Genomic DNA, 110,674 nt, shown 5'->3' with positions numbered 1-110,674 from the left:
CAAAACTTTGCCCTATTTGTAAGAGTTAAAGTGCACGTTGCATGTTCTGGATGTCATCATAGCTTTTGATTGACAAAACCTATCTTTCTACTGCCAGAGGTTGCATATTGATGCTGTATTTGCATTTGTGATATTCTACAAAAAATACTTATTCATATTCTTTTTATTATGTCACCATGTCTAACATGACCCATCATATTTTGCCAATAGGTAGAAAAAATGTGCAGTGCTATATTTTGTGGACCATGACTACCTTTTTTTAGTATTATGGGTCGTAATCTGTATTATAGTTGCTATTGAACAAAGTATTTTCTATCATGTGGGATGAATACTATAGCACTATTTAACTGAGCATTTTTAATAAATGGATGGTAGAGTCTCATCAATTTAAGTTCTAAAAAAATCTCTGGAATTCAATTTCATCCCAGATTTCCATCATATAATCTCTGCACTGCTACTGGGCTTCATGTTTACTAGGCATATATTGGAAGGACAACAAAACAATTCTGACTGAGGCCTAATGAGCACTGTCTGGCAGGAAAAGGCATTATACAAAGTATAAATCTCAGGCTTATTCTACTTATGACTTCCTGAGTTCGAAGAATTGCCTTTGTAAAGCAAACTGCGAAAGTTAGGGAAGGTCGTAAAAGCTATGTGATGTTGATGCTCATAAAATATAAACCCAGATTATCCATGGCACTAAGCAACAACAATTTTCATTGAAATCAATACTGGCCTGAAAATCAGGCCAATATTTCATGAATTAGAAATTTGAAGAGAATGGCCTGTAATGAAACATCAGGTGACCTTGTGAGAAGACACACAGGTCAAAGTAAAAGAATCCCTTAAGAGGTCCTTAAAATGTGACATCTTAGTTTGCAATAAATTCTGTTAGACTGTCACGCTTTATATGGGTGTGTGCATTGCATTTGCAAATAGCAAACCTACAGTGCAGGCCCTGACTGCTGTCACAACATCATTACCAACCACTGATGAAGATTACATCACATTTATGCCATACAACAAGATTCCAGGCAGGCAGCAGATACTGCTATTGCACTCTTTCCTTGTGTGTGTAAATGTAACAAACATAACCTGGTTATAACACAATTTATGGTCACCTCTAGTACCTTGGTTTACTTTCTGTTGAGGCAGGTAACCCAGGTCAGAGAAATTTACCAATTCTTTTAACCCAGTCAAAGCATTTCTAAGTTTCAGTAGAATTTTGATAAACGTCCCACATTGGTTTTCATCTCAGCAGTCTTGGTTACTTTCTGATTGGGGTTCTGGGCGGGGTTCAGGACAGCATGTCACGTAGGACCCAGTTGCCTTTGCAATCTGGGAAGTCTGTGAAGATGAGCTGAGTATTCCAATGTCCCGTGTTGAATTCTTGATACTTAGCCTGACGTCTCCTCCTTGGTTGGCTGTGCTGCACCATTGTCTGTCCTTAAGAATAATGCATCAAGCTATTAATCCTTCATATATTAATGGCTCTTATTATACAGTATAACTTGTTTTCTCTTGATAAACACTAGTTGAGAACTAAATGTTATATACTTATGAATAGTATTATGCCATTTTACAGAAGCAGGTACAGAGAAGTGAAGTAACACAGGCAATATTATTTTATTTGTTATTATTAGACTCCCCATAGCATGCCACTTATATCACAGCAATAAGTTGTTTTCTTGCTCTGAAAACCTTACTATCTTCTTACAACATGTCACAAGAGGCAAGATTATAATAAGCTTTAAAAAAAAAAAAAAGCAGGGTAAAGTCTTAGAATTGTATGAACTCACGATTTGCACAACTCCTGCGTATTTCCCCAACATTGCCTTTGTAATTCAGTAGCAGAACTTTGTAAACAGCATATTCAAAGCATATCACTGTATACAATGAACACAAAAATGCTTGATCCTTCTTAGATATGAACCTTATTTGTTATTTACACATGGATAAGATGCATGTAAGCTATTTCTGTTCTGTTACCCTCTGCGGAGACCAAAGAGACATAGTCCCCCTTGGTTGCATTAAAGCCTCAAAGTGACAAATAAAATAGCTCTTTCAACTATGCAGGCATAACTGCATCCAGCCTTGTGCCTTTGCCTTCAAAGGGAACAGTTGCTAGAGCAGTTCTTAAAAACTAGCATATAATATCCTCTACTGCATTTGTGCACAGCTGCATAAGCCTTGATGTCCACACAGAATGAAGAAGTGGTGATAAAGGCACCTTTCCTGTTACGGCTATTTGGGCCAGCAGGATGCCTAGTGTGTAAATAAAGAAAGGGTTTATACATGGCATAGATATTTAGTCCTTTGGAACTTAGATATATTTTTTTTTTCTGTGTTTACTCTAAAGTTTATTTAGTTACCTAAGGAATTTTAGAGGTTGAAAAAACATGTACCTCAGGATGGTATGTAAGTAGATGGATAGGCAGCAGCTGGTTGGGAATTTTGAGGATCTGCATTTTTGCAGTTAGATGTATGGGTGCAGTTTGGTGGCTTTTAGTGTTTAAATCCTTTAGTTTATCCAGTCCAAAGTCTGTTAGCAATAAACAGTACTTGACTCCAAACTTGACACTTCCCTTAATCACTAGAGGAATATACATCCGTTTGTGTCTGCCTGGGTTACTGTAAAGTTGGATCTGCTTGCTTTACGTATTTACTTGTGATCATGGATACAAGTGGCCACATGAATTACAGTTAAACAAAGAGTCAGACCCTGCTGATATTTCTACCCTTTGCAGGAAGGACTGGGACCTGATGCACAATGCAAATCCATAGCTCTAGTGGCAGGTCTCTGAGACACTGTAAGTGCTCTATCAAAAAGTTTTCACTTAGAACTGGCGACAAAGACACGCTCATGGAAGTACAAATTCTAAAGGTAATTGTGTTTCCATTTAAGACACTGGTGTTTGGAAAGTTGTATACTTAAGATCATAAATCAGATAATCTTTTATGTTTCTGTTTAGCAGAGTATTCTTATGATAGCTTGACACACATCTTAGTTAATGAAAAGTTGGAATTATAACAAGTGCAGGAAACAGGCAGAATTACTCAAGGCTAATTGGATGAAATTGATCCTAAATACAAAAACACTACAAAGCTTAAGCAGTATTTAAGCCCTCAAATACTACAACACAGTTTTGGTATAAAACAAGCTGATGAGGAGGAGTTACTGCATTTTGTACTACTCAGCATCACATGGTTGTATCAGCTCTGGTTTCAGCTACAGTAGCAAATTTCAAGCTGCATATAACATAAAAATGAGAGTCCTCTTGTTCTGTGTTTCTAACAGACTCCATGTCCAGTCTAGAAATGACATTGCATACAAACAAATCAAGAGAAACAACTTCTCATCGTACTGTAGCAAGTAACAAAGAAAAAAGAAAGCAGAAGTCCATTTGAAAGAAGCAAAAATGTCTTGTCAGATAATTGAGGAAGATCCAAAAGGTAATTGCACCTGAACTCTCTTGCTGAGATATACAGGTTCTGCCCAGAATTAGAAGGGTGGCTGCATCAAAACAGCTTCTGCCTTAAGACTCTGCACACAAGAATTCAAGTCCAAACTTGAAGTTTTGCCACCCATTTCTGTGCACCCAGCTCATGGCAAGGAACTCCCATTTCTGCCAGCTGAGGATATGATCTCATACTTGTTGATAGCTCTTGCTACCTTATAGCATAAGGTTTTGCTCTTGTCTTCAGATACTCTGTCCATCATCCATATTGCCTGTCAGACCACAACATGGAAAGAATTTTTTCCTCACCTAACTACTTACCAATTTGTTTAACCAGAGAGCTTCCAGCTAAGGGATTTCTAGCTGTCTGCATAACTATGCATTGGATAGCTTCAACTCAATGCAAACCCACGGATTACAATGAGTAACAACTGCTTATCATAGCATAAGTCAAGTTGGAAATTACCTCAGGTGGTCACCTAGTCCACTCTTCTGCTAAGGTTAGTTTAACAACTCAGGACAGAATATGCTTCCATATTTCTTTAGCATTGACCTGGTTGGTCTCCTTTTTACACTTGCTGCCTTTTTAAAAATCTGTTCCTCAGTACAGGCTTCTTGGACATACCTACTTCTTGGTTTCTCAGTAGTCACTGAGCAATATATCTGGCTCCGGAGGTTAAAATGAATTTATGGTTTGTAGGTTTTGTAGACAAAGACTAAAAATACTACAGATGTGAAAAAGTATGACCCTCACTTTAATAGAGCAATTGACAATACTACCTATTGACATGTAGCTTGGCTTTGACATGACCTGGATTCCACTTGTGTATTTTCGTTGACCTTCTACTGATCAGTTGGAATTTCAGCTCCATCTCTGTTGCTGATGCCAGCAAGTGGAACTGGTATCTGGCATCTGGTTTTATTTTAACAGGAAATTGAAAGCCTCCATGCATATGCTTGTTTCTTTGGGAGCATACCCACTCTGAAAAGACATGGTTTCTACAAACGTGTTTTCATGCCCTTTCTGACCTTCTGAATGAGATACTTTGCAATTAAAATACCAAGGAGCGGCTGAAGCAGAAGTGACATCTTGCTACCAAGACCTGGAACAACTCCAGTAATCCAGCTGCCTTGTACCATCATGGCATGCAGTTTTAGCATCACAGAGCTTTGTGACTGACAGCAGCAGGAATTGCAAAGTCAACCAGACTTGTTTCCATGTAGATCTACAACTGTTTTTCATTTGCTTAAAAATAGAGCTCAGCATCATCTCAATGTGTTTTAAGAATTTAATCTATTGAGTAACCTTTTCATTTGCCACCATCCCTCAATAAGTAACTGTCTTCTTTACATATCAGGGTCATTGTTCCATGTCCCTACTTGCAGAGGCAATGGCTATTCCCAAGCTTATATGACACAGAGGGAAGTTTGAAACAAACATCCAGTTGTTTGATGTGAACTAGATCTGCTGAAAGATTACTGTTACTTAATGGGCTGTGACAGTTGGTAAAGCACAAAAATTTATATATTTGCATACCTCTGTTCCACTGGTGTGTCAGCCGTGCATAAAAACCTTACTAATACTGAAAAACTGAGAGAGTCTTCTCCAATGCAACTTTTGGCAGCCTGCAGTGCTGAAACTGGAAGTCTGGTTTCTACCGCAGCCATGGTAGAGATGTGAGCTTAGCTGATGAACCCCATGTCCATCTATGTGCAGCCACAGCTTAGTTACTGATCAGTTAGAGCAGCCACATGTACATCAGCCCGGTCTCCTCAATGTCTGTACCATCTCAATGACATGAACAACTTGTGTACCATAGGAGCTACTGTATACATTTACAACCTTCCCTTGCCTATTCTTCCAAAAATCAGGCAGTAAGGGGTTCCTGTTCACATTCCAGCTATGGCATCACCAGTTGTTTTTTATACCTACAGGTAATAATTGGTGTGTGGTGTCAGTGCACCCCTTTGAAATGTTTTCTACTAGCTAGATAGAATTATGTCTGCAGTTCAACATCAGTGAGCCCTTAGAGATTTCAGTCTGCATGGTAGATAAAGGCAAATTATCATATTCTTCCATTGATGCAGTTACTGAATTATGCTGGCAGCTCAGAATCAATGACTTCACTTCTTTTTTGAAGTTGCTATTTAGGAAACCGTAGATAACAGGGTTGACACAGGTGGAAGCCATAGCTACCAGGTGGCACAATGAGAAGATCAGATTGTGGTGACAAGGCGAAATGATTTTGTAATTCCAGTCCACAATGGTGTTGAAAACATGCAGTGGTAGCCAGCAAACAGCAAAAGCAGCAACCATGGATGCTAATAAAATATTTATCCTTCTCAGCTGGACTGCTCGGTTGCCATATTCGCTCTTCTCAAACATGTCCTTTCTCTTCTGTAGACGTAAGTAGATACGCAGGTAGCAAAGTATAATGAAGAACAGTGGGATGCAATATTGCAAGAGCAGTAAAGTGGTGGTGTAGATAAGTCTGTGTTGCTCAGAAGGCCACGAGTCGATGCATATGACCTTGTCAGTGGAAAAATTCATGATGTGTGAGAGCTGCTCATACAAATCATTAGACAAGATGGATGTGGTCAAAAAGGGCAGGGACATGAGACATGCTAAAGTCCAAACTACTCCAATTCCTAGATAGGCTTGGGAGATACTTGGCCTCCAGCCAGTCGGGTTTATGATGAGCTGGTGTCTTTCCAGAGCAATAAGGACAAGGGAAAGAATTGACACTGTCACAGATGTGCACTGAGTGAAAGAGGTCATTTTGCACATGACTTCCCCAAATATCCAGTAGTCCATCATGGTGTAAACAACAGTGAAAGGCAGACAGACAAGACACATAAACAAGTCTGAAATTATTAAGTTGGAAATTAGGATGTTGGTGACATTGGCCTTTTCCTTCTGCCTGGCAATGACAGCAATCAGACAGATGTTTCCCACAATGCCTAGGACAGTCTCCAAGCTGTAAGAGGTGGCCAGAAAGACAGTAAGGTCAGTGATGTTCCTGCATTGATTAGAAATATGCATGGGGAAGCTTCGGTTTGAGCTCCAGTTCTTACTGTTCAGGAAAGGAAAACCATCATTAACAGCCCTTGTCTTATTCATCCTGAAACCCAAAATATTTATCCAAAAAGGTGATAGTCAAACAGAATCTGGGTCTTCTGGAGCCAGCCTAAAAAAGGTTTTATCTGTTCTGTTTGGCTGTGGAAGATCTGGGTATATCTGCAAAGGAAAGGAAAAAAGATTGCTTATTTATGCTACAAGAAATTATTCAAAAGTGTAGGGAGGGCAGCGAGACAGGGAAGCAAATGCCAAAGATTCTGTGTATATTCTGCAGCTCCCTTTTATATAGTTGATTAGGTCATAAAATGTAACCCTTTACTAAGTCATGGTATGGAAGTTTGTGCACCTCTATTGAATGACTGTCTTTAATTGTGTGTAATTCTGGTTTTACAAGTAATTGTGGGTAATTCTGGTTTTACAAGGTTCTGATCCAAAACTGAGCAGAAAACACATTGTGGGGTTGCATTTACCTTCAATTGAGCTAAACATCAATGTGAAAAGTAAGGCATATTAGGTGCATAAAGCCAACACTAAAATACCTTATGTGAGTTAATCTGTGAAATGCATGTGTGATTGCAGCCAGAACGCACATTTGCTTGAGACAATCACCATGCAAAAATTCAGGCTCATATCCTCAGGAGGGATAACATGGGACAACTTTGGAAAAGTCTAAAATAATTCAAAATCATTTCAACATTTTTCAGCTTCTACACAGCTGTGATGATAGGTCATGGGAACTGTAGTCCAAATTCCCTGCTTCCCCGTCTTGGATGAACTCTTGTGCCCATGAGGCATTGATGTCTCCCTCTGGGTGGCCAATGTGGCCATCACAGGTTTTATCAGAAATATAGTCCAGTCTCCTGATTTTGGCTTTAAGAGTGAGTGATTTTGTCAACCTCTCTTAATTCCTTATGAGAAACTTCTTATTGATTCTCCCTCAGCATAATTTTGCTTTTTTTTAACCAAGAGAATTCAACCGTTGTAATAGTATGTGCTATCTCCTGGATACTGTTTCTTCACAGTAGAAGGTCTGCTTCTTAACCACTGCTGCAAGCCCTGAGCTGGGATTTTCTATGGGGTCTTAGGGAGCTGAACCCATGGAGTTAATTGGGGCTGCACACTTCTGGAAATCTCAGCCATAGGACTGCCTGGACTCTACCAGACGGCTCCTGGGAGGCTGTTGTCATCTGCCATAGCAGACCCTGCTTTACAATCCTGGCTCTGGAGTCCAAATCTTTTATGTTCAGGAATCAAAGAAAAAAATCTGACTCTGCTGGGAGTTCTCCTCAGGCCAGAGGCAGTTACATGCTGTACAAAGGCCTGTAAAGTGAAAAGTAAATAAATACTCCGGGAAAGACACTATTTACCCATTGCATGACCCTTTCCTCAGCAATAAAATGCCACTCAAACAAGTTTGTGGGGTTGTGAAAAACTTTTGTGCTTCAGAAAAACAAGTGGTCAAGATATGAATACATAAATAAAATGGTATAGTAAGCTTATTACTTTGAGTAGCATTTCCTGCTGAGCAACTGCATGCATAAAGGTAACCAGTACTGCACAAAAAAGTGTCCACCATGACACATTTTTTTGTTTGCCTTGTCTTTCTCCTTAGGAATTGTATTGTATGCTTCTCGAGATGTTGCCTCTCAGGAACTAACAAAAGCAATAGTGTACAGTAAATAAAAAGGTGTTTTGGGATTGTTGTTCTGCTCGATTATAAAAAATTAGTACAGTCAATTATTTTGTTGCTTTGCTAGATCTGTTGATTTATCTATCTGTATCTATCTATATCCATCTGTCAACTATCTGTACCTATTGTCTGAGACAATTAAGACAGTCACACGAGTAAAAAATAGTAACCTTTTCTTCCTCATGTTCTCTCATTTCCTCAGTAGTTTAAATCTTCACTAAAGAGGGCAAAGGAAATTTTCCAAATTGTGGACATAGGTATGACTGTTTCTGTTCACTTACTTTTGTGTTGTTATTCTGTGTGAACAGATTGATTTATTTTCTGGAACTAAAATAAGAGGCAATGTGATGTATGGATTGCACAGTCACATATGGGGAGGGTTGGTGCAGGGAAGAGTCTCTTTCAGCATGAACATGGATATGGAATGAAAAACTATCAACCACCCCCTTAGCTTTAAATGGTTGCTGCCCAGTGGAGATACTGCACATGAAACAGAGCAAAGGGATCAGCAGCCTGCAATATTATATGGTACCAGGCAAAGGAGCTCAGTCTTGGCATTTGGACAGGAGAAACAGACTCTGTTGTAAATGAACACATGAGCTTTATACTACAGTCCCAGCCTAGTGTCCTTAGCCACGGTATCCTCAACAACAAACACATGGTTCTCTTTTCTTGCTTGAAAAATGTGTGCTGAGTTATTACAAACATCTGTGCCCCACAGAGTAAGCCCTCTCAAGGGTCGCAGACACTTTTGGATGTGCTGAGGCATCAGTGTGGAAAATTAATAATGATGTTGAAGCAAAAAAAGAAAGTAGTGGAGCCACCTGAAAAGCAGAAGCCAGATCCCACAGATTTAAGAGGCACACTTCCAAGAGGAATGCCAAGGGCAAAGTATGGCAGTGCATTTGTCGCAGATGGCAAACATGGTGGGGACAGAGAGCATCTCTGAAGGCTCTGCAATGCACTTTGTTGGGTTAGGAGCTCTCTCTCTTTTAACACCTTGCATTCCGTGGTGTCTCCCACAAGGTGACTGTCAAGCACTTCCTGGGCATTCATTCTCCTGGTACTGCCCAGAGGTAAATAAGGAATTGTCACCCTCTTATCACAGGTAAGGGGACTGAGAGAGGGAGGTGAAATATGAGTTGTTCCGTGTCTCAAGGGAACTTGTGGTGCACTATGCAGTACTTAAAACTGCCTGCCAACCTGATACTTGGGAAAACGCAGAGCCTAGATCACCTAGGTCCATAGCTTTCCTTATCTCTTATTCCAGCAACCATACTGTAAAAAGCAGTTCTTAGAAAAATAGAAAAATAAATGTTGCAGTGACCTTACGCTTACATATCCTATTATGGTATCCTTGGATGGCAGATTCTCAAGGTCAGTCACTGCCAAATGCTGTGTTATCTCAAAGCGTTTGACTGCCATTCAGTTTGGTCTAAATTAAGAGCCAGTAATTCTCTGTTTAGACATTTGAATCAAATGTTAGCTAATATACTGAATCACCAATGCAGTGGGAAAAAGGATGCTAGCCCCCTCACTGTATCAAAAGTTTGTCAGTTACCCAGTAAAATATAGCGAAAACTTTATGGGCTAAAAAAACCAACTTTTGTCTCAGAAAATGAAGCAATACTTACTTGGCTTATAGGAGTAAGAAGCATGCCTCCTAAATCAGTTTGCAGAGGGAGTGGGGGGAAAAGTTGGGTTGTTTTTGTTTGCTTGTTTGTTTTTAAAGAGGAAAGAGTAATCCTGTTCAGAACCCTTAATGAACTTCAGGAAAGAGGTCAGTAACAAGGCTAACATGCTCAAAAAGCAAGGGTTTTCTTCTCTAGTTGATGCAGCGTGAGATAGTTTCTCTAAAAAATGAGTGTCACAAAAGTCTGCAGCATATTAACAGGATACAGAAGGAAAAAGAGAAGGAGCTTTAAATTGAATCTTAGTGTAAGTTAAATTCCCCACTTACGTCTTTTATAGACATTCATCACTGCTGTCTGTGTTGGAAGCAAGGAAGAAGAGCAGGTAAGGTCTGAAGGGTTTGTCTTGCTGAAAAACATGACCTTCTAAACTAACAAATGACACTCAGGTTGTCTCAAAAAAAGGAAACCAACTATCACTAGTCAGCTTGAAAGCCTTGCCCTGGAGGGCTACCCTGTGTTTCCTCGAAAAGTTCCTCAAAGGAAAGGGAATTCTGCAGAGATGGGTCAGGGAGGAAAATGAAACCTTCAGTGGGTTCCAAGGAGACTGCTAGACAATAAGTGGCCCCAAGCAGTTAATGCATGACTGCTCTTTTGAGAGACCTCTGGGTTTGAAGACATCCCATGAAAACCGCTATAAAAACTGTATTCCTGGAGGCAGGATAAAGCAAGGGACTGCTACTGATGCTGTGCTCTATGTGCTAACCGGAGAAGGTGGGTCATTCTTGCAAAGCTGATCATGATCATCCCCTCCCTGTAATCAAAAAACAGTCTCCATATTTGTGATGGAAAGTGTGGATCCATTTCCACATCAGACATAAGCTGACGAAAAAAATGTCTGCAATGTTTGGCTTCATTATCTGGTACTCAGAAGCAGTTGCTTATCTAGCTCAGAACGTAACCGTTTGCTCAAGCCATGTTTGCTGCTTTCAGTCCATGAGTCTTCCTGAGAGAAGCAATTCCTAAAGACATGAAGTGATTGTATTATTTAAAGAGTAAATTATCTGGAGCAGAGCAGCTGTTGTCTGCCTCTTATAAACTAGAAACAAATGAGCAGTGGGAAGGTTTAACAGAACTCTGAAATTCATATTGCAGATATTAATTGAGGTGGTAGTGACTGACTAACAGTGGTATCCCCTTTTTGTTGGCAGTGACGTTATCTCAGTTTAACCTTACATCTTGGAGAAAGGTTGAAAATCAGTTGGTTATCTTTACAGGTTCCCAGGAAGGCAGCACTTAACTAGAAGAGGAAACCTGCCACTGAGTATGCACAGACACCCCACAGCAATGTTAAATCCATAAAGGATTTGGTGCAATTAAATTTAATGGTGGACTCTTCATCTTTGTTTTACTCTGTGTTGCAAAAATATTGTGAGCAACTATCTTAGGTCATTGAAAAAGTTATATATGTTAAAATTTTCTAAAACCTGTATAATTAGGGTATAGCAAAAGTTGTGTGTATTAATATGTTACAAGTCTATAACATTGGGAGATAGTATAAATTCCCAGGAAAGTGGATATTTTTCCCCCCTCTCACATCTGTTTTCAGAAGGAAACCTTTTAGGGGGTATGAACTTATATTACGAGTTAACCTTCTCTGATCCTGCAGAAATCAGGGAAGTTTTACAAAAGCACCTACTCTAGCTTTTTATTTTCTGGTTAAATTCATAACAACCTTACCAAAGACACGGAGCCAGCTCGCAAAGGTAAAATGTGACTAGCAGGTCAGTGGACTGGAGAATGGTAGTTAACCCCTGATTCCTTAAGAGTAAAGGCCACTGTGACTTGTCCTGTACCCAAGAGAAAAAAAATGATATTTTTATAACCCTTCTTGCTATATTATTACCATTATATTAATGTTTATTATAGTGGTATTAAAAAACTAATTAAGAATAGGTCCTTTTGTGCTTGGTGCTGTACAGGTCTAGAGGAGCACACAAGTCTCTCTCTTGACAGAGATGGACAAGAGCTTAAAAAGCATACAAAGAGAACAAAGTATTTATTACTGTTTTTCCTTGCCTCGTGACTGGATTCAGAGCATGTTGATTATACTGGACTTTGGATCAGGTTCACTTAATATTTCTGCCCTTGTTTCTGTATTGTTCTAAAACCATAAAGAAATCTACAACACTTTCGTGGAACTGAAGGACGGTGCAAGAACTCTTTGCTTTTAGGGATCCAATATGCACAAAGCCTTTCAATCCATGGCTTCTCTTGAATTTAAATTTCACATCCGTGTCAATATCAATGGATCGATTTTAGAATTTAAATGCTAATTGAATGCTTTTCATTATCTCCTGTTCACCCTAATAGTTAAATTAATGAAGAATCATATCTGAACTTTGTAATCCATATTCTCATATTCTTGTAAAACTTGTTTCTTTAAATTATATTAATGTAGCAACTACTCAGTAACTCTCCCTTAGAAGTTTCTGATATACAACTCTCGCCTTGCATTTAAGGTTAAATTTCAGGTGAATCCTTACTTAACATTTTCTGATTAGAAATCAGTCATTATTCAAACCACAGGAAGATTTGAACAGAAAGGGAATTAGCAATGATGGCATCAGCTGTCAGTCACTCAAGTGAAAGTTGAATAAATTTTTACAATCAAAAGTAATAACTTTAATTAAGAGATCTGAGCTCTTATCAGTCTGTAATAGATAATTTAGAAAATTCTTACCTGTTACTGTTTGAGAAAATTACTGCTGTTGCTGTACATTTCTGTCTTGGAAGAACGAAGGAATGTTGTAGCAGCAAAGTAAGGTCTTCTGTGTCCTAGTGATCCAGAAGAGAAGTTCTTCTCACTGTTTCTGTAGGTAAGTCGGATGTCATCTCTCTCCCTCTCTGTCCCCCCCGCCTTCCCTCCCTTCAGCTTAGCCAATGAATTCTGCTTTATGGTTATGGTCTGACTTTGAAGTTCTGGCTCCCTCTGCTGTTATATAAATATAGAAATTCTATAGATACTGGAGAGGAATAGCAACTTCAGGAAAGAGCTACGAAGCTATATGAAGCACGGCATGCACCCATGCTGCATGCAAGTCTGTGCTTGTATGGAAGCACACTGAAGCAAAGGGACAAAACACATGAACAGAGCCTAACCCTGTTCTCCTTGCTGGGGCAAGATTTCTGTAGGGCTCAAAGGGAATTTTGCCTCATACATATGAAAATGTTGCCAGTATCAGCTTTCTCAATTTTTCCATTCCATCACAGACTGATATTGAAATTTTATTTTAGAAGGATCCAGGCTGCAAATTCTTAAATTGTGAAAGGGGAAGAGGTACACTGTTACTCACTCAAAGAACTCAGAAAAGAAGGATTTGCAGAAGTGCCAGTTTTCATTGATTTTTCCCAGGTCTTTCTCATGAGAAACCAAGGCAGAAATCAGAGTTGCAAATTTTCCCCTTGCATTGGGAAAATACACAAACAGGGCTATGTCCGAATAACCTAATTTCGGTTTCTACTTAAAGTGGGTTTTAAGCTGTGGTCAACTACTTAACTAGTCCAGTGGCTAATGCTATTCTGGGGCCCTTCTAAAGGTGTGATAAGTAGTTGTAGCAAATACGTGTTTTCATTTGTAGGCATGTAGTATGTCAACAGAAATTAAACATTTCAATATCAAAATAAGTACAAGCTCTTATCAACTAAACTAACTGTGAAAATAGTTTTTCATTTGTACTGTATTCTTTGTTTCATTTTTACTGGTACCAGCTATTACAGGTGTGCCCATCTACTTCAAGTGCTTCGCTGACATCTTTCATCATTAGAGAAATAATCAAAGCAGAAGCAGGAATATTTAAGGTTTTTCTAGGGTATTTTGGCATTTCTCATGTCTTATGATGCTGAGAAACATAAAACTGGAATCTATGTAATGAACGGTGTAAGCTGGAGAGTTGTCCATAGTTACTGATTCTTTCTTCAGGGCATCCCTGAGTTGCTTCTTATTTTGTATTACTTATTTTTCCCAGCCTTCTTTTCAGGAGCTTTATTTACAAGCTAGTTTGAACCAACACCCCATATCCCAGCATTTCCCTTTTACCCAGACACCTCAGAAGGAGATGGCCTTTCTGACCTGGTTAGGGAAGGGGACATGAAGTCTGTGCTCCAGCTGCGAAGGCATCAGCCCACACAGATCTTGAGCCTCTTGCCAGCTCCTTAGGAAGTAGAAGCTTCCTATCTTACTGGAACCAGAAAAGATGAAATGATTTATTTAGCTGGCCTGTTCACTTCTGTTTCTTCCTTAATTTATTTATCATATGTTTATTTGTTCTGCTGTTCAAAGCATTAAAGAAAGGGGAGGAAAAACACCAGGAAACAGACAGTCCTTTTACTGGGGAATATGTTTTATTTGTGAAGCTGTTCTTCTCGTCCCTCTCAGCTTGCAGCATTCCTCAGCCAGCCTTAGCTCCGCACCTTCCAAACATTTAAAGATATGCTGTGTCACTTTTATTGTCTCAATTCAAACCTTCAGGCAGAGCCTGCGAACTAGCAAATTAGCATCTGGTCTCTTCTTAAAGTCAACTGAGAACAGCTGCAGCCCTGTTTCTGAAAGACTGCTCAGGGCTCTGCTGCCCAGGGATCAGGAAATGACCTAACCACCAATATTTTGCTATGGCATCTGGGACTTTCGTCTTGACAGATTTTTAGGATGAACTGCTCTATCAAGGTTCTGGCCATTTTTCGATGAGGTGAATGAGGCTGCATTAGAATCCTGTTACATGCATATTCTTTCCACATCATGTCCAAACTGCAGGGTGAAAATGCTCACTATTAATAAGCTAATGTGGGAGCAGCACTTGGGTCATTCCAACCCTGCACTAGTTCGTGTAGCTGGGACTTACATGCGCACAGCAGCCACTGAGTGTAAGCCAAGAGATGTGGTGGGGCTGGGGCTGCCATGCAGTAGCTGTCCGGACTGCAGCATAGAGGGGGCAATACTGGAGCTAGCTTGGAGTGAGAACAACAGCAGCAAGATAAAGATGCAGATGCCTGTTTCCTCATTCAGGTGGGTCTTGTAGGCTTGGTTCAGCACCTTGCTGAAAGGGATGCTGGTACCTGAGCTGGCTGGTTTGAATCTGGCCATGTTTAATTTCACTATACAATGGGGACTATTGAACATGTATCTGTGGAGTCTCTGTGAGAATCCTGACCCATTAAAGCTTTTGCAAAATGCACAAGCTGTACTTGTATGAGGGTGCATAAGGGTGGAAATTCCTCTATATGCAGGACACTTGCTGCTGGGAAGCGACATGGAAGTACTGTAGTGCCAGCTATTGCTAGTCATGTGCTGGTCAGACTGGCTGTTTCTGTTCATATCAGTAGGTTTGCAGGACCAGCCCCTGTTTGCTGTTTATAGGGAATGGAGTAAAGAAACTGTAGCTGGCATGGGGCTCTCCTACTACCCACAGAGCAGTGAGAAGGCTTGCTCCCATTCTCTGTCCACAGCTCATGCTCCTGTTACAGGAAGGCACTGGAGAACTGTCCAATTTTGTCTGCAGTTTATTACATAAGACAGTGGACTCTATGGAAACAGCCTGTTTCAAGGGGGTACAGATGCATGGGGAAATAGTCCTCTCTGCGCTGGCCAAATAACTCCTTTCTGCAAGTGGTTATGGTGACAGCAAGGCCTCTACCAAGAAACATTCATTGGGTGCAATTAAGCATTTCCTTGGGAGTGACAGGATTGTCACAGCAGTGGGATTCCAACTGCACTCTGGATGCTTTGATGGTCTCCTCCAGTGCTCTTGTGTCAGATCTTCAGCCATATCAGCCTTCACTGATATATGAAGCTCTGTCTCTTTCTTTCCTCTGAGCATGGAATTTCAGAGGCCAATTCTCCTACAGTACATTTAGCAAATCTAATTGTGGTCCAGCATCTGGAGTCCTGCTCTCTCTGGCAGTGTTAAACAGCGGGCAGTGTCCACAAAGAATAGTACTAGGTACTCGATGACAAAAGCATACAGAGAAAATGTAACATGGAACAGTACATAGTCCATGTGTATGTTAAGCTTAGCGGGTCTACATGGTATCCTTGTAGGTATATTGCACAGTTTGCTTTGGCTTTGTTTTGTCAGAATCTCTACCTCTCTCTGAAGCTGAATGGATACTTCAACCATTTTCAGCCTTCTCCAATTTGTTCGTATCCCTCCTTCCATGGGGGGGAGCTAGTGAAACCGATATATCTTCCCAGGGTTTTTTTTTTAACTGCTTAAATGATGTTCAAGCCTTCAGGAAAGCCCTGTTACTCCGGGCCCCCTAGGCAGGCCCTTATAAATGCATCTAGTATATAGGAAGCTGATAGCACGATCCCTTATATATATATATGCATATGCTCCTTATACATATATTTATATACATATATAGCTGGGTGAAATCCTCTTGTCCACCCTCAGCAGGTAGAAAAGTGAGTGCCCATCCAGTGTCTCCTACTGGCAGGTTGGAAGGGCCATAGCCAGCTCCAGAGATGTCCACTCCATTACTCCCAAGAAGGCACAGGGGGATATCATCAAAGGTAGCTGCTACTAAGCAGTTCTAACCAATCCTGAGGACCAAAGATTTAAGAAGATACAACTGCATTTCTCATTTTACCTGCTTCCTGGAATCACCTTAATGACTTTCTGGTACTACCTGGAGCCATGGATAGGTTTTCTTCTAACCATTAGTAAGCTGTTTTCCTTAGTATGTGCAGGTTTTCGACTCGTATACTCTCAGCACTGCACTTTAAAATAGAACATGTGACTGGTTTTCCACAACAGATATTAAAAAGACATTTTTTCCATCAGCTGAAATGTTTCATTGTAATACACTTCAGCAAGGTAGAGGAAAGGCAGATGAAGAAAACACCTATGATGTCAGTGTTGAATAAACTGAACACACTCAAATGATTTATCTGGACCTTTTAAGCTGTACAGCGCTCTTGTTATAATTGCTCTTAATATTGTCTAAATATGTTTTATAGGATATTTCTCATACAAAGCACTTTCATGGACTTTGTACCAGGCACAGTGTAGTGCCTGAAGTCTGCTGGCTAAACATGTTTTATAGTCTAGGTTTTCTGTACAAACAGCTTTCATGGGGTTGTTTGTCAGTGGACTTTGATCCAAACAAGATTATTGCAGGAAATTCTACCCCGGTATGGAAGGCTACAGAGCTATTTATATGGCATTTCTTTGCAGTAGGTTGGACTCTCAGGCATGGGCTTGCTTTTTTTGCAATATACCAGTCATCTCCTGGAGTATATGTTCCTTATGCATCTGCACTAATGTATTGACCTACACAAGGCACCAGGGTGGGGGGAGGCTTTCAAAGGGCTGTTTTCTGCTTTGTTTCATCCTGTTCTTCTAGTATACATGTCCTTGGGGGGATGTCAATGAGTGTAATAGCATAATGAATCCGTTTGGCAACAATTTATATAATACCTGTTACTCTAAGAGCTAGATTATTTCCAAATCAGTAATTAGATTTACAAACCTTTACAGACACCATTAATTCTTCTGTTTTCAACAAGACCAATCAGTGACTACTTAGAAGGAAAAGCAGTGATTTGATGTATGTGAAAATTTATTTAAATCTGGATCCCAACAGGAAAAAAGTCACAAAGTTTTCTGTGGTAAAGCTTGGTTACAAATATGTATGTTATAAGACAAACCCCCTAGTGTCAGAAATGAGACAGATGTGGCACAATTAGAGCTGTAAAAGGCATGAGGCGAACCCATTCCTCCTGAAACCATGGTGCTTTGCTGCTTTCCTCTAAAGGAGAGATCCAGAGCATGTTCAACTTCTAGGGCAGGTGCAGAGGAGGAGAAACACATCGTGTGGTCTTAACCAACTCCATTGTAGACTTTGCAGCTTATGTCAGGATTAGTCTTCTTCACCACTCGGATGGAACAGCTTTTCTTGTGGAATAGGCCAACACAGTTCACCTTGTCATAGTTCTTGGGGATTAAAACCCTGTCATTGAGAAAGGCAAAGAGAAAATCAGCAGCCAAGGCACGGATTGAGATAAGGATGCTTACTGAGCAACAGTCATCCTGGAGCAAGCTACCTCATGGATCGATTTGGTTCATGGATTCCATTAATACAAGCGCTATGGATTATCATAGGAGGAATACAGAGTCCTGATCATGCCTGTTAACAGATGAAGTGATTTCCCAATGTTTGTTCTGGTTTAAATGCAGTTCTCACTGGCCATTCAGTTAGGGATTGGTATAAATTCCAGCACAGAGACAAAATGGGAATTAATTCTGTCTTCCCCATTTAAACTAAGACTTTCTTGACACGAACCATTTTAAGCGTGCTGAATTACCCCAGCATGAGTACCTCCCAGCTGACCCTCTTCTCAACACAGGCCAACTCCCTCCCTCCTCTGGCTGAGCACAGCCAGGAATATTCCCCACCAAGGGATCCCTGGGTTGTATCCTTCCTCACAGACCCTTTAGGGGACTCTGCCTCCCTCACCTCAAGAAGAAATTTCCCAGCCTTCTGGGAAGATAATCATTCACACCATTATATTCAGGAAGACACAACTCCCCTTGATGTGTCACCTGCCATCCATGAAGCAGGAACACACAACAAGATTTAGAAAGCAAATTATCAGAGCGGGGCATGTGTCCTGTTTTGATAAGCAGGAAGGGTGGGCTCTTGGCAGTATGGGAAGGATGTGGAGCAGCTCTGGCCTGATTAGATGCTTGCAGGCAGGCCACTGGTCTGATGCAGACCTGCAGAAGCCCACATGTATGTGTGTTGTGGGGTGTTTAGGTATCTAGTGACAAGCCACTGAACAGAAGGAGAAAGAAAACTGAGGTTAAAGGGAATCATACACCCAGTTAGTGTCAGAATCAAAAGCACGACTAGGTGATGAGGAAGAGCTGTGTGCTTGAAAGACCCTAATTGTGTTTCATTTTGTTTCTTCCCAAAGAAGTCTAGGTGATTACCAGATTATTCTGCTTGGTCATGATTAGAGCTAACTGGGAAACAGGAAGAGGAATTTTGCTCATGCGAGTATGAAACTCCAAGGCACGCTTTCAATTAGGTTTTTTAAGTCTGAACATTTCAACGAGTTCCTGAATAAGCAAACAATAATTTGGGGGAACTTACAAGCTGCAGCAAATCATTGCAGTCATCTTACACTTGCATTGGTAACAATCTTCAGTCTTCCACACCGCACCAAAAACATAGAGGTTTCTGTTTGAAAGGCACCCTGCATGCACACACCAGAAAACGATAGTCAGTAGACCAGTATGAACATGTATCAACAGACATAGAGTACAGTCTTATGTTTGTGGGCTAGCAATCAAAGCACTGATTTCCATTGAGTCACACCAGGGAAGAATCTGACCTAGTGCTCTGCAGAAAGGATACCATGTCTTTGCTCCTGAAGTGTGCTTGAGTGGATGATAAGGCATGATAAAGTCGTAGCAACCACATGCCAGAGAAGTACTATTCTGCTATTGCAATGGACCTGAGAAATGCCTTAGTTTATGGCTATGGTAGGATCTTTCTGCCCTTTCTCATATGCAACATACAGGTCTAAACTTTAATTTCTCCTCCTTCCCTTTTCCCCAGTTCTTATTAAACTTCAACTTGCTCTGCTAAAGTGAATTTAAACACCAGTTGTGTTGTCTTTGCTTTGATTTTAGTGTCAGGAATCCCACTCAGGTTAGTCAATGCTCCTTAAAAGTATGTTTTTTGCCACATGGGCAAGGACTTCAGCTATACATCAGCCCAGAGGGTAACTGTTGAACAGGATAGCGTCTCTCTCTGTGTGTCCAGAGATGCCTCCAGGTGGGTTGATTCCTGAGTATGCAGCTGTTTGGATCATTCCTCAACAAAGAATGTGTTATACTATTCCAACATTTCCAAGAAAATAAGGCTTTGAATCTCTGAATTAATGCTTCAGGGACGTCTATGTATTTGGCATTCTTACCATATTTGCTGGCTGGTCTAAAGTAACAGCGAGCATCACACAGAGTCCTTGAGAAGAGAAGGATCAAGCAAAAGATCAGCAAGAATTTCTAGAAAAGAAACAAGAATCTTTCTTTAAAATTAGATGTTTTTTTCAAAGGTCTACAGACTAATTTGCACAGAATTGAGGATGAGTCCTACTACTCCCAATAAACTCAGATTAAAAACCACTACCAGTGTACATACACACACACACAATACAAGCTGCTGACTTACCATACTTGCATGGGCTGCTCACACTTCATAATGAGGAGTAGTGTGTATTTATATACAGTCAGCAAACAATGGTCAGCACAAAGGAAGGTGATGTAAATGTGAGCACCCCAGGTGCCAACGGACACTCTAACCTGTTCCGATCACCGATCAGAAGATGGCACCTCAAAAAGTCTTACAAAGGCTTGTTTTGTGCACTGACGTACATTGGCATCTTGGTCTCCATTGTGCTGGTGCAAATCTGAAAAAACTCCAGTAGATACACCAGTTACTCCACATCAGCATTTGTGTCAGTGGAAGAGCCTGACCCCCAGAAAGCTGCACCTCCAGAACTGGCAGGCCATCAAGGAACAGTGGGGAAAGGGCACATGCTAGGCCAGGCAGCAGGGCACTATTGTTCCGCTGACCTGCTGCAAGGAGATCGCCCCCAGGTATGGAACAGGCCATTCATACAGTGCAGTGGTGTGGAGAGTCCACTGTTCTCAGACTGATTTATTATAATTTCAATTATTTTATATGAGACACATTATTTTGTCCATAGGGGTAGGGACCTGCAGGGACTAGCTGTAGTTTTGTATCTCTCAGTTGCTGAAGCAAAGCCAGGCCTAGGGGATAGAGGCAGATCACCATGACCAGATAGCACCTTTTTGGCAGCAAAAGTGAGATGAGCTGTGCATTGTCTCAGTCCAGAAGTGAAAGTAACAGGATGATTGTCACTCATGGCTCTCTTCCCTACAGCAACAACAGTGATGCTAAGGATCGGGGGAGGCAAAGAAAGCAAAAGTTCCGGTTTTCTTTCACCATATGCATGCCTGCCTCTAATGCAGCTGGAATCGGACACAAACAGCAGGGTTGTTTCTGCAACACTAAAATGAGGACATTTCTTTCAATACACATCTTGCCGTAGGTGTCTAGGTCTTCATGCAATTAGACTGTTGCAAACACCGTATGTGAGGCTGCATCTCAAAACCAGCCAGGAAAACTAGCACAGATCCCTGTGGCTGCATCAGGGGCTGTAGGGATCCAATGATTTACTGAATTGAAGCATAGGCATAACAAGTTTTAAAAGTAACCAGAGGATTCCCAGCATAATGAGTTGTATTAATTCCATTGATTTGGCTCTTTCAGCACAACTGGGTTTAATTAGACACCTGGACTGGTATGGCTGAACTCGTTAGCTTCACCTGATTGACTGATTGACAAATAGCTGGAGGAAGCAAAGCTGCACTGGAAGTGATTTCTGGATAAAAGGGGCAGTAGCAGAATCAGTGTGGTCTCTTGAGGGATCTGGAGTAAAGGGGCAGTTGTGAAGGAAGTGGCTGCTGTTTGTTGTGACAAGATTTGTTTTATGTAAGTTCCTTTTGTTTATTTGTTTGTGTGTACTTAGTGAGAAGCTTTAGAGCTTCTATTGTAGTTTGCTTTTAACTTTGCAGTGCAGCCATCAAGTTTTGTGTTAACCTTGTGATTTTGGTAGATTATGCTCTCTGTGTGTGGTTCTGCTGCAGGAAACAGTTGTGGTATCTAATGAAGTGCCTTGAGGAAAAAATTTGGTAATGCTTAAATGAATGAGCTTCTATCTGAAGGGAATAATTTGCTCAAAATGACTTTGTTAGCTATGAGAAGCAATAATGTGAAAATGTAACATATCTTGTATGCTACTAATCCTTTAAGTATGTGATATAAAATTTTTTTTTTAATTGAAACTATTTGATTAGGGTCTAGTGTAATTAGGGGCCAGACCTGCTTCTGGCCTGTCCCTGCTATAACTCTTGACAAATCTTGTGCTGTTTGAGGAGGGGTAAATATGGTGTATAATATCTCTAATAAGAGTATAGTTGCAAGGAAATGTAACAAGCAACTTCTGACTTGAAGGTCATGGTGGATTTTAAATTACTCTCTTAAGATGATTAATCTACTTAATTAGTTAATAATCCTTTCTTCCTTGGAGAGAAATTACTATATTAATAACTTTCTTGTAATTCTTGCTGTTTCTTAGGTAGACAAATGTATAAAATAGGAAATGGAAATGTTATGTGATCAAGGCTATTGCTGCCTGAAATGCCTGGTAGCTCTACCTCCTTAATGTGAGGTACATACTAAAGCATGCTGTGTGCATTTTTTTCCTTGGGGGGAAAAAAAGGCAGCTTAAAGCATCTTGAATTGCAGACTTGAGAATGAAGAAACCAAATGCTTATGAAAGCCTGTAATATTGAGTGACTTGTCTATGGGATCTGTAGCAGTGCAGAGGCTGAACCTGTCTCCTACTGACCTGCTTTGACCTTTCCTCTTGAGACAAACAAGGTTTTCCAGGTCAAATGGGTAACAACGGAGTAAAGAGGATTCTCTGTTGTGCAGATGTAAATGAAGTTACCTTCTGGAGCTGCAGTGTTAAGCAAGTGTTCTCTGGGGATTCCTCTGTTAAGGGAAGGTTAAGTTGTCCTAGCCTAGTTTGCCTAGCTGATGGCTGTAATGGTGAGAAGGTTGATTACCTCTAAGACATGGAGACCATGACAGCTTGGTGCTTTCCCTCTATACCTTCTCCCTTGGGGTCTGTTGTGCTGGAAGGGCTTGCAGCCCAGCTCTAGACATACTGACTTAAGTAAAACAACTTCCTTCACTGGCTGTGGGGGTATGGCAGCAGTTAATGCATGGCTCTCCTCAGCTCACGGTCTGCGAAGCAATGAGAAGAACATCCAGCACTGCCTTTGCCTGTTTATCTAGCTCCTGTGTCTGTCAGGGAAGTTGCCAAACTAAACTGGTCAAATAATGTAGTGGCTTGACTAAAATAGGGACTCTGTGCCAAGCTGAGGAGGCAATTCTGCCCTGGGAAACTTTTGCCAATTAGAAGGATTTTGAGTTTTCTGAGGAGACGCCTGGAGTTGGAGAGTCTGGGCTGTGGTCCTTCCTCAAACCAGAGGGGTGCCTGGATGGTGGCTCCAGGTCACCAAGGCTCTGACTAGGGTATCAATTCCATAATTTGATTAAAACTTGCTCACATTGAAAATGTCTCTTCAGTACCCTTTAGCGGTTTTAGACATGGTCTGCTGGTTGTCTGTTGCTTCACCTTGTGTTTCCTGATTCAAAACTACATCAATATACTGCTCAATTACTAAACACTACGGTGGGCTTCAAAATTGAATTAAAACTGACCTGACTTCAAAGTGGTTCTTTAAAAATCTCTTTAAAAAAGAGAGGCTAGGAAGGGAAACTGATGTTCCTTCTGGCTCTGACAATTGATTGCCTCCCTTTTTAGCTGAACTTATGGGAGTGAGCCTTTAGGTAGGACCCTTAGCTGCATTCATGTGTGTGTAACTCTTGGGAAATCAAATGGACTTCATGAAATTTGATATTTTCCCCAAAAGCACCATCTGTGTGACCTGGCCCTTCTCAATGAGAGTATAGTTTGCTACTTATTAGAGATGCAGCAGCATCTGTGTGGCCACCACTTGTGGTGGGTACTACTGTCTTCCCTCTGCAGGAAGGATTCAAGATTGACTTCCTTATGCTTTTAGATTATGCAAATGCACCCTGCCCACATCCTCTCCCTCATGTAAATTTTAAAAAGACATTTCTCTAACTCCCCCTTCCTCTCCCCACTGGTCTGGGGCAGATGGCAGTTGGGTCTTTTAATGTGTGGGGTTTTGTTTATTTTAAACTTGAAGTAGTTCAAGTTGTTTAGCCTATGTGCATGCTCCCCTTTGTCCAGCTTGGCTGTGTCTCTGAATGTGCTCTGTTTGAAGCAAAAATTGAGTTCTCTAACTGCTGGTCATGCAGAAGGCCTGACTTTCTTTAAACTGTTCAGTAAAATGACATAACACAAATGTAGTGCAACACCTCCATTACCTTGAAGAGAGGTAAATGTTGCTTTTTCCTTCCCTCAGTACTAGGATTGTGGAGGGGGTAGTTTTGGTCTCAATCCACAAATTTACTTAGATCCCAGGGTCCCACTTGCCTTCAGCAGGAATTAGCCCTTCCATAAGCCTTGAGTCTGAGTCCAGAGCAGCTCCCTGTCATCTTGTCATGAGTGCAGTATAGCCGACATCTCTGCTCCTTTCTTCCCCTCTCCTGGAGAACGTACTGCACAGCAGAGGGAACTCCAGCTGGAGCAGGCACACATGCATGTCTGAGCTGGCATGACATGAAGAGACAGTTAATGGCCATACTTAGATGACAGTGCCCCTGGGTCACTACTCAGGGATGGATGGACTGGGCTTTCCAGGCTGAAATAGCAGTGTCTGTCCTCCTGTTAGACAGGGGAAAAAATACTGGAAGAACAGAATTATTGCATCTATTACTATCTTTGGTGTAATCTAGCTTGAATGACCATACAAGGGATTAACTCTAGCCTAGGCTTGTCATGGAAAGCTTGCATTTGCCAGTGATATCAAAGTGCAAATGGCAAAGAAAAACAAGGTTAAATATTTTTCCCCTCTGTCTGACCTAGTGAGTGAGAGTGCTGCGTTCTTTCAGCAGTGCAGGCCTGCAGGCAGCTGACCACTGCCACTGCTTGCCTTCATCCAGAGGAGTGTCTTGCTCCACTTCTTGAGGGGGTTCCAACTGGGGGGTGTGGGGAGCAGTAACTGCTCATGAATGTCTTTGGGATGAGAGGGGCAAGGTCCAGACAAGAGCAGCCCAAATTCCTGAAGTGCAGCTATTCTTCCAGGAGGCTGGGTGTCTGTGAGTGCGGAAAGAACCAGCCCCCTGCTGGCCCTGAACTTTTCTGTGGGAACCAGTAATGGCAGCTCTGGGAAGGTGTTCTTGACTCTCTTGAGCATTTCAGAGCTGAAGTGAGCCTTTAGCCTCTTGGGTGTGACTTGTTCTGCATGTTATGAGCAACTACACTGGCACTACCATAAAGTACTCCTAAAGTGGCTGGGCTTTGAAAAGCTCCCTTTTAAGCTAATGCTACCAGCCCTAATTTCCCCTCCCACTCTGTTCCTGTGTGAGTGTCTTCCACCCTAGCCAGACTCCAATGGAGAAGAGTTACTCCTAAGCTGAGTTTCTATCATCAGCATTGGTGCTAGACAATAAGCTATTTTGACAACTAACTTAGTGAAACTGGAGTAGAAGCCTAAAATATGCTAAAATATCTTTAACACTGTCCATTAGTTTGGCAACTCTCAACACTTTGTATTAACTTTCCTGTCTTTACTGAACATGTGAAGGAGCCAGGGAAGTTCTTGTCCCTTGCCTGACTAGAAACCAACAAAGCCCAACCACTTTGTGTGCTGCATTCTCCTGTGTTCCATCCTTTCTCTGCTGAGTGTGGACAGATTTGCATGCTTGGCTCCTGGGATCTTGGGTAGATGTATGTGGCCCAAAGCAAACTGGGGATGAAACTCTTTCAGGCAAGAAGCTAAAGTAACACAAATGCTCATTAACAGTGTTAAAAGCTCTGCTAGATGATATCTAGCTAGGAAGACAAAAGTATTAAGTACTTAATAGCTCTGCTTGTGTAGATCATGATGATCTTAGTCTGTCCAGCAGAGCAGCTCCCTGTAGGTATTTTTTCCCCCTCCTTGTCCCCATTGGATCCATTCATCTAATGACAGTTCTGTCTGGACTTCAGCTATTCCTGAAAGTACAGGTTTCTCACTAAGGGGACTGGAATCTGTTCCCCAGTGATAGAGAACTGCAGGAAGTCCTAGGGTAGTGATGGATGTCTACATGATTCACCATCACAAGACAACAATCTTCCCTGAGGCCAAAGAGATGACAACTGTGTATGAGTTGAAAAAGGTGGTGGAGGGAATACTGAAGAGGCCAGTGGGAGGAGCAGCAGCTGTACAAAGATGACCAGCTGCTGGATGATAAGACCTTGCTAGACTGTGGCTTAAGCAGCCAAAGCTGCCATCCTCATGTTCCTGCTATAGTGGGCTTGGCTTTATTCAGACTTGGCAATGGAATCTTTGAACCATTGTGTATTGATGCCTTCTCAAGCACCCCTGAGCTACCTGCTGTTATGAAGTCACAGGAGTCTGGTAGCAGCTCTATTGAGCAAGCCTTGTGCTAAAACCAGCATCTCCTGTTTTGCCTCTTGCAGACAGGGTGCTGGTCTTGTCTATGTATCCTGCATCCATCCACACCCTTCCAAATGTGTCTATCTGACCAATAAAGCATTGCAATTCAATTACGTGACGTCAGTGTTCTGTAGCATCCAGGCAGCCAACAGAACTGTTTCCTGGGATCCTTCTCTTGAATTGGTGCTAGAGAAGGGTGGCAGCAGCTACATGTGTGCTTCCTGAATTGTGAAGGGCATGTTCCACCACTTGTGTTTCTTCCAGCCAATGCCTGTGGCCTTATCAGCTGTGAGCTGCTGGATTTTTTTGGGGAAGAAGTGTTGCACAGTCTAACTTGGCATACAAACATTTGTTTCTCTGTCTTCATCTTGACTTCTGACAGTAGTGTCTTTGAGGAGTTTGGCTGTAAATCTTGGGGGACAGGGGTGCAGAAGGAACTTGTAGTCCTGCATGTAGCAAAATCTTTAGGAAGACTATAACCTTAAGATCTGAGCAGAGGTAAGGTTAGCAAATAAAGCTTATTACCTCCAAAGTTAAGGGACGCTGCACTAATACAATGCACAGCAATGAATTCCTAGAGTTGACATGAGGTATGGTTACTGGCATGGACTGTTGAAAACCTCTGTCAACTGCGCAAAGACTTCCTTCAAAGTATTAGGAGTTTACTTTCTGGCATCTGCCTTCTCCATTCTTGAAAGGCAAGAAAAATGCAGTGGAAAAGGGCAGTATAGCCAGGAACTGATATCATAAAACTGCAGTTTGAGAGGTCTGTAAGAAAAGTTGGTTACCATAGGCATGAGATCAGTCCTATCAATGCTTCTACTGTTAAGAAAGCTTATGAAGTTGCTTCTCTTCCCAAACAGAATTCACCTCAGCACTACTTTTTTTTTCTATGAACCAGATTCTCTATTTCAGAATTAGACTTTCCTTTTCATTCCTTATGATGATTTCACAAGCCATCACATCTGACTCAACTCACTCTGTGTTGCAAGGGGCAAACTCCTGTTTTTGCTCTGTTAACAATCAGAGGTGCTAATGCATATATTTCCTCAATGGAACTCTGAAGTAGTGTTATTAATTTTTTTATTCTCCTGTATCAAAGGACATAGACTGGCCTGCCTGAATTACCAAGTTCAAAAACACTCTTAAAACTACTCAGTCCTGTCCATGATATCTCCTTGGAGGTTTCTCTCTGTACTGATAGACTAGACACTTCTAAAATGCCACTTACATTCTTAAACCTCACTGGAGCAAAGAGAAAGGGAGCTCAAGTCTGCCAGCTGAATCGGAATCTAGGTTTTGTGTTCTCTGTAGCTCTGACTTGTCCATACTCTCCTTCCAGCACAGGAGCACTGTGTCAGAACTAGGATACTGTCTAGTGACTGTAGTGAATTTCTAGGTGACAAAAAAGAACGATACAAACAAACCTCAGCAACAACAGAAAAAGAAAGTTTCAGAGCTGTCATATGTGTAGATAAATAAGCTGTACTAATGTACAGCTGTACCTAGAGAAATCTGCTCAATCAAGCTCCTGACACTTCCCACTAGGCTTGCTGAAAAACTTAGGTCCTCTCTGAAATTCTTGACTGGCAGTGAGCACCAAACAAAGAATACTGGCATGCCACTCTCTTTCTGATACAACTTTGGTCATTCTAACTTTCAAACTCCTTCTTACTGAAAAAGAAGAGTCCCCCTTCAGAAGAGATACTTGGAAGAAAGTGAAGGGAGATGTTAATGAGGAATAACAGCTGCTCAACAGAAGTTATATCCTAAAAACATAGGCCTGAGGCCAGCCATGTAGCCAAACAAGATACTGAACTTCTGGGTGTTATGCTCACAAATGTCTCTGCCAGGATTCATAATAATGTTAGAGTTGATGTCTTATCTAATCCATTTGTATAATTTTCTGTTAATATTAAAGAACAATACTCTATGCTTTGAATGTACCTGTTCAACAGTCTGCCTAACACACTCAAATACTACAAATAGGAACAAACAACTGAGCTAGAAAAGAGACTTTTTGTTAAATAATCCAGCCTATGACTTCAGGAGTCTAAAGAATTTTGAGTGAATACTGCACCAAGCCAGATCCCAGGTTACTTATCCTTGATCATCACCTTTGGTGCACAGGACAGCATCCCTTTGTCCAGAAGCAGGGCAAGAGCAGGAGAGCACCCCAATAAAATAAGACCTTGCAGGCACCAGGAAGCTTCCTCCCTGTACAGGACCTGGGGAGACTAAGGGATAGTGCTCTTAAGAGAGATTAAGCAAGTCCCAAAATAGGAACTGAAAAGTGGAGGCAAAGTGCCCCAGGGAGCTGTTGTACTCTAATGAGACTGTAACTTGGCTCAGTATAGCATGTTAGGGAAGCTACATGGTACCAAGCTGGTATTTCAGCCCAGTCCAGCTACCATGGGTTTGAGTGACTTCTGTGTTATACAGCTTAGGGAATGAATTCTTTCATATTCTCTGAGCCACTGTAGTCAGCTGTTAAACAAAACTGCTTGTTTCTGTCTCTACAGATTTTCCCCATCTTTGGCAGGCCAAGGCAGCAATGGGAGAAACCTCTGGAATTACAGTGGAGAAAATACTGGGATATTTTGAAGAAGGCTATCATCTCATGGTGGCAAAGGACTGCAGTTTATCAGTGCTCCATAATAGAGATCTACTTGAAGTATTGACTATGCAAAAGCACTGAAGCCCTGGAGAAGTGTAAAAAGCATGGGTCAGTGGTTGAGACTTACATGCTGAAAGAAATGAAATGTGAAAACATAATTTTTGGGGGTGGGGTGAAGTGTTAAAGTAACCTGATCTTGCTGAGTATTTTAGATCAGTCATATGACTTGTGTGTTCTGGAGTTTCATGCCAATACCTATGAAAGCCAATCAGTTTACCCTAAAATAAACCACAGCTTGGCCCGGGGAAACATGCACACAACAATAGACCTGAACAGAAACATTCAGGCTTTCAAAAGGTGCCAAGGCAAACTTTCCTGCATACCAACAGATGACTTTAAGAGCAAAGTGAACAAGCTAAACTGTCATGAACTGAATTTATCTAAGTTTTAAAAAAACTGGCATGAAGCAGAATGTGAGCTTCAAATCTCTAGCTTCTTTGGTATGCATAATGTAAATGATATGCACTTTCCTTGTTTATGATTAAGTTGGATTTTATTTTTAAGATTGGGGCAAAAATCTTAATGGAAACAAAACATAAATGGGTACTAAACCATTAAGTTTTAGGTGATAAACACTGTTTGATAGGAAAACTTCCATCAGATTTGACATGTGTGTTCTGGTGTTTGGTTTAAAAGACTTGGTAGTTGGTAGGCTAAGCACTAGATTTAATTTTTTAGGGCAAGAATGCCTTTCCAGTACTCAAGACTTGCCTTGAAAAGAATTACTGGGAGCAGAGGGCTCAGGGCCAGCTATCCAAAACTGCCTCTCTTTCTAGTAGGGCTAGTGGGAGAGCTGTGTGCTACCAGGTGGAGAGGGAAACTGGGGGGAAGAGAGCACACAACCTCTTCTGCTCTGCCTGGGCTGTGTTGCCTCCCAAGTTCTGCAGTCTCTTAAACCTTTAACATGTCAAGATAATTGAGGAAACTCTTATGTGAATGTTTTCTTTCCACTATGTGGAGCTAGTGGTGTTATGATCTAAGGCTTTGAGGGTGGGGGGATGTATTCTTTGTATGGGACTGTAGCTGTGTGGTGAAATAGTGAAATGCCAAGACAAAACATCACTTGGCAAAAGTGGGAAGAGCAAAGCAGAGCTTAGTATGCTCTGTCTCTTTCTTCATTTTGAAGGTTTTGTCATCCTCCCACAGCTAGACTCCTTGCTACAGAAGGGAGCCAAGTTGCTGCTGTGCTTCTGGTGTTCCAAAACTGGATGTGACAGGTAACATCATCTGTTTCCATGTTGAAACTTGGAGCTGACAAGAGAAGAGCAGACTGCTCCCTGGAGGATTTTTGGATTAGACATGAAATGAATCTTTCCTACTTCTGCATAGCAGACAGGGTAGATTCACATATTGTAACAAGACTTGGCAGATGGTAGAGAAAGGTGCTTGGGTGGATTTAAAGTGTGGTTAAATAGGTAGTAGGTAAAAATGTAGCAGTACCAGTAAGGCTGGCTTTTTTGGAATTTTGGTGCATAGGTCTCCTCAGCCTTAAAAAGGAAAGTAAATCTTTGGTCACCACCTACTTAAGACTTGGTGTTCTCTGTGGACATGCCTTATAACTGAACCTGGAAGCCAACTGCAGACAGACATCCATAGACTGGTTTGAGTTGGAAGGGACCTTTGAAGATACCTGGTTCTGCTCCCCCTGCAATGGGCAGGTACATCTTCCACTAGATCAGGTTGCTCAAAGCCCTGTCCAACCTGACCTTGAACTCTTCCAGGGATGGGCATCTACAACTTCACTGGGCAACCTGTTCCAGTGTCTCACCACCCTCATAGTAAAAATTTCTTCCTTGTATCTAATCTGAATGTACCCTCTTTTAGTTTAAAACCTTTACCCCTTGTCCTACCACTACAGGCCCTGGTAAAAAGTCTCTCTCCATCCATGCTGCTACCCTTCCTGTGTCACATCCTCTGGTGCAAACTAGAAATATCAACCCTACAATTCCCATGTACTATGGTATAGTAGTTTCTCAAAGTATTTCCAAGTCCTCTAGCCTCATTCCTGAAGTGCTGGAGTCTGTGCTAGGCATCGTGTCACTAGAAGATGCCTTCAAATATGCTTTCTCTTAGCATAGGCATGCAAAGGGAGGTAAATGGGCTCATGGCCTCACTGCTAATGGGGACAGTGTCTCCCAAGCAATGTCGCTCAATGTGGGTAGATAGTTTTGTGAATGGTAAGTCTTGAGCTGTCCAAGCAGGTGAGAGTGGGGAGCAGAAATAGAAGCAGCAAGTTAGTATTTCTGTTTGCAGTCACGCTGTCAGCCAGTTTTCCCAAGAAACACATGTGCTTTGTGGTAGGTGAATTGTGATTGTATGTGCAAGTATGTGGATGCAGTTCCAAAATGGTTCTAACCCAACTTCTGCATCCTTGGCAGGTGCTGAAGGGGCTGGTCATCCAGAACAATGAGTTGAACCAGAACACTGGAAAACAAAATTTTGGTGCTAGAATAAGGAAGGTGGTAGGTAGAGGCAAGTAGGAAACTAACAGCCTGCACATGCACTGGATTAAACCAATTAGGGAGCTGGAGTCTGAGGTAAAGGCAGCTTATTACTGTGGAAATAAATGTAGTAAGAAGATGGGCTCCTCTTTGTGGGTGGGGTGCAAATTGCATCTGCTGCTGGGATGGCAATAACATGGAGAAAAATCTCTCCTTTATGCTGTATAAAAAAAGGCTGAAGACTATTACACAAGCTTCAAAACTGTCTGTCCACACTCCATTCCACTATAACAAATCAGGATGGCCTCACAAATGCCCATCTCCTCTTGGCAGGCCAACTTTTTTGCACTTTGTTGGATATTGGGACAGGCTGTGAATCTGAATGTTCTACCAGCTGTAAACAGCAAGATTCATGTCTGAGAACATGAATCCTGTCTGTACACAGATGGCACCTGTAAGATACAGGATAGAATAATGGCTTGGTTTTTTTAAACTTCCTCTCATGGCCTCGATGCTTGGGTAGAGTCCATCTGAAATGACTCAGGAGTTATAATGCTCCCAGCCTTTGGACAATTTTCAGACATTATGTAATGGGATGCCTCATCTGCTTCTACTCTGTCTGAGAGTACTCAAACTGGCAAACTTAAGCACGCTGTGAGGAGCTCAGGGCAAATGGATTTCAGTGGATTTTGTTCTGTTGCAGAGATCTGATTGCGATCTGCAGCAGAACAGAAAACTGGTGCCCACAGAACAACGGGAGAAAAAGAAATTAGCAGACTTCAGTGATGCAGAAAAGGAATTAACTGAGGAGGGGAGGAAGATGGCAGGAAGGAAAAAAATGGCCGCTTCCTTTGGAAGACTGCACAGAACTTGACCTCTTGTATACAGAGACCATAAATGCAAAGCTCAACTTCAGTCAAATGCAGGTCACAATTCCAGACTCATCAACACTTTCAATTTAGGCTATGGTACTGCAGAAAAGGAATAATTCAGGGGTTCAGAAGCAGGTGTGTCTACTGAACTAAGAATATCTCTGCAAATACTGAGAAAGTTTATACCACTGCCTTCAGAAATGTTATCAGAGCACATTGCTTTTTGGTTCCTGTTATATTCTTAGTCTTTGTATTCTCTACTTGTAGTCTTCCTGAATATAATTATGAAGTCTGGATCTTGTTTTTGACTGGTTCTATTAAATAGTTCCTTATCACTAAGGGACACCTGATCAAGACGGATACTAATTGTGTGCCTAAATAGTTGGGTACAAAGCTTGTTCCACAATGTGCTATAATTGACTATCTGCGTAAATACACCACAAGCAGGTCCCGTATCTTCCAGATATGGGTAGATGTTAGAAAAACCTAATTCAGCAGTCAGTTTTGGGTGAGTTTGGAGGTAAACTACAAAATAAATGGGTGTTGTAACAGACAGATTGTCAAGCTAGCTCTGGTAAGTATGTGATCAAAATCCCACTGTCTAAAGATAATAAGGGAAGAGGTATCCTCTGTTCTCAAACTAAGGTATTTTGGGTGTTAAGCTCTGAACTTCTACATACAGCATCTTCCTGGGCTTCACGAACATTGGTTCAGTTACAACTCAATCCTGTGCATGCTCCTGGGCAGCCTGTTGACACCTGTGTCTTGTCTGATGTGGAGCACAAGACCTCAACTGGTGTTGCACATTTTTTTGGTAGCCTAGAAAGGAGAAAGTGGGACAGATGCAGCTCAGATCATCTTACCCTCTTACCTCTTTCCCAGTAGGTGTAATGGTTACTGCTTTTGATGTGCCTTATGGGCTTTGTGACACTTTTAGTCTATTTGCACAGTGATGTTAGCAGCTTTGGCTTCTAAACTGTTGTATGAAGTACTTTACTGTGGGCCCTCTTCCAGGAGGGCATGTGGCAGGTAATTTAAAAGAAGTGTAACCAACAGGGTTGCCTTCCTGGGGAAGGAGAAAGGGAAGCAGAGGTGGAATAAATCACTGGGGCATAATTCCTAGGGTTCTGTGTTGCTTACCAGAGCACATGTGGTCAAGGCTGACCTAAACTGAGGTTTGCCTTGCCCCTGCAGACAGCAGGACAGGACCCTGCTGACAAGGTGTGTGCTTGATCCATAATTTGAAATTAGGAACTACGGAAGCTCTGACATGCTCTTTCTGTTACAGGGAAATAAACATGGAGACATAGGATGCTCAGTCACTTGTGGAAAGAGGCAACTGAACAAATGTACCCATAAAGATTATGAAGGAGCACCCCAAGGGAGAGCTTATACCAGCACGTGTATCCTGCTCAGTTATTGTTTGTGGATTTGCCAAGCTGCTTCCCTGTTTGAGCCCAGTCCAGATCAGTCTCTCCATCCAGCCACAATCCTGTCCATTGGCCAATTTAATAACTTGAATTTCTTAAGGGTTAATCTGAATAAAACTACCTGAAAGGAGGTTGTAGCAAGGTGGATGTCAGTCTCTTCTCCCAGGTAACTAGTGATAGGACAAGAGGAAATGGCCTCAAGTTGCACCAGGGAAGGTTTAAATTGGATATTAGGAAAAATTCTGTCACTGAAAGGGTTGTCAAGCCTTGGAACAGGCTGCCCAGGGAAATGGTTGAGTCAAATGGTTGAGTCCCTGGAGGTATGTAAAAGACATGTAGATGTGGTGCTTTGGGACATGGTTTAGTGGTGGACTTGGCAGTGCTAGGTTAATGGTTGGACCTGATGATCTTAAAGGTCTTTTCCAACCCATATGATTCTATGAATAAATGACCTTCCCTTTTACCCAAACCCCAGGTTGAGGAACGGTTCTGCTGTGCTGTGGGTGCAATGGAAGTATAGTGCTGGGTTAGACTGGGTAGCTGGTGGCTCTTGCATTCCATAGGTTGGGCAAGCTCCAGGGAACCATATAGGATAGAAGATCATCATACAAGACATCATCCTAGAGAAGAGAGTGTTCAGAAAGTTTTTAAAGCTGCTTTTCACTTCTTTTCCATGGCTTTTTGGAAAGTTAATTCTTTAGGCTTCCATCCTCAAAGAAGAAAAGTCACATGAATTTCTGATGCTTCATCAGGTTTTATTTTAGCTTTAAGATACAGCTGTGCACAGATAACAGAATATACTCCCTGGCACTGAAGTGTGACTGGAGAAGAATTAAAATTAGCAGCTACTAAGAATACTTAATGTTAGCTTTAATTTCTGCTCTCAAGGAAGGAACAAGTCAGTTCTTTCTTCATGGGGAAGCAGAAGGCAGAAAAACCAAGGGAGTCTTTTGTGAGTAGATGTTCGATTTTATGTGTTAGGCTTTGAGTAGATTTCACTCAACAGATGCATTTCTCAGTGTTTTTGAATTTGAGAAAGAACCCGTAAAACAAAAAAAGGAAATATGCTCCAAATCACCAAACCTTCTCTGTTAGCCCACCCATCCCTGGACTTGACAAGCTTTTGAGTAATCAGCTTTCTCCACTACTTCATAAGTGCAGGTCTCCTTGTTGAAAATGCTTACACACTCCTCTTCATTGTAGCCAACTGGTCTTGTGTAGCTGTCATTGGGAAAAGAAAGACAAAGAGGTGATGAGACCAACAATTAAACAGCTTCCATTTCAGATGGTATCTACACTTTCAATATGAAGAGGCTATGTTGAGGTGTTCAGGAGCAGAAAAGAGAGCTCACAACAAAGCTCCTAGCTCAAAAGTTACTTAGCCTGCTGCTTAAGCAGGATTAGGGGAAAGTTGTTGTTTACTGATCTGACTTAAACACAACAAACATCCCTTGGGTGTATTTGCTACTCAAACATCATTGATTTTTCTTTTCAGCCACAATATGGAACAAGAATTTCATGAGTGGTTGGGTGTCACTACAGTAAAAGTTACAGGCATGCCAGTGTATCTTTAGCTGCTTCTCAGAGTAGAGGGGCAATGAGTGGCTTTGGGAAGATCTGGATTAGGAGCAGTAGAAAATTCTTAAGTAACTATGTGTTCTCTCTTGAATCAGTATCTTGCCTGAAGTTTTATCCCCAAGAAGAATTAAGTCCTTTTTTAAAATCAAGAATCTTTTTTTAAACATGAGCTATATTTGTCAGAGGAACTTCTTGCATGCTCAGTGATGATGGTGTTGGGTTAATGCATAATTTTGTGATATAAAATGAGTGAGAGAAGGGTCATGGTCATTTCTCAGGGACCCCTGTGTGAAGGGAAGTGCTCTGTACTGTATCATGGCAGTGGAGAAAAACCCCCACTGCTCCTCTGAACTCACCTGGAGCAGCAGCTGATTCCACTTACACTACAGGTGCAATTATTGCAGTTACTCATCCAGCTGGAACCAAATTCACGCAGCTCTCCATCTGCGTCACGGCAGCCTGAAAATGTAGTGTGCAAGCAGCCTTCAGTGTCAGACCTATTGTACAAACAATGCTATTGTTTGTACAAAATGGGTGGGACCTTTGAGGGCTTTTTGCATTAACGTCCCTATCTGGCAGACACTGAGGGTCCCCAATGGAGCAGGACTGCTACTATTCTAACACATGGAGAAGGGTATCTTCCATCCCTCTGTTTCCTGTGGTTCTTAACAGCATTGGATTTCCTGGAGTAGCTCATCTTTAAGTACAGGAATCAGAGCACCCAGCAGAAAGACAACCAGACACAGACCTGGTCAGAATTAAGATAAGGCTTTGACTTCCCCCCTCATCAACACCAACTACTGTTGACTCATTTAGAGCAAGACTACATCTGCCTGGAAAACTTTTCCCAATCCTCAGCTGCAGTAAGAAAGCACATATAGGATACAAAGTTCCTGTCCAACAGTCATGGAATTGCAGACGACACCAAGCTGAGTGGTGTGGTTGATATGCCTGAGGGACAGGATGCCATCCAGAGGGACCTGGACAAGCTCGAGAATTGGGCCTGTGTGAACCTCATGAGGTTCAACAAGGCCAAATCCAGGGTCCTGCACCTGGGTCGGGGCAAGCCCCAGTATCAATACATGCCGGGGGGTGAAGGGATTGAGAGCAGCCCTGTGGAGAAGGACTTTGGGGTACTGGTGGATGAAAAGCTGGACATGAGCCAGCAATGTGTGCCAACTGGATAGCCAGAAAGCCAACCGTATCCTGGGCTGCATCAAAAGAAGTGTGGCCAGCAGGTTGAGGGAGGTGATTCTGCCCCTCTGCTCTGGTGAGACCCCAACTGGAGTACTGTGTCCAGCTCTGGAGTCCTCAGCACAGGAAAGACATGGACCTGTTGGAGCGGGTCCAGAGGGTGGTCACAAAAATTACCAGAGGGATGGAACACCTCCCCTATGAAGAAAGGCTGAGAGAGTTGGGGTTGTTCAGCCTGGAGAAGAGAAGGCTCTGGGGAGACCTTATTGCAGCATTTCAGTACTTAAAAGGGGCTTATAAGAAAGATGGCGACAAACTTTTTAGCAGGCCCTGTTGCAATAGGACAAGGGGTAATGGTTTTAAACTAAAAGAGGGTAGATCTCGACTAGATATAAGGAAGAAATTTTTTACAATGAGTATGGTGAAACACCGGAACAGGTTGCCCAGAGAGGAGGTAGATGCCCCATCCCTGGAAACATTCAAGGTCAGGCTGGGCGGAGCTCTGAGCAACCTGATCTAGTTGAAGATGTCCCTGCTCACTGCAGGGAAGGGTTGGACTAGATGACCTTTAAAGGTCCCTTCCAACCCAAACTATTCTATGAATAGACTTCCTAAATGAGTGATCTGGAAAGCAGGATTTTATGAGGACAGGACAAGACAGAGTGGAGGATTTGGGGGTTCTAGGTTGTGTCTTTGCCTGTAAATATGTTCTTTCTTTTGTAATGTTAACTCATTTTTCTAGTAAGAGCTCTAGAAAAAGCTCTATTTTGGGACACTTGGTTTATTTTGCATACTGGCTCACATTGGCTCTTCTTGTGTCCAAATAATTGCGTGTTTCTTTTGAGCACTTGTTTTCCTGCAGCTCCACTCATCTGCAGACTGATAGACTAGCTGTGTTCAGGAAGAGTAGTCCCAGACTCAAGGGGAGCAGCCATTCTGTGCTTAAGAACTTTCCTTGGGATAGGGAAGCAACTAGTGAGTAGACTGGCCAACATGCTGAACACTTGCTAGCCTGTTTCCTGCTTTATACTGACCACACACACACATAGAGAAAAGTCCTTCTCCTCCCTTCTCTGTATTTCTAAATATGCTGCCATAGTGAAAGCATAAATTATTAATTTATAAATCTGTATGAAGTAAGTCCATGTTATTTCTCTGGACAAAATTAATTTGTAACTTGGCCTGTGTGATGCTCATCAGATAGAGTCTTTTTTTTTTAATAACATATTATAAATTCCCTGCTCTCCATACTGCATTTTGCCCCCCATTTCCTAGTGGTTTCTCTCCCCTGTTTCCACTTATTTCTAAACTGTGATAAATTGCACTCAATGGACAAAACAAATCAGGCAGTGGTTGTGGTGATGTCTGTCAAGCTGAGGACAGTTGACTTCTTACCTGCAATCTCGCTACCAGGCATGCTTGACTCCAATGGCTGAAAGAAGCACTGAGCATTGGACAGTGTCACGCTAATGGCAAGAACAAGAAGGCAGGCCAAGATAGTTTTCTGAACAAGAGAGCAGAAATAATATGAATGTTTAAGTAACTATTAAGATGTCTTAATGAGAAATACTACCATTAGAAATAGGAAAATACACTGCGGTTTCAAATCAAAATCCATTGTCTTTTGCAGTTTAGACACTATAACACACAGTCAGGAATACCGAGCCATTTAGAAGGAGCAGAGGCAGAGCATCATTTGAGAGGCGAAAAGAACGTCTGTCTTTCCAAGCTGTTAAAATCAAGTGTTGCCTAATACAGGACTGAGACTCAGATACTCTTTGTGAAAAGAGTGTGTTTTATCCTTTTTTTCCCCTCCCCATTAATTTTTATTGTAATTATGTTCTCCATAGGATTGGTCACCAACTGTCTCTGCCAGTAACCTCACTCATAGTTGTAAAAATTTATTCACTGGAGTCTGAAGAACCCACTGGGTGTTTCACCCTAATATTGAAGAGGAACAAGCTGAAGAACTTTAGCGGAAGTTGAGCCCTCAAGATTTGAGCCTGCTTTGAGCAGGTGGTTGGACCAAATGAGCTGCAGGTATCCCTTCCAACCTAGATAATTCTATATTTTATGACCTTTGTCAGCTACTTTTTCTGAAAGTTCAGCTTCAACTCCTCAGTGGGTCCCTTATCCTTCAATATTAGTTTGAAATGTTTGAAGGGCTTTCATTAGGGATATGAAGGAAAGAAGTGCAAGAACTCTAGGGTGGAATTAGCTGTAATGAATTTAAAATCTTGGTAAGAGAGGAAAGGTAGACCAGAATAAACAATGACATATACACACATTAATATTGTATTTATATGTGGGTGTTTTGGATAGAGTAGAACTGGTGACTTATAAAAAGTCATATCTGAGAGATGGGAGGAGGGAAGAACTAGCATTTAATTTTGCAGAGGAGACGTTAAAACCCACAGAACTGCAATAGAGCTGCAAATGAGTAAAAATCAAGATAACGTTTTTGGGTGTAACTAAATGTTCAGACGTTATCTAGACTTTTCACAAAAATGAAGGCCAGTTCTAGGTTGAGACACAACAGAGCTGCTTTTTGCCAGAAGAGAGATTATCTCCCAAGATTACAGGTAAGTTAAAACAGGTTATAATAAAAAGCGTTAACTGGAGTCCTATTAGACATCTCCTACCATATACATGTTGATATCTTCTACCCAAGGTTCTTACCTGCCTGTGCCTATCTGTCTGACTTTAGCTCTCAAAACACAGAATTTCTACTTTCTCCAAATTGCTTAGATCTGAGTACTGAGATAAATCCAACAGAACTTCCTTTAAAATCTATAGCAAAATGCCATGGTCTTTTACAGTATAAGATGTAAGGACTCACCATTCTTGCAGAATTATAAGGCTTCCAGTAAGGAGACGACCTGTAAGAAGCTCATCTTCTCAGAGAACTTATAGAGAGGGAATTTATGATATCAGTCCTTGAGCAAACTGAACATGCATGAATAACGCCAATGAGGTTTCTGCAAAATGACCTCATGGGGTGGACATTATTAAAATAAGCCAATTATATACAGGAAGGTTTGGTTTTGAAAGGCACTGAAGAAATAGGTGTGGCTTTTGTGCCACACTAGGTCTGGAAGGCAGTTATGGGACGTACTTCAAAAGGAATTTCAAGCCTGGAAGGAATATTTAGCACTTGCCCTGAGAAACCCATTAGAGACATCGTGGTTGTCACTCACAACAAAATTTGGATGCCTAGTTTGAACAGTCTAGGTTTTAAAAGAGAGGAACTTTGAACAATCATTCAGTTTTCTTGTTCATCAGCTGAAGATGGAAGAAGGCTCTTGTGGAAAAGGAGTGGTGGTTGGAAGGGTTATATGTAAAGCAGGGTTTCTGTGGAGAGTGGCTGGCATCTGGAGGCCCTTAGGAAAAGGTCCTAGATAACCATTTTCTTCCTTCTTCAGTTTTCCATCATGTAGAAGATCCATATGCTCAGGTCCTCTGTGAGTGGGGTGGAAAAATAGGCATTGTATATTTTCTTCCTTCATCCTTGTAGCCAGGGAAAAATGGTCCCTTTTCTGCAGAGGCTGTACATGTCAGGGGCAGACTTGCTTTCCAAATGCTTAGGACAGTAATTTGATAGCAAAGGAGTCAAGTACAGTCCCCTTTTGCTTAGCTTTGGTCTAGTTGATTCAAATATTGCAAACTGTGTAGCCCTGGTAATAAGGGGAAGATTTCTTCCCCTACCAGGGCTACACAGTTTGCAATACTTGAACTAACTACTCTGGCTGCCTTATTGTGTTGCCTTATTGTGTGGGTTTGAGAGTTGAGGTTGAACTCCAAGCTGGGGTGGCTATTCCACGTCTTCTACCCAAACTCTAGAGTTGAGATCTAGCTCAGGAAGTCCATGTGAGAAAGCCAGCATTATTGTAATGCCTGTCACAGCAAGACCACCACTCACAGGGACAGCCTTAGCTGGCTTTCAACTCCGTAGGCTAGGTAGATCGGTTTTTCTTCAGTTACCAGATCTTTCTTTGGGATGGCAGAAAAGAGCTGAAGTGCTTGCAGGTATTCATAGGTTTGATTAAAGCTGCCCACAGTCATTATCATTAATAAGTTAGGTTTGGCAATGCTGATGTAGGCACTGCCCTGAAACAGGAGATGACTAACACCACAGCTACATGGCTCATGCCCCTGATTCCTAATCACTGGTAAAACAACAAAACATGTCAGCCCATGAGCACAGGCACTGGGAATTTCTTTACTGACATCAACGGAGTCCAAATGTCCCCTTTGGATCTCTCATAAATGTGTATTAAGCCAATTGAACAGCATCATTGTGGTTTGGGATACTGTCAGTGTTTCAGAGGAGGTATTTCAGAGCATGTGCATTTTTCTATTAAAAAGAGAAAAAAGGCTCAGTAGATAAAGTAATACACCCTGATCCTAGACCAAAGCTGCCTTTTGTGTTGGTTGGAGTGAAGATGGAGAGAGTTAACACTCTCCCTTCTGATGTCCTGTTCCTATGCTGCCTGACCTAATTGATTTACACCTGTGGGATGGCTAAGTATGGGCCCTAGCTTTGTATGCTTGCTCTTTGTAACCTTTATGGGCTGAGAAGTAACTATTTCACCTTGGCTGAAAATACTGTGGGAAGTAGCAGAGAGTCCTATTCAAGATATTGGCTCTCCATGTCCTCAAAGGTAATATGGAGAAAGTATTCCATGACAGTTTGGAAGAAAAGGACAATCAAATTACATTGTCTTAATTCTGTTAATATTACTGAGCCATTTAATTTTTCTTGCACGTTGTGGAGTTTACATGCAATATTTTTCTTGACAGGTATCCTGCAGCAGTTTTTTTATGTGAACAAAAGTCACCAGACACATAGCAATTTGTGATGCTGGTGTACTGGTGTGAGACTTACGGAATCTGTTACAGCCAAAACCCAGTCAACTTGCTGGTTTGGTGCCAAGTGACAGAGAATGTGTTTGTTACTCAACTCCAAAGAACAAAAATCCAACCAATGTGCATGCATGTTCTCTCTCAACTTTTCAGACAAGCAGTGACTGCCCAGCTGTTCCCATTGCAGGACCTTCCCTGTTTTCTAGGTGCAAGCTATGCCAGGTACGGAGAGAAGTTCTTGCAAGCACCTTTCTTTGGAACGCAGCAGGGAGCAACCTGGCTAAGCCTGGGCAATGTCTAGGGACAGTGAAGAAGCTCTTTGTGTGATCTGTGAACTCAGGGGACCCTAACAACATGCTGCGGTGCTGAAACCACTCAGAACAGCAAACTCTATGTAGATAATCCATTCATGTATTGATTACGGAGGTAATTTGTGTCCCATATTATGCTGCTTTTCTTCACGTTGTTCATGTACAGGATAACAGGTGCCTTGCTTGTGTGGGGAACAGGTATCTCCAACACATTGCTCTGTTGAAATCTCATGTTGTCTTCCCAATGGGTTTATTTCTTACTAAAAACATTCTAAGAATATCAGTGCTCTGCCCAGTTCTGTGCCCTCTTTCCACTCATGCTGATGAACAGAGTATCCTGTTTCTTCCTAAAGCAGGGAAAAATCTTGGGGACTTTCTTGAAGATTTACCTCACTATTTTACTTAGTCATTCTTCAGCTAGGATTTCTGGTTACCTCTCACTGACCACAGAAATAATGAGTAATGCAAGAGTATCAGCCTTGTTTTTTCTGTATCTTTCAGTGCTAGGCAATTAACAGAGAGAAATACAGCATGATTTCGGAGCAGTAATGTTATTAAAAAACCCCAACAAACTAGCTAATACCTACGAAAAGCATTACTCCATAAACAAATACAAGCTAGAAGAGATGCACTAGAATGAAAGCAGTCCAGGAACCTTGTTTCTTAATCCAGCATCTCTGTACTACTCTCATTCTTGAGAGGGATCTGCTTTCTGTAGGAGAGAATAGGTGCAGGACTTCTTATGGAAGATAAGTTCACATATCCAGGCATTAAAACCAGTAGGTTGACTGATACTGCCATTAAGAGGGGGAAAGCAAGAGGAAGCATGAGGCATATCAGCTCACAGATCATAAGTAAACACAACTTTACAAATAAATTTGTCTTGACCTTAAATGGACAATGCTATGTATAATGTACATTGGTTTTGCAAATGTGGCAGACTGTTTAACAACTGTATGTGAGAATGGACAAGTGTTTTAAGGAAAAGCACAAGCAAACAGCACTGAAATATACAGTGCGCTGTTGACACAATGTCGTGGATGGAGTGAGCGTGCACTTCACTCGTAAGAGAGAAGTAAAAATATACTTTATTGATACAGAATAGGGAGTTAACAAAGTTCAATGCGACAGTGTTTTAACAAGATTCGATGGCGAGGTACACTTGATTATTTACTGCATAGAGGACAGGGTCAGACAAAACTGTCAGGGAGACCCTCCCGTTGAGTCATGAGGTTCGGAAGGATCCCCTTGCTTTCTAAACTCCTTCTCAGAGAGGAGTCTAGGTGCGGCTAGATCCAGTCCTAGTCCCAGACTTGGTCAACGGTTTATATCTAAAGGATTATATATGCGCAATCAATCCTTTATATCACTTAGCTAAGATTTCAAAGTTTAGCATGCTATTAGTCACTTAGATCTGTTGCGGCAAGGAATCTCTCAACCTCGAGGAGTAACCTTGAGAGGCGTCCCTGCTCAAGGGGAGATCCTGGCGTGCAGCCCGCTGCCGTGCAGGAGAGCTCAAAGGGCTCTCGGGCTGCTCACTATTTATGGGGATAAGATGATTGACCCATAGTCATATTTGCATGCCGACCACAGGTTTTAATTTCTTCGGTGGGCGCATTGCACAATAGCCCTAGGCTATTGTGTTGTTATCTGTCTCCTGAATTCACTTTGAGCTGATGCAGCCATCGTGACCAGATGCATCCATTACAATCACCGCTGGTGGTTATCACCTAAGCAGGGTTACAGGAGATAAAGGTCGGGGGCAGGGGAAGCACACCGTCACACTCCACCCCGTGACTATAGTCAATTCATCTTATTCTCACAGAGTGGTGGTACGGTCACCTCTTGCCTCTGTGCCATAAATAGTATATTGATAATTTATGCACTTATAGATCCACAGTAAGTAGACAGTGAAGCACTGCTATTTGTTATGCGTTAATTTGTATGTTTTGGGTGGTTGAAGTTGGGTTATTTGTTTTATCATGTGCCAAACCTTTATATACAATATAATTATAAGCAATAGACACACTAATGTTAGAGTTAGTAAAATAACAACTGGGTGAAGCATAAGATTAAACACTCCCGTTGCTGTCGGTGACCATCCAAGAAGAGTCTCCCACCAATGGTGTTCTCCATCCTTCTTTACTCTTTCCAAGACATGGTGTATCTCTTCTGCATCATGATGAACGGTGATCAGAGTTTTGTGTCCAATTGTTTCGTATGCGTTCTAGCAGTTGACACAGGTCATCGTGTTGTAGTAGTTTCTTCACCAATGTAAGATTCATTCCAATGGGGGTAGGCAATAAATCTCGACTCAATGTATAGTTAGATTGTAACAATTGATAAGACGTAACAGGAGCTGAATAATTGAAGTCACATCCCACAATTTTTGTAAAGTTACAAACACAAATATTTGAGCGATTGCTTGTATCTACAGTAATGTTATCTACAAATATAAAATCACAAAGGGTTCTCATACAAACACATACAAGTACAGTTTCAGGGGCTTCATCAGATATGACAAACATTTTGTTCAGTGTCAAGACAGATGTCTTGGGCTTTGAGGGTGTTACTCTCACAAATAAATCCTTGTTGTTCCTGTACAACGCATGCATTAACATCAACAGTTTGCCATTTGTTTCCATTTTGGTGGGCCCATACTCTATGTTCTAATGGATAGAGTACAGTTCCATTGTGATTTAATCCCAACACAATGATTGGGTATATGGTGTATACCAAAGCATTGTGTATTGTTAAGACAAAAGCTGTGGCCTTATTGCTAATGGGGTCATAAATGAAATTGACTAAATACCACCAGGACTGGAATTCTTTCTCAAATTTAGTTGCATTATCCCAAATTACCTTTCGAATTTCAGTGGGTAAGGTGCCCTCTTCACCTTCTCTTATAATTGCTGCTACCATAGATTGCATCCACAGTTGAGCTTGGATACAACTAAGAGCTAGAGAACCATTGGTTTGGGCTACACCAAGTGCATCCACAATCAGTTGGTGGTCCCTTTCATTAATTCTTTTCCACTGAGGTAATATATCAGATAAGAGCCATTGGTTAGTTCCCAATGCTAATAGAGAAGACTGTAATGGGTGTTCTAATTTGTTTAAATCACTTCTTGTTGTGCTCAGTTTGTTCACGAGTACTTCGGCATCGATACTATTTAAGACTCCCAATCCTGTCCCTATTATACCGGTCACATCTCTCCTTGTTCGTCTTGGAGAGGTGAGGGTTCACCCATGTAACCATGCTAACCATCCTGCATAGGACATACCTAGGAATGGTGAACAGGTCGGTTTGATTGCAGACATATTAATTTGCATCAGTAGTTCTACTCGTTTAAGAGACCATGATGGATTAAATAACACTTGTTGTTGGCCTGTATTTTTGATCACATATGGTCCAACTTCAGAAACCTGTGGGGATAGAATTGTCTCATCCTTTACAGTCAGGGCGGATGTTGTGCTAGGCTTAATAATGTCTATTTTAAATTTAAAGGATAATCCCACACGATGGTGAGCCCAGAGGCAGACTACAAAAACAGGTTGTACTAAGGTAAAATTGTACCAACAGTCCAGTTTTTCAAAGGCGCAAAGTTTCGTATCTTTGGCTATTGGCCTTGATGTAATGTTGTACACAGAAATCTGAGATGCCTTCTCATGGGTAGACCCATTGATCATCCGGCATCTTATTTTAATTTCTTTCCCTGCTGTTCCTCGGAGCTGGGGAACTTTATCATCAGCTTCATCTTTATCCCAGCTCCATTCATTTTCTAAGTATGTTTCAGTTCCGTGCATGACCACGGTGGAAAGCTTTAAATCCCCCTTACTAGAGTGTATTCCCATACTTCCAGTGTACTTAACACGAGCTTGGGACCATGGCCATTCTAGGGTTCTTTGACCACATGCTAAGAAGAGCAGCATTGTTAGGGTTTGGAATAGTAACATGAACACAGCATTTCCATCTGCCATCTTGTGGGGTGCTGTAAGAGAAAATAGAGACTTGTTTCGGTGGGGAGAGTCCGAACAGGTTACCCCATTAAGAAGAAGGAAAAATCCATCGTGAACTAATTCTGTGTTTTGCACCACTGCTATCAGTAGCTTCCCAGGCAAGTGGGCCACGAGGTTTAGTTAAAGTCATAGGCACAGTACCGATAGATGGTAAATTGACCATCACAGGCTGTCCTGGCTGTAATGTCATTGGATATTCTCTTTTCCTAGTAGGTGGAGCGCTAAGCTCAGTTTTTACAAAGAATGCTCGGCTTACAGGGCTTCCAGTAGGCCCATACCGATTGTTTAATTGATGGAGTACTTTGGGAAGTCTCGTATCCCATTGAGCTTCCTGTGGTTTGAGACTCCTTTTCAACAAGCCATTAGCTCTTTCTACCATCCCATTTGATTGAGGGTAGTATGGGGTGTGGAAAACCCATCTAATTCCCTCTTGTTTTGCCCAATCTTGCACTTCCTTACAAGAAAAGTGTGAGCCATTATCACTCTGGATAACATCAGGAGTAGGTAGATTTGAGAACCAAAATGATAGCCCTCGCACTGTATTTCGCCCATCGGCTTTCCGACATTTAGTCGCCATAAGCAAGCCGGAGACTACTTCCACTCCTGTAAGGATGTATCGATATCCTGCAGAGGATTTGAATGGTCCGATATAATCAATTTGCCATGTAGACCATAAAGTTTTCCCTTCATTAATATGTAAAGGTGGTGCTTTAGCAGGATGATCTGCTTGTAATTTCAGTCTACACTGAGGACATTCTGTAAGAATAGTTTCACAAGTTTTTCTATTTATAGGCCAGCCTTTACTCTGTGCAGCAAAGTAAAGTGCTTCTTTACCTGTGTGGCCTAGGTTTTGATGTAACCATTCTCCCAGTCGATACCACTCAGGATTTAAGGCGATTTTCCTAATTTTAGTTAGCTCATCTACCTTTTGATTCCACTTTGTGGCTGGTTGATTATCTTTAGCATGAGCTTTTACCCATCCCATCTTGAAAGGTGTTTTCCTGGCTATATCTAGTAATAATTGCCAATCTTTGTTTCTCCAAACTGGGGATCTATTTACTTCCCAATTCAAGGTTTCCCATTCACAGAGCCACTGTGTGGCACCGGCCCACACAGCATAGGAGTCTACATATATGATTTTTGCTCCATTCTGTGCTGCCAAAACAACTGCTCTTATTTCTCCTACTTGTGCACTGCCTTCACCTTCTTCTACTACTTGTTTGCCGGTGGTAATGTCTAATGCAACAGCCTTATATTGCCATTTACCATTTACCCTTTTTGCTGAAGCATCTGTAAACCAAATGTTTTCTGTTGGTGTACCCTCAGTGAGGGGTGGTGCCACCAGAATGGGTGAAGGTTTAAAAGATTGTTGTAATGCTAAAGGGTCTGTGTTTATGGGCATCTGCAATTTGGAAAGCTTAGTGTGTCCTTCAGTTAGTTGCATATTTTCTGCAACTCCTGTTAGGTAGGCATACCATTTTCGGACAGTGGGTTTTTGTGCAACTCCTTCTGGGGGAGCAGTCCCCTTTAGGATTGCTTCTAGTAAATTAAATGGTCCTCTAGTTTGCACAGGTTGTCCCTGATGTATTTTCTCAACTTGTTTAACTGCTCGGACTAAAGATAAAAGTCCCTTTTCCCATTCAGAGTATCGTTGTTCTGTTTCTTTAAATGCGGTTGAGCTAAACAATAAAGGTCTTTTTGTCCCATCGGGCCCAGTTTGGAACAGGTTACAGTAAGCAGCATGTTCGGTGAAACCCCATTCGGCTATAATAGGGTCGCGGGGGTGCACTGGTCCCAGTGACTGATATGTTTTTAACTCTTCAGTTAGAGTTTTGACTGCCTCTTTATGTTCTAATTTCCACTCCCAGGGTTTGCCTTTCCGTAAGAGTGAGTATAAGGGACGGGAAATGATAGAAAATCCAGGCACATGTTTCCTCCAATATCCTAAAGTTCCCATTAATTGTTGTAACTCCTTCCTTGATTGGGGCATTTGCAGCTCTTCAATTTTTCTTAAGGTATCTGGAGGAATCACTGCACTGCCTGCTATCCACCAAGTACCTAAAAATTTTACTTCTTTGCTTGGTCCCTGACATTTTCCAGGTGGAATCTCAATTTCTGCTTTATTTAGTGCTTGCCATACTGCTGCTGCCGCTTCCCCAACCTTTTCAGGGGAAGTTCCTCCAATCAGAATATCATCTATATATTGGTACAGTTTCACTTCTTGGGGGCGTAAGACTGTCTGTAAAAGTTCAGCAAGCGCAGCATGAGCAATCGTGGGTGAATGTTTATACCCCTGTGGGAGTCTGTTAAAGGTGTATTGTATTCCCTCCCAAGTGAAAGCAAACTTCTCTTTATCCTCCTCCTTTAAGGGAACCATAAAGAACATATCTTTTACATCTAGGGCTGCCATCCATGGGTGTGCAGCTGCTTGCAAAGTAGCTGTTAAGTTGGCAATGTTTGGCACAGCAGCTGTGAGCGGGGCTGTACTGGCGTTCAGGCGCCGATAATCGACTGTTAAACGCCACCTCCCGTCTGGTTTCCGGACGGGCCAGACAGGTGAGTTATATGGGGAGTGCGTTCTGGAGATAATTTGTCGTTTCTCCAAATCAGCTATGACTTCAGAAATTCCATTTCGTGCCGCAGCAGACATGGGGTATTGCGGTACGTTAGTGATTTTTGACTCGGGGAGCGCAGGGGCTGCGCGCAGTGCCCGCACTGCAGCCTCCCGCCTTCTGCTGGGGTCGGGATCGATGTTCGAGCCGAAGGACCACACGCTGCCGTTCGGCAGGCGCCAGGTTCGTCCGTTTAAAACATCGAAACCTAAAATATTTTCATGGTGAGCTTTAATTGCAAAGCGAGTACTCGACATGCGCTTCTCGCCCGGGAGCCATAAATTGACCTTGGCAGTTTGGCACTGAACACTCGCTCCGTTCACGCCGGTAATTTTAACTCTTTGCCGTCTGGGTCGTACACCCAGCTTCTCGGCATCTTGTTGTGTTAATAGTGAAATTTGTGCTCCCGTATCTATTAAAAACTTTACCAATTGTCTTTGAGGACCAACTGGAATTAAAATGTATGGGCCGTTATCACTCATCCACTGATAAGCCTCCACTTTCCGGACAGGCAGGCCCAATTGCCTTCCGGACACTACTCGTTTTTGACTTCATGCCCTGCAATTCCTCCCTAAGGGGGAGGAAGGGGTTGTCTCCCCTTCTGGGGTGTGGCGCAGGAGGAGTTGAGATACGCTCCTTCCTTTCACCGTTATCTCGTTTTTGAAATGCTTCAATTAGACTCAAAATTATGCCAGTAGGTTGACCTTGAATCGCAGCTCTGGGAATGCCTAAAGCTAATGCATTCCTCCACAACTCATTCCTCTGTTCTTGAGATTCCGTTTGGGGGTTTTTAAATTTGTTTCCCTTCGATCTAGTTTCTGTTCCCCGTTTTATGGGTCTTACTTTGTGATCTCCTCCCCGGGGCTTCAGGTTTTGTTTTTCAGCTGGTGCATCGTCCCAGCCCATCTCACGGCTGTAGTTCACAATGCCGTGCATCAGTTCTGCCCAGGTAGGGAGCTGCTTGTGGGCATTTTGAGCGTTCTCACCTAGTCCCTCATTGTGCTCTGTGTCTTTCTTGATCTCATCTCGTTTTGCAACTAAATGGGATTTAAGAATTGCCGGGGCTCCTCTAATCAGTGGTTTTAACATTGCGAAATCTACTGTAGCAGACAGTGGGACATCATGGGACCCTCGTTTGTGCATGGCTTGTATACAGGCGGCTTTTGTGATGGCTGTAGAGAGCTCACTTAAAGATTGAATGGGAATTATGGAAGGTTCACCTCGCTCCATGCTGTCTATTCCTCCAGCCCAATAAGCTACTCGGCTGGTGATAGAATGAGGTGTATTTGTCGGGTCAGGTCCTAAATTTAAGAAAAATCCCGGACCCCAATAGCCACTTGCTTCATCCTCAGTCAACATTATTCGGTCACCGCCACTGAGGCATACTCGCCACAAGTATTCCGTTTCAGTTTCACCTGGTTTTCTGCTATATCTCTCTTGCAAATTTGTCAATTGCAACGGATCCCAGGGGATGGTTCGCGTAGTATGTCGCGGATGACCACCCCGAGGACCCACAGTTCTTTCTGTTTTAACAATGGGTCTGGCTTCATACTCAGGAGGATTTGTGGGGAACAAAGGGTCGTCATCTTCTGGCTCGCTGTCATCGGGATCACCCCAGATGTCTCCATCCCAGTCTTCAGGGGATACTATTAGTTTCCTAATCTGTACGATGTCGGGGGGGCGGGGAGCCTGTATAAGCATCATCTCGACCTTTTCTCCCAACTTTTGTCTTTTTTCCTTTTCCTCCTGTAACTGTTTCTGGAGTTGTTCAATTTTAAAAGATAGTAACAACTCAGTTGCCTTTCTACTTTCTATTTCCTTCTCTAGGTCCTGCTCCTTTTTATTTCTGTTGTCTCTTTCCTGATGTGCAGCTTCTAAACAGGTACCTAGCATCTTGCAGATAATTCCTTTCCCTTTTCCATCTTTTGTGTGGCCTCTAGTTACTTTTAGGTGTTCTTCAATGGCTTCCCAATTATGCCAATTGTCACGAGTCCATTCTGCTGAGAATTTGGGACTCGGATTCACTCCATGCCTCCGTAAATAATCAGTGATACTACTTGCCATCCTGCCGACTACGCCAATTTGTCGTGGATGGAGTGAGCGTGCACTTCACTCGTAAGAGAGAAGTAAAAATATAGTTTATTGATACAGAATAGGGAGTTAACAAAGTTCAATGCGACAGTGTTTTAACAAGATTCGATGGCGAGGCACACTTGATTATTTACTGCATAGAGGACAGGGTCAGACAAAACTGTCAGGGAGACCCTCCCGTTGAGTCATGAGGTTCGGAAGGATCCCCTTGCTTTCTAAACTCCTTCTCAGAGAGGAGTCTAGGTGCAGCTGGATCCAGTCCTAGTCCCAGACTTGGTCAACGGTTTATATCTAAAGGATTATATATGCGCAATCAATCCTTTATATCACTTAGCTAAGATTTCAAAGTTTAGCATGCTATTAGTCACTTACCGAGGATCTGTTGCGGCAAGGAATCTCTCAACCTCGAGGAGTAACCTTGAGAGGCGTCCCTGCTCAAGGGGAGATCCTGGCGTGCAGCCCGCTGCCGTGCAGGAGAGCTCAAAGGGCTCTCGGGCTGCTCACTATTTATGGGGATAAGATGATTGACCCATAGTCATATTTGCATGCCGACCACAGGTTTTAATTTCTTCGGTGGGCGCATTGCACAATAGCCCTAGGCTATTGTGTTGTTATCTGTCTCCTGAATTCACTTTGAGCTGATGCAGCCATCGTGACCAGATGCATCCATTACAATCACCGCTGGTGGTTATCACCTAAGCAGGGTTACAGGAGATAAAGGTCGGGGGTAGGGGAAGCACACCGTCACACACAAACATATTGTAAATGTGGTAGAAGGAAGTTTTATCTCAGTGGGAACATTTTTGTTAACTTCAAGGCTCATATACCTGTACCTCAAAGCCCATGCCCTCAGATCTCTCCTGGTATAAGGATTAACAAAGCATTGTATTAATCTTACAGGCAAGGGGCACAGATGCTGTGAGTGACTTGTTCCAGGTAGCATGAGCCTCTAGGTCAGTTCTCTCTGTTTCCTGGGCCTGGTAAACTCACCAGAATTAATTTTCTTGCTTCTGCGGTGCCAGCTCTTGTTTGTGCTGGGCTGTTCAGATTCTGTTTCAAGTACATGTGGTGGAGGAGGTGCCCTTGCAGTGGAAGATGGGCTTCCCCACCCACGCATAACTTCTGGAAGGATGTGCTAATCATTGATCAAATGTGCTGTTTCTTCCCAGTCTCATAACCTTAATGAATATATTAAGCATGAGATCCAAAGCCTGTGCTAGATTTCTTGTTTGTCACTCATGCTTTTACTGGTGCTGCCAGCAAATCAGAAATCTTGCACTGAGAAAATCATCTTCATCTGTAATAAAATTGGCACCTAGATTCTAATAAAACACTTGGGACTCTAGGAGGTAATGAGGCTCCTAATTATAAATAAATAAAGGTCCAAATAAGGTAATAAGTAGAATGAAATTCTATTTAATTTAAAAGTGAACTAAGTATCTGTGAATCACTTGAAATGTGAAGTCTTACTGAGGAACTACCCACATTAAGAACATGAATGTGACTTTATGAGATAAACTAATTTTCCTAAGTTTCAGAAGAAAAATGTAGTCTTAATTTGTAAGACTATGGTAGGGCAAAACTTGGAATACTGAAATCACTCCAGTATCACATGGCACGGTTCCAGACTACAACAAACTGGGTGTTAATCCTGACATGTGCAGTTCTCAGTGGTTTGAATTAAAAAATAATCCATGAGGAGCCTGCAAGTCACTTTTGTTAGCAGTAAAAATGTTTATGTTTAAAACTGGAATTTTAAAAAAATATGAAGACTGATTTTTCTCAAGAAACAGTTCTGTGAGCTATTTAGGTAGGAAGTCTTTGGATCTCCATGCTCAAAATATTACTTTCCCTGCTGTGCAGCTGTTTGTTCTGTAAGTGAGAACATTCCTTCAGGTACCAGTTGAGACTGTGTCCTGTGTAATTTTGACATGAGCTGGCAGAAAAGGGGAAATTTCAAAACTGTTCCTCTCCTGCAGGATATAAAAACTCTTTGGAGAAAACTTACTTTAAGGCCTTAAGCAACATGAGAACATTTATTTCCACATGCTGCTGTTTAGGGGAATTTTGAGGAATGACATGATTAAATCAGTGAAGGAAAGTCAGATTTTAAAAAGGCATATGCAAACGTTTATACTAGAAAAAGCTGAACTGACTCCAATGCTGGCCCCTCATATTTTTTCAGCTTTGCAGGAAGCAATTGTACAGAAACACGGAGTTACTGACTGATATCCAGCCTGTGGTGTGGAGAACTTTAAAAGGCTAAGAATGTAATACCAGTGTTTGCAAAATGCTTGGATTTTTTTCCCCAAAAGGAGGTAGCTTAAGTGAAGCCATAAGAAAGTTTAAAACAATGTTCATAAGCAAATTAGCAAAAACAAATCCAGAGAAAACATACCATGTTAAATCCTTTTGATTTTACTGATGGCTCACAGAGCTTGAGATGGGTCGTCTTGAGAAGCAAGTACCCCTGCTGAATAAATACAGGCTGACAATTGATTTTGGGCCAAGTGAGGATCCCTACCCTAAGAATGCTCAGCTGTGTGTAACCTTACACTTTTACAAGACAACAGACTTGTCGTGATTATGGAGCATCATTAAACAGTCCACGTGCCCTGGAAGGTGTGTTTCTTCTCAAACCATACAACAGTTAACTGCAGATTGTTTTGGGTTTTTAATACTCAATTCTGGAGCAAAGAGACCATGTAGAAACAGCATTTTACAGGGTACTGTTGCCTGGTCTCCTATATGTGGGCAGATTTAGGATACTACCAGTTGATAAGTGGGAGATTCAGTTTTGAAGCCCATCACTGGCTGGACTTCTCTCCCCAGGGAATGTGGGAAAATTTTATACTGAAGAGACATAAGGCATCTGCATGGCACGTGGGAGTGGTGAGGTGAATGCGTTCCTCTTTCAAAGAAGATGATATTGCCTGGTATTATGTAAAAAGAACCATCATTATGAAGTGTTTCTGGATGTTTCATCTAGATTTATTGTATTCAGAAAAGCTCAGTGATACCAATGCAAGCAATGACAGAAATGAGACATTTTATCTGATTATGCATTTTGCACACTGAATTCGAACAATTAGGAGATTAAAAGGGAGGTGCTGAAGTCCTCTCTCTTACAAGATCTCCCATGTCTTCAAGTTTCTCTGTGATGGTAAAGCATCTGTAGGAAGGGGAGGAATTCCACAGGGCAGAGAGGTTCAGAGCAGGTGGGTTCTTAGCCCACACGAGAAGAGACGAAGCACTCCTTTGAGGGGTCACTCTTCTGCACCACATCATAGTTGCAGCTTTTCTTGTTGAAAACTACTTTACATTTATCTTTGTCATAACCAACAGGAGTATGAAAGCTGTCATTGGCAAAGAGAAAGCAAAGGTTAGACTGAGCAATAAAAGATTCAATACTTCAGTGGTTCAGTGATTATAGCTTGAAGTAGTGCTGAGTGAGGTACCTCTGAAACTATGGCTAAGGGCAGCCTAGCTAGCTTGAGTGCCACACAACTACAGCTTCCAGGGCCTCAAATGATGCCTTCGTGCACTGCGCTGTGTAGATGCACCAGTATGCTCAGCACTAGTATAGGGATTTCTAGCACAGCACTCTACAGTGTGACATAAGCATGGTCTCGGCATGTTTTATGTCTTTTCCATTAATTTTTCATTATTGCCAGTTTGCTTAGAATATGCTCAACGTTTCCTGACAGATTGAGTGTCACCTGAGCAAAGGTGATGATCGTAATCAAGCCACTTGGCCCATTGAGAAGGTTGGATAAGCGGAAAGGAGAGTGTTGTAGATAGATACTTCAGAGCAGAGCCTTGTCACTCTAGGGTCAGTGTGTTCACTGAAGAAAAGCATCTCTGGAAATGGATTCAGATCATCATAAGAAGAGGAGCTTCACTTAAGTCCCTTGTGGAATGAATTCCTTCCTACCCCCACTTTCCCTGCTAAGGAAAGACTTAACTGCAGTGTAAGAGGGGTTCACAAGCTGCTCAAAATTAAAGGCAAACACCAACTGGATGTGTCTGGAAGGGCCTGTGTCCACGCCCAGTCAGCAGAAATTGAGCTAAAGTAAACACAGCCAAGGATCCAAATGATCAAGAGCTATACGTGGCTTGCCCTAGCTCTGTGACAAGGGTGAGGAAAGGCTCTCTTGTACCCTTAGAAACTCATTTACTCCCAGCAAAGGGAAAGCTGTGGTCTTCCTATGGGCAATGATGCTACCAAGAAGTTCAAACTTACAGGGAGCAGCAACGCATTGCATCTTGGCTGCAGCTGCACCTGAAGCAATTATCTGTCCTCGCGATCTCTCCAAAGGGGTATAGTTTTCCATCCAAGATACAGCCTGCATAAGACAGCAGCAAAAGAAAATATGTTCTTTAAGCCTCCACATAAAGGCTGAAAAGTTTAAAAGTGATTGCAAGTTTTCTGAAAATGTTTTTCTTGGCAATAGTAAAGTAGAAGTCACTTTGTTCTCCAGGTTATTACTTAGACTATTTTGAGAGCCTGAGCTTGTTTTTTCTTCACTTGTTAGAGACAGTTTCAGTGTGACAGATCTGGGGTGGAAGTGAGCAACCAAACAGCCAGGTCTGCCACCTGGCACCACACTTTATTCAGAACTACTCTCAAGTCCAGCATCAGCTCCATGTGCTGGAATAGCAATAGCAACCCACCACCAAGAGCAATAATATTGCTGCAACCATACCCAGTCCAGCGGAAGAATTTGTTTTTCCCTACTTTTGGAAACTTGGTGCTGGAACCTCCTATTCATGTCTTTCTGACATCTCCCCCCTCCCTTGTATTTTGAGCCCTTCCTGGCAGCTCCACATAGAGCCAAGCTGCCACAGGACAATCAAGTGAGAGGACCTTCCCTGTTCTTACCTTTGTCGGCCTCCCCTGGCTTGTTCATTTTAGAAAAGCAGTATGCATCACCCAGGTTCACTATGATGCTCATTGCAACAAGGAAAGCCAGAAACCTCTTCTGTAAAAGACACACAGAGCCCATGGCATGAATTTAATCCCACTTTGATTATGTTTGTTTTCAAAAGCGAATTTACTGAACCTTAAGCAAAAATTAGAAATAACCTTATGTGTACATGAAAATCTTGGAAAAGGGCACTCCAGATATTTCACTGCATTTATGACTTTTTCCTTTAGGTGGGAAGAGACAAAATGATATGACATAAATGTGTCAGCAGCATCACTCCCTGCCAAAGTCCAATCTCTAGAAATCACAAAAAGCTTCAATAGTATTATACACTTGAAATCCCTGTCAGACTCTTATTAGTGCTTTATTTATTGCCTTTGAGTCAGATTTAGCTATTTCTCCAGGAAATCACTGTATAGCATCCCATTGCTTCACTTTTGGGTACAGCAATTTCTCCAAATTTGGCAGTGGAGTGGAGATCTCAGACCTAATTATATTCCAGTAAGTTTTTTGAAATAGGTGGCTGGGTAGAGAAGAGAGACACAAATCAGTGTCTCAGGGCAAATTTCCAGTGCTGTATAATCTGCTTAGCAGCATGAGCCATCTTGTCAAACCATGCACACACAGGTCTTGAGATGTCACAGTACACCCTTCCTTTTGTCTAGTGGTGGCAACAGCTAAACATCTGTAAGAGCTCTTCAGAGATGTCTGCTGGGACCTGCTGAACAACCAGGACTTTTTTGAAAAACCCTGCATAACGTTGTAATGGTGGTTATACTGGGGTAGAGGGACTGGAGAAGCGTGAGAGACCACACGGTTATTTTGATGGGTTGCTCAAGCTGGATAACTTGAGACAAAAGTTTAGGAATGGCCAGAGGCTGAGAAGCAGTGGAGGAAGTTATTTTTCTTGATAGCACTTGCAGATTAACATGAAAGGATAGTAAAATGAGTAGATCTTTCCAAGTTACTGTTCTGAACTCCAGAGTCTGTTGCTACTTGAAACTTCGGTTTAAAGTAGCAGTGAGTGGCTTTGTTTTTAGGCAGATCTGCTGTCTACCTTGGGTTACTTGAATCATGAATGTCAAAAGACACAGAAAGGTCCTGAACCTTAGGCAGATGGTGAGCTGCACTTGTTTTGGCTGGGATAGAGGTAATTTTCTTCATAGTAGCTAGTATGGGGCTATGGTTTGGATTTGTGCTGAAAACAGTGTTGATAACATAGGGATGTTTTTGTTATTGCTGAGCAGCGCTCACACAGAGTCAAGGCCTTTTCTGCTTCTCACCCCACCCCACCAGCGAGTAGGCTGGGGCTGCACAAGGAGTTGGGAGGGGACACAGCTGGGACAGCTGACCCCAACTGACCAAAGGGCTATTCCATACCATATGGTGTCATGCTCAGCATATAAAGCTGGGGGAAGAAGAAGGAAGCGGGGGATGTTTGGAGTGATGGTGTTCGTCTTCCCAAGTAACCATTACATGTGATGGAGCCCTGCTTTCCTGGAGATGGCTGAACACCCGCCTGCCGATGGGAAGGAGTGAATGAATTCCTTGTTTTGCTTTGCTTGTGTGCACAGCATTTCCTTAACCTATTAAACTGTCTTTATCTCAAGCCATGAGTTTTCTCAATCTCTTCTGATTCTCTCCCGCATCCCACTGTGAGGGGAGTGAGCGAACGGCTCTGTGGTGTTTAGCTGCCTGCCGGGTTAAACCGTGACATGAACCAAGGGGAATCTCCTCTGTCTGCTGTGGAAAACGCTGTTTTAATCCTTGATGTGCTGCTTTCTTACAGGGCTGAGGGACATTTATGGTATAGTGAAAGGGAGGAGGAGGGTCTACAGAGTAGTGGAGTAGTCTGGGAAGGGTGTAACAATTTCCGTAGTGTTCTGTGATTTGGAGTTCCTGAGGCTTTGGGGTAGAATAGTTGCCATGCTGAGGACCATAGCCAGAATGAGAAGTGAAGAAGAAAGAGTGAAACTCTCATACTGTGCTATTCTGTGGTGCCTGGCCAAAGGAAAATTGTCTAAGCAACTTCTGTTCCGTGAAGTTGTAGGATATAACGTTGCAGCTGGTCTCTGCTGAGGCTCTACGTGCATTTGGCATGGATCTGTGGGGCTATCTATGCTGTGCAGCTTCCCGGGGCTTTGTGAGCTCAGGGAATCATGGCTTTCTACAGAGGATCTCAACATGCTTGGGATGCTGTTTGCTGTATATTAGTCATCCACCTTGAGTCTGGTGGTGGCTTTCCTCCAAACTGGTTCAGGTGTTTGCAACAGCAGGGGCCAGTTCTACCAGAGGTCTTACTGCTGTAACCCATGTCTTTATAGAAAAGACTAAAATCCTTCTTTTGCTGTGCTGGGCTGTCTTCTGTGAGTGTTTTACCCTTTGTTTGCTACAACATTTGTCCTTATCTCGCTATGCCTAGAAATGCCAGTCAGATGAACTTGGGCATGCTCCTCTCTCTAAAGCCCAAAGTTCTGGACCTTCCACTGAATCTAAACAGAAGCAGAAGGGGAAGTCTGTGGTGTCTAATTGCTGTCTGAGCTGGCCTTATGCTGTAAAAACCAAAGCATACATCAGCTAAGCAACAGATAGTTAACAGTAAAGGGCCCACATGTAAGTAGGCTGAGCACAGAGGGTATCAAACAGGTACGAAAGCACTGGCAGGAACAGTATCCTTTATGAGAAATGGCAGAGATTATTACTGTTACACTGATGCCAAGGGTTCTTAGTTAAACATCAGAGTTGTGTTGTTCTTGGGGTTTTTTTTGGCTTGTTCACTCTCTTAAAAAGAGGATGCCACCAGCCATCTTGCAGAACAGAATATTCCAAACTGGATTTAATGGCCTTTGAAAGTGGGTGGATTCATGTGGAATGAGATACCAGACCATTTTGTTCAACTAAGTCTTGTCTGAGTATAGACAAGCCCTCAGGAAAGCTTAGGCAGAGAAACAAGTACATGATAATTTCTCCCTTTATTTATGAATCTACATATATTACAGAAACTACTGCCTCTTCTGTAAAACTTATGCCATTCCTGAGATTCTCATCAAAGGTAGTAATTGATGTCTGTGCCTTTGGGGATTATGTGAGCATAAATTAGAGGAAAACTGGGCCATAGGGCTTTGTCTATCTATTTAGCATTACCTAACTGTTGATCCAGATTCTGCAAACACATTTGGAGGCTTGAAGAGCTGAAACAGGACACAACTTGATAGATCAAAAGAGAAATGCAGAAAAAATGCATGGTGTATTACACTTTTAATTTTAAAGGGACTATTTTTTAAACTGTATTTCACATCTATAGGTTTTGAAAGCACTGTCCTAAATGTTTACAAAATTCTGAATATTTTCACAAACATTTCTGAGAAAAGAATAACAGCAAGTAAAAGACCAAGACATATATGTGTACAGTTTCTTGCAAAGAATTACAAAACAAAGAACAAAATTCACAGTAATCTTCACAAAGGCATCTTACTTTCTTTGCATCTTGCAGTTTTTTTAATAGACTATATCCACATTTTAAAATGTGTAACAAAGTGATTCTCTTAAATATCCTTCTTTTGCAGTTTTAAAGCAAATAGCTATCTGTATCCTCATTTTAAAAAACATCTAAACCTTTGACTTACCATTGTGGAATACCTGGCTTCTAAAGAGCTCCAAGTCTCTGGAAGAACTCTGCAAGTGCTTTATGTGGAATCTGAGAGCAAATATTTTATGGTGCCTTCATGTTGAGCAATTCAAGTCTAGGAAAAAAAGCTTACTCAACTCAAATGCAGTTATGTTGAAATTTCTGAAGAAATCACTGAAATTTCACCAGCTGGCGATGAGAAAATGTTTGATTCTGTAGGGCACTGACCTGGGTAAAAGGTTGAACCTGGAACTTTTTAGTCCTTGGAAGCATTGTGATTAGAAGAAACACCTTTCTGATGAAATACAAGTATCGATAGCTAAGCTGTAGGGAGTATTTTATTATTAGGCGATTTTTAACTGAGGCTGGAATGCATGCTGACCATTTCTGCTATCAGTGGACCGGAATATGCTTAGAGTAGGGAACGAGGTATTAATAGCTTAGGGAGCTTTTGCCAGATCTTTTATGCTGGACCTTTTATTGCCAGATCTTTTATCTTTTATGCTGCAGATGTTTAGTTCTGCAGAGTGCACTGATAACAGATAGATAACAGAAGGTTCTTGGCCATTACTGGTATTAAAACCCTTAACATTCAGATCCTAGTCAAAGCTGGATCACGTTACAACATTTCTCTTTCTCCTCAACTAAAATAAGGATTTCCTCTCAAATCAAAAGCCTGCTGTTGCTCCTATGGGACTGTTCAGACTTTGACCTGAATAACTGTGATAGAGTATATGATCACTTTTATATGTGCAAAATACTTTCACAAGCAGTAATAAATTTCAGAGTGCCAATCAAATACTTTGCTTTCTCTTGCTCCTGCAACCTCTTTTTAGAATGAAGTAACAGACTGTGGCCCTACCTATGTTTCAAAAAGAAAGTTTATTACAGATGCTGGCAAGCAATTTGAAACTCACCCTGTGGGAGATTTATCACCAGCTACAGGAAATTTGGCATCTGATTTTACGATTACATTTAGAAACCTTGGACAAATAAATCCACTAAAATTTGGCTGTACTACAAGCTAAATAATTTTGGGCTTATTTTTTTTTAGAGTAAATTAAACACAGAACACAGAGTTGTAAATACTTTGGAATGGTGGGATGGTGGCAACAAAAGTTGTCATTCGTTTCCTCCTATGCAGTATGTATTTCTGAGTACTAATAATAATTAATTTGGGTTTTGGATGTATTCAATCCAAAGAATTCAGCAGGAGCAAAAAAAATTTAAGTACATCACATGACATAATTCCATGACCTTCTTGGAGGAAATGCTGAAGTTGAAGTCTGTGCAGGTTTGATAATCCTTTAGTAAGAAACACATAATTCATGCAAAGTTACAAAGCATTCAGTTTTACAGACTATACACCTCACTTTTTTTTTGTTCTGATATAATCAGTACATTTTGTAAAACTTGCATTTCATGAAAATCATGTTTGTCATTGAGAAAATTCAATAAATTTCCTTTTTCATCCTTTGCTTCCAGCGTACTAGATAATAGTACTTTATCATGTGATCGTGGCCCTTAGTGATCGTGCCCCTGTACTCAGCACTGGTGAGGCCGCACCTCGAATACTGTGTTCAGTTTTGGGCCCCTCACTACAAGAGAGACATTGAGGTGCTGGAGCGTGTCCAGAGAAGGGCAACAAAGCTGGGGAAGGGTCTGGAGCACAAGTCTGATGAGGAGCAGCTGAGGGAACTGGGGTTGTTTAGCCTGGAGAAAAGGAGGCTCAGGGGAGACCTTATTGCTCTCTACAGCTACCTGAAAGGAGGGTGTAGAGAGGTGGGGGTCGATCTCTTCTCCCAGGTAACAAGTGATAGGACGAGAGGAAATGGCCTCAAGTTGCACCAGGGGAGGTTTAGTCTGGATATTAGGAAATTTTACTTCACTGAAAGGGTTATCAATCATTGGAACAGGCTGCCCAGGGAAGTGGTTGAGTCGCCATCCCTGGAAGTATTTAAAAGACGTTTGGATGAGGTGCTTAGGGACATGGTATAGTGGCGGTCTTGGTAGTGTTAGGTTTACAGTTGGACTCGATGATCTTAAAGGTCTTTTCCAACCTATATGATTCTGTGATTCTGTGATCATCAAAATCTTCCTCTTGTCTGCTTACAGAGTGTCAAGTCAGCTTATAACTTCTCTCAGGTGAGTACAGTGGTTTTGGTCTTCAGTTGCGTAGCACAGATTTCCTTTCATTCTTGTAACCCATTTCTGAACAGTCTCCAATCTGACAGTATCTAATTTCAAATCTGAGTATAGAACAAGGTATGAAAGCTTGTAAGTGTTGTGGAAATGACCCTAGATACTATGAAGGACATAATGTCTTTCCTGTATATACATCCAGAGATCACATCTGCTGTCTTAAGCACCATTTTGTTCTAGATACAAAACATTTGCTCTCCATCCCTAAATTCTTCTCAGGGGCACTGTTGTTAATATAGATTTTATGTTTTACAGAGTTTTTAAAAATTCTTATTCCTACAAACTTAAAAAAAATCTCTAAAGCATGGATTAAGTAGGCACAGTTTATTTCACCATCAAGACAACCCAATGTAGTCATTATTTGTCACATTAAGCATTGTTTGCAAACTCTATCAGCAATTATTTTGTATTTTCTCCCAGATCACTTGATATAAGGGCTTCATACAAGTGTAGAGAAACTATAGACAATGTGCACCAACCTATGGCTTGCACCAGTTTTACAGCTTTCCCTTTCCTTCACCTACTATGTCCAGGCTTTGCTATCCCCAGGTCACCCTGGGCTTGACAGGAAATTTTATGCCAGTCCTTTTGTGGTTTTTGATAGAGAGCTCAAAGCAAGACTGTTTTTGCTTTCAAAGCACTTGTTAGGCAGAGCACCTTATTCTTCTGCCAATGAGTTCTTAATAAAGATGCCGGAGCCCTGCCAGCTGCGCTGCTGATTGTCTGCTGGTAGGCTGACGCTCCTCTGAGCGCCTTTGAACCTCCTGCCTCAGGATATGCAGATCTGGCTTTAAAAGAATTTAGTCTCTTCCTTAAGTCTTGGATCTGGCTACATCTCCAGTGAATTGCTTTTTTAATACACTGTTTTCAAGAATGATTGCTTGCATAGCATGGCACTAATTTGCTTTTCACCAGTTGTCATACAGCATGAAGAGAGACAAAGCTGCCTGACAAGCCTTCCTGTGAAAGTGTATCATCCTTGTGATCAGCCCAGCCATTTCTGATCATTTGCAATATTCCTATGAAGTTGATAGCTGGGTTATGAAAACACACAGCGTTGAAGGTCTGCCTTTTCTGAATGCAAGACTACTAAAAAGCAGGAAACATTTTTAAGGCTTTGTTGGTAAGACAGCTGCTAAGGATTTCATACTTGGACCTTTCCTAGTTTCCCAGCTGAATGCTGCTAAACATGTCTGGTCTCTTTCAGCTTCTTAGGAAGCATTTTCTCTGAAGTGTTGACACCTGGAGAAATCTCTGAAAAGGTTATCCTATCCAGCTATTATGGTATTATTTTTGCAGTGGTTAGAAGTACTTTTCTAGGACCTTGTAAAAGGCAGGTTAATTTGGGGTGTTGGAAAGGAAAGTGATGCCATTTACCCTTGTTCTGTCCCCACAATCCTGCTTCATGACCACTGGCAATTTGCAGCTCAACATAATCTACTGTTACCAGGCCGTCTGTTGAGTGTGTTTTTAGAGCTGGAGAGAGAAAGAAAAGCCTCATTCCTCTGGTTTCGCTTCCAGGCTATTTCAAAGTCTTCTAGTTAAATTGATGTAAAACCTAGCGGATGCTCTTCCTTTATTTTAAGCGTAGTAAACTTTATGTCAATTCAAACCTAGCAATACATTTAAGTAGTAGTTTGGTAATAGTAGTTTAAGTAAATTCCCTCTCAGCTGAAGATAAACTGCTAGAGAGATTCATTTTAAGTGTAACTAAATGTTTTTGCACTGGCTTAAATAAACTAATTTAAATTAATTACTGTTAAGGAACTCTGGAGTATAAGCAAGACTTTAGAATAATGTTCTTGGAGAGAAACACCATATTATAACCTCCTAGACTAGATTTGCCACTGTTGTGGTCAGGAGAGGCCACTTCTGTGTATCAGGATTGATGTATACTCTGCAGCAGCAGTCCATCAGCAGCAATTAAAGTCAGGATCCTTTAATAGCTTTAGAGGCAATGTTGCTCTAATGGGAATGAATTCTCTGAGCATGAATAAGTATACACAGGACTCAGCAAGAATTCCTTAGTACACCTCTAGAACTGCCCTGCAGCTTTATTCCCTTTGTAGCTGCCTTCAGCTATTCATCTCAGTATGTATAATTCTGATGTATCCAGTTTCACATAAAAAGGAATATGCTTTTCCTTCCTTTTTAAATGTAAGGTTCATGTTCAGCCACACCAAAGTTCAACCACAGCAAGCTGAGTGGTGTGGTTGATACTCTAGAGGGAAGGGATGCCATCCAGAGGGACCTTCACAGGCTAGAGAGGTGGGCCCATGTGAACGTCATGAAGTTCAACAAGGCCAAGTGTAAGGTCCTACACCTGGATTGTGGCAATCCCAAACATGGATACAGGCTGGGCAATGATTTGATTGAGAGCAGCCCTGTGGAGAAGGACTTGGGGGTATTTGCAGATGAAAAATGGAATATGAGCCAACCCAGAAAGCCAATCGCACCCTTGGGCTGCATCAAAAAAAATGTGGCCAGCAGGTTGAGAGAGGTGATTCTCCTCCTCTACTCTGTTCTGGTGAGACTCCACCTGGAGTACTGTGTTCAGCTCTGGGGCTCCCAGCATAAGAAAGACATGGACCTGCTTGAGCAGGTCCAGAGGAGGGCCATGAAGATGACCAGTGGGCTGGAGCACCTCCCCTATGAGGACAAGCTGACAGAGTTGGGGTTGTTTAGCCTAGAGAAGAGAAGGCTCCATGGAGACCTTATAGCAGCCTTCCAGTACCTGAAGGGGGCCTACAGGAAAGATGGGGAGGGACTCTTTATCAGCGAGTGTAGTGATAGGATGGGGGGTAACGCTTCTAAACTGAGAGAGGGTAGATTTAGATTAGATATTAGGAAGAAATTATTCACTATGAGGGTGGTGAGCCACTGGAACAGGTTGCCCAGTGAAGTTGTGGATGCCCCCTCCCTGGAAATGTTCAAGGCCAGGTTGGACAGGGCTTTGAGCAACCTGGTCTAGTGGAAGGTATCCCTGCCCAGGGCAGTGAGGCTTGGAACTAGATGATCTTTAAGGTCCTTTCCAAACCAAACCATTCTATGTTCTTACCTTCCATTGAAAAAGCTTTCCCTTTCAGATCCTGCACAGCCAGGGGGCAGATGTCCTTGTGGCAGGTTAATACTCGATGAGAGAACAAGTATTTTGCAAAGTTCACTGCTGATTCCACAGAACATACATATATCATGCAGATAAATATTTGCACATGTCACACATAACTAAAGCTCATATACGTTGGAAATATAATTTTTAGCTTAAATAGGTTCAAAGCCTACTGAGAAAAGCTGGAAAACTCCCATTAACTTCTGCAGCCTTCAGATTAGATCTTAGGGTTTGGATCAAGCAAAGCACTTAGCTTTATCCTTAGCTTTAGCCATGTGGGTAGTTCCATTGTCTCCAGTGGAGTCACTGCCTGTTCTCAAGAACACGCTTGGTGAAAGGCTTTGCTGTATCTAACCTGGAACATAAGTTCACTGTCATCCTGGCTCTGTGTTGCTTTATCAACTATGTTATATCAACTGATATGAGAAGTTTAATTTCTTGACCTGTTTACAAAAGTGGAAGGGTATCATTATTTTGCTAGTCCTGTGAGTTTCATGTTTCAAAGTTTTGCTAAAGACTGAAGTAGAAAACTATCAGACTGTGACTCAGGAGCTTTTTTATTTTTTCGTTCTGATACTGACTTGATGCATGACTTCAGGTGGCTCCCTTAAGTGTGTCAGAGATTTCAAGTTTCAGAGCTTATTACCTGATTGTAGAGGACTGCAGACCCCAGTGATAGAACCCAGAAGTCACCTTCCCCCGTTCCTCACACACTAAGCATTCCCACCCCACACCAAGGGAACTCCAAGGTAATGGCTGTCCTCCAAGACCAAGATTTTACCATAACAGATGAACTTTTGGCATCAAAGAAGGATCAAACCCATGTGGGGGAAACCATGAGCCAACGAAGTCATGTGTGTCCAAGTCCAGGTTCCTTTAGAGGATTAGCAGTTCTGCTCTGGATCTTTTTTCCTCCTTTAGGATTTCTAGTTACCTGAACTGAGTTTATCTTCCCGGTTATTTTTTTCCTGCTTGCACAATTCATTACAGAAAGTCATTTGACTCAGTACATGGCAGCAAGGTCTTTTAGGTGACGTGGGTAATCATAGTCTGCTTATTTCTGACACACAGGTTACAATTAATAATTTTAAAGGAAAGCTGATTTTGAATTCCCTGAAATGAATAAATACACTGGTAGGCACGTGGTGTGTTCTGTCATTGCATTAACCAGCAATTAATCCCAAGCAGGAGGGGAAGTACCTCTGGGGGCTTCAGGCTCCTGTGCTGGTCCAGTGACAGCACACGTGTACTTATTTCTAGCTATAGGCACTCCTTCCTACACTGTGTGCCAGAGACTGAGGCATCTTCAAGCCCTGACTTCACTTGTCACCCCCAAGTCCTTTTGCAGCCTCAAATAATGCAGGTGCTGGAACTAGCTCTTGGAGGCTGGGGAGTTCTGGTAATTGCAGGGCTTGGACAACCACATCTCTCCGTATCTGTACCAAGCCATAAACACAACCTGTGCATGAGAACAAGGAGTGGCAGGGAAAATTAAGAACAATGCACAAACTGTGTTGGGATTCGTTCTTGTGTGATACAGAAGCTTATCTTTTAATTGTAACTTGACTTTTTTTTGTTTGCATCCTGTTCTGAAGTTATAAAAACATATTTACTTTCTGTTAGCTATTGGGAAAGCTGCCTGTGGTATTCTCTTTCATTTTTTACCTTGTAAATATTTGTGAGTTTAACCAAGTGCTGTGTGTGTTTAAGCTTTTGTTAGCACTTCCAGTGTAAAGCAACAGAAAGCAGTACTTCTGCCAAAGTTTTTACCCACAGGAAAAAAAAATTACCCAGGCTAGCTATATGGTATATGATTACCCAGATTATCAAGAAGAGATAATTATATTTAAATTTATATTGAATGTCATGTCAAGACTCTAAGTCTTTGCCCACTGTCAGCTATAATTTCTTCACAGACAAATGCTAATAGGAATTTAGTAGCCACATCACACAGTTTAAAAAAAAAAGAGAAAAATCAGATCCCCCTAATCCCCCTAATAATCCTGTATGAATAAAGAATATTTCTTGTTATTTCATAATCTGTGTATGTGTGTTAGAAATCATTCCGTCTTTAATAGAGTTGCATATGGCCTAGGAGTGAATGGGTATAGCAAACACAATACGTCCCTTAAAGCTGGTCATGTTGTTTATAGGATATTTTCTGGACAAAACAATCTACTGCTTGGTTTGAGAGTAGTCAGGATCCACTCCAAATGAAAATGTTTGCTCACAGCTCTGCAGAATTTGTGAAGAGACAGTAAGCTGTGGTCATACATAACAAGTGCGCAATACTGGCCTCCAAATTACTTTCAAGGTTGCATCATCTTACCTTTAGCCTTCTGCCTTTAGCATTCTGCAGCTGCCAAAAGTTCTGTGCAGTCCCATGGGCCTGTGGAAATTATTGTGGGTACCCACTGGGGACCAGGTCCATGGGAAGGAATAGGTGTCAGCTTGTGGATTTCCTCCTTTGCTTTGCAATTGCTTCTTGTGCTGACATTCACAGTTATTTCTTTGTGGACATAAAGAACAAGCTTTGAGGCTAACACAACCTATGCTTAAACTGGTGGATTAAGGAATCCTAGTGTGCTCTTTGGTCTGGATAACTCCAACTGTTTGTAGTACTCCTCCCACCACTTTTTGTCCCCATTCCATGCCTTGGTTTCACAGGAAGGAAGCTTAGGGATCTAAGCCAGGAGAAAGGCATCCAGATTGCTATAGCGCAGAATTCCAAAGAGTGCCAGGATCAGCCCCCACTGCTCAATTCAAACTCTGCTAATTTCATTACTACATTGAGGAGGCAAACTACAGACACATATTTATGTCTGTATCCCCAGCTGTTGTGGTTTAACCCCAGCCAGCAACTACACACCACACAGCTGCTTGCTCACTCCCCTCACAGTGGGATGGGGGAGAGAATCAGAAGAGTAAAAATGAGAAAACTCATGGGTTGAGATAAAGACAGTTTAATAGGTTAAGGAAAAGCCATGCACACAAGCAACGCAAAACAAGGAATTCATTCACTCCTTCCCATCGGCAGGCGGGTGTTCAGCCATCTCCAGGAAAGCAGGGCTCCATCACATGTAATGGTTACTTGGGAAGACGAACACCATCACTCCAAACATCCCCCGCTTCCTTCTTCTTCCCCCAGCTTTATATGCTGAGCATGACACCATATGGTATGGAATAGCCCTTTGGTCAGTTGGGGTCAGCTGTCCCAGCTGTGTCCCCTCCCAACTCCTTGTGCAGCCCCAGCCTACTCGCTGGTGGGGTGGGGTGAGAAGCAGAAAAGGCCTTGACTCTGTGTGAGCGCTGCTCAGCAATAACAAAAACATCCCTATGTTATCAACACTGTTTTCAGCACAAATCCAAACCATAGCCCCATACTAGCTACTATGAAGAAAATTAACTATCCCAGCCAAAACCAGCACACCAACTCAGTTGGGAAATCCCAGAGCCAGCTGTAATTTCAGGCGTATCCTCGATGCCAAGTCTGTATGTAAGCGAGCTTTCACACTAGAGCAACAAACTTTCATCACTATTCTCCTAGTTGTAAGTGTTGTCTTATCATAACTAAGCAGATGATTTATGGTCTGGCAGCAGTTTGGGGTAGAAAATTTTTAGACAAGGCTAACAAGCAATTTCAGGATAGGCAGTGGCTTTTTCCACCATGGAGCAACAGTGCAGAAAATAGACTGAAGTAGGACCAGGAAGAGATCCATAAAGGTTTGTTTCCTCTTGCACCATGCCTACATAACTATAGCATCCCATTATGCTGTGCTAGTTCTTCTCCAGAAACTGGAGGGCAGAAGAGAGCAACAATTGCAGTATGTGCTAAGTTTCTTAAATCTGTCTTGTGTATATTTTCCTCAAACCCTTTGTGTCCTGTACTCTGGCCCACCTCTGCAATCCACAGGGGCCTCCCAATAACCTCCTGACTGCCTGACCTCACCTTAAGCACTTTCACTGCAGCCTTCCAGGGCCCCATCAAAAGATCTTTGGCTCATTTCACACTGCTGCAAATGCACAAGGCTGAGCAGTTGCATGGGACTGGCAGAATTACAAGGAACACCAGCCTGCGGTAACTTCTGTCCTTGTGGCCATGCAGGAAAGAACTTGTCCCCCAGACTGATTCCAGAAGCACTCTGTCCTGCTCTGGAAGGTCCTAGGGAATATGAGCTGCGCAGACACAGATCTCAGGGCCACATACAAGTAGCAAGCGATGCCACAGAGCTAAGGCATGCCTGTAAGCATCGATATCAGAGAGCTCAGCTCTATGCTGTCTTACATGTTCTGTTTCTTAGTATGCAAATTAGACCCTGATGACATGTGTGATTTTTGATACCTTTACATTGCATATTCATTTGGAAAGTTCTGAGGGGAACAGCAAGTGATTTTCCTTCTTGCCATCTTCTCTCTAACCTTTAACAGGAACCTGTCTAAATTCCTCTCTAAAAGGAATTTTAGGACTGAAATGCTTTTTGGGACCCTGACAGTAATGTTTAGGTTGGGACTTCTAGAAAGCAGATTTTTATTGTGCCATTCGTAGCCCTCTTTGCTCAGAGACTGGTGCATGTATCACAAATAAACAATTTCGCCTAAGGGGACATTCAGGTTCCATGTTGCTGTCTTTTTTTTTTTTTTTTTTTAATGGAAACTAATCTGCAAGACCCCCCAGACCTGAAGCTGCCTGATGGTAAGACCCTATGTTTTTCAGCATCAGTACACATAGAGCATATAGACCTCATGTTTTGTAACGCACAAAGTTCTGTGCCAGTAGAACTTTGCATTATCAACAAAAGATATATTGGATTATATTCCACATATTGGTGAATACGAAAAGTAACAAAAGGCAATTTTTTCTGGTTTTTGCAATGTTGCAGAGGAAGGAACTATGGCAAAACACTAAAAGCCTTGGAGAATAATTAATTAATCCCATCTGTGTGTTTTTTAACAATCTTGCTCAAGACGTTGTGAAACTAGCCTAGGCTAATATTTTTCTACTTGTACTTTGTTAGTTTGTGCTTTATTATCAGTATATTAAAATTATTTCAATTCTACTAGGGTTGAAGGTCTGAGCCAGGTCAGTAATGGTATCTTGTTATAGAATTACAGGAAAATAGAATCGAAAGGAATACGATGATACTTTGCCTTTAGAAGTTCCTATGGCCCTAATCTAGCAATATCCTTCAAGTATCTGGATGTAGCCATTAAAATAAATATATGAGAACTTGGAGATCTTGGGCGTTTTTTCTTATTTAGACTAAGAACCCAAGTAAGAAGCAAACCACCCAGTGCCTTGGTTCTTCACGAGGTTTTCTGTGGTATCAGTGTAGCCAAGTGCAATAAATAAATAAACTCCATGTGCTAATATCAAGGGTTGATCTAAATCGACCATTTCCAGTTTTAGTTACCTGCTGGAAGAACAGATGAGTTTATTGTCATTTCCTTTCTTGTGAATTCACTTGTAATAAATAACATATGAAATACAGTGGTATGACAAGGTTTTGTAATCCATTGGAAAAAAATGACTTAGTGAGAAAGTGGGAAGTTAGAGTGGGTGTTTGACCTGTAAAGGCCCAGGGATAGTTGGCTGTGAATCCCAGTTTGGCAATTTGCACCGTATATATATCTGAATGAAATAAATTATATATTATTATTTATTATCGTATATTATTTAAATGAAAGGAGATTTTACCCGACTTGTAAGGTAAGTCTTACTAAACTTTTCCTTACTAAACTGTTGTGAGGAAAATAGGAGGAAGGGGTCCCTCTCTACTTATAAGACCGTGCATCGGCATACCCCATTGCAGCGCTGCAGCAGGGAACGCTGCTGTGCTGCAGGCGTGTCGCCATGCCCTGCTACTCCTGCCACCCTCGACTTTGCTCCCGTGCAGAGCAGGGCCCCTCCGTGCACGTGTCATTACAAGCCCTGATCTCTCCCTCAGCCCAGGGTGTCAGACCCTTGAAGCAGTTACAGTGGTCGAAGCCATCTTCCATCTGGTTCTTCATTCCCCTCGCCTGGCAGATGCGGTCCTCACAACCGGCAGAGAGGACGTCGTGAGCATCCCTCACCTAGCTGGGAGCAAGCTCAGCCGGCTTAGCTCAAGCACCCCCCAGGGGCTGTACGCTGTGACGGCTGATTTCGCAGTGGGCGCCCAGGTGAGTCCTCTGCTCCTGCTGGTCTGCCGGGCTGGGCCACTCCCGGCAGGGTTGCCCGCCGGCTGCCATAGCCCCGACGCGCAGACGCCTCCGCCCACACGCCTGCGCGGGGGCGGCTGGGGGCTGGGCTCCACCTGAAGCGGGGGAACGCTCCGGCCGCGCGCGCCCCCTGCCGCCCTGCCCGTACGGCGCCGCGCGGGGCGGGGCCGGGCGGCGGGTCACGTGACCGGCACTCAGCTGACGGCGGGGCGGGCGGCGCGGCGGATGGCGCCGGCGGGCGCGGCGGGAGCAGCGCAGCCCGCGGTCACGGTGAGGGCTGCGGGCGGGCCTCGGCCTCGGCCTCGGCCTCCGCCTCCGCCTCCGCCTCCGCCTCTTTCTCCTTGTCTCACTGCCCTTCTTCCGCAGATGAACGGGACCTCGCAGGACGCGGCGGAGCGAGAGCCGGTGTGGGAGCGGCCTTGGTCGCTGGAGGAGATCCGTAAGGGCAGTCAGAGCTGGTCCTTGGCCTCGGACGCCGGGGTGAGCGGTGCGGCCGGGACCGGGCCTGGGTCTGGAGGGTGAGCGGACTACGGCTGCGCCGGCCGCGGCCTCACCGGAGGCCGGTGCTCCCTGCCCCTGCGGGGCTTGGGGGCTGTCGGGTGGGGCCGTGTGCGGGGCGGTGCTGCCGCCCGCTGGCCACAGCAGCGCCCGGGGCTCGGCCTGCCTGCGTCGGGAAGTGTGGTAGCAGCCCTCTGGGGCCTCGCCGGGCTGAACGCGGGGAGGGCAGCCCCAGTCAGGGCCCGGCAGTCGGCAGGCTCTCCCGTTGCTTTAACCCTCCGGTCCGGGCAAGAAAACTAAAATGAAGAGTTGGCCCGAAAGGAAATGCAGAGTGGAGTAGAAACAGTATAGGATGAGGCTTGGTCCTGGGTGTACGTGGGGGTGCTTTAGTCTAAACTGCGTTTATTTTGATGCTCAGTTGAAGTGATCAACTCTGCCTGTGTCGTAAACGGTGTCAAAAGGAAAAGGAGTTGGATGCTGACTATTGCTTTCCTCTGTTGTAAACAGCTTCTGCATTTTCTACAAGAGTTCTCACAGCAAACCATTTCCAGGACTCACGAAATAAAAAAGCAAGTAGATGGATTGATTAGTGAAACAAAAGCCACGGACTGTCGCCTTCATAATGTCTTCAATGACTTTCTTATGTTGTCCAATACACAGTTCATAGAGAACGTGAGTATGTTCTTGTATGATATCAAGCTTGTACTTCAGACATTGGTGTGGTCCTTTACTGTAATGGGGAGACGTGATTTGGCTTTTTGGCAAGTCTGATGTTAATTTAGAGATGAAGTGGCTTTTAATCGCTTTCTGTTAAATGATGTTCTAATTCCTTCATGAGTGGTTTACTATCCAATATTGGCAGATTCCCTTTTGCCTCTTCTGAGGTACCTTCCTTCCTTGTTTATACATGACATGGAGATCAGAGTTTCATTTTTAGGAGTGTGAGTGAGCTGGGATCTCTGGGATGTCTTGGTATATCTTTACAGGTAGCATTTGGCTGCACTTGGCTGTCTAAATATGAGGAATATTATATGATGCTGTAAATTTGCCCAGTGGTTTTATTTTAAGCTAAAAGCAGTTGGTATTAAAGGTGTTGGACTACAGGCAGTTGTCTGTTACATTTGGTCATGATGAGCGTATTTGTTGGTTAATGTTCCCGCTCATGCATATAGCTATTTTAGAAAGGTAAAAGCTAGACTTGAAAGCCTGCTACAACATTGTATCACGAGGAGCATGTGTATAATTAAGATGTAGAGCTCTAATAGTCTTTCAGATTTGTGGAGGGTTTTTTAGGGCTGTGAGTTTTATCGGGTGTTTTGTTTTGATCAGCGTTGTTCTCAGGCCACGTGTATCTCATCTGAAGCCATGATGCTATTATTGGAAAGATGCTGACAGAGGACAAGAGATGGAAATCTGGATTTCTGTTGCGGGGTTTTGTGGTGGTGGGTTTTTTCAGAGCTGCAATGTCTTTTCTGGCCTACCTTTGCTGTTCAGCATAATGATTCTGCTGAGAACAGTTTGTACCAAACATCTTAAATCTTGCGTGCCTGAAGCTGTTTGTTCCCAAATTTAAGTGCACAGAAATAGTTCTTCATTTCTAGTTCTCAATTTAATGTGAGAAATCTGTCTCTTCCCAGGGGATAACTGCACCTGTGTTTGAGAGATTTGGATTTAGGTTTGCAGGTTCAAGGGAGACTTTTTATTCCCCTGTGTCTCTTTGTAGCTGATCCTACAAAAGAGTGCTAAAAGAGCTGAATGGGAGGGATCATCAGAACAAACTGAAGGCTGAGGGAGGATGTGAACCTTCTCTGTAAGTACAGGAGAAGCGTAAATGCTAAAGAAGGAAAGCTACTAAATGACAGAAAACAGAAGGGAAATAGACAGCCCATAAGTAAACTTAGGTTTGACTTTGAAGGTTTCTAGAATAGCTCTATGTTAGGGGGTTAAAACAATGCTTTTAAAAATTCTTTTAACCATGTCAGGTCGATCTGTGAACAGAGTTAAATGGTCAGCTTTTCTTCTAGTACTGCAGTGACATTTGCAGTCTTGAATTACCCTAGTTGGGTTGAGAGGCTGCCTGACGGTAACTTCACGATGATGACTTCAATGCATGAAGGAGGCTATGAAGATGCTTGGCATCATCCATGGCTCCTTTTTTTAGATATGTAATGAATTAATTTGTAATTAATTACACATTAACAATGTATTTTATTTTGTTGGTTGTGCCTGTGGTTTAGTCCTTGCAGCAGTATACTGTTCTTACTTGAATTAATTTTGCTTGACTTTTTAGAGAGTATACGATGAAGAAGTGGAAGAGCCTATTCCCAAAGCTGATGTTGGAGACAAAACAGAGCAGGTAGTTAAATTAAGCTGCCTTGAGTGCTGGCAGTATGGTTGCACCTTCTCATTTTCAAACTTATTTTGCGGACATTTACAGCTTACAAACCAAACTGTTTCCTTTCTCCTTGAAGTCTCTCTGTTGGATAGGGTATGTCATTCAAACATAAAGTTGACAGTAACATCGGACGCTACTACAGTGTATGGTAATCTGTTAGGGCCTCCCCAAGCTCAATACTGTGTCCAGTAGACAAGACTTACACATCAATTTTCAAATGGCTATGTGTGTTTTTTCAGCAAAAGAACTGAGGCCTTAGGCCTTCTTACTGGATTCAAAAGTAGTGAATTGGGGAAGCAGAATCTGACTGCAATTCCCAGGGATAAAATCTCAGAGAGCTTTTTATATATCTTACAGTCTAGGTGTATTATACCATAAATGTTCCCTTGATGGGCTGGGAGCATAAATAAGATAGTACTGTGCTGGTGTGGATGTTTAGAACGTCTCTGTTTCTGTGAGTAATGAAGATGAATTAAGTGAAGCAAAAAAAAGGTTCTGAAGGTCTTTCTTTTACACATAGCAAAAAGCTTTCACTGTACTAATTTGAAGTTAAAGTTTTGCACGCGTGTGGCAGTGAGATTGAGTCTTGAGTAAAATGCAATGATAATGTGTTGTTCCTGTTACTAAAGGAAAAGACACGGGAACAGAAAGAAGCTGATCTCATCCCCAAAATCCAGGAAGCAGTGAATTATGGGTTGCAAGTTCTGGACAGTGCGTTTGAACAGCTAGACATCAAAGCAGGCAACTCTGACTCAGAAGAGGAAGAAAGTAACGAAAAGGTGGAACTGATACTTGAGCCAAAGGTACAGAGACCTGTTCTTGCTGGGAGCATGGGTTTGTTTGGCTTTGTTGGACTTGCTCTTTGCTTCTGTCAGCAGTATCACTGTGTTGGTATAAAACTGGTATTTGTTACCTAAAAAGAGGATTTGATGATGACATCTGGAGAAGTGCTCCTTGCTGAGCTATTCCTCGTGTAGCCTGCTTGTCTTGCAATTGGGTTAGCATTAAGGTATGGCACCCTAAAGGGAGTTAGCTTAATGGCAGTGAACTTGGAAAGGGAAGCCTCAATTCTGGGTAGAGTGGGACCTTTAGATTTCATGCTTTTCAAGTACAAACTGTATCTTCATAGGTGGTTTTTACTCTCCCAGTAATTAAGAACCCTAGGTGCAGGATTTGGGATAAGACTGATGCCTGCAAGTCTTTGTAAGGATATTCTTCTGTTAGATGACACCTAGAAAACAAGTTGGGACGACACAAATACAAGTAGCCCCCTTCTTTGACAGTGTTAAAAAGGAATAAACCTCAGCTGGCCCACCCACTTGCATGCTGACTTGAAGCATCTGTCTGGTGGGACTCTCTTTAACAAGCTTCTATCTTCCTTGAGTTAAAACAAGGGGTGTACGACTTCTGTCTTTGTCAGCAATGTAGAGATGTCAGAAAGACCTGATGTTGTCTCTTTCCAGGATCTCTATATTGACAGGCCTTTACCTTACTTGATTGGCTCTCAGCAGTTTATGGAACAAGATGATGTTGGCCTTGGAGATCTCTCTAGTGAAGGTATGTGCTGGCATGACCTTTTATTGCTATGCAAGTAACTAGTTCCTAATCTGAGACTTTGGTCTGTTTTAACTCACAGCTTGAGTGATACTGTGTAGTGTTCTTGCATGTTTTGATGCACGCTGTAATTAGCTGGAGAAAAAAATGAGCATCATGCTGTAACAACCACTTTTCCGGTATGCAAAGCAGTAACTTCGCAGTAACTTGTGCCCTGTGTATTAGAAATGCAAAGTGCTGAAATTTCAGCAGCCTTCAAAGTTCTTCCAAGCCACTCTTTTCCACTTGATTTTTAGTTCTCTTCACAAAACCTTTACAGTTGCTGTCAATATGTCTGGTGACCATATTGCTCTGTGTACAGATGTCATACCTGATCTTAACTTTTCTGTTTTCATTTAAAATAGAAGGATCAGTAGATAGTGATCGTGGAAGTGTAATTGACAGTGAGGAGAAGGATGAAGAGGTAAGTGACAAGTGGCAGAGTACCAGCTGCTTTGCACAAGTGTTCATGAGTCCTCGGTTGTGTGTGAGGCCATTAGCTACCTTGCTTTTTCATGTGGGGACTCAAGATAATATTGCACAATGTCTGTTCCCTATGGTTGTGGCAAATGTGCTTTTTGTTATTATTCTTATGCAGTAGTTTCCTCTGCAGCTTTTCAGAGGAACAATAAAGCGGTATTGGCTCTAGCTGCTGTTACAGTAGAATACTTCAAACTGAAGTGTTTTATTCCAGGCTAATTTCATTTTGTGAAGCAAATCGGATTCTTATCAAGAATTGCATTTATGGAGAATAAATCTGTTGTAAATTACAGTGACAAAGATTGGGCTGGAAACTAACAGGAGCAAGTTTAAAGGTTAAGTAGGTGTCAGTAATGCACCTCCAGGCTTTGCCTCATAAATCTGCTGCATTGGACTATCGATTTCTGATATGTTTTGCCTGCCTTGGCTGGGATGTTCTGCTTTGTAACTGTGCTATGGAAGCACTCCCTTTTTCCTGAGGAGTTTGCTTTTGATATCTTTGCTCAATTAAAGTTAAATCCCTTTTGAGTTAATCAGTGCACTGTCAGATGGAGCTTGCTGTCTTTGCTAAATTAATGACTTTCTAGTGAGCTCTGTTCATAAAGGTGGTCAACAGTGGGGAAAACAATTCCTTGGTCAGGTCACGGTGAGGGAATTTGTCCAAATGTAAGCAAGTCCAGAGCTTCTGAGCCCTCTCTTGACCACTGGACAAAAATAATGTGTGATACTTGTCTTTGGGTCTTTTGTGTTCCAGGAGTCAGACGATGAATTTGGAAACCCTAGTGAAGATGACCAAAAGACGGTAGGTACGGTTTTACACCCTGGTGCAACTTGAAACTTGTGACAACTTTCCACTTGTGACACAGTGAGGATGCAAGAAAGAGGAGATAAGAGCTCTAGACAATTAACTATTAAAAACTTTGGTTAAGCCTGATTTGCATAACTTTGTATGGGAAGGTTGTCCTGGCCAGATGGCACTGTGTTGTGAAACTGAACCTAATTGGGCTTAAAGACATGCTTGCAAGCCATCATTAGATGCAAAGCATATGTGGGATGGCATTACCTGATGTATGTTTTCCTCAGGAATAATTTTGGAGTTGTGAGAGTTCAAAGAATCTACCCCAGGAAAATGAGGCTCCTGTAGGATTATTTGGTCTATAATTAGAATTCTAAACTTGCTATGCAGGAAGGAACAGTGCAGTTTGGGTATGACATGAAATCAAAGATGTGAGCAGTATTAAATGTTTGAAAAGTATGTCCATTTGGATAATTAATTAAAAGGGAAAAGAAATGTTTAGATTGAAAAATTCAAGCTTGACTTTAGTTGTTGGTAGTAGGAGAAGGAATCTTACCAGTGTTTAGGTGTGCTACTGCAAAAGACGTTTATGCTGGGGATACTCAATCTGAAATGGTTTAGTGCCAAAAGAACAGTGTTTGAAAAAGCAACCCTTTTTTATCTATATATTGATGAAACAATGTTACAAAAGCACTCAGATGTTACATTAAGCTGTATTGACCTTCATAGGATAACTTTGTATGCCTGATGTATTTTAAGGTGAGCAAGTATCTTTGGGTTGTTTGTGATTTAGTTCACTTCTGGGCCCTTGTCCATGCCAGCCCCCAGCTCACAATTCAATTAATCTTTTTCATCCTCTTTTTCTTATTGACGTGACTGAAGCCAAGATGCGGGCATGTATTGTCTGTCATTCTGCTATCCATCTTAGGAATAGCTCAAGATGATATAATTTTTTACTAGCTGATCACAGTGTTCCTGAGTTAAGGCTAAATACTAGGTCTGTAGTGGAGAGGAGTTCATGAACTAAGGGCAGCAGCACAGCCAAAGCAGTTCAGGCTTGTGTATAGTAGCAGGATGCTCCTTGTGAGGAGAACATTAGTGTCCTCAGTTGCATCTCTGGTCCGGAAATGTTTGGTGACGCAGCACAGGGATGTGGGGTGTACTAGAGAATGCAGCAACTTGCTTGGAGCTTAGAGGCATTCCTTCCTTACCTCTCAAAAGCTGTGAAATACCCCAAACTAGCTGAATGTTTCCCTCCTTTCACTAAGTTTGCTTTGAATATTTTATCTAAGCAGATACAGTTTTGTGCTTGTTTTGTATGCCAACTTCAGGAGAACACAACAGGGTATTACTGTTTTTTAGAGGACAGCACAGATGAGTGATGAAGATGATTATGATGGCTGTGATCTCTTTGACTCTGAAAAAGAGGAAGATGAGGATGGAGACTTAGATGAAAGCACAAGGCCTGTAAGTAATTTTTGCCTCCCTGGAGAGAGAGATTTGACTTCCCTCATGAAAAACCTGTCCTTACAGGAATTGTAATGGTAGCTCTCAGTTACCTGGGATGGGATCCTCTAGAGAGGGCCTGTAAAAATCCTGAATGGTCTTTCAACATGGTTGTTCAGGCTTTACCCCTTTAAACTGGGGGACTCCTGCACCCTAAGCTGGCATCAAAGCTGGCTTTGAAGGTCATTAAGAAATTACTTGTTGCATTTGGGTGTGGTAAATGCTTCTTGCTTGTCCTGCTTCTAAAACAAGATGACATTAAAAAATTGTGTGATCATAAGGGACTAGAAATGGCTTTTTTTCCCCTCTTCATGCACCCCTAATCTCTGAATTGCTTTCTTAATAAAGCTGCATTGCCTCTTCTGAGGGCTTTAATCAGAGTCTAGACAGGATATTGTACAAGTGAGGCTGTAGAATACAGTATTTATAATTGCAATTGCATCAAGTTGGTAACCGGATTGTATATAAGGAATATGCTGTTATTTGTCCCTACTCCTCAGAAAAAGAAGAGGCCAAAATCGTTTGCAGATGAGCTGGCAGCCCGAATCAAAGGAGAACTACCAGTCAAACAGGACGAAGAGCATTCGTGTAAGTTAACTCTTTAGCTTTGATAAGCGCTCATGAGGTAGTGGGATACTCATGAGAGAGTTGGACAGGAGATTCTGTGTAACAGAAGCTTCACAGATCTGTTATTTGAATATGTATTAAGTGAAGGTCCAATGAGAGGAATTAAAGACACTATTTTGTCTTCTGAGAAACTTTTTGACCATAATTTATAGGAATGAATTGGAATCCACCGAGTGTTATAGTGGAAAACATATTGCTTTCAGGTGAGACAGGTCACTCCCCAAGCACACATATTATTGGAAAGGTTTTCTCTCCAATCTGATTCTCCCTCTGCTTGTAAAACTGCATGTTTGACCGCGTGTTCTTCCCCCTGTTTCAGGTAAGTATGTGGAAACCACTGGTCACTGTAGACTTTCTGTGAGCTCTACAGTGGAAAACTGCTCAAGCAGTAGACTTATGTTTTCAGGGAGTATAGGTTCTTTGTTTTTTCCTCTTTATGGCTTAAATATGCTGCGTTTTGAGGACCTTCTCCTCGCTACTGTTTTCAGTGACATTTTAGGCTAAATACTGCATTTACTTTTGCACCGCTTTCAAAGGGAGAGACCTCTCTCAAGTAGTGATTCTTGCAGCAAAGCAGCAGTTGAAAATAGCTGACTGAAATTGAGGTGGCAAGTTCTTGTGAGCCTGCTTTTGTCCTGTAATTCTGAGAGCATGAACAGACAAGAACAGCGTGTGTGTGTGTTCCTGTGTGGTTCAAACAATCAAGATAGATCTGTGGGTATCAGTATAAAACCTACTAGCTTACCTTGTTCAGTTACAGGGAAATCTTCTCTTCATTGAAATAACCTTGAGATGGTAAGGCCAGAGGGAATAGAACTCTGGCTTTGCCTTAGGTAACTGAATCAAGGATAATATGTCTGGAGCCATTTGAGATGCTCAAAGGTTCTGCACGCTCTGTATGGGATCTGCACCATCTGGAATGCTGTGTTGCTCTCTGGCATCTCAGGTGACACTAGTCTGTGTGTGGCAACTGTGTTGAACCCACAGTGTCTGACAGAATGATGCTATTACAATTTTATGTGCCAATTTTAGAACCTCTACTTAGTAGAATTGCTTCAGTGGGCTGATTCATATGAAAACATACAGGTCAGCTTGGGTAGGTTTATTTTTTTAGGTTCTCTTTATCATAGATTGATCACAGCCTACAAGTAAAGATGGACTATTTGATTTATGTTTTGAAATTTTCTTCTTAAAGCCCTGTCACCAGAGACCAAAACAAGGAAAACTCTGAAAGAGAAGAAAGAAGTGAGAGTTCCATCAGATGGTAGGATTTCCTCCTCTCTTGTTTTTGAATTGTGGGTTGGAATGTAAGACACCCCTTAGGAAATTGCAGCATCTACTCTAGAAACTGGGTGGGATATCAGTGAGCGTCCTTCACGGTGAGTGTGTACACAAATCTAGGTTGTGATGTGCATGTAAAACAAGGCTAGAAACAGGCCTAGTGAGAGTTCCTTCTTAAATGTGGTCTTGAGGAGCGACCGTATACAACCCAGTCTGACTACAGCAGCTTCTCTGGATGTGTCATGTTTATGAGAAAGACTGGATGGAATCAAACCAGTTTTTATTTTGGCTATCTCTTTAATTCCCTTAAACTTGGTCAGTTGCACCACAGCTCTTAGCTCTTGTGTTTTCTAGATGAAGATTATGATATCTTCAAGCCTCCTGTGTTGACTGATGAAGACTTCACACCCTTTGGGTCTAGGGGTGGCCTCTTCAGTGGTGGAAGAGGTCTCTTTGACGATGAAGAGGTGAGAATGCTGGAGAGGGTAGAAATGGAGTGTGTGTGGCCACCTTTTAAAAACAAAACAAAAGATCCTGACAAATTCTCACCTGTGGAAGGCAGGGAGGGGAAACAACATTTTGTTGCTTGGAAACATTCAAGCATAGTGGAACAGTGTAGCTTTCGAGTGGAGAGAAAGAACTACCGAAGTGAGGTACTTATGTTCCCCTTGGCACAAAGCCCTCTCTTCTGCAGTAGTGCTGCTAGAGATGCAAGTGTGGTCCTATTGTTACATTAGGTTCTAATTCCAGCAGAGCTTACTCAACACCTACCTCACTTTTATCTGTGGAGGTAAACCAAATTGCATACTGTTTGTTTATTTTTAAACGGAAGATTTCTATTAATGCCTGTGAGAATACTGTGTTTTGTCATTCTCTCTTTCTCTCTGTCTATGGGAGAAGTTTGAGAGGAAAGAGAATGTGATGTCATTTCCATTTTATCTTTCACAAAACATATCTGGACAGTGATGCTGTTGAGTTTCTCTGTCTCTGTGCTGTTAAAAGTTCCCTATTGCAATTATGTTCTTTCATCTCGTTATTGTACAATTCCTGGGTTACCTGCACTGGCAAGAAAAGTTCACCTTAAGCTTACTCTTGTGCTGTGTATCTATAGCTGACTTGAAGGAATGGCACAAAGTGCATTTCTGACCTTATTTTAGCATTGTGCATGTGAAGGGGGAGAGAAACCCAATGTCAGGGATACACTGTCAGATTCTTAAATCTTAAGTATCTGTGTAAAAACAAATGATTGCTTCTGATTTTATCATGTAGCTGATATTGGTAACAGTCAAGCATAGTCCAGGATAGTAGCCAAACTGTTGCCTTTGTGGGATGTTGTGTTCCTCATTGCAACTAGAACAAAATTCAGGTGTTCCTTGGAACTGAGGAAGCTATTAGACTGAAATTTGGAAGGAGACCTCATGTACAGCTGACCTCAAGCTTACCGTGCCAGTCTGGTAGAATATAGCCAATAAGCACTAGACAGGGGCATTGTGTGAAGGGAAGAGGATAGTTCTATGCAGTGCTTTCCACTCAAATGTAGCCTTTATTGAAAAAATATTAATGTGTTTTCTTTTTAAGTGGCAGCCAACAGCTTTAAAAAAAATATCTGATAGTGCAAGCCAGCTTTGCACTGGTGCAAATTCAGATGAAGCTATCATTAGAGCTTCTTGGTTACTTATTGCCAGGACTACTTTCCTCATCCTGTAGACACAGGACAGCCAAGCAGATTTGTCTGTGACTGATGCCTGCCTGCATACTCTTGTTCTTGGTTTGCTGTTACCTGAAAGTTAATCATCTAGGAAGAGTAGCTTATCTTCACTTACTTTGTGCAATGGAGGACACCTTACTGTACCAGAAGGCAGCTACAGTAGGTCAACAGGCAAATAGTAACTGACAAGTGTGCAATAACTCACATTCCTGCTGCAGCCCTGCGCTCCCCTACTGTTTCCTAAGTATTGCTGCCTTCTTTCCACAAAGCGTTATAACAAAGACCGTGCATTTTGAGTCTCCAGGAAGGCAACCTCTAATACTCAACTTCCTGTAACAAGGAGGCTTTCAAGAAATTAAGCGGTCAGTACTCACAAGATCTGGAGGTTTCCTGGAAATCTAGGCTGTGATTCTCAGGGGGGATCGGCACAGGGCAACTGCATCCTGGACACAAAGGCTTTTGTGGGAGTGTCCTGCAATGCATTTGAACTGTAACTTATATCTCTACACCATACTGGTGTCTTAGAGTCTCCTTAGCAACAATATAAATCATTCATCTTAACCATGTGAAGTTCAGGAGTATTTTTATGCTTGTCCTGACTGGAATTCTTCCTTCAAACCTTACTGTATAAGCTTCAATAGGAGAGCTTAGAAGAGTGTAATCGGGACCTAAACAGCTGTACATTAATTAGTCTAAGTCCTTGAAGACATGCAAATAAAAGGTCATTCCTTCTCTGCAGTAAACAGACTGATAATCAGTCTAAATTAAATTTTAGGAGGCAGAAAGTTACTCTTCTGAATGTGTGTGCTCAAGTTAATGCTTGAGTACCTAGGTTTAAGTCTATATGTGCAGACATCCTTTTGAGAAGGGAGTGGTGGTTACCTCCTCTGTCTTGGCTTAGAAGTGGATATTCTACATGGACAAATCAGCAGCTGTCTTTTGCTACAAAAAACAAATTCACCACTTCTCCCCCTTTGCATTTTCATCTACAATCAGAGTGATCTTTTTGCTGAAGCACCAAAAGGAGAAGAATCAAAAGAGAGAGAGGACCGAGTCCCCATAAGTGAAGGTAAGAACCAATTGTTGCCTCCTGTAGTCCTGTCTATGCTGTCATTCATCACTGCTAGCAGCTAGACTGTTTTGTTTCCAAACTAGAAAGTCTGGAGTAGCAATTGTTGGCAAGTCTCTTCTCCCCAGTCTTAATAGAGAACAGCTGTGTTTTCCTTGAATTTTAAATGTGTTTGTTCACTATGGTCTCTTACACATACCTACTGTCCTTGGAGCTGAAAGGATGTCCTTACTGATGTTGGCAGAGCTCTCTGCATGCACTGGGCTCCTGCTGCTGAAGAGTACTTTGCAGGATGCAGTTGTGGGTTTGAGTGGAGTAAAGATTTCTTCTTGCAGATTAATGCACGTCTGAGTTTGCCATTAGCTGCATATCTAGACCCTTAAGGAGTCTGAGCACACATTCTGTATTGCAGCAGCTTTTACTGAAACATTGTATTTGATGAATTTTCGGATATGTGTTGGGAGGCTAAGCCATTTTGTTTTGAGTGTATTGTATTGGAGTGGTTTTGAGTGTGTGAATGTGAACTCTTGTAAGTAATGTGATGTGTAAATGTATATCATGTTTATAAGCTTCAGTTTAGTAGAGCTGTTTTGTAGAGTTTTAATGGACTTTATATATATCTGCAAAAAAACCAGAAGTTCAAGGAGAATGTCTAAAGTTCTGAGCTGTTGAGGAAAAAAAATGGAGCTTAGAAGACTTCTCAGATTCCTATTTCTATGGTAGAGTTCTGAAGGCTTTGACAGCATAAAATAAGTACATCCATTTGTATTGTACTTCCTATGATTTCAGTGTCCTCTACAAAGTCCCTAAAGAAAGTTCCTGCAGGTGCAGTATCTCTGTTCCCAGGTATGATTCATTCAATAGCAAATTGCTTCATGCACAAAATGCTCTTTTCTTTAAAACCTGCTGGGGAGGTTTTGAAGAAAACTATCCAAATACAGCAGCACTGCATTGCTTGATTGTGTGCTTAATGACAAATATAGGTGCTTCTACCATGCTAAGCCTAAACTGCGGCATGCTTTATGGATAATCAAGATTCTGTAGGAGTTCTGAAGGTAGATATCATTGATGGCAGATATTAGCAGCTGTCAGCTTCCAGTGTTGTGCTATGCACTTTTAAGGATGTGTGTTCCTTTAACTGATATTATACGGTTTAAGTGTGCAGTGCATGCAGTCACACCTTCCCTCTATACTCTGAGAAGGAAATGCATTTTGATCTTGCAGATTGGATCATATTCCTTTAGGTTAGCAGAACAGTTTAAACATCAAGATCCTATACTTTTGTGGCACAGGTAAAGATGGCCAATCTTTTTCTCTGGTTTTGATTAGGAGGATCTGCATACATGGGGAAGGACCAGATCTGTAACTCAGAGCTAGAAAAAAAAAAAATTGTACTAAGATCCCTGTTCCATATCAGACTTCAAGTTGAGCAGTGAAAAGAAACATGTCACCAGTCTCTTAGGATCAACCAACTTTGTCTTCTGTCTCTGTGTAGGGTCTTCACCTGACTGAGTTACGTTAATTTCAAGTTTTGCCCTTTATTAAGAAAGGCCTATTTTAAGACTATGGCTTCAGTTAACTGAGCCCTCAGTCAGGATGATTTTTAGAGTAGGACATACACAAATACTTTGATCCTTTTTACTCCAGGATCAAAGATATACATCAGCAATGGTCATTCAATATAATTAAAAGACTTGGTAGCAAAGTTTAAAACAGCAGATTGAGGTTTTCTTTATCCTTCGCTCTTTCTTGGAGATACTGTTGCGTAAGCAGTGAACTTCCCATCATTCTGACAGTGTCCTGTTCTAGTTCATGAGGAATTAAGTTATATGTAACATTTATTCAAAGACTTCAATTGTTCCCTCTCAGTAACTTGTAGACAAGCTAAAGTCACCAGAGAAAAACTGAGATTGAGGCTCCTTTGCTATTCAAAATTGCTTGATGAACACATTCTCAGTGAACAGTTTGTTTAGGAACTTGAGAATGTTTAATAATTAATGAAACTTTGTGGCTGTATTCCTGTTAATCCTGTGGCACTTTCTAATGGTGTGATACACTTTTTGTTATAATAAACTGCTGCTATGCTGGTCAAAATTCACACAGTCTGCTGACTTTTAACCTTATAGCAGTTGTTCTACTTTCTGCCAACCTTTCAATTAAAGTATCTTTTTTTTTTACCATTTCCAAGCATCTATACATAAGGAGCAAAAAGACAGGCTTAGAACCAGGCTGCCTATTTTTACCAAAAATGCTAAAAGTGTTTGCAGACAATTATCAACATGCACGTATTGCTGAAGCAGGACATTTCCACACCAGATGTAGAAGAAACAGTTGTTACCAGCTTATTCTAGTTGGTCCCTGCCATATCTGAAGTACGCAGGAATCTTGGGACCAAACTCAGCCTCATGCTGCAGTACTGCTAGTGGTCTTGCATGGCAAGTGCAGCTCCTTGGGAGAACTCAGCCACCTGTCCTCCCGTCTCCTCAAGCACCTTACCACTTTTATTTGTCCACAGTGGTGTAGCTTACTAGTTAGTAAGTAGAATACTGGTTTGAGAAGTCCATAGGGACGACAGTGTGGGACTGCTGGGTCTTCTAGCTTTAAGAGGGAACCTGGCTGCTGTTCCTAGGGGAGATGAGTAGGTTTGAGGAAGAATTGACTGCAGTGAGAGTGAGGGGCTATCTGTCTGTGACTTGGCTTTATCAGGAAGTTTCTAGCTAATGCTTTTGATGTGGCATTGTTGCAGGAGCGCATTAAAAGTTGCTGTGATGGAAACCGCCTGGCTCCACTTGCTATAGCACAAGTTCAGCTTTTCAGTAACTCTGGCAATGATCTCTGAGTGGGTTGTTTTGTTCTGTTTTTTTTTTTTCCCATCTGACCTGCAGGAGGAAGTGATGTGTTTAGTTCCACTATAATTGTCGAAAAAGACAAGAAACCTGCAGCACAGAGCACAGAGAAGACTCCTAAACAGCCTGGGAAAGTTGTTCTGTTTGATGATGATGATGATGATGACTTCTTTGTGGGAGCAACTAAAAAGCCTCCAGATTCAGGTACCTCTTTACATGTGCAGTGGAAGATTAAACATTAAAGGTCATCAAAATTCAAACTGATAGGAACCAATGAGTTACAAAATTCAAACCTGCATCACTGTTACTTCTGCTTGTGTGTTTTGGGTTTGGGGATTTTTTTTGTTATTGCCATTTCTTTTCCTCAGAGTGGTGTGGGACTGGTTTATTTGTATATGCTCTCCACCGACTTCCCTCTTTTAGGATGCTCCTTCTACTGCTAGGGCAGTATCTAGACTTGAATCAGGGAAATGGTACAGACTTTATTCACACAGCCTTGAGTGCCTGTGGCCAACACTCCCTATTGGCAGGCTCTAGGCCTTTGAAGGTGCCAAGCCAATATAAAACACTGCCTTTAGAGGTGCCAACTGACTCTACCCCAATGCTTGTTGACTGCAGTCTCTGTCACCAGTGCTCTCAAGTAAGTGGTGTTTCACTTCGAGAGCTTGTCTAGCTTTTTCTCTTAAAGACTCTTGATGTTGGTCATCTTTAAAAAGGGAGCATGGTATCTTTTGAGACTGGTATCTTCTCTTGTTCAGTAGTGGCTGTTCTGTTCTTGTCATTCCCTGTTTGTTTTGTCTCTTAATGCAGTCAAGTCCACAGCTGACCTATTTGATGATGATGATGAAGGTGACTTATTCACAGAAAAACCTGCCATTCCTTCTGTGGTTGCTGGCACAACTAAAGAAACAGAAAGCCGTAGGGAGACAGTTGTGGGAAAAAAGGTAATGACATATAAATGGATTGTATGGCTAAGGTTTTAGGAAGAAGTTACTACTGCAGCTGAAGTAGTCTTTTGATGTACAACACTATGGAAGTGCCATATTTGTGAAACTGAACTAGGTTCATAGGGTTTTCCATGACCCAAGTGCTTCAGGGATCCTTAAATGCCTTTTGCCTCTCAAACTTTGGGTTTATTTGAGGTTTGTTTTTTTTGTGGGGGCAGTGGCTGGAAGAATCTTATTAAGGCAGGATTGAAATGAGAGCAAAACAAGAAGCCTCTGATAATAAAAAATGTTTATGAAGTTCGTGGCCAAAACGAAACCAGCCTAACTTAAGAACCTCTGGTGTCACAGTTCTGTGCTGCAGGGACTGTGTGTGCACTTACACCAACTGCTGATAGCAACTTAACTGGTAACCCATTGCTTGTATATATTGTGGGAGAGGAAGGTGGATGCCACAGTTCTACCTAAGCATATATGATACTTGAAGCATTAAAGCTGTTTTTCAGCTGAAAACTCTGAAGTTGTAGAACTGAAGCTTTAAATGCTGTCCTGAGGACACATGTACGGAGTTATGAGAGCCTCCTAATGCCCACTCCGCTTTCATTTTCGGAGCAGTGTCTTGAGGAAAGTAGTAATGCTCTTTTTCTATGGCAGAGATTGTACGTATTCATTTTATACATATTCGCTGTCCAAGAAGTATTTGAACATAATGAACTACAGCAACTTCTCCCCTCTGGACTGAGAAGTGTACAGTGCTGGGAATGTCTAATGCAAATTGCTGTAGGACTTTCTCTATATTGCCTTATGAGAAGCACCTGAGCACAAGGACCAAAGCCAGCTTCAATTTCTGGTGCAGTGCAAGAGTATCCGTGGTCAATGGAGCGGGAGTGGTGGTGGGGGGTCATCCAATGCCATTGCTCTGATCTCATAGCACTTGGCTTTTCTGGAGGAGAGTATGAGCACTGATTCAGCAGCACTATTCCTGCTCTGTCAGGAAGTGAGGGCTGTTTTATACTTCAAGCTTGCTGACAGTAGTGCTTGGGTCTGGAATAATTCTGAGTTTAATGGCAATATAGCTGGTGGCAGGCTGGGGCTGTGCTGTGCTAATGCAGGAAATGATGGCTGGCACAAACTGGTCTCTTCCTTTACAAAACACAACTTGTTAAAAGAAACATTTTTGTTTAACTCATGAGGGGGCCTGGCATGAGTTGCTGCATACATTTTTCTGCTGAGAAGGATTGTTGTGGGAGGGGAGGCCTATGGTAAGACCTGCAAGTCACTTGTGCATAGCTCTGGCTGCATGTGAGGAACTCACTCAGCACATGAGTTTTGGACTTCAGCCCATGGGTGACAAGCTTGTGTTCTGTCCCTTCAGCTGCTGGGACGCTGCCAGCAGCATGCCTCTTAGAAAGGGTCATATGATGTGCATGCCCATACTAAATCTAAATGGGTGCTGATGCAGTGTCTTTATTTGTCCTAAAGAGTCAACAATCTTCAGGTGAGGACTTCAAGCCTTTATCTGAAATGCCTCCAAGAAAACAGAGGGGCCTCTTCTCTGATGAGGAGGATTCTGAAGTGAGTATCTCTTTAATAAATCCCTACAGAAATCCTTGGGATCTGAGTCACCCTGACTTCAGTCCCCTCGTATCTGGGGACTCCTTATTTATCTGTAGGATTGGGAACTCTAACATCCATGCATCTATTCCCAGCCATCCTGAAAGTTCCGTTTTGCTCCAAGAGTGAAATCTGTGGGAATGTCTTCCCTATCTTCAGAGAGTTAAACTTGTGTGGTACACACAGGCATAAATTGAAAGCCTGAAGAGGGGAAAGATCAGCAAATCAAGAGCAAGAATCATGAAAGACTACCTATGTTTGTTGTGGTTTAACCCCCATCAGCAGCTAAGCACCACAGAGCTGCTCGCTCACCCTCCCCCCTGGTGGCATGGGGGAGAGAATTGGGGGAAAAAAAAGTAAAACCTGTGGATTGAGATAAAGACAGTTTAATAGGACAGCAGAGGAAGAGAAAATAATAATAATGATAAAAGAATGTACAAAACAAGTGATGCACAATGCAGTTGCTTACCACCTGCTGACCAATGCCCAGCCGCTCCCTGAGCAGTGATCACTTCCCCTGGCCAACTTCCTCCAGTTTATATACTGAGCATGACGTCATATGGTATGGAATAGCCCTTTGGCCAGTTTGGGTCAGCTGTCCTGGCTGTGCCCCCTTCCAGCTTCTTGTGCCCCTGGCAGAGCATGGGAAGCTGAAAAGTCCTTGACTAGTGTAAGCACTACTTAGCAACAACTAAAACATCCCTGTGTTATCAACATTATTCTCATACTAAATCCAAAACACAGCACTATACCAGGTACTAGGAAGAAAATCAAGTCTATTCTAGCCAAAACCAGGACAATGTTTAATCTTGTGTCCTCAGCTTCCAGCTAGCAATTAATCTGCAAAGCTGAGGGAAGTCCCCATGGCGTTGCAGGTTATTGGTACATCCGAGTAAGACAATCTTTCCCTACTTCACAGGCACACTAAACACTTTTTTTTAAAAGGAAAAACATGAATGTCCCATTTAGAGTTCTTAAACGTATAGCATTGCTTTGCAAAGTGACGTTTCTTTGGTTTGCACAGGACTTGTTTTCATCGAGTAAAACTGCAGAGTCTAAAGCTACATCTCTTCCCACCAAGTCCATGACAAGAGCTCCGCTCTCCTTGTTTGATGATGATGAAGAGGTAAGTACCGCTTCCTGATAATGCCTGTGTATGGGAACCCTCCTGCACAGCCTGTTGCAAATGCAGCAGGAAATATGCAGAAGTTTACAACACTAAGCTTGTAATGAAGTACTAAACTAGAGCACTAAATCGATCTTGCATTGTGTAGCAGTTCTGAGCATGTTGACAGCATTATGGAGGAAAATGGTAGCAGGGACTCTTTCGAGTTCTTGGTGTCTTTTTAGTATTTTTCAGTCAGTGCATATCATCTCTGGACCTAAACATGAAGGATGTTATCCCTCTGATTGATAGGACTAGAGAACACTGAGCAATAGAATGGATATGAGCTTCAAGAAGCTGTTTTATCCTGGCCTGTGGTGTACCTAGCCACATGGATGACTTCTTGCTTCTCTTGTGTCATGGCTGGTGAATTCCTTTTTTCTTGCTTTTCAGTGTGTAAGAATTGTGGCTGGTAGTGTAGAAACTGAGATCAGAGCATAGTTTGTGCAAGAAACTTAACAAAATTGAATTAGTGTGTGTTTTTCTTACCTCTTTTACTCTCTTCTCCCTACTGCACACCCTCCAAAGAGCTTTCAGCTCTGGGCCTGTAGCCTTCATGGTGAGTTAACTTACCCCATAGTCTTAACCTGAGGCAAATAGGAGGCCTGCTCAGAGCCGTAAGATAGAGGACTTCTGCAAACTCAAGATAAAGGTTTCCTGTTCAAGAGGGGACTGCTTCCAGCTCACCTTTCTGAATAGGGGCTGTTCAGAAGCAACTGTCAGGGTAGTGAAACATTTTGTAATGTGGTAAGGTCTCTGGTATCTGCCATGAAGGTTGTGTTATGGAGCCGAAGTTCAAGTTGAGTGGACAAAAGCATAAATAAGTGTTAGGTGGTGAAGTCAACATATGCTTTTGTATATTCTGATGCCTATATAATAATCTGCATGAGTGTCTTCAGTGAAAAGTCTTGGTTCTTGCCCGGTGGTAGTGGTTCAGCTTGCGTATTGCCTGTCCTCTCACAATAGGGCTCATTCTCTATTTCATTATGTAGATGTGGAAACAGTGCCCCATTGTGTTAGCTGCTGTGCAACAGAATTGCTGTGTGGTGGTTTTTGGCTGCTGGTCAAGCCTTACGGTGGAGAATCTGTTGGCCAAAACCAGGCTGTGTGCTTACAAGTTTCTGGTCTACCAAATGCTGTGTGCGTAGAATTCCCTGTACCAGAATACTGTGTCACACCTGAAATTGTGTTCAGAAAGGGTTCACAAAACACCATTTCTCTGTCCTGCTCATCTGAGAAGTGGATGGCAACAGGATCTTGCATGCTGACAACTTCTCAGTAAGCTTTTCATTGTGGTTTTGGCTTTTGATTTTTTAAAAATATATATATTTTTAATTTTATTTTAAGGATCTCTTTGGTGTGGTGCCTGCCAAGAAGCAACAGGAAAAACCCCCAGAAGAGAAAACAAAACAGTCAGAGCCACTCAAGAAAGCCTCCAGCTTATTCTTCAGCAGTGATGAGGAGGTACTGAGGAGTAAGACTTGGTTGAAAGGAGTTACTGGGCTTTATGCTGGGCAAAGCATAAAACTGTTGAGACGGGAACCACCATCAAACTCCACTGAGTCCACATGCCATGCCTACCCCAATCCTGTGACTTGTTTGCAGCTTAGGAAGCTGTCTGATTCTTAGCTCAAATTATCTCAGGATCTAGGTAACAGAAGTCATGTGGAAGAGAAAATCAGTATTTTCAATGTAATTTATAGAAAGATCCATAGCAAAATGAGGCTGCTGCCAACAAATCTGACTTAAAAATACTAAAAGGGAAAAATAAGTTTGCTCTTACTGCTATAATTTCTGTAAGGAAAGTTTAGCAGTTCTAGATAGATATGTAGTGAGTTTTTCTTTGTTTTGGGTTTTTGGGGTGGGGTTTCTTTGGGGTTTTGTCTGTGGTGGTTTTTGGTGGGTTTTTTGTTTGCTTGGGTTTTGGTAGGGTTTTTTTGTTTGTTGTTTTTCTGTTTTTTAAATCTAGGGATGGGAAAAATGAAACATAAATGACTAGGCTTCCCAGAGAGCAGCCCTCTTCTAGGGATGGATTAGGTGCTGTCGTGCATCTTAAATGAAAGCTAGAGACATGAAGTACATTAAAAACTTGTGTGGAAAGTCTCTGAATTAACTCACATGAATAGGATACAGACTCTTCTTAGCCTTCCCACCCCCAAAATTACTCTTGTGTAGACTTGATTTTTATTACCTGTCCTGTAATTGCTTGTTTAGTGGATACTAGTAATATCTTTAGATGCATTTTTATCTTAACGTAGAAAAAACCAAGTTCATACTTCAACATGCCTGTAGTCCCTTTCAGAAAGGGGACAAACAGAGGTGGGGAATGGGGCAAACCACTTGAAATGCTGGGAATAAGAAAACACCCAAGCCAGAAAACTCTCCCAACCCCAGCAATGTTTCCTCCTAATGTAGAGGTTTGACTTGTTCAGTGGGTAGGCTTGATTAAATGCTAGCTCTAGAGAGGGGGGAAAAAAAAAAGTACTGTGGCTGAAAGTTAGTGAAATAGGAAGTGCAGCATCATGCACTCTAGTAACAAGGTGTCTTGGGTGTGGGTGTTGTGTTTTTTCTTGGGTTTTTTTTCGTTTTTTTTCACCATACATCAAACTTCCTAATTATTTAAGTGGCACAAATCAGGTTCTACTGGGTGACCTTACTCCTGTGACTATAATTGACACTGACTTCAGTTGTCAAGAGCAACTATAATGGTAAAGTGTGTGTACCCTATTTTGCTGGGCAAATACTGTATTCCAAAAGGTGGCCAGGCCCTCTGCAAAGCCCAAGCAATGTCAGATTACAGTGGCTAACACAAAGGCAGGAAAATAAACTAGTAGACAGAAGCAAGGACTGACAAGATGCTCAAGTGTTACTGCCTATAGAGAAGATAGGAAAGTGGCTCTGACCATGACAAAAGAAAACTTAAGGATTCCTTATTTTTAAGGAACACTGGAATGTCTCCAAGCCAGCTAAACTTCCTTCTGAAGACGACCGAAAAGAGGACCCTGCAAAACCAGCTAGCACTGTCAGTCAGGCTAAAGCTGTGAAGAAGACGAGCCTCTTTGAGGAAGAGGATGAGGAGGATTTATTTGCAATCACTAAAGAGAGGTGACAGTCCTGGGAGGGAAGGGGGGGAGGGGGGCATTTTTTCAGAACAGCCCAGCAGTGCCCTCAAAACCAGATGGACCCAGGCATATTGCAAGCATTGTCCCTTGCTACTTCTGCTGAGGAAGTAGAGGTGTGTGAGTGAGAATGGGCAGGGCTGGGCTTTTACCTCTTTTGTATCTGCGGTGGATCATTCTCCTTGCCACCACTGAACTGGGCTCTCCATTTCCCTGCTTGTGATAAAAAGAGGTCAAGGGGACTTTATATCTTTATTTCTGCAGAAAGCTGTGCAGACAAGAAGGGAGGGTGGTAGAATTGTGGAGACAGTGAGGAAGCTGAGTCCCGTGTCTGGGACCACTTGCTGCAAATGATGGTCCTAAGTTATACTTTTAAGCAGATGCAATGCATGGCCTCTGAAACTTTTGCACTGAATCTTCCACTTTCTCCTCTCTCTCATTGCAGCCAAAGAAAGCCACAGAAGGTATCGTTGTTGTTTGAAGATGATGCTATTAATGGAGAATCACTCTTCAGCTCCCAATCAACGCTACTTCCTTCAGCTGCTAAGGCTGCAGTGGTACCTCCCCTTTCTTTTAAAACTAATGTGGAACACTTAGTCTTTTTATAGCCTATATTCCTTGTTAAGTACTGAATGTAAGTCTAACTTGTTTTAGACAATGGTAGTTCTAGCAAATTGGGAATGGGAACAGGGCAGACTGAACTCTTAGATGTAAAACTTCTTACTGCCATCAACCTAATAGACGTTTTAAAATTTTCTTGACCACTAACCCTAAATTTGTTTGGTTTATCCTAAAAGCCCTTCCTGAGGATGTCTTGAGAGCTCTCAACCATAAAATACCATTAAAAGGAACAGACGGCTTACTACTGACTGTGAAGCTAGGGCTTCATCCTCTGTGTCACCTCAACACAAGCTAGTTCAGATGTGTCTACAGGCTTCTTACTGGCCCTGTGTTGAGGGTACTTATGCTATCCTCCATCTTACGAGCTTAACCCATAGCGTACTGCCTGTTTGGCCGTGCTTTGGAATTGAGAGTAGGAGTTGCAAAAGCTTAACATGGCTGTATCTGTAGTGGGAATTCCTGCATGTGTGTGTGCCACCTCCCCTTCCCCCCTTGCCTTTCTGCTTACCAGGAAAACAGTTGTCGTGGCCCATAAAGATGATAGGCTTGGCAACAGAAGAAGAAACAGGCAAGACACAGTCTAGCTGCTGGCAGTCACAGGAAACAGTGCACCAACCAGACAAGATTCCCAGGGCATCCGTTCTAAGCTTGCAACTGCTTCCTGGCACTCTTCAACCAGACTCAAGAGCCTATAATACTAGAAATCAAAAGGCACAAACCAGAATGTCCCATGGGAGGAAAGTAGGAGAAGTCAAGCGTGTTACCAGTGTCCTAGATCCCTGTAGAAGGCAAACTGAGACTCTGCTATCCCACAGCAGCGTATGCTTCTTATAGACCCGCTAATTTCGTGTCAACCTTCTGTTAATTTTGCAGGAGAAAGTAAAACCAGCACAAGCACCACCTTTCTTTAATGAAGAAGAAAAGGAGGAAGAAGAAGACCTGCCAGATAGAGCAGCAAAGTCTAACCATGTAGAAGATAAATTGTGGTGTTTAGAAGAACCTGGAGCAGTTCCTGTGCCTAGAGGAACAGATGTTGCAGGGCAGCAAACAAAGGAAAAAGTAAGGGATTTTCTTACATTAATCTGAAGTGTGGTAAAGGTTCAGTTTAAAAAAAAAAAAAAAAAAAAAAACAAACCCCAAACAACCTAACAGTGCTGCGCTGGGACAGAATTCTTTTTCTGGATTTCCTCTTCTATTGCCAAGGAGAGAATAACTCTGTCTCCACTTAGCAAAATCACTTGTCAGTCAAACAGCAAACTGATTAAATGGCATTTAAAAGTTGTTTCCCAACTGACATACATGAGAGAATTGTCTGGGGGTTATTTAGGGGGCAGGGGGAGGAATCTCTTTTGTTTTTCCTCCAGAGTGGGTTGGGTAATCTTTATTCACATGGACAGAGCTTTCCTTTGAAATATAGCTTATACTAATTTGTAGGCTTTGCTTCAAGCTCAGTAACTTTGTTTCAACATAGTCTGAGTTATAAATGGTGTTGGTAGCTGTGGCTTTCAGGATTGTGAATTTCTCCTGCACAGCACTGTTACAGAACAGTATTGATGTGTATTATTGAGTGTATTATTGAAGAAGCTTCAGCAGACCTTAGTCTTGGGCATGGTCTTGCTGAGTGATTGTTGGGGAATTACCAGCTGGTGAATTTCCAGAGTAGTTATCACACTTCATGCTTTCCTGAGTGCATTCAAGGTTCAGGTAGTGCTGCCCACTCCAAAGAATCCCAAGTTCCATGACCCAGGTACCTCAGAGATAATGGCAAAGCTGCTTAAAGCAGCCTTGTGGTACACATGCAACCTGACATATGGATGAGGAGGAAACCTTATGCAGGAAGCTGCTTATCAACAGTGCTATAGTGTAGGGTACAGGAGAAAACTTGTGTTCCCTTCAGAGCCATGAAGTATGTTCTCTTCTTTATCTACTGTCTCTCGCTAATCTGCATGTTGCTATTCTGTCTGCTTAGGAAAAATGAGTTGAATATAGTTGTCTGCTTGGTAATAGATTGCAGAACTCTGAACACTGCTGTATTTAACCAAGAAAGCTTAGTGGTTTTTTGGGCAAACCTGAACTAAATAACAGGCTGATGTGGGTTTTTGTGGGTTTTTTTTGTTTGTTTTTTGTTTTTTTGGTGGAGCCTTTTGCAGCAACATCTTCAGAGCCAGCCAGCAGTTCAGATCTGTTTGCAACATCACCACCAGCTCTGGAGAAAGATGTCAAGACTCAAGCTAAGAACGTGTTAAGCTTGTTTGAGGAGGAGGAAGAGGAGAGACTGGAAGATGATGATGGCATTAAAAATGCACAGAAGGAAATTGGTGTGGTGAGTCTAGGGAAGTTCTTGAACACTAGGAAATAGAATTTCTACCTTTCTACCTCTACTATTCTAGCCAAGGTTTTGTTTTTACCCTTCCCTCTCTCCATGTCATGGAGGCTAATCTTTCTCTATTTCTAAACTTCCAGATTCTTGGATGAGAAGTTATTCCTGCTCTTCCCCATGATCCTGAATTCCTTTGTAAATTTTTTCATCCCACTAACTCGAAAGCATTTGGCTGCATGCTAGTATGAAAAGAAATTCTGTACAGATGTTTTGGTGTAGCTACTTGATGTCTGCTGTACAGAACTGACTCCCCAGTTACCCCTCAAGGTCAAAGGTACTAGGAAGTAGAAGGATGTGGAATTTGAAGCCTTGTGGTTTATCTGTTTATTTTCTTTATATTGTTGCAGTTTGCTTGGTGGATATATGCCTGCAGACTTAGCTTCAGCAAGAAACATCTTAATTCTGTGTTTACTTCTGGTTTTCAAGTATATGTGTTCACTTTTTTAAAAAAGCCTCCAGTTGCCATATTCTTGCTGTCTGGCTTCCCTGATATAGCGTGTACCATCAAGAGGTAGACTTTGAATCTTCAGCAGCAATATCCTTGAATCCATAGCAATGTTCTTGTTTCTACTTGATGCAGATATACCAAATTTTTTTTTCTGTAAACTTGAAGTCATGTCAAAAAGTACATACTGTATACTACAGTATACCACAAGGTTTCATCATCTTAGTGTGACCATGTAAAGCAAGTTGTCAACCCTAAAGGCTATACACACTTTATTCAGAAGTCCCTGGACCTGAATGAAATAGATGGCTTTTGGAGAAAAATCCCTGTTTATAGCTGCTTCTGAGTTAAAATGGATTGTTAACTTGAGCACTTATTTACCTGTCGTGAATGTATCCTGTGTTTGGTGTTTTTTTTGGGGGGGCCACATTGTGAGATGGTTGCAAGAAGCCACATTTGTACTATGAATTTGGAAGATATAAATCCTTTCAAATCTTTCCTTCAAAGTGCTCAGCTGTCAGCACATAACAGTCACGAAGTGATTAAGGTGGTGAAATGCATATTCATGCAAAAATTAGAATAGGTAATTTAGGAACTTAATCTTTTTGATAGGCAAATCTGAAAGGTGCTACTATTTTCCTTGCTTAGCTTAATATGCGTTTCATGTGTGGATGCTACTAGATGTGCATTAGGTTTTAATGTATCTGGGCATAAACAGCAGTTCTAGTGCTCTAAAAATGTGACCTGGCTTTTGATATAAAATTAAAACTGGTGCACAGAGAGGCTGAGAATGGAGCAGTAATAAAAATCATAGGACAGGGTGTATGGACCAAAAATGGTGTACTGGAAACTAGCTTTAGTAGGCAGCCCTTTGGGGCTCCTGGAGACTTGGACTGGGAAGGGGAAAGTTGGGCTTTATTCTTATGACTGCTGCTCCTGCTGCTTGGATTTAGAGTCTGATGTTATGCTACTGGACATTGTCATGCTCTTCCTTTCATTGCATAGGTCCTGAAGAGACAGCTGGGTGGTGAAACGTAGATACTGGTTTTTACCTAGACATTCAGTGGGGCCTTTGCCTTTTGAAAGTCAGACCTGGGTGCATACAGTGACCATGATCATAGAAAGGCATTGTTTTTGGTGTCCAAGCAGCTGATATTGGTTGGTTTGCCAGATAGTGGAGGGCTGATAAGGTGATATGTTTCACTGTTAACATTCCCCACCACCAGCAAATTTGAAAGTACAAGTTCTTGCCAAAGGCAGACAATATGTTCTGTTCTTCATTGTGGGGGTGTGTTTGCTTTAACAGGAGGAGAACAGGGAATCTAGCAACAATAATAGCTTTACAGGCCTTCAACTTTGGGGTTTTTTTTAATTTTATTTTGTTTTATTCTTCTATAAAAAGGTAGTTTAGGAAGATAATTAAACAGATTCTCTTCCTCTCACTTCTCTGTCCTGCACCCTCAGCTGAAAAATTCAAGGCATAAAAGTCTGACTAAAATATAAACCTTACTGTACACTCATGATAACATACTGAAAACCTTTTTTTTTTTTTTCTTCTTTCTAAGGAACCTTTACAGGTAAATAGTAGCAGCTGGATCTCAGGTCAGCAGACAGATAAGATACATTTTGGTTAATGTCGTCTTATCAAATGGAATTGTGAATACAAATACTTACGTTGTAAGTTTTGCAAATTTGGTCAAAGTAAAATATATAACTGGCAGTTAAAGTTGTATTTTTGTTACCAGGGTTGTAGTGTAACCTCTCTTATCACTAGGCAAATAACCTCCTTAAAGAGGGATTTTCTCCCTGTGTGGACCTTTCTCCTCTCCTTCCAGGCTTCAGAGAAAAGTACTCAGCCCAAAAGCACCGGAGTCTTTCAAGACGAAGAGCTCCTCTTCAGTCACAAACTTCAGAAGGACAATGATCCAGACGTCGACCTCTTTGCCAGCCCCAAGAAGTCAATGGTGAGTTCAAAATCCTCCTCTGAACCTGCTATTGAAAAACAGTCTTTGAAGTGTGCAGCTTACCAGTGTTCCTTGTTTGAACATAGCTTAAAAGTCATTGATTTCCAGGGAGGGCCAAGTGCTAATATCAGTTCAGGCATCATGCGCCAAAGGAGATGTGCTTTTGATCTGTGACACATCTTTTCTTTACCCTTTGTCTCTTTAGTCTGCAAACCGTGTCCTGAAGCCATCGTCTGGAGGAGGGCTTTTTGGGGATGACGATGAGGATGATCTCTTCAGTACTGCTAAAACAAACCTTCCGGTATCTGTTCCTCTACTGTAAATGGCTTATAAAAGACGTTGGAAAGAAGTGTATTGAAGGGATTTTTTCCCATATATATTCCCACAAGAAATGAAGTGACTTCTCAAATCTTTTTGAGATAATAGAAGTGGCTGTTGTGACCGACGTAGGGAACAAACAGATGTATTAGGTCTCCCAAAGCTGGGATGAGAGGATTCTTTTTCTTTTTGTGTACCACTGGGACTGGCTTAGGTGTAAGAGAACACACCTGAGCAGAAATCAGAGTAGTAGAGTTTGTATTGTTTAACTGCTTTATTGTTTATCTTGCTAGTATTACTTCCCTGTAGTTCACGCATGACTGATGAGCCTTGCTCTATGACTTATGTAATTAAAGTCTCTGCAGGTTGGTTTGATTTAAGGTAATGAATGCGGTATTAAAATCCTTGTGATCACTGGATTGTTTTTAGATGGTGAGCAGCTGCAGTATTGAACTAGACTGCATTACAGGTGGTCTGAGGTCATAACATGCATTCTAAACTGCTACTCTAAATGTATTTAGCTCGATTAAATTGAAGTCAACTTTTACTTTAGTCTATTTTCATGTCTATAGCTGGAAGTTGGGCTAGAAAACTGGCAATAGTTCCTGGAAACAGTTTCTTTGAGGACTGTGTAAGGGGTGGTCTTAAGTAATTAGCGCTTGGCAGCTATATATGGAGCCTGTTTGCTTGAAAACATAAAAATAGCAGTGTTCCTTAGCTAGCTTTGTGCTTTTATTTTCACTGCTGTCCTGTGCATGAGGAAATATGTATACATTTAGAAGTTTATTGAAACTCTCATTATTTATTCTTAGCATAGACAGCAAAGGCTGTGGTAGGCTAAAGGAATGGAGTGGAAGGCCCTTGTCATTGCAGAGCCCAAAGGCAATGCCTACGATGCATTGCAGAGTCAAAAGATGTGGCTAGTTTTCTTTTCAGATAAAAGCAAGATTTTAAAAAGCTTTGCTTGGGTTGTTTGGGTTTTTTTTTGATCTGCAGACCATGCTTTTTACCCAATTCATGTTGACTTGTGCTCTTAATGCTTTCAGAAAATAGCCGAGAAGAAAACACTTAAGGCTAGTACTGGCTCTTCCTTGGAGAGCAGTAACCTTCTAGAAAATGCTTTAAGTGCCAAACGAGATGAAGCTCTGAAGGCAGTAACTACAGAGGCAAGTACCTAAATCTTCTGCCTTGAACAGCATGCAAAGAAAAAGGAGATGTATCATTTTGTTTTAAAAAAGTCTCTTGGAAAGATCAAAACTAATGCCTGGATTCTCTGGCTGCAAAGCAGCAAAGACAAGTGGCCAAACTTGTCTCTGCTTATCAGCAGGTGCCCTGTTACTAGCAAGAAGTTTAAATGCTATTGATACAGTCTTTTATTCATTGCCCACACACTTATAAGGGCAAAGTACAAGGCAGTGACGAACTACACCTCAGGTCCAGCTGGATTGAAAACGGATTGTTCATTCTTCTCTGAAGTGCCAGTGTCTGTTGGAGTGAATGTGATCTTTAAATTATAGGTAGGCTTTCTCAGAAAGGAGATCAGGGCATGCAGCTCATATCTGTGGCCGTTGAGAATCTTGTCTTGGAGACTTTATAATGAGCAAACAAGACTCCTGCTCCTGTCCTTAATCTTGCAGAACCGAGGGTCTCTGGGAGAGGCAGTCTGGATCTGAATTCAGGCTTGTGCCTCACCAGAACTGCTTGTTGGATTTCCATCTGTAGGAGATTAGCTTTTCATTGTGGGGAGTGGTTTTTTGGTTTTTGGTTGTTTTTTTTTCTTCCCTGGGCTGAGGAACACAGAGCAAGTCTGTAGGGCTAGTAATTAGCCTGTCTTCCCTTATGGTGAAGTATTCCTTGAAGTGTAGAACCATGCTCATCTTTCCCTTTTTTGTAGCTACTGACAGCCTGGTATAGGAATGATCTCAGCCTGAGGTTCAGCTGAACACCACATGCATTTAAGTGGAGAACGATCTCCTCAGACACTGGGATTCCTCTGTCATGCTATCAAGACCCCCAAACCACTGTCCTAATCCTTGCAAACCCTCAGTTACTGCAGCCTGGCTGAAGGAGCTCTGACTGCCCAGTCACACCAACATTAGTACAGCCTAGCTCACAGAACCATGGTAGACTACAAACTTGTGGAGAGCAAGCCCTGGGAAGAGCACCTTAGCTGATGTGGTTCATCCCTGAGTCCTAGAATTGACCCAAGTCTTCAGACCAAAAAGCTGCTCTTGCTCTTTTAGTCTAGTCTTATTTCTGGCACTGATGGCCTGTAGAGGAGCAGTCATTTCTTTGAAGCTGTTTTCCTTGCAGGCTGAGAGGTACAGTTTTGTAGCCCTCTTGGCTTCCATGTGTGCTTCATTGAAGTCTGTGGCCCTATTATAGCCCGTCACAAAGAGAAAAGTTAGTTATATCATGATCTGGCAACATGGCTTCAGAGGGTCTTAGGGGAAGGAATAAGCAAGGAGTGAGGGTAGCTGTCACAGTTTGATTTGAGTGGTGTTGTGTGTGACCTGGAGAAGATGGAAGTTGTTGGGTTACTGTGGCAAAGTATAATATTGGGTAGAAGGAGGGTGAAATGAAATGTGATAATGAAGATGGGGCTATGGCATGTGGGGAACTGAAGCTGAAAATTGAGTGGCTGTAGTTCTGGTGGTAGAATGTGATGATAACAACGTATCTACAGAAGAAATTGATAAGCAGTGAGCTGCTTTGTATAGATGTATTAATGCAAACTATGGTCTGGTTGGCAACAACTTGTCTTCTTGTTTAATCCAGTGTGATTCTGTGCAGAAATCTACAGGTCCTGTTCCCATTAAAACCAAAGAGCCCTCATCTCGGATTGGAAAGCTACAAGTAACTAACTTTACTGGCATTTTGACTTTCAAAAAAAAAAAAAATCTTCCTTGCCTCACTGATGGCTCTCCCTGAAACAAAATCTTTTTACTTCCTTACCTTACTCTTGCAATTTTATTATTTTTTTTTCAGATGGCATATTTTCTATTACTTTTTCTGTACTGCATGTTTAATATTATTTCCCCCTCCCATTTCAGTCCTGACTCTGAGCAGCGCTATTTACTCTATTTGAGGGGCAGAGGGTGGGTTCCACTTTGACCTTCTATTCTTTTTAGGACTCTTAGGGGTATGTTCAGAGACTCTTAGGGGTATGTTCAGAGACTCTTAGGGGTTTGGGGTTTTGGTTATGTCCCTCTTCTGACATGAAATGACTAATAACTGTCTATATCGCAGTATCACAATGTCAGAACCATTGTTGTCTTCAGATAGGATACTGAGCTCCATAGGTGTTTGGTCTGACATAACATGGCCATGCTGTTCCTGCAGCTCTTATACAGAATAATAGTGTCAAGCACTCCACAGGCTTAGTGAGACAGAGGATGTGGGAGACACAGAAGTGCATAGGTGTGAGAAGGGCCAGGCACTTGCAGAAGTAGAACTTGAATGCCTACATATGCTAGTTCTTGCTGCTTCTCTGGAGCCATGCTTGCTCTTGAGCAGTATTAACATGATCTCTTTTTGTGTGTATGTTTTTGTTTTCTCTGTTTTTTAGGCTAACTTAGCTATTAATCCTGCAGCCTTACTACCTGGTGCAATGCCTAAGGTCTCCAATGTAAAGTCCCCCTTACCAGTTCTGGACACTCCATTGCATGAGCCCAAGGATGTACAGAACAGCGAAGCCTTCTCTGCTGCAGAAAACAATGAAGAACTAGGTGTAAGCTTTGATCAGCCTATGCAAGCAGATACCTTGCACAGCGCCAATAAGGTAACCTTGGTATTTAGGAGGATAGAAAGGGGGATTAGAAATGCAGTCTGTCCTTGTGCGGGAATTTGTGTTTTGATATGCAGGTTCTGCTAACAGTGTGGTCTATCTGAATCTAAATGGAGGTGTGGAAATCTAATTCCCTCTCACTTCCGTGGACCACTGAATAGAAAGTCAAGCCTACTACATTCTTAGCTCTGTTAAGGGGCTTATGCATATGCCTAATTCTGTGCCTTTTTAAGGTACATGTGTACATTCCCCAAGTACAGTGGTTTTCCCTATAGGTTAAAGGTATTTCAGCATAACATCTTGTCCCGTCCCAGGAGATGCCAACCTGAAAACCATAAAAAAGGCATCTCTCTAGACTAACTATAAAATACGTTATGGACAGCTGCTATGGCAAGATATTAAGAACACATCACTGCTGTAGGCTGACCTTTACTTCCTCTGTGGATAAAAATGTCATGTTGTCCTGAACTGTCACTCCCAATTCTTTTTCAAACAAAAACATTGTTTTTAAAGAAAAAACCCACACAAAACCAAAACAAAGTGTTACAGCTTTTGACATGGCAGATCTCTGCATCGACTCACTTGTTTTTTATTCATACCTTCTACTTTATGGACTGCAAAAGCATATTCTAATTAAAGATTTAGTGGTTCTTTAAAAAAAAAAAAAGCTTGAACCATGTAGTTAAGATTTGGTCTGGGTGCTTATGATTTTATAAATCTCGTGGGTTTTCTGAGAGCAGCAATTTGAACAAGATAACTTAGGATCTTAACTTTGATTCTTTCTTTGCTTAATGCTGCTGGGGCTGTTCATTACTAGATGAGCAGCAGAGATGACTTAGGAAGATGCAGCAGCTGTGACCACAATGGCCGACATGACCCCTTAGTGTCAAATGGGTTTGAAGCTTGTACATCAGACTAATGCATTACCATGTAGGCATAGTTGTTTCCAATAGCAGCATGTCCTGCACCACAGACAAAACCCTCTATCGTGATACTTTTAAATAGGCTTGCAAAAGAATAGAGCTCCTGTAGCTGCATATGGTCAACCTTGAATGTTCATTTTAGCATAGTGATGATGCATGTTTGTTTACAGAATTAATCTGAGAAGCAGCTTCTTGGTAACTATACAGTAAATGTTTTTTGTGGCTTAGGTTACATGTTTTAGTTTTGGTGTGTCATTGCTTCTTGAACCTTTCAAGTTTGAGTTTAAGCTGTAAATATATGCAGCCAAATGCACTTTTTTCTAAAGTCTGGAACAAAGCAACCTACCCAACATTCTGGCTGTCCTTTCAAAGAACAGTGCATGGAGCAGGGATCAGTTTACTTCAAGCGCATCTCCCTTCCATCATAATTTTCCTGTTTTTCAGCCATGCTCTGATAAATACAGCCCCACACTCTGAAGGCAGATGTGCTTCTACAATGATTCTGGCAAAAGCACATGGCTCCTTTAAGCTGTGTTACAGCACATCCATCCAGATTGGCCTTCTACTCCAACACAGCAATTAACAAAAGGGAAGAGGAGGTTGTACTGATCTGTTTCCTACCTGTGTGAATACTCCTGTCCATGTGGGGACATGGTAGAGGCTATAATGGAAACTTGCAGGGGGGCTTTTTTAAAAGCAGCAGAGGAATGAACTGCAGCAGGCTATGCATAAAATTAAATTAAATGGAAAACATAATTAGTCATGACTTGAACAGACTAACTGCACCACAGAAGCCCCTGGATTAGCAAGCTGTCAGATTGAGGTACTACCTAAAGCTGAGAGGTTAGAGTGGCTTGCTGACCTGTGTTGTGACTCTCTACTTGCGAGTACTGTTGCTTTTGTACCCCAATTCCACCTGCTGTGGAACGACCAGAGGGCAACAAAGCAAAAGTCCTGGGTTATTATTCTGAACCTTACTGCAAACTACTCCAAGCTTGAGTGTCCCACTTGTCCATCTTTCCCTTTCGGAAAAATGGACAGAATGGACGATGCTAAGCTGATGATGCATGGTTCCTACTGCTTCTCCCTATAACCTAAATCAGTGTCTGCTCAGCATTCCTTGCTCAAAATTCTCAACTGAGTATTTGTTTAAATGTACATGTAGCCATTTAAGTTACTTAAACCAGAGCTGTGAGCAGAACTTGTAGTTAATTTAGTTTCAGTGTGCTAGTATTAAAGGGGTAATGCATGTTAACTGCAGTGTTGTGAAGGCAGACAAAGTGCTACAAGGAAACATAACAGGAATCCTAACCTGTCTTCTGTGAATTGTGGGGCTTTTTTCCTTCTGTATAACTCTGTTCTGCTTTTACTCCTTTCTTGCAGACCAGGATCAAGGTTACAGGAAAACGAAGACCCCCTAGCAGAATGGCCCGCCGTCTAGCTGCCCAAGAGCCTGAAGAGAGTGAGGAGGTGGACAGTGCTAAAGAATCGCAATTCTCTCTACCTAAACAGATGTCAGCAATAGTGAACATAAAGGAGCCTCTTGCTACTGAAGCAGAGTCCAAGGAAAACTGCTTTCTCTCTGGCTTGTCACTGCCAGCTCATGGCAGCATTTTGTCTGCTGGGACAAACAAACTTCTTCCTCCAGAATCCACAGACCAAGGGGATGATCTGTTTGAATCAGAAGACCTTTTTGCAAGCAGCTCAACATCCAAACCAGCTGCACAAACAAAGTTAAAGGAGGGAATGCCAGACAGTGTGGCTAACAAACCCATCAAGGGCAGGGAGAAAAAGCCTGATCTGTCTGTTCTGGGTGATCAGGACAGCAGTGATCTCTTCCAGCCTGTACAGCAAAAATCTTCAACAAAAAGCAGCCCTATACCTTTTTTGGAGGAAGAGGAAGACTCTCTCTTCACCTGTCAGAAAACTGGAAAAAAGGAGTTGAAATCTGCTGTCCGGCAAGCCGTTGACCCTACCGCCCAAGATATCTTTGAGGTAATGAGTGAGCCTGCTACCTTGGCCTTTTTGATCCCCAGGGCCTTATGCAGACCCCTCTACTTAGACATAGGCTTAATGGAGGTTGCTGAGTAGTAGGATGCGGTGTGCAGGATAGGTAGTGAACTGTCAATCATGCTCTGCTACTGGGCAATAGAAGCCCTTTCTTTGGATGTTCATCCTCTCATTAGCAAGAGTGGATTGAAAGGTGGAGCCTTAACACAGAGCAGGCATGTCACTGAAATGTGCTGTGACAACGTGCCTATGATTACGACCTTTTTCAGAGTAATACAAGTATTTGGTTCTTATCTGTTAGCTGTCTGTTCAATGCACAGCAGCTCAAATAACCCTTTTAAAAAAAGGAATAAAGTTGGCATGCTGGGCAGCCGATACAAGCCTCTGTGTGCTGTACTTGACCTGTGCACAGTCCCACACTAAGGCACTTCTGCTGAGTTCTCCATGGGGAGAAGGGACTCAAACTTCTTCGGTTTGAGAAGCCCAAGGCTGTCAGTCTTCTAAACATCTCAGCTGCTGTGTACAGATAATTTGACTATTCTCTTGAAGTGTGTTATGTATTGATGAGTTCTCTATGCTTTGCTCCAAGGATGATATATTTGCTACTGAGGCAATTAAACCAATGAACAAAGCAAAAGAGAAAATGCCAGAGACTAACCTGTTTGATGATAACATTGATATTTTTGCGGATCTCACCATAAAACCAAAAGAAAAGAAGACCAAGAAAAAGGTGGAACAAAAATCCATATTTGATGATGATATGGGTAAGTGTCTAATGTCTTGCTGCTAATCTCATAATATTGTCCTGAGTTGCATTTATTGGAGATGTTTTTAGAACCCTTTGCTTTCTTTTAAATTTTCAACTGCTCTGAAATCTCTGGTCGTCTTTGGATTTTAACATTGGATGAGAACTTCCTAGATTTGTAGAACTAGTATGGCATTTAAATGGTTTAGGACAGTGTATAAAATTCTTCTGAGAAGGAATAGTTTAATTCCTGTAGGGATTTTCTCACCTGTGGGAATTAGAAAACTCCTCTTGTCTGGCGTAAGAGACTAATCTCTTGTTATGGCTCTAAGACATACATTCTCTGTTTCAATTTGCACAGCTTTTTGTATCATACTTTCAGATGAATCACTGATATGAAGAAATTAGCATCTCTTCCCACCCCACCTTCACTATTGTGTTGACTACCTTGGAGCCCATAAGATTTTGTTTACATCCATGTATACCCAGAACAAATTACAAATACTATACCTGAAAGCAAAAGTTTGCCTCTTATAATTTTTTGAAAAGCAGCATATAGTAATGTGAAATGATGCAAAGCATGCTCTTTTCTTGTTCTCCATCACTGGAGGTGTTGAAAGTCATTTGATCCCCGACAGTGTCTGTTTGTTCTCAGGTTCTTCATGTTTATAGCTCTTCTTTGGGATTGCATGTATTTCTTTTCCTCTAAGACAAAAAAAAATTTCCTTTCTCCGCTAGCTTTGATTCTTGTCAGTCTTGATTCTTTCTAACCTATTCGAATTGAATCTGACTTATCACTGTTTTGCTTGGACTGCTGTTAAGCATTCCAGCTTGATGGAATGACCCGGCTGAAGTCTGTAAAAGTGTTAGAAAACTTTCAAGAGAATGAACATCTTGAGATTTCAAAACCTTCTCAATTGATATAAAAAATAAGACTTAAACATTTGTGGGCAAGGTATTTTAAATATGTATTGGATTATTAAAATATCTTATTTTAATAACTTACATTTTTTCATGTAGCCTATAGCAAATTAAAGAATTTCCCAAACAGCTACCCCTTCCAAATACTTCAGCATAAAAATCCAGACTTGATGTTGAAAAAAACAGTTGTAGAGTGCCACTTGAAAGTCTCTTGGAAAATTAGCCACAACAGAACCTGTCGTTTGCACTTCCACTTTTGACATCTACTCTGGTGCTAGAGCTTGTTGTTTGATGTCACATCTGATTTTGATACCTATAGCATCTACAGCACCCTGTATCTGATAGACTTCATCTTCCTCTAGAGTGTTGACTGTTTTGTGGTGCAGCCATAGGTGCAGCTACTTTGTGCCCAAAGCTGTGGAGCTCCAGAACACCAACAGGAGTGTAGGGAAGATGCCTGAAGGTGAGGATGCCCTGCTGGCAGTAGAGTGGTAGAACTGGCACTTGCCTATGCTTCAGGTTAAGAGTTGGCTTAAGTGATCATGGTAGCACTTTATTAGGGCTGCATATTGTTGCCTTAGGAGATCCTTTCTGCTGCAAATAAAACAGTAAGTGGGTGCAGTTTGGGGGAGGGGTGGGGAGTGGCGGCTGCAAGCTGCTTTCCTTCTTTGTCCTACCACAGCTTCTAGTCACCATTTACTACATTTGTGTTAGGCTTGTGGTGGCAGTATTAGAAAAACTCTTTCTCAGGTCTTTATCCTCCTGGCCTCCTCAGTGACCTTATGGCTGATGACAGAAACATCTTGATGTCACCTCTGCCTGTCTGGGAGAGTCTGCAAAATGGTGACTGAGCTTTCTTGTGCATTGACAAATACTGTTTTCCATGGCCAAAACTTTCCTATTCCTTAAGCCTTGTCATAAAATGGTAATGATACGTCTACTGCTGATGGCACTCACTGTACTTCCCCTCTGCTGTGAAGCTAATCCATGTGATAGCTTCTTGCTTTGGAGTGATGCCACTAGGGGATTACTCTGTTTTACTGTCTTTCTAAACTGCTCTTGTGCTGAAATGCTGTCCTGGATTATTCCCATGTAATCCCTATGATCAGCACAGTAGCAGACACATGCTGGAGTGGAAGAAGTAGTGAGAAGAGAAAGGCAAGCACATTGTGATAGGCTACTCCATGCTTGGCCTCTGCTTAAGGTTAGGATACATGCTGAACGCTGAAATACTAGTTTTTACACTCTGAACCAGTAAGTGGCTATTAACCTCTGTATAAAACCTGTGTTTTCTTAATAGGGATTCAAGACCAGTTATGTGCTACTTATACCAGCCTTGTGAATCACTAGTGATCCACATATCTCAGTCTTGTAAACTTTTTTTTTATCCTCTTATAGTCCAACTGCATAATCCGAGTATCCTAAATTTAAAACCTTAGTGTATAGTAAGAGATCTGCCGTTGTGTGTGCCCAGGAAACCTCAGGGCAACACTTCAGCATGTATATGGTAGTGGCTCCATATGGTAGCAGCTCCGTCTCTTTCCATGAGCACAGTCCTAAACACAAACAGCACTAGCCACAGCACGAACTGCAGGTCTGTGAGCTTTGCTGTTGGCACAGGGTATCTGGGTTGGAGGGTTTCATTTCTACCTGTTGTTATCCTTCAGGAGAGGACTCTGTCTTAATAGCAACATGATACTTTTCCACTTTGTGGTCCTAATTATTCGTAACAGAAATGCTTGTATTGAGGAAGGTGGTGGGACATCTTGATTCAGGACTGTAGACAGACTTCTTGACTATTCAGCAGAATGGCGGCTGTAGCTGTCTGCCTCCTTGCATATTAGTTGTGCTCTATTCTCAAGTGATATGCTGTGTTCTTATTGTGCTGTAGATTAAAGACTCTCATAGGGCTAGTGGATGTCGCAACAGTAGTTGTTAGCAAGTACCGTCTTTTTCCTCTTCTGATTTTCTTTGGCAACAATCTCGTAGCTCTTGGATCTCTCAGTTTCCTCAGATGCTAATGTTCTAGATAAGAGGGATGTTATCTGGCATTTGCATGATGGAATTTATTGGGGAGGTTTAATTTATTAGTACTTCTCAAATGCTTATGAGAGCTTGAACATGTTAAAATACAAATATTATTCTGCTCTACTGAGAAGAAAAAATATTCTTAATTTGACTTACAGCTAACAGCTCCCACATACGTCGTTACAAGTGCATCTAGAATCGCAAGCAGCAGGAAAGCATTTGTTTATCACAGAATGTCCTTGGCAGTCACTACTGTGTGCTGGAGACTCTTACGTACATGTTACTTCTGTTTGGCGGTCACTTCACAGTAAAATCTATCTTTTTTTTTCCCTTTAGATGATATCTTCTCTAGCAGCCAAGTCAAGATACCCACACCCAAAAGCAGATCTTCCCAAGCAGCTTCAGAAGGAAAATCTGAAAGCAAGACACTGAGCACATTTGATGACCCGCTGAATGCCTTTGGAGGCGACTAGCCAAGGGTAGTGTGTTGCAGAGAGGAGGCCTTCCTTGTGCGCTGTCCAGTACTAATACTCTGGATTCTCTAATCCAGTAGAACTGAAATGAGATGGCTGTGGATATTTAAATGAGATTACCCATTCTAAATGGTTAGTATTCTCTTGTGCTGGGTCTAATTGTGTTAAATGATATATTTAAAAAAAAAGACAGTAACTTCCTGCTATCTTGTTTCCATGGTGCCCAGATGAATATAGCCTGTGCAATACCTGCAATGAAGTAATCTATTATACAAAGTATAGTTTGTTTTATTGAGCAGATCTATAGATAAAATAATTGATAAATAGTAAATGGAGTCTGTTAAACCAGATCTGTCTGTATTTCTTACTTTCCTCTTCAATGCTTGCTAAGGACATCTGCATCATGACTTGAAAACAACCAAAACCACTATCATGCCTTGTCTGGGTCAGCTGCCAATCTACTGAGATAATGTTAGGGTAAGGCTGGGTTCTGTTGTCAGGTACAGCTTCTCTTATGTAATCAAGCAGTTAACAAATCTTAGTGCAGGACTTGACACCAGATAGAGATAAGATATTTCATATTGGCAGCTAATGTGGTCTATAAAAATAACAATGGTTAAAACTTATCTGCCAGAAATGGTGTGTTACAGATGAGCACCTAGTACTCCATGAAAACAACAGTAACCTAACATTGTCTTCTGTTCAAGCTGTTTTTCACCTGCCTGGATTTGCCAAAATTTTGCAAATAATACTTTCCAAGAAGTCCATCTGTACTGAGCATGCTTGGTCACTTCCAGGTTAACAAGCCTATGAGCATACCTTACTGCAAAGACTTGCTTGCGCCCAAAGGCTTACTGTCTGCTTTCCTTTCTCATCTGTAACACGTTGTAGGCTGTTTACAGGAGGTTACTATTTTGTGGAATCCCTTTAACTGTCCAATGCATTTGGCTTAACCTTCTTGCTTCCTGTATTTTCTAGATTGTCATTCTGGAGCTGATGCCATTAAACCATACTTGATGCCCAATGGTAGACACTTGCTCTCCTGCATGCATACAAGCAGAGCAAATGCATAAATGCAGAAGAATCAAATGTTTCTCTTATTTTACCAGTGACTGCCTGCAGTTCTGACTTTAAAACTAGATGCGCTGTTTTTATGATAGCAATGCACTACTTTATCTTCAACTCATAAGACTGTTCTGGTCTCTGTGAATTTAAAGCATGTGCTCAGAGGACTTCTTTGAGAGCAATTCCCACTTTCACTGAAGCCCTTGTTCTGAGACATCTGCTTCAGTCTCTTGTTTCTCAAGTTGGATTTACTTTATCAGGCACTGTAAATACTACAGCTGAAGCATCTAGCACTAATGAGGGTAAAGCAGAAGGGAAGGTTGGAAGGGATAAAGGAGAAACATCGTGTATTGATTTGCACCATAGGTGGGCCTGGCAATGATTCATGTTAAGTGGGGGGTAAGTTGGGAGTAGCAGCTTGGAAAAGAATGTGGGAGCTATTTGCAAATGGGTGCTTACAGTGAGAGCACTTGCACTTTATTTATAGGCATTACATCTGCTGCATATGCCTCATACATGATTTGGGCTGCTGCTTTACTCCTTTCTTCTGTGCTTAGAAGGGCTTAAAAGATGTACTGGGGGAGAGAGGAAAAAGATGGTGAATTCTATTTCTTTTCTGCATCCTCCTTTCTTCTTGGCCCTTCACATTAGTAACTTCTATTAGCATTGCAAAAAAGTGCTGTTCACAAGCCAAGAACCCTGGGGCCAAAAGCTGTTGGAGTAGAAGAAAAATAAAAGGTCCTGCCATAAAGTGTTTCTTAAACTTTAATGTGAAAGCTCAGTAGAGAAAAGCTCTTGATAGAAGGTTGGTTGTACCATGACATAGATCAAAACCTTTCCTCCCCCCAGTCTTTCTAAACTGGCACAGGGAGAGTCTCTTCCCCCTATTAAAATGTGTGGTCCTCAATTAACTCCTTGTAACAGACTGCAAATCCTGGTCTAGGCACTTCACTTTTGGCAGGGCTTGGTCTGAGCAGTGGCTTTTTTTAACTGAGTTTTGGCTTGGTGTGTCTCTTTTTGCAAACTTGATAAACTATGGCTGCATTTTCTGGGAAGGGCAGGGTTGGAGACTCAGCGTTACAGCA

The 110,674-nt window shown here is 42.0% G+C and overlaps 3 protein-coding genes and 1 pseudogene across 9 annotated transcripts; 2 read left to right on the top strand and 2 right to left on the bottom strand.

Moving 5' to 3' along the window:
* Positions 1 to 5,445: 5,445 nt before the first annotated feature.
* NPY4R2 (neuropeptide Y receptor Y4-2) lies at positions 5,446 to 6,579 on the bottom strand. The gene has a single exon (XM_072871194.1). It carries the CDS (start codon positions 6,577 to 6,579, stop codon positions 5,446 to 5,448), a length of 1,134 nt encoding a protein of 377 aa, XP_072727295.1.
* A 19,170-nt stretch (positions 6,580 to 25,749) lies between these two features.
* On the top strand, positions 25,750 to 26,107 carry LOC140655688 (elongin-B pseudogene; annotated as a pseudogene).
* An 8,518-nt stretch (positions 26,108 to 34,625) lies between these two features.
* Positions 34,626 to 70,298, bottom strand: MSMB (microseminoprotein beta). Its single transcript, XM_072870476.1, has 4 exons — positions 70,197 to 70,298; positions 37,702 to 37,810; positions 35,469 to 35,571; positions 34,626 to 34,755 (listed from the first exon to the last, which is right to left on the bottom strand). Exons 1-4 carry the CDS (start codon positions 70,296 to 70,298, stop codon positions 34,626 to 34,628), a joined length of 444 nt encoding a protein of 147 aa, XP_072726577.1.
* A 162-nt stretch (positions 70,299 to 70,460) lies between these two features.
* WASHC2C (WASH complex subunit 2C) lies at positions 70,461 to 109,640 on the top strand. Of its 7 annotated transcripts, XR_012043974.1 has the most exons (32): positions 70,461 to 70,538; positions 70,635 to 70,748; positions 71,274 to 71,438; positions 73,057 to 73,122; positions 73,791 to 73,964; positions 74,625 to 74,718; positions 75,120 to 75,178; positions 75,989 to 76,036; positions 77,393 to 77,497; positions 78,037 to 78,124; positions 79,359 to 79,427; positions 79,799 to 79,911; positions 82,149 to 82,221; positions 83,011 to 83,067; positions 85,107 to 85,271; positions 85,878 to 86,011; positions 87,494 to 87,586; positions 88,650 to 88,751; positions 90,138 to 90,254; positions 91,732 to 91,895; positions 92,355 to 92,466; positions 93,404 to 93,589; positions 94,671 to 94,853; positions 97,191 to 97,319; positions 97,525 to 97,620; positions 98,684 to 98,803; positions 100,416 to 100,493; positions 101,206 to 101,418; positions 103,731 to 104,342; positions 104,947 to 105,121; positions 108,388 to 108,656; positions 109,503 to 109,640. XR_012043974.1 is itself a non-coding variant. In XM_072871410.1 (31 exons), the coding sequence occupies exons 1-31, from the start codon at positions 70,494 to 70,496 to the stop codon at positions 108,522 to 108,524; spliced, it is 3,993 nt and encodes a 1,330-aa protein (XP_072727511.1). In that variant the 5' UTR covers positions 70,461 to 70,493; the 3' UTR covers positions 108,525 to 109,489. The 7 variants fall into 7 exon arrangements, 6 of the variants coding, with proteins under 6 accessions (XP_072727511.1, XP_072727508.1, XP_072727507.1 ...); XM_072871410.1 differs by lacking the exon at positions 109,503 to 109,640 and having other exon boundaries at positions 92,355 to 92,373; positions 108,388 to 109,489; XM_072871407.1 differs by lacking the exon at positions 109,503 to 109,640 and having other exon boundaries at positions 100,431 to 100,493; positions 108,388 to 109,489.
* Positions 109,641 to 110,674: the final 1,034 nt, after the last annotated feature.

This window comes from Ciconia boyciana, chromosome 8 (assembly GCF_034638445.1).
Source record: "Ciconia boyciana chromosome 8, ASM3463844v1, whole genome shotgun sequence".
NCBI classification, from domain to species: Eukaryota; Metazoa; Chordata; class Aves; order Ciconiiformes; family Ciconiidae; genus Ciconia; species Ciconia boyciana.
Note: the sequence above shows the minus strand (reverse complement) of the source record. Positions and strands in the feature narration are given on the sequence as shown.

Coding starts and splice junctions, on each gene's coding strand:
- NPY4R2 (XM_072871194.1), bottom strand. CDS start 6,579: ATGAATAAGACAAGGGCTGTTAATGATGGTTTTCCTTTCCTGAACAGT.
- MSMB (XM_072870476.1), bottom strand. CDS start 70,298: ATGGCAGCCGGCGGGCAACCCTGCCGGGAGTGGCCCAGCCCGGCAGAC. Junction 37,811..70,196: donor GCGAAATCAGCCGTCACAGC/GTACAGCCCCTG, acceptor TCTCTTGTTCAG/AAAACTATCTTGGCCTGCCT. Junction 34,756..35,468: donor GGAATCAGCTGCTGCTCCAG/GTGAGTTCAGAG, acceptor TCCCAATGACAG/CTACACAAGACCAGTTGGCT.
- WASHC2C (XM_072871406.1), top strand. CDS start 70,494: ATGGCGCCGGCGGGCGCGGCGGGAGCAGCGCAGCCCGCGGTCACG. Junction 74,719..75,119: donor TGGAGATCTCTCTAGTGAAG/GTATGTGCTGGC, acceptor CATTTAAAATAG/AAGGATCAGTAGATAGTGAT. Junction 90,255..91,731: donor TCTTCAGCAGTGATGAGGAG/GTACTGAGGAGT, acceptor CTTATTTTTAAG/GAACACTGGAATGTCTCCAA.